The 121,896-nt window shown below is 48.0% G+C and overlaps 1 protein-coding gene across 1 annotated transcript; it reads right to left on the bottom strand.

Moving 5' to 3' along the window:
- Window positions 1-19,117: 19,117 nt before the first annotated feature.
- Window positions 19,118-77,307, bottom strand: LOC138267258 (extracellular calcium-sensing receptor-like). The gene is given in 5 exon segments (XM_069216115.1): window positions 19,118-20,037; window positions 20,133-20,256; window positions 66,111-66,338; window positions 67,965-68,789; window positions 77,050-77,307. Coding segments are annotated over 5 exon segments (2,355 nt in total).
- Window positions 77,308-121,896: the final 44,589 nt, after the last annotated feature.

The raw sequence follows: 121,896 nt of genomic DNA, 5'->3' as shown, positions 1-121,896 counted from the left end.
CCTCGAGCTGCAGTGTCAAATTAAGGTGGTGATGACCGGACTGGCCACCAACAAGCCTTGGCAGTGGTAAGGTGGGGGAAAAGCTATCTCCTCTTCTGGAGGTCCAGTGGAAAAAAGTAGCCTAATGTAACATGGAAGGGAGCTGGACTACATTTCTCACAGTTCACTGCTTGTCTTTGGGTGACCCCTTGGATGGTTCGATGGCCAGCACTTCTTCAGATCCATTGAGTACTTTTTACCTGCAGTGGGTAGGAGACTAGTGCCACTAGTCCAAGGGAGTCTGTCCTTGCCCTCAGCTCACAAAGGGTTTGCTCTTTCTGAGTGAAGAAGTCTTTGGTGCAGGAGGAGCCGCAGTTGGGTAGTTCCAGGGGGTTGCCACAGGGTCAAGGTATCACACCTTTTGTTAGTGCAGTTCCCTGTTGTCATCAATGCTAGTCTTCTTTTGTCTTCTTATCGTAAGTTGTTGTAGGTCTGATTTTCTGGTTCCAAGGGAGCCCCTTAAATCCTAGATTTAGGGACATTAGGAGTGTGGGTGAAAGTAGCTAATTTTCTACTAGCCACATTGCCTAATCCATTCCTGAGGTGACCACATCTGGTGGGGTTTGGCACCTTTTTACCCAGAGCCCTCTATTTTGCCACTTTTCATGATTGCAGAATTCTTCCTTGACTGTACAGACAAAGTAGCCCACCATAGAGGTGCAGCTAGTCTTCTGGGGGTGTATGCCTCCTGGCTAACTGTCCAGGTGTAAATGTGCCTCAGGCAGAGGAACACCTTTGTCCTCCACTGGGGGACAGCCTGCTTGCTTATCAGAGGTGGCGTGCCCTTTGAAGCTCACCACCTTGATGTGCCACTTCACTAATCTTCCTGGGAGAGGGCGAAAGATGTGACCTCCTTCCCATCCAGGCCTTTGTTTTGACTCCTGGAAGTATTCTCTCTTCTGTCCAGGGGGTCAGAATCCTTGGCGTTGCAAGCTGGCAGCCAGAGCACAGGAAAACTGCAGCAACCAGGTGGGCAACCACTAAGGCCGCCACCTGGGTGCACAACACTTTGCCCTGAACACAAAATTTGTGTCAGGGATCAGAAGGCATGTTGCATGTTGTTTAGAACCACAAGATTCAAGTTACAGGTAACTACCTTAAAAGTTTCGTATTTCACACAGGTATCAACAGTACTTTGTTTGAAATAGATAAGTAATACAGTTTTTGAATAATTGGCAAAAAGATATTTTAAAAATGGACATTGCAATTTTTAGACAGTTCCTGGGGGAAGGAAAAGTTAGATTTTTTTGCAGGTAAGTATAACACTTACAGTTTTAGTCTCTGGGTTTTAGAAAGTCCACCGGTTGGGGTTCAAGTTAACCCCAAACACCCACCACCAGCAACAAGGGCCGACCGGGTGCAGAGGTCAAAGCTGAGCAAACACGACGTGGGCTTCTATGGAGACAGGGGATAGTCGGAATCCGGTCAGCCATCAGGTAAATTCCAACGACTCGGAGGGCAGACTAGGAGGTCAGAGGAGCACTGGAGGGACCACAAGTAGGCACCAAACACATCCCCTCAGTGGCACAGGGGCGGCTGGGTGCAGGATGCAAATAGGACTTCAGGTTTCCAATGCTGATCTATGAGGAGATCCCTGGGTCACTCAGAGACTTCATGCAAGGTCCAGGGGGGTGTCTCGGGCACAGCACCGGTCGGACAAGGAGGAGGGCCGCCTGTTGAACGATGAGGCACCGGTGGTCGGTGTCTCCAAGGCCTGGGGGCTGCGGGTGAGGTGTGTCCTTTAAACGTCGGATATCTTCGTCCGAAGCTTGCAGTCAGCGGGGTCCTCTGGATTCTCTCTACAGGCCTCTTCGTAGAGGGGTCAACCCAGGGTACGCACTTGCTCGCAATCATCTAGGGACCCTTTCTTGCTGGTTGGACCACCTAGACACGGGCGTGAGTGTCGGGTGCACAGGGGTCAGGACTCTCGCATCTGGACTGAGGTGGGAGTCCTTAGTTGTAAGTTTCTTCAGACAGAGCCACTGTCCTCAGGAGTTCTTGGTCCTTTTTGTTGCAGGGCAGTCGCTAGGCCCACTGGACACGTCGCTGGTCTTTTTGCCTTCCTTCTTCTCTGCTGGGGTTTCAGCTTAGCAGTCCTTCTTCTTGTAGGTCGCCAGGAATCTGCTGAGCTAGGTTCAGGGAGGCCCTCAAATCCTAGATTTAGGGGCATGTTAGGGGTCAGAGGACAGTAGCCAATGCCTACTGTCCCTGAGGGTGGCTACACCCTCCTTGTGCCCACTCCCTTTAGGGAGAGAGACACATTCCTATCCCTATTGGTCCCTGTCCTCCAAACAAAGTTGGAGGATTCTGCAGGGAGGGGGGGGGTCACCTCAGCTCTGGACATCTTAGGGGTGGTCCTGGCTAGGGTGGTCACTCCTCTCTGTTTTCCCTACTTTTCCTGCCGGACTTGCCACCAAAAGTGGGGCTTTGTCCTGGGGGCGGGCATCTCCACTAGCTGGAGTGCCATGGGGCACTGTAACCCAAGGCTTGAGCCTTTGAGGCTCACCGCCAGGTGTTACAGGTCTGGCAGCAGAGGTTGTGAAGCACCTTCATCCAGGGCAGGCTTTGTTTCTGACCACAGAGTGCACAAAGGCACTCACCCCATGTGGTCAGAAACTTGTCTGAAGGTGGCAAGCTGGCACAGACCGGTCAATCCTACACTAGCAGTTGTGCTAACATACAGGGGACATCTCTAAGATAGATGCCTTCTGTGTGCATTTTTCAATAAATCCCACAGTGGCATTAGTGTGGGTTTATTGTGCTGAGTAGTTTGATACCAAACTTCCCTGTATTCAGTGAAACTATTATGGTGCTGTGGAGTTCGTAATGACAAACTCCCAGACCATCTACTCAATATGGCTACACTGCACTTACAAGGTCTAAGAATGGACTTAGACACAGTAGGGGCATTTTGCTCATGCAGCTATGCCCTCACCTATGGTACGCCTTAGGGCTGTAAGGTCTGCTAGTGGGGTGACTTACCTATGCCACAGGTAGTGGTTTGTGGGCATGGCACCCTGAGAGGGGTGCCATGTCGACTTTGACTTTGTCGTCCTACCAGCACACACAAGCTGCAAGGCAGTGTGCATGTGCTGAGTGAGGGGTCCCCTAGGGGGGCATAATACATGCTGCAGCCCTTAGAGACCTGCCGTGGTCACAGGGCTCTTGGTACCATGGGTACCTTTTACAAAGGACTTAACTGTGTGCCAGGGCTGGGCCAATTGTGGAAACAAAGGTACAGTTTTAAGGAAAGAACACTGGTGCTGGGGCTTGCTTAGCAGGATCCCAGCACACTTTCAATCAAAGTTGGCATCAACACTAGGCAAAACGTGTTAGGGGGTAACCATGCCAACAGTGGCACTTTCCTACACAACCCCCCCAAAAAGAAAGAGGATGAGACTAACCTTTCCCAAGAGAGTCTTCATTGTCTAGGTGGAAGAACCTGAAAAGGCCATCCGCATTGGCATAGGCAGTCCCAGGTAGGTGTTCCACTACAAAATCCACTTCCTGTAGGGATATGGACCACCTCAAAAGTCTAGGGTTCTCGCCTTTCATTTGCATTAGCCATCTGAGAGGTCTGTGATCAGTTGGAACAACAAACTGAGTGCAAAACAAGTATGGCCTCATTGTTTTTAGGGACCAAACCACAGCAAAGGCCTCCCTCTCAATAGCACTCCAACGCTGCTCCCTTGCTAATGAAAACAACAGGTTGGTCAAGGCCATCATCATTGTTTTGGGATACGACTGCTCCTATCCTATGTCCAGAGGCATCTGTCTCCACAATGAACTGCCTAGAATAATCTGGAGCTTTAAGAACTGGTGCTGAGCACATTGCTTCTTTCAGGCTGTCAAAGGCCTTTTGACAGTCAAGGGTCCCGTTTACCTTCTTTGGCATCTTCTTTGAGGTCAGTTCAGTGAGGGGAGTCACAATGGACCCATGTCCCTTCACAATCCTCCTGTAGTACCCAGTCAAGCCAAGGAATACCCTGACTTGAGTCTGGGGTTTTGGAGATTCCCATTCCAGAATTGTCTGGATCTTGGGTTGTAAAGGTTGCACTTGGCCTCCACCTACAAGGTGGCCCAAGTATACAACTGTGCACTGCCCTATCTGGCATGTAGATGCTTTGATATAGAGGCCTTCTGTTTCCAAGGCCTGCAAAACCTTCCCCAGATGGACCAGGTGATCATGCCAGTTGAAGCTAAAGACAGCAATATCACCTAGATATGCTGCACTAAAGGACTCCAAACCAGCAATTACTTGATTCACCAACCTTTGGAAGGTGGCAGGGGCATTCTTTAGGCCAAAGGATATAACAGTGAACTGATAATGCCCATCAGGTGTAGAGTATGCCGTCTTTTCTTTGGCTCCAGGTGCCATCCTAATTTACCAGCTCCCTGCAGTTAAGTCAAAGGTACTTAGAAATTTGACTGCACCTAACTTACCAATTGATTCATCTGCTCTGGGTATGGGGTGTGCATCTGTCTTAGTGAGAATTGAGTCCTCTATAGTCCACACAGAACCTCATTTCTCTCTTGCCATCTTTGGTATGAGGTTTGGGGACTAAGGCCACTGGGCTAGCCCAGAGACTGTCAGAGTTCTCTATTACCCCTAACTCCAGCATCTTGTGGACTTCCACTTTGATGCTCTCTTTGACTTGGTCAGACTGTCTGTATGTTTTATTTTTGACAGGTAAACTGTCTCCGGTGTCCACATCATGGGTGCACAGGTGTGTTTGTCTCCTTCGTATTATTTCTAGGGAAAAGTGAGACGGAACCCCTGGTCCCAAAGGCCTTCCACAGATGCTGTTCAAACAGGATTCTTCCTTTTGGGCAGTTCATCTTGTGCATCTGTTTGAGTATTGTCTTTTGACCTCAAGAATTCCTGAGTTCTGGTGTGGTGCCATTCTTCACCCGCTATACAAAAGCGGTTCAAGGACGAATCCAGCTACTTTTAGGATGTAAGCCCTGCTTAACAATGAGGCCAAGTTTTATGTCACTCTTCTGTTGCAAGATCTTTCGTGTCTGGGCTGAATCGAAGGGACTAATCCCTATTGTTGAAATAGGGTTTTCCACTGTTTCTGGCACAGGGACGACCCTACTAGACCTTTCTATTTTGATTGATAAGGCGATTCTATCAGGCTCTATGTTGCATTGCTGTTTTGTTGATTTCAAGGCAGCATTTGATCACATTTCTAGGAGTGCCCTGTGGGCTGAACTACAAAACTGGGGTGTTCCGTCAGTGCTCTTGATTGCCATTATGGAACTACATATGGATACCTTGGTCCATATCAAATTAGGTGATTCGTGTTCTCTTTCTAGAAAATGTTTCACTGGTCGTGGAGTGAAACAGGGCTGTGTGCTTGTGCCCCTGCTTTTAAATCTGTTCATTGGTGATTTTTCACCTGCTCTTGACACTGTTAACTCTCATCCCCCCAAGACTAGTGGTCTTAGGCTTAGCCACTTGCTCTATGCTGATGATATCACATTGTTCAGTTATACCAAGATTAGCCTTCAAAGACTGCTTAACCAACTTGCAACTTATATGCCTGCAAATCAATTAGAAGTCAACTTGCTCAAAACCAAAGTGGTGTCCTTTGGAATAAAAAAGCATTTGGGAGCCAGTTGGTACCACAAGACTAGTAAACTTGTTTTAGACCAGTCTTACAAATATTTAGGGGTGCATTTTGACTATAGGGGTAGTTTTGTCAAGCATAAGAAGGTGATTTAACTTAAAGCTGTGCCATTTCTAAACTATTTAAAGTTTTAAAGGGTCCAAATCTTCTCCCCCTAATGGAAGTTATGAGAGCAAAGATTATCCCCTCATTGTCTTATGGTCAGGAAATTCTGCTGGGTAAAGGCTCTTGCCTACTAAATCGGCTGGTTAACAAGATCTGCAAGTGAGTTTTTTTTTATATTTCATCTTGCTTCCCCTGCACAGGTGCGGCTGGAATTTGGGCTTTTTGATCAGCTGGCAGTTGGCACTGGTGCCTTCTTGAAGCTTTGTCATAAGCTTCGTCGGGCCAAGGAAGGTAGCTTGGAGGCAGTTCTGTGGCAGGAGATTAGTGCATTGAAAACTAAGGGGTCCCATTTTCATTTTTTGGTCAAATGGAAATGGCAACTGGAAGCCGATGACCTCTGGGCAAGCAACCCTCCCTCCACCCCATTCCTTGCTCAAACTGGGTGTCAAATAGATTACACAGTTATACTCGTACTACTCGGATTGCTCACTCCTTGCCAAACGTAAGCATGCCTGGTCAATTCATTTAAGCCAGGCATTCCATCTAGCTATTTTTTTTTGTCCCTACGGGTTTCGTCTGAAAGTCGCTTTTATGGCCTTAAGGACGGGCGATTGTTTTTTTTTTTTAAGGATTTACCCATATGGCAGTTAACTGCAGGGGAGGGGGTGATGTGCAGGGGTTGTGGCAACGTGGAAGAAACAAATGGACATGTGGTTTGTTTGTGTCCAGTTCTGCTTAAGGAACGCAGATCTCTGCTTGCTTCAGGCTAAATGGAAGGAACAGGGGATTCTCTCCTGTCGACAGGCCATTATTAAGTCCTTGGATCCTACAAATTTAATGTTGGATGTTTTACTGACCAAACTTTTTTAAATCGCTCAAACCAAACTTAGGGGCACTGCGAGCAGTGGCTAATTATGTTTGAAATCGTCACCCGCTCTTGCCTCATTTGCTTTTGTATTAATTTTGTCAGGTTGCTTAGCTTCAAGGGTGCACCAAGGGCTGTGTTCCTTATTGGTATCCAACTTAATGATCATTTAATGCACTAAAGCACTTTAGGGCTTTGAGCACTGTCGGCCCTCCTGTTTTTTATGTATTATGTAGGGGTCCGGTCTTATTTTAAGTGTAGGTTTTATAGTATTATTGTAGGATTGCTTTTTACTGAGATGTGTATTTAAATAATGGAGTGTTTTTTAGCATGTAATTAACATCTGCCTGCAAATGTATTACTGATTGGTCTCCTTTCTTTGTTTTAATTGTACGGTATTTTATTATCTGTACAATAAACTATTCAACAACACCAGTGTTTTTTATTAGGGGTCAAAGAGAAGAGCTCAGAATACTGCTGTAGGACTTGCCTGCAGTCAGCTTGCTGTTGGGCAGAGAGGGTGTCTGAATGGGCAACTCCATCTACTGTCCCATCCTTAGGGCCAGTTGATAGGAGGTCACAGAGAGGTTCACTCTCTGCTTCCTGATCCTCATCAGTAACCATCAGCATGGTTATATCAGCCCGGTCATTACAGTGCTTCAGGCGGTTAACATGGATCACCCTCTTGGGTGTCTTGCTAATGCTTATGTCCACTAAGTAAGTGACCTGACTCTTTTTTCTCTAGGACTGGGTAAGGGCCACTCCATCTGTCCTGAAGTGCCCTGGGAGCCACAGGCTCCAGAACCCAGACTTTCTGCCCTGGTTGGAATTTAACCATTGCAGCCCTTAGGTCATACCACAACGCCTCAAGGTTTTTGGATGCCTTTTCCATGTACTCAGCCATCCTGGAGCGAAGGACAAGCACATAGGCCACCACATCTTGTTTAGGCTCATGGAGAGGTCTCTCCCAGACTTCTCTAACAAGTGCCAGTGGTCCCCTTACAGGATGGCCAAACAGAAGTTCAAAGGGAGAAAACCCTACTCCCTTCTGAGGCACCTCGGTGTAGGTAAAAAGCAAGCATGGCAGGAGGGCATCCCATCTCCTTTTAAGTTTTTCAGGGAGCCCCGTGATCATGCCCTTCAATGTCTTGTTGAATGTCTCAACAAGTCCATTGGTTTGTAGATGGTGTGGTGAATTTATAAGTCACCCCACACTCATTCCACATGTGTTTGAAGTAAGCTGACATGAAGTTTGTACCTCTGTCAAAAATCACCTCCTTAGAGAAACCCACTCTGGTGAAAATACCAACTAGGGCTTTGGCTACTGCATGGGCAGTAGTTGACCTAAGAGTAATTGCTAGAAGGGTACCTGGTGGCATGATCCACTACTACCAGGATGTACTGATTCCCTGAGGCTGTGGGTGGGTTAAGTGGACCCACAATGTCCACACCAACCCTCTCAAAGGGTACCCCACCACTGGAAGTGGAATGAGGGGGGCCTTTGGGTGGCCACCTGTCTTGTCACTGGCTTGGCAGGTGACACAGGAGTTACAAAACTCCTTTACGTTCTGGGGCATGTTGGGCCAATAAAAATGGTTTACAAGTCTGCTACATGTTTTGGTTTGTCCCAAATGATCAGCTAGGGGGATGTCATGGGCTATTGTGAGGATAAACTCTCTAAACCCCTGAGTTACTACCCTCTGCTAGTGGCACCAGGTTTGGGATCTCTGGCCTCAGTGTAAAGGAGTCCCTCCTCCCAATAGACCCTGTGGGAGCCACTGACATCTCCCTTCTCCTGTTCAGCAGCTAGCTGTCACAGGCCTTCAAGAGTGGGACAAGTCTTTTGTCCCTTGCACAGCTGTTCCCTTGTGGGTCCTCCTGGGCCCAAGAGCTCTACCTGATAAGGTTCCAGCTCCATGGACTCAGTTCCCTTAAGGGATAAGACATCTTCCTGAGAAGAGAGGTCTTGCTTATTTTGCTGTTCAGAGGCTGGGCCCCCAGTCCTCTTACATTTTCTCTTGGAAGGTTGGGCCATTATTCCAGGCTCCAACACTTATTTTTCACCCTGTGCTCTGCTCTGTGCTCTGGTTTTCACACACACCAGTTCCGGGATAACCAGTATGGCTGCATAGGTTTTGAGTTCTACCTCAGCCCATGCTGAGGACTCCAAATCATTCCCTAGCAGACATTCCACTGGGATTGCAGAAGAGACCACTACCTGTTTCAGGCCAGTAACCCCTCCCCATTCTAAATTCAAAATAGCCATGGGATGGACTTTAGTCACATTGTCATCATTAGGAACTGGATAAGTTTGTCCAGCCAAATACTGTCCTGGGAAACCAGTCTTTCTGTCACCTTGGTGACACTGGCACCTGTACAGGGCTTCTACCTTTGTCCCATTTATCAAGAGCTGCTGCCTGTATTTTTGCAATTTAGGCGGCCAGGCAGCCAGTGTGGCTATATCTACCCCACCCTCCGAGACTAAAGTAGCTTCAGTGTGAACTCTGAGTTGCTCTGGGCACACTGTTGATCCTACCTTGAGACTGGCTATTCCAGTATTACCTGGAGTAGTGCTAGATGGACTTTTCTTGGGACAGGTCATGTCTCCAGTTTGGTGGCCATGATGTATACAGTTGTGACACAAGGCCTTCTTGGGATCATAGTTTTTACCTTTGTACCCATTTGTGGACTGTGAAGAGGCTCGGGCCTCCTGAACAGGGATTTGGGGCCCTGGGAAGACTCTTTGTTTTTGTCCTTAGGTGTCTCACCACCCTTCTCTTGGGAGGCTTTGTGACCCCTTTCTTTTGGTCACCCCCTGTGGAAGTCTTGTTCACCCTAGTCTTGACCCAGTGGTCTGCCTTCTTTCCCAATTCTTGGGGAGAAATTGGACCTAGGTCTGCCAGATGTTGATGCAACTTGTCATTGAAGCAGTTACTTAACAGGTGTTCCTTCATAAACAAATTATAAAGCCCATCATAGTTTTGCACTTCACTGCCACTTCTCCAACCATCTAGTGTTTTCACTGAGCAGTCAACAAAATCAAACCAGGTCTGGCTCGAGGTTTTGTGACCCCCCCGAACCTAATTCCATACTCCTCAGTGGAGAATTCAAAGCCCTCAATCAGGGTAGCCTTCATGAGGTCATAAGATTCTGCATCTTTACCAGAGAGTTTGAGGAGTCTATCCCTATACTTAGCAGCGAACAGTTCCCAAAGGAGAGCACCCCAGTGAGATCTGTTTAACTTTCTGGCTGTACAAGCCCTCTCAAAAGCTGTGAACCACTTGGTGATATCATCACCTTCTTCATATTTTGAGGCAATCCCTTTGGGGATTTTTAGGATGTCAATATTCTCTCTGGCCCTAGTTATATTGCTGCCAACGTTAATGGGTGCTAAGCCCATTTCTGCTCTCTCTGTCTTTCAATAGCTAGGAGTTGTTGCCCCAAAACAAATTTTTTGGCCATCCATGCTAAACGGATGTCCTCTTCATTAAGGCTGCCCTCAATGTTCCCAGAGGAGCAGGTCTCCCCCAGTGGAAGATCCAGATCCAGTGAGTCGTATCCTTGGAGACAGGGGTCTGGGGACCCTGATCTCCCTAGTTAGGTGAGGAGGAGGGAGGTTATCCTCCTCATCTCTAACATCTTTCCTGTCTCAGTGGAGTTCTTCCTCCTCAGCAGAATGGTCCCTGGTGTACTCTGTCAAGAGTTCCCGGAGCTTGACCTTGGTAGGGTTGGAATCAGTTCTAATCTTTTTCAGCTTACAGAGGGACCTTAACTCTGCCATCCCTTGATTGAGGAAAGAAGTGATGTTGAGTTCCATCACTATTTCCTCTGAGCTGCTCATTATGTCACTAAAAGTTGGCATTACTTTTTAGAAACTAAAAACTACTTCTAGTAACTAAATCCTAACTTTACAAATAACTTTTTAAACTCAAAAATAAATCCTAAGAGGACTTAACCAAGGCCCTAGCAGGACTTTTACAAATTTAGGAAAAATAGTCAAATTCAAAAATCAAGTTTTCTAAAGACAATTTTGGAATTTAGTCATGTGATCAGGTATTGGCTGAGTAGTCCAGCAAATGCAAAGTCGTAGACCCCACTGCTGATCCACCAATGTAGGAAGCTGGCTCTGTATATATTATATCAAAGTGAGATATAGTGTGCAAAGAGTCCAGGAGTTCCCCAGAGTCTTAACAGGGGCTAAAGTAGATAACACTAATGCTCTGTTTGTGGTAGTGTGGTCGAGCAGTTAGGCTTATCAGAGGGTAGTGTTAAGCATTTGTTGTACACAGACAAGCAATAGAAGAAACACACACTCAATGACTTGACGCCAGACCAACAGGATTTTATATTGAAAAATATATTTTGTTAATTTATTTTTAGAACCACAAGATTCAAGTTGCAGGTAAGTACCTTAAATGTTTCGTACTTCACACAGGTATCAACAGTACTTTGTTTGAAATAGGTAAGTAATACAGTTTTTGAATAATTGTCAAAAAGCAATTTAAAAAATGGACACTGCAATTTTTAGACAGTTCCTAGGGGAAGGAAAAGTTAGATCTGTTTGCAGGTAAGTATAACACTTACAGTCTCAGCCTCCGGGTTTAAGGAAGTCCACCGGCTGGGATCAAAGTTAACCCCAAACACCCACCACCAGCAACAAGGGCTGACTGGGTGCAGAGGTCAAAGTTGAGCAAAATCAACGTGGGCTCCTAAGGAGACAGGGGGTACTCAGAATCTGGTCAGCCAGCAGATAAGTACCCGCGACTCGGAGGGCAGACCAGGGGGGATTAGAGGAGCACTGGAGGGGCCACAAGTAGGTACCAAACACACACCCTCAGTGGCACAGGGGCAGCCGGGTGCAGGGTGCAAATAGGATGTAGGATTTCCAAAGCTGGTCTATGAGGAGACCCCGGGGGATACTCAGACGCTGCAGGCGAGGTCCAGTGGGGGTCTTGGGCACACGACTGGTTGGACAGGAATGAGGGCCACCTGCTGAATGATGAGGCACCAGGGGTCAGTTTCTCCAAGGCCTGGGGGCTGCGGGTGCAGTGTGTCCGTTAGGCGTCATCCAGACCGCGCGGTCAGGGGGTTCCTCAGGATTACCTCTGCAGGCGTCGTTGTGGAGGTGTAAACCCAGGGTAGGCACCTGCTCGCAATCACCTGGGGACCCTCTCTTGCTGGGTCGACCACCTGGACATGGGCCGTGGCCGTCGGGTGCACAGGGGTCAGGACTCACGCATCTGGAGTAAGGTGTGAGTCCTTAGTTGTAAGTTTCTTCAGACAGAGCTGCTGTCCTCTGGCGTTCTTGGTCTTTTTGGTTGTAGAGCAGTCCTCTGGAGTTGTCAGGGGTTGGTGGGCCCGCGAGAAACGTTGCTGGTCTTTTTGCAGGTTCTCTGAAGCAGGAGACAGGCCGGTAGGGCTGGGGCCAAAGCAGTTGTTGTCTTCCTTATTCTCTACCAGGGTTTTAGCTTACCAGTCCTTCTTCTTCTTGTAGGTCGCCAGGAATCTGGTGAGTTAGGTTCAGGGAGGCCCTCAAATCCTAGATTTAGGGGTGTGTTAGGGGTCAGACGGCAGTAGCCAATGGCTACTGTCCATGAGGTTGGCCACATTCTCCTTGTGTCCACTCCCTTTGAGGAGGGGGGCACATTCCTGTCCCTATTGGTCCCTGTCCTCCAAACCAAGATGGAGGATTCTGCAGGGAGGGGGTCACTTCAGCTCAGGACACCTTAGGGGTGGTCCCAGCTGAAGTGGTCACCTCATCTTGTTTTTCTTAAGTTTTCTGCCAAACTGGATGCCAAAAGTGGGGCTTTGTCCGGGGGCGGGCATCTCCACTTGCTGGAGTGCCCTGGGGCACTGTAACCCAAGGCTTAAACCTTTGAGGCTCACCGTCAGGTGTTAAAGTTCCTGCAGGGGAGGTGTGAAGCACCTCCACCCAGGACAGGCTTTGTTTCTGACCACAGAATGCACAAAGGCACTTACCCCATGTGGTCAGAAACTTGTCTGAAAGTGGCAGGCTGGCACAGACCGGTCAGTCCTACACTAGCAGTTGGGCTAACATATAGGGGGCATCTCTAAGTTTCCCTCTGTGTGCATTTCTCAATAAATCCCACACAGGCATCAGTGTGGGTTTATTGTGCTGACTAGTTTGATACCAAACTTCCCAGTATTCAGTGAAACCATTATGGTGTTGTGGAGTTCGTAATGACAAACACCCACAGACCACATACTCATACTTTTTTTAAGAATGTAAAGGCAAGCACATAGCAACATATCAACAGGTTGTCAACTACAGAGAGTCATTAGCATCTACCAATAGTAGAGGCTTATAGACTGGGAAACCAAGCAGAAGAATGTCAGATGTATCTGGCAGCACTTGTAGTAGAGTGGAAAATCAGTGGCTGGTGATTAGAAAACTCAATCAGAACATTATTCAGTGGTATAGTGTCACATAAAAAATCCTCACTTACAGGACCTTGCTTTAGTCTTTAGTAGTGTGTCTTGCCAGATAAGTTTGGAACAGTTCCCATGTATTGTTTGGTCTTCATTTAATTGATAGAAGCAATGCAAAAGTGTCGGACATTGTGTTACAATATATTATATCTTTGACCCAATCTGCTATTGCAGGGGAAGGGCCTTTTCCCCATTGCACTGCCACTCACTTTTCACTAGATGCAGCACCAGAGCTGCAGGTTTGTGCACCATTTGTTCCCGGTCTCTCCTTCACATATCCTAAAAGTGCCACTGTGGGGTCCGCTTCTACCCATCCTCCCACCATTTTGCTTATTTCAGTATAGCTGTATGTTGGAGCATGCACAAGCCAAGTGAAGGAATCTTGCATCTTCACTCCAGCATCACTGGCAGAAAGCACTTTTTAATTACACCGCAGCATTCAGTCCACTCTAATAAGTCAAATGCACATTAAGTCACTGTTTACTCCAGTTTTCTACCCCGTGCATCATTGTGGGTAAGAGATTTCTCTTTAGCCCTTTGATCTTCCTTCAGTGCAAGATCAGCAGCTCTACCCTAGCAAGGGCCTCCGGTAATTGCATGCAACTTCAGTATCAGCTTTAGATTAAGTCGGGTGTGGTGCGAGTTTTCTTCCAGGGGCAGTAGCTCTAGATGGTCTGACATCACTCAGCAGGTGCTGTCACCACTGTGCAGGTGCTCCTGGCAGTTGTAGCTCATTTCTGGTTTAACACGGATGCTCATCATGGCATTTACAACCATATCCTAAGGTGATGTGCCTGTCAAGGCAGTTGCAGCAACCCCAGGCTGATACTCATGCAATCAGATTATTGTGTCGTAGTTTGACTCTTGCTCTAGGCAAAATTGCTGGCTTGGGGATGACAGTACTTATGTTTGTAGGTGACTATGCCAGTCCTACAACAAGTCGCTACTGTCCTCCCAACCCTCCCGGCTCACAAGTAGCACCTCACCAAAAAGGCAAACAGTAAAAGGTGCTTTGTGGCAGCCTTTACACATGGACTCAAGAGTCTGACATCTCAGGGAGTGTCGTGGTTAAACAGAGATCACCCCCTTCTCACATGAACAACATGTCTCAATCAAACACAGGCAAGGAAGGAGATGCAGTAAAGTTTTCAATAGGTTTTATTCACAAACTGCAATCTACGATAAGTTGCGTGGGCTGCAATGATGAGGATAAAGAATAATGCAAGAAACAGATTTGTGAAAACGGGAATAATTAGTACAAAGACCCCCACCATCTTGCAATAACCTGAAGTGACATGAGATGTGAAATATGCCCTAATACCCTAGCATGATGAACCTAACCCCTAACCTAAAAGAGAGCCAGGTGTGATAAACCTAATCTGCCAATGCCATGTCCATGAGAAGAGCCCCCCAACCCTCGTTACCTTAGAATGAGGTCTCTAGCTTAGATTCCGTAGGGACACGAAGACTGGGTCAGCGTCAAGGAAACGAGCAGCATCGATAGCAGCGATGGCATCTGGTCGGAATCCCTCTGACTATCTATCTAAGTAAGGTGCATTCATACAGATCTGCTCGGACCCCTGACGTAGGTCTGTTCCCAAACAATAGATAACAAGACATGCTTGGGATAGCAATTTATGTAAACAATTCCCTCGAAGGCGTGAAGAGGGAAAGTACCTAATGTGAATACTTACAGTTTGTTTATCTTTGTCGCTTGATATTGACACCTTAGCACGGTGGCACTAAAAACGTGAAACTAAAACATTGGCCAAACTAGAAACAAAGCAGCCATCTTGAAAACATATAATTAAATAATTGTGCTAAAACAGAGCAATCTAAGTTGGGTAAAAGTCACTAGCTGACGAGGGCACAGGTCCGCCAGCCAGAAGGCTAAGCTAACTCCTATTTCCCATTAAAACAAGATAGGATTCACTACAGTTGCACCCAACCCTGAGCCAGTACACTCTGCACAGCCTATGCATCCCTGACCTGGGCCAATACACTTGACAGGATAGAACCAGAACACAACTGGGCTGGTACTCACATCAAGGCAGATGCAGCTCTGCCCGGGCAGAAACACATGGGAAAGTAGAGGTAGCCCGACCTAGACTGATACACATGGCAAGGTTGATGCAGCCTGCCTTGGACGTTGGGCGGATGTTTCTAGACTTTTGCCTTTCTCACCAGTAACTGCATAGAGACTGTGAAACCCTCCACAGCAAAGGTCACTTCTGGTTTCACTCTCTAGCAGTTCACTTTTTCGAAGTAGTCCTCAGGCCAGAAGCACCCTCTGCATCTCCTCCTGGATAGTAACTTCTCCTGCAGGGCCAGGCAGACTCCTTTGCTCTCTCAGTAGGGAGGCAGGGTCATAAGCACTAGACAAACCCTCAGCTCCTCCAGCAAAAAGTGCAGACTCCAGGTGATGTCCTCTCACCACTCAGACACTTGCTTCAGGCAGAACCTTCCCTAGTCAAACAGCAGTCCCTCAAGTACCTTGCAGAGAACTAACTTCCTTGGTCATGATGTACTTGGAACTTGAAGAGAGTAGGGTGTTTGGTACACAAGTTTTAATACAATATTTCTGTATAGGGGATGTGGATACATTGTCTCAAAATTCAGAACCAGTTTGAGGTGGCTGTCTTTCAAGTATCCATCTCATACTGCTCTTCTGGCACAACCTTTGTGTAAAGTGATGCTTCTCACAGCAAGTAGGCCTAGGGCTGCCTCAAACTGTATAGTGAAGTGTGACATATATGAACCTGACTGCCATCAGCCTTCTTGAAAAAGTAACTAGGGGCAGACCAAAGGACAGTCCTTACCTACAGACTCCCTCTTTTCAAACAACAGAAACTGCTTATCCACTCTTCACCCATATAATCTACCAAATGGCATAGCTCAGGAAGAGCTAATCAGCAGATCCTTGTTGAAAACATCTTCATGGAACTTCTAAAGGTTTCCCTGTCTCCATCCTCCTCACTACAGTGCATGGATCTCCACCCTCAAACCACTGGAATGGAGGCTATACACTTCCACTTTGTGAGGAAGCTATCCTCATCCTCCATCTTGTTCCTTGGTAAACTGGGGGCATCCAAAATAAATCCCACTGGTTTCAGTACTCAAACTCATATGACTACGGCACATGTTCTACATGCATACTACACACTCGCTCAACATATACACATTGAGCCCTATTCACAAAGGTAAACTTAGACCTGAAGTCTACGTTTAGACCTGAAATCTAAGAGCCCAATTCACAAGGGTAAACGTAGACTTCAGGTCTAAACTTCGACTTCAGATCTAAGTTTACCTATGAGGAAAGGGACAGGATGTCATTGCTTGGTTCGGGATTTTGATGTAACAGCAGAACTATACACGAGAATGGCCAATAGGCCACACGTTCACTGACACAGATAAAAAGGTCTGATAACCTATATTAGATCACAAACCGTGATATGTTGCCACACCACTCTGTGTGCTGGACCCAAGACAGGGACAGTAGTCCTCTGCCCACTTTGAGGGTAAGCTTAGTGTGCCTGTCTAGATCTCAAGTCAGTACGGAGGGAGGAGTGGGCCTCTGTCACATGCTAGTTTAGCATGACTCCAGGGCCTCCAGTGCCAAAGATAAAATTCAGAATACCTGATACACTTCCAGTTGAATTCTCAGAGAAGTGGTATACACCTGTATACTATGCAGGGTACATTTCCATACCAAAAGCAGTTTAGGCATGATCCGGAATCTGACATGTTAGATGACAGAGCAAGGCAATTGGGACCTGCTTTGTCTTGTAAAAAGATGGTCACTGCTTGTGTGTATGAGACTGACTTTGTGGCAGGGAATTTTTTTTAATGCTCTACTTTTGTACTTTTCTGGACCCTCATGTGTTTAGCTCCCAGTGCATTCTTCAACCGGTCTTTGGACAGTGGATGGGCAGATGATGGGAAATTTTCATGTGCCTCAAGAGCTGCACGCTTGCATCCCCAGCTCTTGTACAGAATCCTAGACATGCTCAATAGTTGTGGCTTCAAGATGCTGGGGCTCAGTACTCTGGTGTTGCAAGTATTGTTGTGGCCTTAAAGATTTCTCTGCCCCATCCAGAGGAATCAAGCATTGGAGCATTTGAAGATGAGGTCTCGCAACATCTCTGTTGATGGCATCCATCGTGGGTGGGTCGTTCTAGAAAAGGAAGCCTTGCCCTAAACCAACTGCTTGTTATTAGAGGAGCAGCCACTGGTACACTCTAGTGGGAGCACATCACTCTTCCTATTTGGATCCAGCAACTTCCATTAGGTTCCTGTTTAGACCCAGCAACTTCCAGTAGGTTCCTGACTTATAATGCTTCTACAGAGGTGGTAGGTTTGCTGACTTGTTTCTTTTTGTTTTTTACTTCACTCTTTGAATTTTAAGGTGCATTGTTGTCATCAGCGAAAGTAGCAAGAAAGGATTGTTTGTTGTGTTGACATTACCATAGAGTCCTGCCTTAAGTTGTCAAAGTATTCTTACTTGTCGGCCTTGCGTGAAACTGTAGCACAAAGGAGTTGTTTAATTGCTTGCATATCTTATTTATGATCACTTACACAAACTAAGCCAGCAGTGGCATAACAATACTTGAGCGGGCCCCCCTGCAAAGTACATGGAGGGGCCCCCGCTGAACTCACTCAGGTACTCTCTGGCTAGGGTTCTGTGCTGAGGGAGCACCCTTGAGCTCGGCCCCCAAGCCGCACCACGGGGCTGCTGGGACCTTTGTTGCACCACTGTAAGCCAGTGCCAGGACTGGCTGTGTGGAACTGATCTTTATAGATAATTGTAAAGCTTAACCCAACACACTGAACAAACGAAAACTCAGACATTGCGTGTTATGGATGTGCATGTTCATTCAGTATTCAGTCACATGTTGTTTAGATGTGCTAAGCAAAATGATATGATTGTGAACTTGAAGTTCTAACATGTCTTCTTTTCTTTAAAACAGGGTCTTAGCTCTGCATTTCATAATCCTGAGGATGCCCCATTCCCTTCATCCTGTCAGGGTGCACCCAGTCCAAATGCTAGGTGGGAGGTCCTAGACCATCACGGGACAAGGTAGGAGAGTGACCTTTCTGTAAGTCTTACTATAACAACAAACTGTGACTTGATAAAATTAAACAATGATGTTCTCTCCACACTTGCAGGTTCTATTCCCTCATTTCCCAATTCCTAATCCACTCCCCCCAGATCTTGTTGTGGTTTGCCATAGTCCTGCATGTGGCTGCTGCACCAAGGTGGGGTAACATTGGATACCATTCTTCTTCCACATAAGTATTCCAGTCTCTTGTTAGAATTCCAGAGGGTTACTATATTATTATTATATTAATTATGACTCACAGTAGATATCTAACCTTTACTACCAACTACAGTGCATTTATTATATTTAGTGTTGTTCACAGTAGATGTGATACCACTACTATTGATCACAATGGATTTGCCATTTCTACTTTGAATTGCAGTGCCTGAAATATCAGCACTATTGAGCAGTAGATCTGATAGCTCTGCTATCAATCCCATTGGCTGAGTTATACTTACTACTGCTCAGAGTAAATGTGTTATCTCAGATGACCATCTTTGTATATGTCTACTATTGATCACAGTTAATCTACTATCTCACCTGTCCATCACAATCAACACATTACATATACTTTTGATCCAGGTGGATGTGTCATCTATACCATCAGCTACAAAAGTAAAATTTAAGATAATAAGATTCAGGTGATGCAATCAAGAATGACTGCCTTATTCACAGGCTACCATGGTCTAGTTTGTTTGATGCTGTCCATATGTTGTTATTTTTTCAGAATGTGTTTCAGCCACAGAACAATGTGATGTTCCTATGCAGAAACATATGTTGTTACTTGAATGATTTTACGCTTTGGGGACTGTGCAGGTCTTAATACAATACTTCAGAATGAATGTCTGTCACACGCCAGTCTCAACATACATAGACTGCAAAGGATGCAATATGTTGGCCAATGCATTATGGAAGCTCCAGATTTTTCACAGTTTCTTTCTATGATAGGACCCTCTGCCCATTAGGTATTGTTTTGTGTTCATCTCTGAATGCAACAGAATGATGCAGCATTTTGGAAAGAATATGCAGGAAACCAATGCAGAACCGGAAGCCAAGATAGCGAAGACCTCCATTGCCACCATGTACTTTCCGTGAGTACTTACATAAGCTGGAATAAAGGATATCCAAATACTGAGGAAGGTGAGCATGCTGAAAGTGATAAATTTTGCCTCATTGAAGCTATCAGGCAATTTTCTGGCAAAAAAGGCCACAATGAAACTGATAGTGGATAGAATCCCGAGATATCCCAGCATGCACCAAAATGCTATGGGAGACCCCTCATTGCATTCAATTATAATCTTTCCAAGCTGTGCATATGTGTTGTATTGTGAAAAAGGAGGTTAGATAGTCAACCAAAATATACACAATATAATCTGAAACAGTGCACCAACACTAACAATCCTAAAATGTAGTTGAGTTCCCGCCCACCTCTTTATATTACTGTTGGGTTTAGTGGCGTTGAATGCAATGACCACCAAGATGGTTTTGCCCAAAATGCAAGAGACACAAAAAGCAAAATTAATGCCAAATGCAGCCTGGCGGAGCAGACATTTCTCTTTTGTGGGGTAACCAATGAAAGCCAATGAGCAAAGAAAGCACAAGTTAAGAGATAAGAGGAGAAGGTAGCTGAGGGAGCGGTTGTTGGCTTTGACAACAGGGGTGTTCCTATAAATAAGGAAAAGTCCCAAAATGGCAGAGGTCATCAGTGATAAGAAGATGCTGACAGCTGCCAATGCGCCCCCTAGCACATCCTGATACGAGAGGAACTCTATTTCCTTTTGAATACAATGGTCTTGTTTCTTGTTGGGCCACTGATCCCAGTGGCAGCTGGAACACACAGTGGAATCTAAAATAGCAAGAACACATTGGAGTTTTTAGAGTTCATTCACCATTACTTTTGGAAGTCCCTACATTCGAATCTCAGTGCTGCTGGTTACCTACCAGTTTGGTTAGAAAACTCTCCCTGGGGGCATGGCAAACATTGAAAGCAGCAGATGGGCTCTCCTTCTCGAGCAGATTTCCTGAAACCAAAAGGACAACTGGGACTGCACATTGAGAGAGGGGCCTAGAGGAGAAAAAAGGCATATCTTTGTATTTGAGAATGAAACCTTGTTTGGAACAAATATATTTTAAGTATGTATTAACATTTGGATGAGCAGGCCAACACCTTCATCTTTGGCACAGTAATATTTTACCCCCCTCAAAGAGGACATATAATGCTGGTGTGGGTTGCTTCTAGCACCTAGGTTGGGCCCACTTATTTTAGCTTTAGGCCATAGTATGTGTCTTTTACACTTAGACACATTTTATTACTTTCTTATTTTTTAGCATAGACAGCTTTTAGCCTATTGTTTTTAATTTTTAGTCAGCTGCTTTTTTTCAAGAAGACACAGTTGTTCGCATTGCACATTTTATCAGCTATTTGTACACGGAGCACTTTGTGCCCTGTTCAATGCTGTCATGTACAGTACATGATATACTAACTTGTGTTGCTACTTCAGGAGTTTAGGACTCAGTCCCCGTTTTCCAGAAACATCAGTATGTCAGGCTTGTTCTTAGAACTCTGTATGAGTTATTATATAAACAACACATAGGCTTAAGGGTGGCAGAAGGCATTCCAGTCATGGCCGTCCTGGGACGAACACCATTCCACTGACAGCTTTGCTGATCCTGACTCTTCAGCATCCCGAGCGGATTGCCATCCAGACAACAGGCAGACCCTTGCTATTACATTTAGGTATGGGGTCAATGTTATTCCCTTAGATCTGGACAGGCAGAAGGGTTACCACTGCTGTGCTTTCAGATCTAGACATAGGGTGTAAATAGGAATCTCTAGACTTTCTAGAATCATACAAAATGATTGGATTTTTATCTTCTTTGCTCCGGTTGTAAATATGATAACTGTATTATGTTTCATCTGCCCCATTATCGCAGCTCATGTTTTTTAGACTAGGATGCAATTGTTTCAATAAATACATTGAAATCCAATTTTGTATCTTGGGTCCTGCCTTGAGTCCCTGAGTAACTGAGCAAAAGGAGTATGATCTGTTTCCATGACTTCCCTGAGAAGTCAAATTGTCATGTTTAGGTTGCCACAAATCACATCTTCCTTTCTAGGGTTGGGTGAAGCACTGTGGGTTAGCCAGGAGTTAGGCTGACAACTTCCAAGGTGGTGTGGGATTGACTCAGTCTCCTACACTTGCTAGTGCTGCCCCCCTAAACATGCAGTCTTATTATCATAAAAGGAACCACATAACACTGTGACTGCAATAGGCATATAAGTTACATTTAGTGTTTTTAATTGGTCAAACCATAGGTCTAATTTAGTCCCAAGGTTGTTTTCCTCAACAGTTGATTATATTTATGTTTCCACATATTTATAGAACTACAAAAAGCCAGGAGTGATCACAATCATGTTTTCTTTCAATAAAATTAATTGTTAACAGATCCTAAAAAATGTAGATTCTAACGGATGCCAGGGTTTTAGACATCCTAAAAGTAAGTGGATTGGCACTTCTTTGGGCATGATTGATGTATGACTTCATGATTTAATAGACCTGACCACAGATCCCAATAGAAATATTATACACCACCCTAATGACTTTATGAAAAATGTCCTGGATAAGCTGGCAGTCCTTACTGTTAGATCTCTAACAGTTGCACAATCTTCCAACATTATACCTGGTTACCTTAAGTGACAATTGAGGTGATTGTCTCATTGCAAAAAGGAAAATCGAGCTACATCAGCTGAGATTTCTTAGTAACATAGAATTTATTATTTTGGCTTTTTGTATTAAAATCAATAGGAAATAGATAATTTCCAGTTAATAAACAAACCTTCAAACCTCATTTTGAAGATTATTATGCTATCAATTCTTCATCTCTGATTCATAATGTTACCTATTATTAAAAGTTATTATATTAATAAAGATCTTGGGTCTGATTTAGAGATTGATCTGTGAGATACTCCATCACAAAAGTGACAGATAATCCTGTCCACTGTATTTCAGGGCCGACTACATATAGTGCACTTGGAATACGGCAAATGGGATATTCGCCACATTTGTTACAGACACTCCAAACTCTAAATCAGGTCCTTACTTTGTGCATTGACTAAAATAATTAGATTTGTTAAGCCGTGCAGGTTTAAAGACCTGATGGGATTCTGGTCACAATAATTAAAAGTAACCCACAGTCACGGGCTGATGTTTTAGGCATTTATTTATTATGTGTATAACAAATGGCACAGTTCCAAAGTTGGTATTGCCCACAATGTTAGAAATGGGGTCTCTAGTTTTTAGAGGTACGCACCTTGTCCAAGTAGGGATCACCACTCTAGTAAAGGTAAGTCAGATACAACCCTAAATTAACCTGTGTTCACACTCTGGCAGCTTGGCACAGAGCAGTCAGGCTTAACTTGAGACAATGTGTAAAGTATCTGAAACAGACTTCTTGTTGCAGATTCCTTACATTTGAATTTCCCCAGGCGTCGGTCGACTCCGTGGGCGTCGTTGGCATCGTGGTCCCCGTGATGGCTCCGTGGTCGTATTTATAGGCACCACCCCGGCGCGCTGACATCAGTTCTTTCCTTTCCGCACCAGTCTATGTGCAGATCCGGAAAAGGGCTACCCCAGGCATTTTTTTATTAAACTTCAACATTTTGTCAAATTCGTTTTTTGACGAGTTTGCTGCTACAAGGGATGTCCTGTAAGACCGGATTCAAGCCCTGCGACTCCTGTCACCGCGTGATGGCAGTGACAGATCCACACCTCGTGTGTCTCTGGTGTTCGGAGCGCAACCATGACGTGATGTTGTGCTCCGAGTGTCGGGCTATTCATGGCCCCAGCACCAGTGTTCTTTCCCTAAACTGTACCTTTGTCTCCACAATTGGCAGAGCCCTGGCACACAGATACATCCCTTGTAAATGGTACCCCTGGTATCAAGGGCCCTGTGACCAGGGAAGGTCTCTAAGGGTTGCAGCATGTATTATGCCACCCTGGGGACCCCTCACTCAGCACATGCACACTGCCTCACAGCTTGTGTGTGCTGGTGGGGAGAAAATGACTAAGTGGGCATGGCTCTCCCCTCAGAGTGCCATGCCCACATCCCACTGCCTGTGGCATAGGTAAGTCACCCCTCTAGCAGTCCTTACAGCCCTAAGGAAGGGTGCACTTTATCACAGGTGAGGGTCTAGTTGCATGAGAACTATGCCTCTACAGTGTCTAAGCCAAATCTTAGACATTGTAAATGCAGGATAGCCATAAAGAGTATATGGTCTGCGAGTCTGACAAGTCCGGAGGAGATACTGAGAAAAACAAGGAGGAGTCACCCATCAGTCAGGACAGCCCCTAAGAAGTCCTCAGCTGAGGTGACCCTTGCCTTAAGAAATCCTCCATCTTGTTTTGGAGGATTCCCCCCAATACGATTAGGGATGTTTCCCCCTCCTCACAGGGAGGAGGCACAAAGAGGGTGTAGCCAACCTCCAGGACAGTAGCCTTTGGCTACTGCCCCCCAGACCTAACACCCCCCTAAATTGAGCATTTAGGGGTGACCCTGAAACCAGGGAATCAGATTCCTGCAACTTGAATGAAGAAGAAAGACTGCTGACCTGAAAGCCCCGCAGAGACGACGGAGACGACAACTGACTTGGTCCCAGACTCAAAGAACCTGCACAGCGACGCATCGAGCGGGACCAGCGACCTCTGAGGCTTAGAGGACTGACCTGCACCTGAAGGACCAAGAACCTCCTGAGGACAGCAGCTCTGTCCAGAAACAGCAACAAGAAACCAACTTTAAAGAGACTCTCGCCTTACTCCGGAAGCGTGAGTCTTCACACTCTGCACCTGACACCCCCGGCTCAAGTTCAGGAGAACCAACACCGCAGAGAGGTCTCCCAGGCGACTCCAATGACGTGGACACCCTGAGTCGACCTCCCTGCACCCCCACACAGATGCCTGCAGAGAGGATCCAGAGGCTCCACCTGACCGCGACTGCCTAGTAAGAAAGGAACTGGACGCCTGGACCAAGCACTGCACCCGCAGCCCCCAGGACTGGTAGGAACCAACTACCAGTGCAGGTATGACCAGCAGGCGCCCCTCATCCCAGCCAGTCGGTGGCTGGCCTGAGAAGCCCCCCCTGCGCCCTGCCTCCATCACCAGAGTGACCCCCAGGTCCCTCTATTGCTTTCAATGCAAAACCTGACACCTACTTTGCACACTGCACCCAGCCGCCCCTGTGCCGCTGAGGGTGTATTTTGTGTGCCTGTGTGTGTCCCCCTCAGTGCTCTACAAAACCCCTCTGGTCTGCTCCCCGAGGATGCAGGCACTTACCTGCTAGCAGACTGGAACCAGAGCACCCCTGTTCTCCATAGGCACCTATGTTATTTGGGGCCTTCCTTTGACCTCTGTACCTGACCGGCCCTGTGTTGCTGGTGCTGAGGGTTTGGGGTTGCCTTGAACCCCCAACGGTGGGCTGCCTATGCCCAGGAGACTGAACTTGTAAGTGCTTTACTTACATGAGAAACTAACTATTACTCACCTCCCTCAGGAACTGTTGATTTTTGCACTGTGTCCACTTTTAAAATAGATTATTGCCATTTTTGCCAAAACTGTGTATACTACTGTTTTAATTTAAAGTTCCATACTTACCTGTGTGAAGTACCTTACAATTTATGTACTTACCTGGTTCTAAAATAAATTAAGAAAATAATATTTTTCTATATAAAAACCTATTGGCCTTGAGTTAAGTCTTTTGGTGTGTGTTCTCATTTATTGCCTGTGTGTGTACAACAAATGCTTAACACTGCCCTCTGATAAGCCTACTCCTCGACCACACTACCACAAAATAGGGTATGAGTATTATCTAATTTTGCCACTATCAACCTCTAAGGGGAACCCTTGGACACTCACTTTGAGATAGTATATAGTGAGTCCAGGATATTCGGGCTATGATACAAATGTTTCAGCCTCTATCATGATTTCGGTGTGAATGACCCTGAGGCTGCTGGGCCTCATGGCCTCATGCATCCTGCTGGCCAAAATGCCAGATGGCATATGCAGGCTCTGCAGTGGGACCTGAAGTTCCAGTGGGCGCAGCATCAGGGGAATCTCTCCGACAAGGTCCGGATCTCGGAAGGGACTGCAAAAGACCTTCGTTGGGTCAAGGGCAGATCTCTCTCCTTTCCCCAAACAGATCTTACGGTCGTGACAGATGCGTCACTCCTGGGATGGGATGGCCACATGGGAGAGGCAGAGATCAGAGGCATCTGGTCTTTGGCGGAAACCGGGCTCCATATCAATCATCTGGAGCTCCGGGTGGTTCAACTAACATTGAAAGCATTTCTTACCTCCCTCAAGGGGAAAGCAGGGCAGCTGTTCACAAACAACACCACTGCCATGTGGTATTGCAACAAACAAGTCGGAGTGGGGTCGTGGACCTTTTGTCAGGAGGCCCTTCACCTCTGGACTTGGCTGGAACATCAGGGCATTTCCCTGGTGATTCAACACCTGGGAGGCTCCTTGAATGCCAGCGCAGACGTACTCAGCTGACGATGCATGGTTGACCACGAATAGCATCTCCATCCAGAGATGGCTCAAGGTCTCTTCCTGCAGTGGGGAGAACCTTGGTTAGACTTGTTCGCCTTCGTAGAGAACACGCAATGTCAGCTGTTTTGCGCGTTGGAGTTTCCAAGGCGGAAATCGCTCGGCAAAGCTTTTCGTCACAAGTGGAATTCAGGCCTCCTGTATGCCTTTCCGCCTATACCACTTCTGCACAGAGTTCTGAAGAAGATCAGTGAAGACCGGGCCTAAATAATACTGGTGGCTCCGGACTCGGCACGAAGAGTCTGGCATCCTGAGCTTTTGAACATGGCCGTAGCTCCTCCGATCAGACTGCCCCTGCGGGAGGATCTTCTGTCGCAGCAGCAGAGGAAGGTCCTCCACCTGAACCTGTCAACTCTGCGGCTTCATGCGTGGAGATTGAGCAGCGACAGTTGACATCTTTTGGCTTGCCACCCGAAGTCTGTGATGTTATCTTGGCAGCCAGGCGTCCCTCAACCAAAACTGTATACGCCTGTCTTTGGAAGAAATTTGTGGCATGGTGCATCGACAATTCTGTTGATCCTCTATCTGCTCCTCTTTCTCAAGTTCTTCTCTTTATTCTTTCCCTTGCATGGCAGGGTTCAAACTTGGGCACTCTTAAGGGATATCTCTCTGCTATCTCTGCTTTCTTGAGGTTACCTGATCAACTTTCCTTATTTAAATTTCCCATAGTTGGAAGGTTCCTAAAATGCCTTACACATCTCTTTCCTCCTATCCCATTCATCATGCCCCAATGGGATCTCAACCTGGTCTTAACTAACCTTATGTGTATCCTGTTTGAACTGCTTCACAACTGCCCTCTAAGGTTCTTAACCATAAAGACTGTCTTTTTAGTTGCCATTACTTCTGCCCGCAGAGTTAGTGAACTCCAGACTCTGTCATCTAAGCCACTGTTTCTTGCCACACATCTTGATAAATTGGTGCTTCGTACAAGGGCTTCTTTTATACCTAAGTGTTAGACTTTTCATCCTTGGCGTGGTCTCTCTTAACTTTTTGCCTCTGTTCCCCAGGTTGTTGATGTGTGCTGGACTCTGATTTTACTGTTTTTGTTACTCTGGGCACTTTACCACTGCTAACCAGTGCTAAAGTGCAAGTGCTCCTGTTTAAATTGTATGTAAGTGGTTTATCCATGATTGGCATATTTGAATTACTAGTAAGTCCCTAGTAAGGTGCACTAGAGGTGCCAGGGCCTGTAAATCAAATGCTACTAGTGGGCCTGCAGCACTGGTTGTGCCACCCACATAAGTAGCTCTGTAATCATGTCTCAGACCTGCCACTGCAGTGTCTGTATGTGTAATTTTACCCTGTAAATTCGACTTGGCAAGTGTACCCACTTGCCAGGCCTAAACCTTCCCTTTCCTTACATGTAAGGCACCCCTAAGGTAGGCCCTAGGTAGCCCCAAGGGCAGGGTGCAGTGTATGGATAAGGTAGGACATATAGTAATGTGGTTTATATGTCCTGACAGTGAAATACTGCCAATTTCGTTTTCACTGTTGCAAGGTCTGTCTCTCTCTCATAGGATAATATGGGGGCTACCTTTAAATATGATTAAAGTGTAGATTCCCCTAGAGAGTAGATAGACATGTGGAGTTTGGGACCCCTGAACTCACAATTTAAAAATACATCTTTTAGTAAAGTTGATTTTGAGATTGTGCGTTTGGAAATGCCACTTTTAGAAAGTGAGCATTTTCTTGCTTAAACCATTCTGTGACTCTGCCTGGTTTGTGGATTCCCTGTCTGGGTCAGTTTGACAGTTGGGTTGTTTTTCACCTCACACCAGACAGTGACACAAAGGGAGCTGGGGTGTGATCTGCATTTCCTGATTAGCCATCTCTGCTAGGAGGGAGGGGTGGAGTGGTCACTCTCATCTGAAAGGACTGTGCCTGCCTCTGACAATGCTGTCTCCAGCCCCCTGGTGTGTGTCTGAGGCCTTGCCTGGGCAAGGCAGGATTTCACAAGAAGGTGTGAGTCCCCTTTGAAGAAAGGTGACTTCAAAGACTAAAATGGGTATAAGAAGGGCACCCAAACTTACAAACTTTAGAAACACTTCTGGAATCAAGGGGAACCTCTGCCTGGAGAAGAGCTGATAGCTGAGGAAAACGTGCTGCCCTGCCTGTGACTGTGCTTTGTGGAAGCTTTCCTGCAGTGCTGCTTCTGCCAGAGTAAGAGGGCAAAGACTGGACTTTGTGTGCCTTCCATCTTGAAGAAGAAATCTCCAAGGGCTTGATGTAGAGCTTGCCTCCTGTTGTTGAAGTCTCAGGGATAGCAAAGACTTCTTCCTGCCAGCACCTGGAGTCTCTGGAGAGACCCCTACTCTGCTCTGTGGTGCCCTTCCAGTTCCTGGGACCCTGAAAGGAGAGGCTGGCAGCCTAAGGACAAAAATACACGCACCGAGCGCCGTGCGGAGAAAAGATCGACGCGAATCCGATCGCGGCTGAGAAAACGACGTGACGCCGGTTCCGCAACTGAGAAACGACGCCGCAGGAAACGCGACCGAAAAACCGACGCCCGGAGCAGGAGAAACGACGCGCAGCATCGCTGACGGAGGCTGAGAGATCGCACCCTGCGCCGCGGGACTTTCGGATCGTCGTGTGGCTGGCTTTTTCAACACGCACCGCCGTGCCGAGTTGTTTTCGACGCACACAGCCGTGCAGGGTTACTTTCGACGCACACCGCCCGTGCGGGGTTATTTTTGACGCAAACCAGGTACATTTTCACGCTAGCAGCGCTAGTGTGGTGTTACAACTACCTAAAGACTCTTTTTATTTTAAACCTTTAAAAAAATCATAACTTGACTTGTGTATGTTGGATTTTTGTCGTTTTGGTCTTGTTTTGTCTAGATAAATATTTCCTATTTTTCTAAACTGGTGTTGTGTCATTTTGTAGTGTTTTCATTAAGTTACTGTGTGTGTTGGTACAAATACTTTACGCCCAGCACTCTGAGGTTAAGCCTACTGCTCTGCCAAGCTACCAAGGGGGTAAGCAGGGGTTAGCTGAGGGTGATTCTCTTTTATCCTAACTAGAGTGAGGGTCCTTGCTTGAACAGGGGGTAACCTGACTGTCAACCAGAGACCCCATTTCTAACATTGGTGACCAGCGGTCGGGATTGGACTTGTATTTGTACTTGACATACAGTAATTAAGTGTGCACTACGGTTTTGATCTCAGACCACTACGTGACCACATACTACTAGTCTTGTGTTTTTTTTTGTTTTTTTTACTTGGACTGTTTTTTCTCTGCATTCAGTTTCTTTTTTTTTCGCTGATCCCGTGATTGACTTTTCTGGAACTTCATTTGAGAACTTGCTTTTCTGTTTTTGGAACTGTGCATATTTTTTTAACCTCTCATCATGTCTCAGTCTGGAGATGCCCTAGCTGAAGCTGCTTTTGACTTGGAGAAATTGGAGAGCTACAAAGTGGCTCAGTTGAAGCAGTTTTGTAGTAATGTTGGCTGTCCCATTAAGAGCTCATCCAAGAAGGATGAGCTGCAAAAGGCGCTGAGGGCCTGGGTGACAGCCAAAGCAGCTGAGGGGCACACAGATGAGGAGCCAGAGGGGGAAGAGGAGTTGCAAGTCACTCACACTGATGTAGTGGGTGGGCCTGCTATGTCTCAGGGGAGAATCTCCAGGGCAGGTAGCAGTGTGTCCTCCAAGAGTCTGACACCTGGAGAGTTACAGGACAGACAGGCAGAGAGGGAGTACCAATTGGAGCTGAAAAAGCTCAGTCTAGAGGTGGAACAGAGGAAGCTGGCCCTTGAGGAAAGGAAGATAAACATGGCTCATGAGCTCAGTTTAAAAGAGATTGATCAGAGGAGTCAGTCCAGTAGGGGTGGTGGCAGCAATTCTACAGTGCAGCCTGAGAGAAGGGTACACATCCCAAAAGACCTTGTGAGGGATTATAAGAGGGAGGATGATATCTACTTGTGGTTCAAGGGTTATGAGTCAGCTCTCCACATGAACCTGGTCCCTGAAGCTCATTGGGGGGCAGCCCTGTGGAAGCATTTTGAGGCAGAGGGGAGGGACACACTGACGGCCTTAGGGGATGCTCAGAGTCTCACCTACCCTGCCATGAAGGAGGCCTTACTTACCAGGTATGGTCTCACCCCTGAGCAGTACAAGGAGAAGTTTAGATCCTACAAGAGAAAGGAATCCCAAACATGGTTGGAATGTGTTGATTCTTGTTGCAGGTCACTGGATGGTTGGGTGAAGGGCAGTAAGGTAAACACGTATGAGGGGCTTTACAATTTAATTGCTTGGGAGCACTTGTACAGTTTATGTTTTCCAGAGCTGCGCCAGCACCTCATTGACAGCAAGCTGACTGATCCCAGGAAGCTTGCACAGGAAGCGGACCGCTGGGAGAGCACCAGGGTCCAAAAGAGGTATGGGGGAGACCACGCCAAGGGTGGGCAGGGTCCCTCTCAGAAGAAAGGGGGGGGTAAGGGCAAACAGGATGAGTTCTCTAAAGGGCCCCAAACTGATTCCCAGGGTAAGGATTCCCAACCCCCCAGTGAAAAGAAGCCATGGTTCTCCAAAGGGAAGCCAATGGCAGGTGGTCCCCTACGTAAGTGCTATTCATGTGACCAGGTGGGTCATGTGAGGGGGGACCCCAAATGCCCCAAAAGTACACCGGCACCCACTGGTGCACCGTCCCAGGGTTTGGCCAGTGTAGCGCTTGGGGAGGAGTTGGTTTCAGGTGGGTGGGAACCAGCAGAAATGACCCTTGTCTCACTAGGGGACAGTGAGATGGTCCAGAGAAACCTAGTGCCTGATAACACTAAGAAGTACAGGCAATGGGTGACCATCAATGGACAGAGGGTGGAGGCTCTAAGAGACACAGGAGCCAGTGTGACTACAGTGAGGAGTCACCTGGTGTCTGAAGAGCAGATTGATCCCCGGGTACTTCACCAAGTAGTTGCAGTAGACAATTCTGAGCGCCTCTGCAGAGTGGCGCAGGTTCCCTTTGAATGGGGGGGGGTCTCAGGTTCCTGGAAAGTAGCTGTGAGTCCAACCATGCCTGTTGATTGTTTGCTAGGCAACGACCTGGAAGATTCCCCTTGGAAGGAGGTGGAACACAGGTCTCACTTGGAGATGTTGGGTCTGCCTGGGTGGGTATGCGTATCCACCCGGTCTATGGCAGCCAATCAGGGTAGTCAAGAGCCCCTGGAGCCTGAAACAGTGGCCCAGGGGACCGCCAAGAAGAGGAAAGGCAGGAGGCGCGGGAAACCCGCCCCAGAAGTTCCCACGGTCCGGGAGGAGGCAGAGCCTGAGGGTGATGCCCCGGAACCTACAGGGGAACAGGTGGCTGAACTGGGGGAGGTCCCTGAGCTGTCGCAGTGGCAGCAGGAAGGGGGACCCACCAGGGAAGTATTCTGCACAGCGCAGAAGGAGTGCCCTACTCTTGAGGGACTGCGGCAGCAGGCTGCAGCCCAGGCGGCTGGCAAGGCGCCAGGTACTCACCTGATTTATTGGGAGGATGGCCTCCTGTATAGTGAGCCTAAGGTTCCTGAGCCGGGGTCAGCTCGTATGCTGGTGGTACCCCAGGACTTCAGGACCTTCCTACTGGGGTTGGCTCATGATGTGCCTTTGGCAGGACATCTAGGGCAGGACAAGACCTATAAGAGGCTTGTCTCCCACTTTTACTGGCCCTTGATGAACAAGCAGTCGGCTGCTTATTGTAGATCTTGTCAGACTTGTCAGGCAAGTGGCAAGAGTGGGGGGAAATGCAAAGCTCCCCTCCAACCTTTACCGGTAGTCAGTACTCCCTTTGAAAGGGTAGGAATTGACATTGTGGGGCCTCTGGATCCCAAGACAGCCATGGGCAACAGGTTCATCCTGGTCTTGGTGGACCACGCCACACGGTACCCAGAAGCTATTCCTCTAAGGACGGTCACTGCCCCCGTGGTGGGACGTGCCTTGATGGGGGTTTTTACCCGCATGGGGTTCCCCAAGGAGGTGGTATCTGATAGAGGTACAAACTTCATATCCACTTATATGAAGTCTCTGTGGAAGGTGTGTGGGGTAACCTACAAGTTCACCACCCCTTACCACCCCCAAAGTAATGGTCTGGTTGAGAGATTCAACCGCACCTTGAAAGGCATGATTCAGGGCCTGTCAGAGCCCTTGAGGCGTAAGTGGGACGTCCTCTTGCCATGCCTTCTGTTCGCTTACAGGGAGGTGCCTCAAAAGGGACTTGGCTTTAGCCCCTTTGAGCTCATCTATGGCCACCCTGTGAGGGGACCGCTCAGTCTGGTGAAGGAGGCTTTGGAGGAAGCTCCTAGTAAACCACCCCAGGATGTATTTAGCTACATGCTGGCACTAAGAAACCAGACTGCCCGCTTCAGGAGTCTCGCTCAGGAGAACCTGGAAGCAAGCCAGGAGGATATGAAACGGTGGTACGACCAGAATGCCACTCTGGTTGAGTTTCAGCCTGGGCAAAAAGTGTGGGTCATGGCACCAGTGGAGCCTAGGGCTCTCCAAGATAAGTGGACTGGGCCTTTTGAGGTGGTGGAAAGAAAGAGTGAAGTCACCTATCTGGTAGACTTGCAATCCCCCAGGAACCCCTTAAGGGTCCTACATGTCAACCGCCTCAAACCACACTTTGAGCGAACTGAGCTATCCATGCTCCTAGCGACAGATGACGGGGTGGAGGAAGAGAGTGAGCCTCTTCCTGACCTCCTGTCTGCAGGAGAGAAAGATGGGTCTGTGGAGGGAGTGATCCTCTCCCCCTCCCTGACTGAGGAACAGCAGAGGGACTGTCGCCACGTGCTGGGACAGTTCGCCTCACTGTTTTCCCTGATCCCAGGAGTCACACACCTGTGCACACATGATGTGGACACTGGGGACAGTACACCTGTTAAACATAAGGTTTACAGGGTGACTGACAGGGTGAGGGCTTGCATTAAGGAGGAAGTCTCCAAAATGTTAGCCCTAAGGGTTATTGAGCACTCCAGCAGTCCTTGGGCCAGCCCAGTGGTCTTGGTCCCAAAGGCTACTGCTCCTGGTGCCACTCCAGAACTTAGGTTCTGTGTGGACTACCGGGGTCTCAATGCGGTCAGCAAGACTGACGCACACCCCATCCCCCGAGCTGATGAGCTCATTGATCGGTTAGGAGCTGCCAAGTACCTCAGTACGTTTGATTTAACATCTGGGTACTGGCAGATTGCCTTAACTGAAGGGGCAAAGGAGAGGTCAGCATTCTCTACCCCAGATGGGCACTTCCACTTCAATGTGATGCCCTTTGGGATGAAGAATGCCCCTGCCACCTTTCAGAGGTTGGTCAACCAGGTGTTGGCAGGACTGGATGAGTTCAGTGCCGCCTACCTGGATGACATTGCTGTGTTTAGTTCCACATGGGAGGAACACCTGCAACACCTCTGGAGAGTGTTAGAAGCCCTGCAGAAGGCAGGCCTCACTATTAAGGCGAGCAAGTGCCAAATAGGGCAGGGTTCTGTTGTGTACTTAGGACACCAGGTGGGGAGTGGCCAGGTGGCACCCCTACAGCCTAAGATTGACACGATTCTGGCTTGGGAGCCTCCCAAGACCCAGACTGAAGTGAGAGCCTTTTTAGGTCTCACAGGATACTATCGGAGGTTCGTTAAGGGATATGGTACCATTGTTACCCCCTTAACTGAGTTGACTTCTAAGAAACAACCCAAGAAAGTGATCTGGACAGAGGCTTGCCAGAACGCTTTTGATGCCCTGAAGGCTGCCATGTGCACAGCACCTGTGCTGAAGGCACCTGACTACTCCACGGAGTTTGTTGTACAGACAGACGCCTCAGAGCATGGTATTGGAGCAGTACTCTCACAGCTGAATGAAGAGGGCCTAGATCAACCCGTAGCCTTCATTAGCAGGAGGTTACTACCCAGGGAACGTAGGTGGAGTGCCATAGAACGTGAAGCGTTTGCCGTGGTCTGGGCACTGAAGAAGCTAAGACCCTACTTGTTTGGGACTCACTTCCGAGTTCAGACCGACCACAGACCCCTCAGATGGTTAATGCAGATGAGGGGTGAGAACCCAAAACTGTTGAGGTGGTCCATTTCCCTACAGGGGATGGACTTTACGGTGGAACATCGACCCGGTACAGAGCACGCCAATGCTGATGGTCTGTCCAGGTTCTTCCGCCTTAGTGATGAGAACTCCCATGAGGTTGGGTAGTTGCTCCCCACTTTTAGCTGGGGGGGACACGTGTTAGACTTTTCATCCTTGGCGTGGTCTCTCTTAACTTTTTGCCTCTGTTCCCCAGGTTGTTGATGTGTGCTGGACTCTGATTTTACTGTTTTTGTTACTCTGGGCACTTTACCACTGCTAACCAGTGCTAAAGTGCAAGTGCTCCTGTTTAAATTGTATGTAAGTGGTTTATCCATGATTGGCATATTTGAATTACTAGTAAGTCCCTAGTAAGGTGCACTAGAGGTGCCAGGGCCTGTAAATCAAATGCTACTAGTGGGCCTGCAGCACTGGTTGTGCCACCCACATAAGTAGCTCTGTAATCATGTCTCAGACCTGCCACTGCAGTGTCTGTATGTGTAATTTTACCCTGTAAATTCGACTTGGCAAGTGTACCCACTTGCCAGGCCTAAACCTTCCCTTTCCTTACATGTAAGGCACCCCTAAGGTAGGCCCTAGGTAGCCCCAAGGGCAGGGTGCAGTGTATGGATAAGGTAGGACATATAGTAATGTGGTTTATATGTCCTGACAGTGAAATACTGCCAATTTCGTTTTCACTGTTGCAAGGTCTGTCTCTCTCTCATAGGATAATATGGGGGCTACCTTTAAATATGATTAAAGTGTAGATTCCCCTAGAGAGTAGATAGACATGTGGAGTTTGGGACCCCTGAACTCACAATTTAAAAATACATCTTTTAGTAAAGTTGATTTTGAGATTGTGCGTTTGGAAATGCCACTTTTAGAAAGTGAGCATTTTCTTGCTTAAACCATTCTGTGACTCTGCCTGGTTTGTGGATTCCCTGTCTGGGTCAGTTTGACAGTTGGGTTGTTTTTCACCTCACACCAGACAGTGACACAAAGGGAGCTGGGGTGTGATCTGCATTTCCTGATTAGCCATCTCTGCTAGGAGGGAGGGGTGGAGTGGTCACTCTCATCTGAAAGGACTGTGCCTGCCTCTGACAATGCTGTCTCCAGCCCCCTGGTGTGTGTCTGAGGCCTTGCCTGGGCAAGGCAGGATTTCACAAGAAGGTGTGAGTCCCCTTTGAAGAAAGGTGACTTCAAAGACTAAAATGGGTATAAGAAGGGCACCCAAACTTACAAACTTTAGAAACACTTCTGGAATCAAGGGGAACCTCTGCCTGGAGAAGAGCTGATAGCTGAGGAAAACGTGCTGCCCTGCCTGTGACTGTGCTTTGTGGAAGCTTTCCTGCAGTGCTGCTTCTGCCAGAGTAAGAGGGCAAAGACTGGACTTTGTGTGCCTTCCATCTTGAAGAAGAAATCTCCAAGGGCTTGATGTAGAGCTTGCCTCCTGTTGTTGAAGTCTCAGGGATAGCAAAGACTTCTTCCTGCCAGCACCTGGAGTCTCTGGAGAGACCCCTACTCTGCTCTGTGGTGCCCTTCCAGTTCCTGGGACCCTGAAAGGAGAGGCTGGCAGCCTAAGGACAAAAATACACGCACCGAGCGCCGTGCGGAGAAAAGATCGACGCGAATCCGATCGCGGCTGAGAAAACGACGCGACGCCGGTTCCGCAACTGAGAAACGACGCCGCAGGAAACGCGACCGAAAAACCGACGCCCGGAGCAGGAGAAACGACGCGCAGCATCGCTGACGGAGGCTGAGAGATCGCACCCTGCGCCGCGGGACTTTCGGATCGTCGTGTGGCTGGCTTTTTCAACACGCACCGCCGTGCCGAGTTGTTTTCGACGCACACAGCCGTGCAGGGTTACTTTCGACGCACACCGCCCGTGCGGGGTTATTTTTGACGCAAACCAGGTACATTTTCACGCTAGCAGCGCTAGTGTGGTGTTACAACTACCTAAAGACTCTTTTTATTTTAAACCTTTAAAAAAATCATAACTTGACTTGTGTATGTTGGATTTTTGTCGTTTTGGTCTTGTTTTGTCTAGATAAATATTTCCTATTTTTCTAAACTGTTGTTGTGTCATTTTGTAGTGTTTTCATTAAGTTACTGTGTGTGTTGGTACAAATACTTTACGCCCAGCACTCTGAGGTTAAGCCTACTGCTCTGCCAAGCTACCAAGGGGGTAAGCAGGGGTTAGCTGAGGGTGATTCTCTTTTATCCTAACTAGAGTGAGGGTCCTTGCTTGAACAGGGGGTAACCTGACTGTCAACCAGAGACCCCATTTCTAACACTAAGGTATTGACACCCTTCCATGTCAGACAGTCCATCACCTTGCCTACCTTTTACGCACCCCCACATCCCTCTCATGAATAGGAGAGACTCCACTGTCTGGACCCAAAAAGATCGTTGGCGTTCTATCTCGATCGTACCAAAGACTTCTGGTTTGGATGATCAACTCTTTGTAGGATATGTGCGTGCAAAGAAGGGGAAGGCATTGCAGAAGACGGCCATTTCAAGATGGGTACTCTTATGCATCAAAATGTGCTACGCTCTGGCTAAAAAGCAACCTCCTGAAGGTTTGCAAGCTTACTCCACCAGAGCTACTGCTGCTACCACAACGCTAGCTTGGGCGTTCCAGTCCTGGTTATTTGTCAGGCAGCAATATGGGCATCTCTGTACACTTTTACCAAGCACTACTGCCTAGACAGTCAGGTCCAAAGGGACGGCTATTTTGGCCGTTTGGTCCTGCAGGACTTTTTGGTATGATCTTGGTTTGCAGGTCCACCACCGGGGATGGTATTGCTCGGGTATCTATTCAAAGGTAAGGGATCTGCAACTAGAAGTCTCTATCAGATGTTCAAGTTACTTACCTTCGGTAATGAAATATCTGGTAGAGACGTATTCTAGTTGCAGATTCCTTACAGATCCGCCCATACTCACCGCACTGCAAACTGATTTCTCGGGACAGGAACTTTCCCTTGAGGGCCCTAGTTTTGGCGCACCACTCTCAGTGTTCTTCATGGCTCCGCGCTACTGCCATGGAAAGTCGTGAAAGAAACTGACGTCAGCACGCCGGGATGGCGCCTATATACAACCGCGACGTCATCACGGTGAGCACGATGCCAATGACGCCCGCGGAGTTGACCGACGCCACCTGATGGCGCGCAGAGGTACTGTTCAAAGAAAAATCTCCGGATCCAGTCTGACACCTGTTGAAATTCAAAGGTAAGGAATCTGCAACTAGAACATGTCTCTACCAGATATTTCGTTACCAAAGGTAAGTAACTTGTACTTTAAGGCAATCCCAATGTTACCCTATTAGGGAAATAGAACTTGCAACAGGGAAAAACATATTTAACTCATTTTTACTAGCAGGACATGTTAAACTCAAAAGCACATGTCCTGCCTTTTAAATACACTGTACCCTACCCTTACTGCTGCCTAGGGACCACCTTAGGGGTGATATATGTAATAAAAGGGAAGGTTTTGGTCTGGCAAGTAGGCTAACTTGCCAGGTCGAAATGGCAGTAAAAAAACTGCACACACAGGCAGGTCTAATATATGTTTAAAGGGCTACTGGAGTGGGTGGCACAATCAGTGCTGCAGACCCACTAGTAGCATTTAATTTACAGACCCAGGGCACATATAGTGCACTTTACTAGATACTTATAGGTAAATTAAATAAGCCAATTGTAGCTAAGCCAGTACAGAGCATATGCACTTTAACACTGGTTAACAGTGGTAAAGTGCCCAGAATCCTAAAGCCAACAAACAATATTCAGCAAAAAGTGGAGGGAAGGGTAAAAAGGTTAGGGATGACCATGCAGAGGGGGCCAGGTCCAACATCACACACAACAAAAGACCACATGAATCCCCTTCAGGTCCATGCCACTGTTGGATTCAGCTGGTAAATGGTACATCAAATACATATTGCATGTCTTGAAAAGCTGGTCTAGAAATAAGAGCCTGAAAGTTTTTAGGGATCATTGCTCAGTGCTTTATGATGCCATTTGTTAAAAATCCATAGGCTTTGAGTATTGGTAAAGTCAAAATTTTAATTGTTAAGAAATATGTTTATTTATGCATTGTTTCTGGAGCAAATCGTAGCACAAAAGAACTGTGCAATGCAATGCAGTAAAACATTTCACTGGACTTGACTTTATTGTCCTTTTTACAGCCACCAGTCATCTGAGAACTGATGCTTTGTTAAGAGTTTCTAAGGCTACAATACTGGCTATATTAGCTTATGGTATTTATTCACTTGTAATTGGCAATGATTTAGTCCATATTACCCTGAGTTAGGGCAATATTAATTCAATGGAAACCAGAACGCTGCAATCCTTTAATTCTGCTAAACTTAATTGTAGGAATTTGGCTCCGTATATACTATTTCAAAGTGAGAGATAGTGTGCACAGAGTCCAAGGGTTCCCCTAAGAGGTTAAAAGTGGAAAACTTTAGATAATACTTATGCTCTATTTTGTGGTAGTGTGGTCGAACAGTAGGTGTATCAGAGGGTCGTGTTAAGCATTTGTTGTACACACACAGGCAATAAATGAGAACACACACTCAAAGACTTAATTCCTGGCCAATAGGTTTTTATATCGAAAAGTATTATTTTCTTAATTTATTTTAGAACCACAAGAATTCAAGTAAGTACATAAATTGTAAGGTACTTGGCATAGGTAAAATATGGAACTTTGAAATAAAACAGTAATGTACACAGTTTTGGTAAAAATTTCAATAAGCTATTTTAAAAGTGGACAGCAACAGTTCCTGGGGGAGGTAAGTATTGGTTAGTTTTTCAGGTAAGTTAAGTACTTACAAGTTCAGTCTCTGGGGCATAGGCAGCCCACCGTTGGGGGTTCAAGTCAACCCCAAACACCGAGCACCAGCAACACAGGGCCGGTCAGGTGCAGAGGTAAAAGTAGGACCCAAATCGCATAGGCGCCTATTGAGACAGGGGGTGCTCCAGTTTGAGTCTGCTGGCAGATAAGTACCTGCGTCCTCGGGGAGCAGACCAGGGGGGTTTAGTAGAGAACTGGGGGGGTCCCAAGTAGGCACACAAAGCACACCCTCAGCGGCATAGGGGTGGCCAGGTGCAGTGGGCAAATATGGCATCGGGTTTGTAATTGAAATCAATGGAGAGACCCGGGGGTCACTCTGGCGATGCAAGCAGGGCACAGGGAGGCTTCTCGGTCAGCTACCGACTGGGCAAGGATGCACCAGTAGTTGGTTTCTCTCAGGCCTGGGGGCTGCGGATACAGTGCTTCTTCCAGGCGTCGTGTTCTTTGTTACCGGGCAGTAGCGGTAAGGGGGAGGCTCTGGATTCTCTCTGCAGGCGTCGCGTTGGGGGTGCAGAGAGGTCGTCTCAGGGTGTCTACGTCATTGGAGTCGTCTGGGGGTCCTCTCTGCAGTGTTGGTTCCTCTGGACACGAGCCGGGGGACGTCGGGCGCAGAGTGTTGGGGAATCACGCTTCCGTAGTGAGGATTGAGTCCCTTAAAGATGTTTTTTTTGTTGCTGTTTCGGACAGAGCCGCTGTCCATGGGAGTTTCTTGTTCCTTTGGTTGCAGGGCAGTCCTTGGAGTCCTCAGAGGTCACTGGTCCCGCTGGATGTGTCGCTGTGCAGGTTCTTTGGGTCTAGAGACAGGCTAGTAGGGCTGAGGCCAAGTCAGTTGTCGTCTTCATCGTCTTTGCGGGCCTTTCAAATCAGCAGTCCTTCTTGTTGTTGTAGGTTATCAGAAATCTGGTTTACTGGGTTCAGGGTGGCCCCTAAACACTCAATTCAGGGGTGTGTTTAGGTCTGGGGGGCAATGGCTACTGCCCTTGAGGGTGGCTACACCCTCTTTGTGCCTCCTCCCTGTGGGAAGAGGGTCACATCCCTAATCATATTGGGGGAATCCTCCAAATCAAGATGGAGGATATCCTACGACAGGGGTCACCTCAGCTCAGGACACCTTAGGTCAGAGGTCTTCAAACTGGGTGGTGGGCCCCCCTTGGGGGGTCTCAAGTGATCACGGGGGGGTGCCAAACTCTGGCCAAAATAAATATTATACAGATAACATGCCTTTGTTTTAAGCAGAAGCATGTTATTGCAGCTTTAAAAAGGTAACAGTACTTAACTGCAATGTTTAAATAGGTTTAGACCTATTTAAACATTGCCATCTTTTTTAAAATAATTGTGAAAAATTCTGAGGGGGGGGCCCAATGATTTTTATTTTTCAACTGGGGGGGCGCGGCATTAAAAAGTTTGAAGACCACTGCCTAAGGGGCTGTCCTGACTGAAGGGTGACTTCTCCTTGTTTTTCTCATCATCTCCTCCGGACTAGCTGTCAAAAGTGGAGCTGTGTCCGGGGGGGGCGGACATCTCCACTAGCTGGAGTGCTCTGGGGCGGTGTAACACCAGGCTTGAGCCTTTGAGGCTCACTGCCAGGTGTTACAGTTCCTGCAGGGGGAGGTGTGAAGCACCTCCAACTAGTACAGGCTTTGTTCCTGGCCACAGAGTGACAAAGGCACTCCCCTCATGTGGCCAGAAACCTGTCTGGATGTGGCAGGCTGGCAGAAACTAGTCAGCCTATCACTAGTAGTTGGACTGGTATACACCCTCTGGGTGCATTTATCAATAAATCCCACACTGGCATCAGTGTGGATTTATTGTGCTGAGAAGTTTGATACCAAACTTTCCAGTATTCAGTGTAGCCATTATGGAACTGTGGAGTTCGTGTTTGACAAACTCCCAAACCATATACTCTTTATGGCTACCCTGGACTTACAATGTCTAAGAATTGGCTTAGACACTGTAGGGGCATAATGCTCATGCAGTTATGCCCTCACCTGTGGTATAGTGCACCCTGCCTTAGGGCTGTAGGGCCTACTAGAGGGGTCACTTACCTATGCCACAGGCAGTATGCGGTTGGCATGGCACTCTGAGGGGAGTGCCATGTTGACTTGGTCTTTTTCTCCCCACCAGCACACACGAGCTGTGAGGCAGTGTGCATGTGTTGAGTGAGGGGTCCCCAGGGTAGCATAATACATGCTGCAGCCCTTAGAGACCTTCCCTGGTCACAGGGCCCTTGGTAACAGGGGTACCATTTACAAGGGACTTATCTGTGCACCAGGGCTGTGCCAATTGTGGAGACAAAGGTACAGTTTAGAGAAAGAACACTGGTGCTGGGGCCTGGTTAGCAGGGTCCCAGCACACTTTCAATCATAACTAGCATCAACAAAAGGCAAAAAGTTAGGGGGTAACCATGCCAACAGAGCCAATTTCCCACATTAATGATGTGGAGAATGATTATAGATTCAGCAGATTAACTATCCGCACTATGGAAATCTGGGGTATTAAAGGCTCTGATATACAAGTCTCTCTAACAAAGTATCAATGTAAAAGCTGTCTCCAAAAGGCTATTGATTACAAAAAGCTTTGACGCAGATTATTTGCATTGTTTGAAAGACGTTGTCTCTATCCTATGCATAGGGCAGCGCAAAGCTATCATATGCAAACTTATATATATGGTAATCTTGACACAAATGCCAAATATTTATTAATTTTAAGAATGGTGGGGTCCATGTTAGGATTAATCATTGAATTCCCACTGGTGAATTGGAGTCTAGAGACTGTCCTTTTTGTTTATGTCAAACTCGAAATGGAATTCAGGTAGTATTACAGTTTGTGTACTGCATACATACTGTACACATCCCATCTAAATTAAGCCTGACTGCTTTTGTGTAAAGCCACATGGTTAATTTAGTGACTTTGGGGTTCACCCTGATGAGAATTGTGGCTCTTGCTTAAGAGGGATCGCACTTTTCTCAACCAACAACCCAATTTCTCACACTGATTGAGGGTGTGAGATTGCCACCAGGCTTTTCAAATCCCAATGGAAGAAGCCAACAAATCACTAAGTTATATGTCATTCATGCTGCCAAGTGTCAGGGATGGAAGGACTTTGGCTCCTGAGTCATAGGTGGCGGTGTTAGTGAGTGGGGTCACGAGGGCTTAAAAGGTAAACAGTGAGGTGCTGATTGGCAAAATTGTGTTTCTGAGTTTCCTTCGTTTGACTAGTTTGTGTCCGTAACTCTCATTTGTACACATTTGTTATGTTCTTTCGTGTTCCCATTCGGGTTTCCTACCCCGTCCTTGGCTCCTTATCCCTATCCTTCTCCAGTGTCACACTATTTATAATGTTTGTGTCCTTTACTAATGAGTTATCTGAAGACATCTCCAGCTCTGCTTCACCCACATCTCCTAACAACCAGTGAAGATCAAGCGGTCAATATTCTAAAAGGTGGTGAGTGTGAGAATGAAATAATACCATTTACACCTGAAAGTTGATGAGTAGTAGAAGTAAATTGTTGTTATTCATTATAGAGTTTCTGTGGTGACGCAGAGTCATAGGTGTGCTGGGGTGTTACTTCAAGAACATCTTAGACATTTTCGGTTTATGGTACTTATTGAAATTTATTCTGCAGCATCACCTCAGAGACTTTCCTTGCATCAGTTACCTGCAGTCTTGCAAGCATAAAACACATTCTCACTTACACTCACATTCACGCACTCTCACTGATTCTCAGTAGTTCACACTCACTCACTCTTAGTCTGACTCACTCATACTTTCTCACTCTTAGTCTCACTCACTCATTCTCATTCCCTCTTATTCCCACTGACAGTTATATTCAGTCACTGTTACTCGGTTATTCATTCTCATTCCCTCACACTCTGTAACGCTATTCACAATCATTTTACTCATTCTCACTCACTTCCAATAATTATTTCACTCACTCCCTCATTCTCATTCATTCTGACACAATCACATTCAATGACTGATACAGTCTCATTCATTTTTACTCACTGCCTTTCACTCACTCTCACACACATGCATACGAATACAGACAATCTCTCTTACACAAACACTCTTACCCGCATGCAAGGACAAACCACATTTAAAAGCATTTTGTTTTGCTTACCTCAGCTGTCAGTGAATGACTGTTACGGTTCCCGGTGCTCCATTGAATAATAGTGAATGATATATTATTCATTATTAATATAATTAAACTAGGCAGAAAACAATGAAGATAGAGCCTAAATGCATAAAAATATGAGATGCCTCTTTGTTCTTGGCATTGTTTTTTTAACTCTTTTTTTTGAGGTTTTTGTTACATCATTAAATTCTCACATGAGACAAACAAGACCAACTGGCAAGATATTGATACATTTTGTCCATTCTCGATGCGTGTTCTACACAATAGTAGATGGATGGCCCGGTACCTAAGTGGCAAAGAGGAGTGGTAAATCCTATTCTGGGTGGCTGTTTGCTTTGTATGATCTCTATGGGCTGGAAGTGTTACCATGGTAGGGTAGAGCTATGTTTCTGTGACTGTAAACCTCTGTGAACTGTAGAGGAGAAGGCAACTAAATAGCAGCATGAGCGAGAATTGTGTTAATATTTTATGGGTGGACAGTGTACAAATGGGAAAGTCAGGGTAGCATCGCCTGCAGCTCCCAATTGGTGCCCCGGCTCACTGCCAGTCCCGTGGCCTACTTGGGCACCATTCATCAAATGGTGGGGGCATCCTTGCGCACCAGTTCTTGAAATTGTGTGAACATGGGATCCCAGACCCCTGCTAAGGGTCTCTTACAGAGGTGTTAAACCTCCTCCTCGTGCAGGTTATCATTCTCAGCTTACCATGGGGGGCTGGTCGGCCCGCCCGAGCAGTGTGAGGGTATGCTTGGCTGACAATAGTGCCAAGTTTGCAATTCTGATTCATACTTTATGATCTCTCCCCCATTGTAGATTCTAAAGGCAGTTGCCACCCATGTGTTCGGGTTGGGAAGTTTGGTGACAGTGGCAAGAGTGTCATGTATTGTGCTAGGGTGGAACAGGACTAGAGCATATGTTGTAAGTAAGCATTGTTGGAGTGACATCTGGAGCATGTAAGATGTGCTTCCCATTACATTTGGTTCAGTGTAAGGGGTGTCAGATATACTTTCTTGAGTATAGTGTATTGTATGTTTTTCAATCTCGCTTTGCGAGAGACTCATTGTGGGGACTCCAATGCTGTATTCCACTTGGAGTCGTGTAATGGACAAGCAAGGTCTTCCTCCCATGTTGTTCTAACAGATACTAAAGATGCCCCTAGCTGCTCCCTGGTAGCCTTGTAGAGCCATGTGACTAAGTGGCACCCAGTACCCATGGTATATAGAGTTTGTATGATGGCATGGGTCACCATCCATTGTGCACCAGAGACGATGGAACACAGCCAGTAATTGGCCATGGAGAATGAACCGGTCTGGTAAGACACCGTAATCCTGCCTGAGTAGACCAAATGTTCACAAATGGTGTTCCTGATTTGTCCTTGGCATTGATGGTGCCATCTTTGAGGCCAGGGTTGCAAAAACAGTGCCTGTGGTTGCCAGGGGCAGGCAAGCCAGACCCATAGCTGTGACGATTTATGACCCCTAACTGCAATCCAGGTGTGCATTCCACCTCCTCTCAGGTCTTTCTTTCTTTCTATCTATCTATTCTATTTGCCTCTTTTTTACATGCCTCTATCACCTGTCTCCTCTCTCTCTCTCTTTGTCTTCTTACTCTTCCTGAGCTCTCTTTAACCATTCTCTCTTTATCACTTGTCTTTCACCTGTTTCCTGTTTCCTGCTCTCAATCTCATTCTTACCTGCCTCTCATCTATCCCTCCTTCTTGTAGATGTTTCTTTTTCACCTTTCTCTCTGACGTCTCTTTCAAAATTGTCTCTTTATTGCCTCACTTAATGGCGTCTTTCTGATGAGAACGTCTGTCTCGTTTCTCATGTGTCTTCCTGTCTCTGGCTTTCTGCAGTCCCTTTTGAGTCTGTCTCCCTCTTCATCACCTCTCCCATCTGTTTCTCTCACCTATGTCTTCAAACATCTGTCTCCTCATCTATCTTAGCTGTTTTCTCTCCCTTTCACTCTCTCTATCTCCCTCTCACACTAACGCACAAATAATTTCCTCTGTATGACTCACCTGTGTCTAACGTGTCTTCTTCCCTCCTTCTAATTTCTCTTCTTTACCCAGTCGTCTTTCATCTCTTTTATTTCTACCTTATTTTCCTCACCACTGCAAAAGTCCAAAGATACCCAAATTTACATTCAGATGCCTTTTTGCCTGGCCCGCTCAAGCAACATCAATAAATAATTATGCTGCAAGTAGTTTTTTCCTATTTTCTGTTTAAGCATATGGTGCTGCCATCACAAAATGCTGCAAAGACTGCTCAGGCCTCAGACCAGAGCCACCAGTTTATGAATGGAGGCAGCATTGTTTCATTGCAGTGTTGTTTATGCCAGCCTAACTTCCCATTCTCTGCTGCTAAATTGAGTTTTAAAAGCCAATGAGAGCCCTGTTATCCTGTGATCCCAGCAGTTCTTTAACAAGCTCTAAGGCCAGGGGTCACAGGAGCACTAACAGTGTTCACAAGGGAAAAGCCAGGGGTTGCATTTGCGACCCTATCAATCCCTAAATGACGTCTGTGATTACCTATTTGGAATGTGAACCTTCTAATAGACCCTTGTACTGTTCCCTACAGCTACGTACTTGGCCTCTGTCATGCCCTAACAATGGCTTTATATGATTTGATTTATTGATTAAAGGGCGTAATAGTTTATAAAAACTTTTACACCATCCCTTTTAAGATAAAATTCACAATACACATTTCATAAAATACCATAGAATCACATAAAAAATATTTTTTGCAGTACAGTACCAGGTTCTAAATAATATCCATATAAAAAACACTTAAAACTTTTTCCAGTGCAAAATCATTTCATAAATATAAATGTAAGTTAGCTTTACTTGACCTCTACACATGAATCTTAACCTCTAATATTGTTTGTAAGAAGTACTCATAATTAATAACTTTGATTTAGGTCCAGGTATTTCACCAATGTAAATGTATACAATATCGATTAACATGCTAAAAGACCACCACCCCATACCGTGCCCTCGCTAAAATTCGACTTACCTTGCACATCCATTTTTTGGCAACCTGGCTTAAAAAATTTGCTAGTCTTGCATTTAAGATAATATTGGATTATTTAAAACTGGCGATTACTGCTTGCCTATATGTATGTATATTCCTCTGGTTAAAAGCCTCCTTAAGATATCTTCTGCGATCTTGCTTTAAACCTTGACATATACAGATCCAATGTATAAGGTTTTCAAATCAACGCCTGCATGAAATAGAGGGGGAATTTGAACTAGAACGTTCCCGGGGAGATAGCAGAACTTCCTGGGAGAAGGCCAAATCGATATTTAATAAATAGATCTTTTACCTTCTTTGACCATCCTGACTCTAGGTACCGCTGGTGTTTAAACGTTTTATACTCATTTATTATAACCCAGGAGTGCAATCGGTCAGCCAGAAGACCCTTGTCCATAACCAAGGACTTTTTCTTCATAATACAATTGATAATTTTTTTAAAAGTATTGAGAAAGAGCTTCTCGTCCCACAAAGACGTTGGCCCCTGATTGTCTAAGGCTCGGTCTAAATATACCTGGGATGGAGAGTTTGGGTTTGAACTCAGCTCCTGCCAGAGTGCTTGACTTAACCCACTCCCCTTTGCTTGTTGAACCTTTATTCAAACTTTTATATAGGCATCCTGTCTAGCTATTAAATTGATTCATATACCCAAACTCCAACTTAATTTGGGCATAGGATGCATTTACTGGAAGATGAAAGAGAGCTCTGAAGATTTTACCAATTATCTTATTCAGGGTAACTTCATCTCTGCCCCTCAAAGCTTCACTACCATAGGTGATGCTAGGGACTAGTTTAGCAGTTATCACTTGAAGCAGAGGGCGATAGCTAGGGCCATCTAATGATCTTTTCATGCTATAAAAGGCAAGCAACAGAGCATTTCCTTTTCGCAGTATGTCAGTTTTCTGGGGAGTAAAAGACCCCTTCTCTTCAAATATTACCCCCTGGTATCTATAGTGTTTTACTTGTTCAAGTTCATGGCCTTGAAGATACCACTTATACTTTTCACGTATTTTTTTTACTTATTTCCATAGCCTTCATTTTCTTCTCATTTATAACCATTCCATTTTGTTCAGCGAATTTTACTAATTTCAATATCAGTCGCTGTAATCCTTTTTTGGTGTGACTTAAAACTATTACATCATCCGCACACAACAAATTTGAAATAGAGAGTTTCCCAATCTTAGGAAAGTGTGCATTTACCCCATTTAACATAGTGGATAAATCGGATACAAATAGGTTAAAAAGATAAGGCGCAAACACACAACCCCTGTTTGAGACCCTGTTAGGTCTTAATTTTTCTTGATAAAAACAAGCGGTCCCCTACTTAAACCCTAATCCAAGTGTCAGTGTATAAGATCTGAATACCTCTCAATAACTACGCTGGTATGCCCCATTGGGTTAATTTTGCCCACAACTGGCCACACTGAACCAAATCAAATGCAGATTTGAAGTCCATGAAACATATGTACAAAGGACGTTTGTTTTTGGACATTTATCTATAAAATTGGTAAGAGATAAAATATTAAATGCTGTTCCCAGCCCTTTGATAAAACCTGTCTGATTGACCGGAATGATGTTGTTACTGTTTGCCCAACTCTTGAGATCCTCTAAAAGAGAGCAGACATAATGTTTGGATTCTAATCAGTTAGGGTGATTAAGCGATAATTCTTGGGATTGGAATTTGTACCACCTTTAAAAATTGGGTGGATGATTGCACCCTTGGACAAATTTGGAACAACATCAAACTCCAGTACATTTTTAAAAACCTCAGCCAACTTCTCTGCCCAAAAACCTGGGTTTGTTTTATATAGGGCACTAGGGACCCTTTTTGGACCCGGAGCACCAGCCTGCCTCCTCCTATTAATAAGTCTAGTAATCTGGGCAGCAGGAAACAAGTGGTAATTTCCTTCTTTAACCTTTAGGCTGAAAAAAGTATTGGTGGTTCTCTGATTGTGAAGCCTTATTAACTCCCCTTGGCTTGACACCACTTCTTTACTATCTTTTGCTTGGTTAAAATAATGAGTTAGAAAATCATACCAAGATGGTTCAGAAAAATCTGAACTAGTCAGGATCGTAGGGGGTTTATTTAAATCGCTTACCATTTTCCAAAATGCCTGGGAGTTCTTTTTTTTAACTTAGAGATAAGGCCTTTACCCAAAAATCCTGCCTTTTCTTTGGTCTTTCATTCCACATCTGCTTCCTATATAAGCTATTTGTATCGTTTTGCTCTTTCTGAATGCAAGGATTGGTTGGATTCTTTTTTTCAAGCCTTAATAGCCTATTTTTCTTTTTCCTCATTAGGGCGATAACAGTTGTTATTTGATGTTATCTCTATTTCTTGCTTTTCACAATGCATTATACTGATGAAACTTATAATGGTTTTCGTAAAGATAGTCAGTTGCAAATTTGTCCAAGAAAGCTGACCATTGGGAGATAGGATCTTCAGTTGGAACCACGGCCTGATTACAAATAATTTGGGTCAATCGGCATTCAAGAGGTTTATTGTGTTAGTCATAATTTCACAGGTTGCCCCAAGGGCCCCCTTCAACCTTTTCGTAGCTTTTCTTTCCTTTTTCCTTTGTCTTTTGGTAACTGGCATTTTCAACAACTTTTCTACTTGGCTATTAGAAGACTAGGAAATGGTAACAGAGGAGGGTTGTGAGATCTGTTTTGATATTCCTTCGGGATGTAGACTATCTCTTCTGATGGAATTTCTATGACATTTTAATTTTCATAACATTGTTTAACCTCTTTTATACTTCTCACAGTGTTACTCTCTCTTTCCATTTCCCCATATTTCCAACCCATCTGTTCCCCCTCTTTCCTCTGGACAGTGTCCCTTAGTTTACATTTAGAGCACCTTTATAACTCATCATTAATTATCTTCCCCAATGGAAGATTAGCTTTAAAATTGTTCATTAATGCAGTTATTACCTCAAGTAGAGTTACAAGCTTCCTAACTATTGGACCACAAGTACAATCATGCTCAATTGATTCTGCAGAGGTTTGAGCTTGTTCAATCAGAGTAGTTAGGTCTGCCAGTTTTTGATCAATCCCAGAGACCGACTGAGCCGTCATGTTTCAAAGGTCCACCTGTACATCCATTTTTGTAGACTGATAAGAGCGTCCAAAGTCAATTGTGATGTCTTGCAAAAGATGTCCCATACTTTACTTTGTTCAGAGGACCCTAAAGAATTATGTGTGGATTCTGAATGGTTGCTATGCTCCCCCTGACTTGGAGCATCTTGACCTGGAACATTCAGCCCTTGGGCTTGAGACAACACTGTGCCTTCTAAAGCTCTTTGATCTTGAGATGAGAAGTTTTTGGGATTGTTCAATTCACTGGCCCTTGCTACTTGAAATGTACTCACAGGCTCGGATTAACCCCCTTCTTTAGAGCCATTGAGGTAGCACTTACCAGGGCAGATATGGGGTACACATGGACACCCGTTATCTGTGCATCTGCTAACCATTGTTAGGCTGGAAATCACACTTTTTGAAGCTTGAGGGGAGATCAATGGGAATAAATTACAACATTGATCGTCTCCTTCCTGAAGTTATTTATTTGTTATTGTATGTAGGTCTCCAGAAACCTTATTTATGGTAACGTTCACCTCTAGAGGAATCCGGGTACAACTCTCGCATTGACCGTTTGTCATAGTGGGAGATGTTAATGGAAGAGGCGATCTTAAGGTAAGTAACTCCAGATCTGTAACTGAGCACCAAGTATTATCTATGGATGATTTAATTGGAATACCCGGGGAGATTATTGGCCCCTCCTCCTTGATTTCTAGACCATTTTGGCTTCCTAGATAGTAATTCAAGCTACCCCCACTTACCTCATATTTATTTTAGGAAGATTCTACCTTTGGAGTGGAGGGAACAGTGAACACACCCAGGGCATTTGGCGACTCACAAAACTCCACAGATCCCATTTTTTCCCCTTTCTCTCCTCTGTCGGATGTTAAACTATTGTTGTTCTTTACTGGGGAAATAGGCTGGGGAAGAGCTGTTTGGTTCTTGGAGGTTGAATATATTGCCTCCACTGGATTCCGCAGGAAGTCAAATTTATATGGCATCTTTACTGCCTTACCAAACACACAGGCTATAGGGGAAATCACATTCACACTTTCACACACACACGCCTACACGCCGGCACATCCATTAACAACACTCATCAACATTCAAACATACATGCACGCACCAAACATTCCTTTAAAAAGGCCACACACACCCCTCTTCAGCCTCGGAGGTCCCAGGAGGGTTGGGACTGGTGCCTTTCCTCACTGGCTGACCTTAGGTCAGCCAATGAGGGAAGGCAGCAGTCCCAGCCTCGTCACAGAGTAGGATGGGGTCAGTAAGACTGCTGACCCCACCCCACTCTGTGACGAGGTGTCACTGATTGACACTCGCCCTGGGCACTTCATGTCTTAAACCTGAAGCGCCCAGGTCGAAGTCAATGGGTGACGCTTTCCTCGTCACCCGGGGGAGGGCCTCGAGGCACCTTTGCTGAGCCGAGGAGGTCACACCCATAGGAGCTGTGACCTCTTCAGCCCAGCAAAGTTCAGCTCAGGCAGCCAGGAGTGTGCGCAAATCGCACATGTCTGCTCCTGGCTGCCTGACCTGAACATGAAGAGTGTCTGTCAGGCTGACCTTTGCTCAGCCTGACAGACACTCTTCTTGAGGGGCAAAAGGTAGGGGGGCATGGCCTCTCAGGCCCAATGGACGGGGCTGCTCCTGCTTGCTTCTCTTTCAAGGCTCACAGCTCCCGGCTTTTTAATTTGCTTTTGGCTCCCCTGCTCCTTCAGGCCGCTTCCCTGGCTCTATGTACGTACTCTCCACGCGTCCTGATCACTGCACCCTGGCCTTTGTGACCGCATTTGATGCCGCTTTTGTGACCGCAGACCCACTGGATCAGCGCCCGTTGTGCTGTTCTCCCATGAGTCCCCTCTGGCCCCGGCCTCAAAGGACCGAGTCTGCTGCCGTCTCTCCGTGCATCTGTGCCCACGCTCTTCGCTCCTTCACAGAGTTTTGTATGGAAATTGGCTGTTTACGCCTGTCTCCTTCTAGACCCTTTACACAGCAAGGACCAGCACCGGAAACAAGAATTGCTTTATAAAAACTGTCTATTGGGCCTTTCCAGTGTTATAGGCAGATCTTGTGTGAACCTTTGTTTCTGATCGGTGTCTCCAGCTGTGAAGTATTAACCATTACATACAACAATGCCCTAAAGAGGAAAGACCGACAAATTATTTATACATCATAAAACAACATAGGTAAAAGCAAAAAAGCTATTTATTCATATAAATATATATATTCATTTATTTACTTATACATAAATATCAATTTAATATATTCATCCTATACGGACAGCTCATCTAATAAAACAACACACCAAAGGACAGATAGTGTGAGAAAAAGTGCTTGTGATAGATAGAAAGAAGAATAATACATATTCCAATGAATCAAAAACCTATACAAAAAACATTAAAAGCAGTCGGTTGGTTCTTTTTTGTTTGCTGCATTAACTCAATTCCAAATCCTCAGAGAGTCTAAATCAATTCCTTCAATCATCCAAAGATCTTATGCAGAAACCAATACCGACTATGATATATCCGAATACGTTTAGACCCCTCTATGGCCCTCATTATGACATTGGCGGTAAATGCCGCTTACCGCCGTGCGAAAGACCACCACCACCCCGCCGCGGAATTCCGCCACAGCTATTATGACCCACAGTTCGGAATCCGCCAAAAGTCAGACACCCACACAAGTCCGCCACACCAAAGGACAGTGATAAACTGGCGAAAACAAAACCTCCACCATCACGCCAACAGAAATACGCCCACACTATCACGACACACGAATCCACGTGGCGGTCTTTCAACCGAGGTATTCCATTGGCGGTACACACCCCGCGCTCAAAATACACACACTCTTACAAAACACTGCAACATTGGACAATTCCAAATACACACCTGATACACATACACACACCACTCCCACACACTCAATACAATATAAAACACACAGCCACATCACCCACAAACCCGTACGACAACAAATCACGAACGAAAGCCAGAGAGAGACACCACCATTAACAACACTTGCATCCACAGGCACACAACACCATCACCCACATAACTTCCACGCACCTCACACAACACCCCACGACATATCAGCACACTTATCACCACACACACACCACCCCACACATCACCTACACCACCCAATGGCACGGCAAAGACACCCCAGGTTCTCGGAGGAGGAGCTCAGGGTCATGGTGGAGGAAATCGTCCGAGTAGAGCCACAGCTATTTGGATCACAGGTGCAGCACACCTCCATAGCTAGGAATATGGGGCTATGGTGATGAATAGTGGACAGGGTCAACGCAGTGGGTCAGCACCCAAGAAATCGGGAGGACATCAGGAAGAGGTGGAACGACCTACGGGGGAAGATGCGTTCCGTGGTCTCCAGACACTACCTGGCGGTTCAGCGGACTGGCGGCGGACCCCAACCTCCTCCCCCACAACTAACAACATGGGAGGAGCAGGTCTCGGCGATTCTGCATCCTGAGGGCCTCGCAGGAGTAGGTGGAGGAATGGACTCTGGTAAGTCAAACCTTTAACTACTTCATCCCCCACCCACCTGCATACTATCACCTACCCCCACCCTCGCCCTCACCCCCATCACTCCTACTCCTCACAAATGTCCCACTATCACAAACCACACATCCCAACACCATGCCCTGCATGAAACACCAAAGCATGGACACCCATCACTAAAGCATGCCCACTGCACATACCCATACACCCCCCTAAACCACCATCACACAAGGTCCCACACAGGAATGCTAGCACTGGGGTACACGGTCACCCACCCATTGCACACCTTGGCACACACAGATGCAATAATCATGCCTTTATACCCCTGCAGGACCCCTACCCAATGTCACCAGACAGGAGGGTCCACACATGTCCACACCACCAACAGAAGAGCCCCAGAGTGATGACAGCACCTCTGTCCAACTGGATCTAGATGACCAGCCCGGCCCATCGGGGACCTCAGGACAGTTGGTCCCCCTGACACAGTCACAGGCCACCACAGAGCTTCCCCCCTCTGGAAACACCAGCACAGCACCCACCCAGCGGGCCCATACCTCAGTCCCCAGGACACGTCAATCAGCAGTGTGTCCACCACTACAGGGAACCCAGGCTAACCCACCACCCCAACAACAACAGGGACCTGGGGGCAGTGGTAGTGGGCACACAGTCCAGGGGACGGAGGCCCAGGAACACAGGGGAACTGGGAGGGCTGCTGTGCGACAGGGGGCAGACAGGCCCAGGGAACCCACTCTCCACGAGGGCCTCTCCTCCATCATGGGAGCATACCACCACTCCCAGGAGACAATGGCAACGGTACTGGTCAAATTTCAGGAGACCCAGCGCCTGCAGGAGGAACAGTATATGGGCTTCAGGGAGGAACTCAGAACCATCAATTCCACCCTGGGCACCATCGTAGGGGTGCGGAAGGAAGTACTCAACACCAGGAGGGACACTGTGGCACTACAACGAGCCCCTGACAGTAGTCTGTAGGATGAACTGCCCACCACCTCCGCCGGCACTAGTGGACAGGAGGCATTGCCACAGGACCACCACACCAGCACCCCACCCCCTGCAGAGGGAGAACCAACCCGCAAACGGTCCCTGAGATCCAGGACAAAGACAGAGAACAATGCCAAGACCCCCGCCAAGAAATGAGACCACCCTAATTGTCATCCTACTGTCCCACTTTGTCACCCTGTCCATCCTTAAACTGCCCAAGCTCCACTTCCTATGCCCATTTGGGCAATGCACCTGTGAGACTAATAGACTGGACTCTGCCATGGGCATTCCTCCGCCATCACCCCTCACCATTTTGCTACCCCCTCCCATTTTGAGCACTAAAATAAACACCCTTAAAGCACAAAACAATCTGGAGTCTGTCTGTGATTTCGGAATACTGTATTAGCAATAACTGTGGCAAAAAGCTCTTTCATTTGGAATGTCAACATACCTATGTCACACAGCTCTAGTCCATGAGGAATCAAAGCAGATGTCACATTGTGGGACCCACATCTGTGAAATCGTAAGGGAAAGTGACAACTCAGTGACCATACACTGGGCGAAAAAGACAGGCAGTAGAGAGGTAGTAGTGTTTAAGAACATGTAGTAGGCAGGTTTGTATTCTTACCTGTGTCTCACTGGAAATATTGCTGGATCACTGAGTCCCTGTTGTCCATGTCTTCTTCCTCTGCTTCCTCATCTTCACTGGCCACAGGCTCCACAGCTGCAACAACACCGCCATCTGTACCATCCTCCTGCAGAAAGGGCACCTGTCGTCGCAAAGCCAAGTTGTGAAGCATACAGGAGGCCACGATGATCTGGCACACCTTCTTTGGTGAGTAGAATAGGGATCCACCTGTCATATGGAGGCACCTGAACCTCGCCTTCAGGAGGCCGAAGGTGCGTTCGATCACCCTCCTAGTCCGCCCATGGGCCTCATTGAGGAGGGATTCCTGTGGGATGGCGGATAGCTGACATCAGGTCTGGCTCCAACTGGGCACACAGTTCCTGGATTGTTGCACGGTCAAGCCTGTATGTGATTATCATGTGTCTTTCCTCCATTGTCGACAGGTCCACCAACGGTCGGTACACCGGAGGATGCCGCCATCTCCTCACATGTCCCAGTGGACGGTGCCTATGAAGGACAACAGGGGGCACAGAGTCAAACAAGTCAGAGGTACGTACCCACAGCTTACACAGAACACCATTCATACAGAAAAAGTGACCTGTATGTGTGTTGAGTCTAGGCCTAGGTATGTGTGACGCAGTTGAAAATGAAGCCATGTGTGCCCCTGAAATGGCGGCTGCCTGACCTGTAAAGTGGGACAATGGGATGTGAGGTAACTGTGCTGGCGTTGTACACCATCGCGGTAGGCGGTTGAAGACCGCGGCGCAATGCTGCATTGGTTAACATTGGACCGTATGGGTCACAGGAGCCAATGACGATGTACACCGGCGGTGACGGTACGCACCGCCGCGGACGTGACAGCCATTTTCTATCTGTTCAATCACTCGATACCTGATCTTTGACAGGAGAGGACCTACACTGCAAGTGCTGCTGTGACCTCGGTCTGGAAGAGACAATGGCTCGAGTGTCTGGGGAAAGGGCCCCTGCCTTCACATCGGAGGAGTTGGAGAAACTCGTGGATGGGGTCCTCCCCCAGTACACGCTACGCTACGGTCCTCCAGACAAACAGGTAAGTACACTGGGAGCATGCTGTATGGGCTATGCCTGTGTGGAGAGGGGTGGATGTAAGAAGGAAGGGGGGAGAGTGCGGCGTGCATGAAACAACGGTGAGTTCATGTGCCACATGGCAAGGGTAGGGATGGGGGCCAATCACTTTGACGGTGCAGTTGGTAATTACTTTCTCTTCCCCCTGTACAAATCATGTAGGTCAGCGCCCACCAGAAAAAAGATATTTAGCGTGCCATCGCCAAAGACGTCCGGACCCTGGGGGTCTACCACAGACGGAGCACCCACTGCCGGAAAAGATGGGAGGACATTCGCCGCTGGAGCAAGAAGACAGCAGAGGCTCAGCTAGGGATGGCCTCCCAACGTGGGAGGGGTGCCCGTCGCACCATGACCCCCCTGATGTTTAGGATCCTGGCGGTGGCGTACCCGGAGTTGGATGGGCGCTTGAGGGCATCACAGCAGACACAAGGGGGTGAGTACACTCGCATTCTGCTGACTTTGCGTGCAGTGTAGGGGTCTGGGTGGGGGAGGTGGGCTGTGGGTTTCCCTAGGCCAGGGCGAGTTCCGTAGGCAAGGTCCCTCCGTAAGGCAGGCCATGTGGCACCCCAGCCCACCTCTGTAGAGTGCCAAGTACACCTAGTCATGCCCCTGTGTCATCTATGTGTGCAGATGTCGTCCTTTGCCTTGTAGGCCATTTCCCAGGAATTGAACAGTGGAGCCCAAGAGCGCGGCGTAGTGCAGGGGGCTTCTGTGTCTGTCGTGTCCGCCATCGGTAGCGGTAATGCATGCACTCAACATGTCTTTCTTCTGTCGTCCCCCCCTTTTTGTGGTCTCCCTGTTCTTGTGTGCATTAGCATCACCAGGCGGAGGAGCAGTGGCACTGGAGCACGAGGGAGCTGCATCCCACATGGCCATGGAGGGCCACACTACGGACTCGGAGTTCACCAGTGGGACGGAGGGGAGCTCCACGGCAGGGACAGGAGCTGAGACCAGTGACACGGACTCGTCCTCTGATGGGAGCTCCCTTTTGGTGGCGGCAACATCTGTGCCCCCCCCATCTACAGGTACAGCCGCCACCCCACCTTCCAGCACCGCCCTCCCAGCAGCCCCTCAGCCTTCACCCCGTGCCCGCTCACCCAGGAGGGTGGGCATCACCTTCGCCGCAGGCACCTCAGGCCCTGCCCCAGTCACCCCTGCTGCCCTCAGTGAGGAGGCCATTGACCTCTTCAGGTCCCTCACTGTTGGGCAGTCTACCATTTTGAATGCCATCCAGGGTGTAGAAAGGCAGTTGCAACAAACAAATGCATTCCTGGAGGGCATTCATTCTGGTCAGGCGGCCCTTCAGCGAGCTTTTCAGACTCTGGCCTCAGCACTGATGGCAGCCATTGTCCCTGTGTCTAGCCTCCCCCTCCAACTTCCTCCACCCGACCCAATCCCCTGTACCTCAGCCTATCCCAAGCACACCTACAGACCAGCATGCACGCACCTCAACACACAAGGGAAGCTCAGGCAAACATAAGCACCACACATCCCACAGGCACTCACGCAAGCATCACACACATACAGACACACCAACATCCACTGCCCCCACTGTGTCCCCCTCCTCCTCTTCTCCCTCCTCACTCCCTGTCTTGTCAACACTCACACCTGCATGCACTACCTCTACAGCCACTACGTCCCTCTCCAGCACACCCATCACCACACCCCGCTCATGTGCAGTCACCACCCCCACTACCATTCACACGTCCCCCTCCTACAACCACAACCTCTTCCTCCACTCCCAAACCCCCTCCAGCTATCCGTCCCAGTGTGTCAAAAAAACTTTTCCTGTCCAACCTTTACCTCTTTCCCACACCTCCCTCACCCTGTCTGTCTCATAGGTCCCGAACTAGCACCTCAGCCACAACATCTCCGGGACCAGTGGTACCTGTAGTCACAGGAATATGCAGTGCACCGGCCACCAGGGCAGCCAGTGTGGCACAGAGCCACAGCACAGACAGTCCCCCACCTGTAAAGCATCAGAAGTTGGCCAGTGCCCGGCGGGAGAGGGGGAAGACTCCAGCCACCAAAGCTGCTCCCAGGGGTCCCGGAGGGAGTGTGGAGTCAGCTGTGACACCTTCCAAGGTGGGGAAGGGCCACAAGAAACCCGCCAAGTCTGGGAAGAGCAGCACGGCGGAGAAGAACCCCATCATCCCTGCTGCCCAGGAGGCCACCGCCAGCACAAGCCCACAAGCCCAGCTGCCCAGGAGGCCACCGCCAGCACCAGCCCAGCTGCCCAGGAGGCCACCGCCAGCACAAGCCCAGCTGCCCAGGAGGCCACCACCATCACAAGGCCAGCTGCCCAGGAGGCCACTGCCAGCACAAGCCCAGCTGCCCAGGAGGCCACCGCCAGCACCAGCCCAGCTGCCCACAAGGCCACCACCAGCACCAGCCCAGCTGCCCAGGATTCCACCGCCAGCGCAAGCCCAGCTGCCCAGGAGGCCACCGCCAGCACAAGCCCCGCTGGGCCACGAAGGACCGCCAGCAAAAGCCCCGCTGGGCCATGAAGGATCGCCAGCAAAAGCCCCGCTGGGCCTTGAAGGACCACCAGCAGCTGAGTCCCTGCAATGGAGACCGCCGTCTCAAGCACCACTGAACAGGGCACCGCCGCCTCAAGCACTGCTGAACAGGGCACCGCCGACTCAAGCACCGCTGAACAGGGCACCGCCGTCTCAAGCACCGCTGAACAGGGCACCGCCGCCTCAAGCACCGCTGAACAGGGCACCGCCGCCTCAAGCACCGCTGAACAGGGCACCGCCGCCTCAATCACCGCTGGCCCATTAGCGCCAAGGGCACTGACGCTACTGAGTCCGTCACGGGCAGAATGAAGCACTCTGGGCACCATGCCCCCTCCAGATCCAGTGGAGAGATCTATCCACTACCTCTGTCCTTAGCAGGATGAAGCACTCTGGGCACAGGGCCCCCTCCAGAACCAGTGGAGAGATCCATCCACTACCTCTGTCCTTAGCAGGATGAAGCACTCTGGGCACAGGGCCCCCTCCAGAACCAATGGAGAGATACATCCACTACCTCTGTCCTTAGCAGGATGAAGCACTCTGGGCACAAGGCCCCCTCCAGAGCCAGGGGAGAGATACATCCACTACATCTGTCCTTAGCAAGATGAAGCACTCTGGGCACAAGGCCCCCTCCAGAACCAGTGGAGACTGTTATCCACTTGAGAGACTGTGGCTTTGCACTCCCCAAGATGGAACAGTGGGCAGACCACCCACTGTAGAGACTTGAGAGACTGTGGCTTTGCACTCCCCAGGATGGAACAGTGGGCAGCCCACCCACTGAAGAGACCTGGGAGACTGTGGCTTTGCACGCCCCAGGATGGAACAGTGGGCAGACCACCCACTGTAGAGACTTGAGAGACTGTGGCTTTGCACTCCCCAGGATGGAACAGTGGGCAAGCCACCCACTGTAGAGACTTGAGAGACTGTGGCTTTGCACTCCCCAGGATCTAACAGTGGGCATGTGGCCCCCTCGTGGATTTTGCGCTGTGCACTCAAGCGGCTGAGGTGCCCCCCCTTTCCCTGCCCCAGAGGTGCCTGTTTAGTTGCTGTCTGATGTCCCTGCAGTGTTCTCTCCGTCATGGTCGGGAATCTTGTGTGGGCCTCGCCCATACCGTGTGGGCCCAGTGTTCCACTGACTTAATTGGAGCACTACCTGGACTACTATGCTTGGTATATATTTTGTAAATGGTGTATATATATATATTTTTGCCAACTTGATTTGAATATATCACAATGATTACACTCATTTTCTATTGTCTTTGCATTCTTCCGGAGGGGTTGAGGGGTGTAACTGTGATGTATCAATATGCATTAGTGTGTGTGTTGTAGTGGGTGAGGGTGGGGGTGTCGCGTGTGTATGTCCCTGTTTTTTCCCTCCCCCCTCCCCTGTGTCGTAGGTGCAGTACTCACCGTGGTCTTCGCCGCCGACGTTCGTGCTCCTGGTAGAGGAGCAGGAAGACTATCGCAGGTAGAATTTGGAGTTCCGGGTCCATGGTGTCTTCGTTCCTTGTGGGGTGTGTAGAGGTGAGCGTTTTCCCTTCGAAATTCCTGTTTCCGCCGTGTTTTTATCCGCGGTGAATCCGCCCCGGAAAAGGTGGCTGATTGGCCTGTCATAATAGTGTGGGCGGTACATTGTCTTCAGCCTGTCTGTTGGCGGTGACCGCTGCGCTGTTTGTTTGTACCGCCATGGCGGTCGGAGTGTTAAAGTGGCTGTCTTTGTTGGCTGTTTCCGCCACGGTCGTAGTTGCAAAAATGTTACTGCTGGCCTGTTGGCGGTCTTACCGCCGCTTTAACTCCGTCCGCCAGGGTTGTAATGACCACCTATATCTTGGGCCAAATCCCAGATCCACGATGGGTCTTCTTCAGAACTAGTACGATGGGAGTCCGATAAATATATCCTCTGACTTCTTCACTTCTTTTACTTGTCTATTTATGAGGAAATCAAGTCTGATTTTAAAATATCATTCCTCCTCATAAATCAGGTCACCAGTCAATTCCAATGCACTGTTTTAGCTACTTGCCCTCGTTTAATGATTAATAAGACCCGTTAAGAAAACAGGTGGCACCGCTTTAGGAATCGCGAGGTGAGGTAGGTCTGCAGCAAAGTATTAACATCTGTTATTGAGCATCAGAACAAGACCAGTTTCATTATGTTTGTTTTGTGTCCTACAAGATAAAGATACTGTACCAATAGTGCGTTATTTACTTGGGTAAATATTTTATATTTCTAATTTCCTGAAGAACGATACAATTCATGCAAAAGCATTACAAATTGTTAAAATACTGCTTTTATTAAATATTGGGGCATAGATGGTCTGAATTAAAGACTACAATTTGTCTTAGAATGGTGAATATAATGACAAGTGACCAAAAATGATTGGTTATGGTTCAGAGAAGAGGAAGGGTTTAGGTGTTAGAGATGTTTGTGGAAATGGCATAGGTTTTGAAGAAAGATGGTCCATTGCTAGTGATGGAAGAAATGACAGAACTGTTCAAATGGAAATTATAGGAGGCCAGATAGACCTTGATGTGATGGCAATGTTAGGTGGGATAAGATTTTACAAATGGACCAGCATCACTTTTCTCCTTCTGGGTTTGAAAACTGCCATTATCCTCTGGTTTCAGAAAATGAGAGGCAGTTGTAGAATGAATATGTTACAGAACAACTAGGTCCTAAACAACTATACCCTAAACCACTACTGCTAAACAACTAAAAAGTCTCTACAACTAAGTACTGAACAACTACTGTCTAAACAACAATTGTGCCTGAATAACAATTGCCTGAACAACGAATATATATATATATTCTAAACAACTAATAAATCATAAAAACCAAAAAGAAAACCTTACCTTAAAATTAGTTGTTCAGGCAATTGTTATTCAGGCACAATTGTTGTTTAGACAGTAGTTGTTCAGTACTTAGTTGTAGAGACGTTTTAGTTGTTTAGCAGTAGTGGTTCAGGCAAGTAGTGGTTTAGACCTAGTTGTTCAGGATGTTTCCTTTGTAGAATATGTGTATTGTTCTTTTTCAAATAATTCAATGTCTTACCTTTAGGATTGCAGAAGTAATTCATGATTCTTCTGGCTCTAACCTTTCTCGTTCTACACCAAAAGTTGGCTCATGTTTTACAAGTTGATCCATGGTAGAGAAAAGGTGGCATAGGCTCCGGTCAAGCAAGGAACATGCCCTGCGACCTTGTGGTTAGATAGTCAAATACGGCCATAATTTGGATGTATTGAACCCCTAATAGCCGCCATAAACACATGAATGAACCTATTGCACTGTCGATAGCCACTCCCCTGAATGTGTCCCACATTATGAACATTATTACACATCAATGAATGTGTACAGAACTGATCCATTGCAGTGTAAGGGAGTGGCCCTAGACGTTAGGTCTTGCCAACATGTGTGTGTGTATCTAAAATGCAGTGCTCCTTTAAGCGCATTACTAGGTGCGATGGTAGAGGTACCCATGGAAGAAGAAACATTATCAATGCTATGGAACAAGAGGACTCTGTATTGTGCATGGACGAAGCTGGTGTGACAGACAGTTCCTGTAGGACAAGTGACTAGCTCTGTCCCTGCAGGGCTGTGGATAATTGTGTACGACTTAGGGATCTTTGAGTTCGTGTGTACTCCCACCTAAATCACTAATTGCAGTTGTGGGTCTACAGTTTAGCCCAAGCCTGTGGTGCAGAAAAGGTGCGATATGGGATTCTCGATGTTTGACGTTGCCACAGTGGGTGGGAGATCAGATGTACATTCTATGTGTGAGGGGGAGATACGTGGTAGAGTCTATGAAGGGCAAACCAATGTTTGCCATAAATAAATTGAAGGGTTTTCAGGTTGCAGTTTTCATTCCATTCTGAGCAAAGGACAAGGGGCCAGATGTAGCAAAGGTTTGCGACTCGCAAACGGGCAGAATCAAAATTTGCAACAGTGCAAAATCGGAAATGGGATGCAAAAAGCCCATTTCCGACTCGCAAAAAGCGATGGGACCCGTTTGCGAGTCGCATCCGTTGCGACCCCATTTTGCGACCCGCAAATACCAAGTCGCAATTAGCGAGTCGCAAACCATATGCAATTGCAACTCGCAAATTGCGACTAGTCGCAAAAAGCCCAGTTTGCATGTCCCATTTACCACTAACTCAGAGCAGGTGGTAACCATTACCAAAGTATAAAAGGAGACCCAGAAGGCATCTGGGTTACTCAAGATGGCGGAGATATACCTGATAGCAGTGAGGAGGAGAGTCCACGCAGCCCAGCAGAGGAGGAGGAGGGGCCACAGATAGGAGAAGATATATAGAACCAGGCAGACTCTTTTTCAGCAAACTGAAGAGGAGATCTATGACAAATACTGCCTTAGCAGCGCAGCCATACTAGAATTAATAGATTTACTCAAACCACAGCTAGAACACCAGACTCTGCGTGGCTGCGCCATCCCTACGCATGTGCAAGTACTATGCCCACTGCACCTCTTGGCCTCAGGGAGCTATCAGGGGGTCATTGCTGTGGCAGGTGGGGTATCCCAAAGTGCAGTGTCAAGGTTCCTCAGGGCCTTCCTAGATGCCTTAGTCACGCACATGTCTCACTTCATATACTTACCAAGGAATGAGGCAGAAATGAACAGCACCAAGCTGGACTTTTACCGCATTGCCCACTTTCCCCATGTCATAGGATGTGTAGATGGGACACACATTCAAATATGCCCCCCTGCAAATCTGGAACACATTTTCCGCAACAGAAAGTGTAAACACTCACTCAATATACAGGTTGTTTGTGACGCCCATTATGTAATCACCGACATTGTAGCTAAGTTTCCAGGCAGTACCCATGACTCATACATTTTTAGGCATAGTGGGATACATCAACGCCTGGAACGTGGGGAATTCGGAGACGGTTACCTCCTAGGTAGAGCCACAGACACTTGCAGACATACACACAGGTCACTTTGCACGACAATCTGGACTTCCTAACCGTGTACTTTTGTGCCCAACAGGTGACAGTGCATATGCTCTCAGGCCTTGGATCATGACTCCGTTTTTAACACCCAGCACTGAATCAGAGAGACAATACAACAGTGCACATAAGAGGACCAGGAACCTGATAGAGCGCACCTTCGGACTCCTGAAGGCAAGATTCAGATGCCTCCACCGCAGTGGAGGTGCCCTCCAATACACCCCCATTACCGCATTCAAAATTGTGGTCGCATGCGCCATCCTCCACAACATAGCCACCCGACGTGGGCTACCTCTCACCCCTGCAGACCCAGATCCTGATGATGAAGAGCAAGAACAACCACATCGCCATCATGGGGATCAGTGTATTGCTAATCAAGGCAGACTGAGACGGGACCACATTGCAACACAATATTTTGGACGGTACGTGTCAACTCCCACCATACTCACCTATTAACCAAAAACTCCATTTGTTAAGTGGAACAAAAATAACTGTTTAATTAGTGTAATAAAGAAACTATTTACAAGTAGAGATTGTCCATGGGCAGGAAAATGCCAACCAGTCATGTGGCACATTAACGCCATGTGCCACATTTAATGGTCCTGGGTGATCTCTACGATCTTCTGCCCCTCCTGCCAGCCTGGCTGGTCCCTGCTGCTTCCGTGGTGCTCTGCCTACCACTCCTGAGCACCCTGCTGTCAGTGACAGAGACACTGCTCACTGTTGAGCCCTCCTCACTGTCTTGGGGTGTTTCCCCTGTGGCCCTCGACATTTCCCGTGTCTCCATCAGTTCGATGATGTGGGTGAGACGTCCCAGGCCCCTAGCCACATCCCCAGTGAAATGGCCCATCTCCACTTGCAGCCCAACTGTCCTCCTCGACAGGCCTGTGGTATTCATGGCGAGCCTGTCGATGGATGTGGCCATCCTGTCCAGTCTGTGCATTATCTGCCGATCTCTGCGGCGCCCACCCTCTGCCTGGGCCAGCAGTCCTCCCACCAGTTCCCTCATGGCAAGGGCAAGGTCCCCAGTGTTCCGGCAGATCATGTCCATACGTGTGTTGAGGTGCTGCATGCTGGCATGGTTGTTTCGCACAAAGCGGTGCAGCACACCACTAATTCTGCCCAAAATTCTGTTCTGCAGGCGCTGACCACGCAGCAGATGTGCCTCACTGGTGGTTGGAGGAAGTAGCCCGGATGCAGACTGCAGCCCAGATGGTCTTGACCTGCGATGCCTGCGCAGCGGTGGCTGCCCTGTGCTTCCACCTGTCTCCTCCCTGCCTGTTGCTGGGGCAGCCTCTTGCGGAATTGTTGCAGCAGGTGTGGCTACTGCAGGGATGCTGCTGACCGTGCAGGTGGAGGTGCTGGCGGGTCCTGGGGTGTTCTCATGGGCCTGGGTGCTTGGGGTGTTGGTGGTGTCTTGCTGGAGACCTGTGGGACATGGGGAACAGACTGTCAGTGTCTACTATCTATTGCACACTTCCTAATAAACATTTGCCCATGAACTGCCTACTTGACTACATTTCCCATAATGCATCATTCTGGCATTTGCTACACTGAAATGGAGCTATTTTGGTTGTGGATGCACCTGTGTACATGGTGGGTGGGGGTATGGCATTTATAGGGGTACAGGCATATCACATGGTACTCACCGGTTGATGTGCTGGGCTCTGAGGTGTCCAGGTCCCCAAATCCAGACACTGCCTCCTGCTCCAATGTTTCTTCCACCCTTTCTTCCAGGGGTGTGGGTGGTGGCACAGACGATGGTCCCCCTCCTGTGCCTCTCATCTCCCGGAGCCTTTCAGCCACCCTCTCCTTGGTCCGGGAGCGGAGGTCATACCACCTCTTCTTGATGTCCTCGATGGTCCTATGGCTCACCCCCAGGGAATTGATCTTGTCCTGAATGTCCTGCCAGAGTTGTTTTTTTGTGGCCTCAGGAACATTGTGGGCTGCTCTCCCAAACAAGTCATCATAGAGCTGACAGCATTCCTCTGCCAGCACCTCCAGCTCCCTCTCAGAAAATTTGAGCTTCCTCTTTCTTGGGGTTCCCTCCATGGCAGCTGCTGTTTGTGCTGTGTGAAAACCGGCAGTTATAAAAGGGTGTGGTCCTCCCTCCTCCCAGGTGTATTTGTAAACTTCCTGGCTGTGATGTCATCATCATGTGCCAGGAAGTGTTTCCAGAGTGTTCTGGTGTGGTTTCTGGAGTGTTCTGCTGCACCTGTAAGCAATTTTCAAGGTAATCGCAATTTGCGACACCTACTCGCTAATTGCGAGTTCGTTTTTTGTACACTCGCAAAAAGCGACCTCGCTATCTGCGGACTCGCACACTGCGTTGCGAGTCCGGCTGCGAGTCGCTATTTCGGATCGTTTTTTTTTCTTGCATTACATATTGCGACTCGCATTTTGCGAGTCGCATCAACTCGCAAAATGCGAGTCGCAATTTTTTATTTTGCTACATCTGGCCCAAGAAGCGATAGCTTCATCAGAAGATTCTCACTCCTAAGGAAAAGAAACTACGATGTTCAAATTTTCTTAATTAATACTTCTAAAAGAATTGTTATTAAGGTCTAAAAGCAGGCTATTAAATATTACTTAAGTCTGTGCAGTAAAGAAACTTCATTATTTAAAGGCATAGAAAGTGTCTGAACTGCATTATTTACAAGGCTCACACAGAAAGTGAGATATTAAGATATACTATCGGAAACTAAAGAGAGAATGGAACATGTTACAAGTTTTTTTTTAACTCATTGGAAAGGCGATTTAGGACAACAGTTTAATTGAAAGTCAAACGACATTGAAACTACATAAAGCTTCAGTTTATAATTCATGAAACAACATGAAGGGCTGGAAATGTCTGGACTGAAAAAAACACATTTTTCTTCATTAAGAGAATCAGAAACTGTCTTCATCTTAAGTGAACCATTTATTTATCTATTATAGAAGTAAAGAATTTATGTGCAACTTAGAGTGGATCAATTGTTTTTGAGGAAATAGTTTATTTACATCAATTTATTAAAGTTTAAATATTCACAAATATGTTTTTGGAAGCTGTATTTTATTTTCATAGGCTACGTTTACAGGCATGTATTAAAACCTGCATGTATGAGATTTTCTCTTTGTTGCTTGCATTATTCTGGATAATTATGTATGTTATGGTTGGGGGCATGGGTGAGATTTATCGAAGTTCAACTATGCTGTTGCTTCATGCAACAGAGATATGCACAGGACCTTGCTGTCAGTTTAGCTCTCATTCATGTGAATAACAGGCTGATACACATTTAAATATCTGGTAAAAGTACAAAAATAAATGGAACCCTACCTAGAAAAAGTCCGATTTTTTTCACAGCACATTCCCTTAAAAAGAATGTGCTGAATAAATTCAAAACACATGAAAAAACAGGACATGACTGACAATAAATGCAGGCTACAGTGCAGGTTAAAAACTGGTCTGATAAGGGATTTATTTTACCTGTGACATCCCGTTGTCCCAAAGGATATCAGTGTTGTTGATAATGAGGATCTTTTCTGGAGGTGCGCTGGCATTATAGCTCCCAACCTTCACATGTCTCAGTGAGCCTCCTGGACCTCTCTGCCAGTTAACAATGTCATACAGAGCTGGAGGATTCCCGTGAGCATCAAAGACCAGCTCAACACCACCTCTTTTCTGCAAACCAAGAGTCTTCACATAGTGGAGAAGCTGTAGAATTGAGAAATGGGGAGACAAGAAGCACATTCTATTGGACAGAGACCAAACCTTTTTCTGAGATGGGAGAGGGATGCCAGGGAAGATGCAAGATGCAATTCAGGAAGAAACTCACACCTCTTAAAATAGGCTGCACCTCTTAAGTATGGTGCTTGCTTCTGGTTAGGATGAAGATGTATGGAATGTGCCCCAATGGTCCATGAAGGACTTAAATGAGCAAAAACTGGATGGAGTTGATTTGGACAGTATGGAAGGGATGAATAAGGCGCTGCATTATTTTGAACCAGAACATCAATTAAAGGTTGCCATCCGTTTTCCAAGGACAGACATGTTTGGGCTTTGAAGACATCTGAAACATGTTAATTGTGATGTACGTTAACTGTGCAGCACAGGGTGTTTCCTTTTAGGAATTCATCCGTTGAAAGGTTTTTGTGTTTACATGTGGACTTCTTTGTAGTTCATTTTCCCATGCTAGCCATAGTCATCTGCTGACTTGCCAAGTACCAGAGCAGCATATCATTACGAGCATAGTTTGATTAAAGACACTTTGTAGTAGCACCTAGATGGGGCAGCTTGCTCTCAGTAAGCAGCGTCAAAGACGTTCAATCTTGGCGCCGATCTATCGCACCCTCCTCGATTACCCCGCAGGTTATAGTGTTTGTTATTGTGTATTAACCACAAGAATTCCCACAAGTGACAGTCAGGGTAAGTGTTACCATTATTGCATGATTTGATTTTTGTACAAATTCAGCGGGCGCACACATACGCACACACATGTGAATATGCACACTCTCTCTTTCTCTCTCACACACATCTCTACGTACACAGACCCACTCGTCCCTACACAGACCCACTCGTGATCTCATGCACTCATACATCCATCTACCCATCCAAGCTCATTCATTCAGCCATTCATCCAACATCCATTTTTGCATGTACTGATTCACCTATCCTCATCCATTGCTTTGGCAATCCATATATCCATAGGTGACACCACCTATACATGAATTCATTCACCTACACCAATGCTTTTGCTCATGCAGCTATTTGCCCAACCAATTAACCTCTCTAATGATCGATCCAATAATACACATATCCCTGCAGAGACTACCCAATCACATACGACCACACTCACTTCCGTCTAGTCAGCCTTCTATCTCCCCCTCCTTCTGCCTCTTATACGAGCATTTATCCACTAGCGCTTAATCAGCCTTGTAACCCCTCAAACCCCTATTTTATGCATTTATCAATCCTCTTGTGTGTGCTCAAGGGAACCTGTATGTCTACTGATTATAGTTATATTATGCTATTTGTATGATTATTGTGTTTCTATGTCTTTAGTTTGTACATATATAGGTGCATGTAGGTGCATTGTTTGTGTGTATACATTAAAGGATGATTTACATATGCTGCTTCATGTACATTAGTCTTTGTGAATGAATGTCTTTGCTGGTCTGTTTCCCCATGGGTGAACGTATGCACTGTGTTTGTGTGCTTGTGATTATGTACCTGTATTTTGCCTGTCTCTTTGTGCTTGGGCTACGCAAAAGACAGGCCTATTGGCTTTGCCAGTGATTGTTTATTTTTACATTGATGATGCTGGGTTGAAAAAAAGTTTACCTGCCATCCTTGGAATTCCAATCCTTCTGCACAGGTCCTACCGAAGAAAGGTCCTTCCTCCTCTTTGCAGGAAATGAGATCTTGCAATGCCAAAACAATAGTATAGACAGCCATATAGACATTGTAAGTGATTCTCAAATCAGTGTTGCCAATGTATTTTGCAGGAGTTTCTTCGTTTTTCTCACTCATGTTGCAGGAATGTGTTTTATTGTCATCAAAAACTTGGGAAGATTTTTGCTCTGTGCATCCATAAGCTTCCTCCCAGACCTTTCTAATGAAGGGTTCACTGGAAGGTAGGAAAGGCTTGACATTGCTGAGATATTCTTCAAAGCCTTCCATCTCTCCGCTGTGGACTGCAAACCCAATGGTGCCAGCCAGAATTTCGGAATACTTCTCCTTTGAAAGGACAGGAGATGTAGACCAGGCCTCACTGGCTATCCAGATTTTCCCAGTCACTTTCTGCCTCAAAATCTCATCCATAATTGGAATTACGAAGGGGTCAGAAGAGAAAATGACCACAGCTTTGGCCGTGGAGCTTTTGATCACTTGCACTATGTGCAATGAATTCCTATCCGTTCGACTAGTGATGATGTTCTCCAGAAAGGCGATACAGGCCCCAGACCGAACCAACTCTTGTTTCAAGAGTTGGATGCCCAGTTGACCATAGTCATTGTCATCGGCCAGGAGACCCACCCAAGTCCAGCCAAAATGTACCACTAACTGCGCAAGACCACGAGACTGAAAGTCGTCACTAGGAATTGTCCGGAAAAAAGAAGGAAACTGGTTCCGATCACTCAGGAGTGGACTTGTTGATAGGTAACTGACCTGATGAAAAAAAATATATGTAGATATTTTAAACAACATTTCCTTGAGCAGGGAATTGTAGGGAGATAATGAACATCAATGCAGGGCAGACATAACCCTAATAATCTAGATGGGCTCAAATTCCAGAATACATTTGAAGGAGCCTAGCAGAAGTGGATGTAGATGACACCTGGTAAGGGTTTAAGGAAGTCAAACTTGTGGCCCCTTTCCTGGTCTTTACTGATACAACGTTTTTGATGTGTGTGATAAGGAGATGGGCGTCTTCAATTGCACCCAGTTGTCAATAATAAGATACCATTGTTCCTAAAAGTACAATTGGAGAGAAATGAATATAAATGAAGTGATTTGGAGTTGATTAAAATATTAGCTATCACCTAGTTATTGGAGTCTAGTATATGCAACATGTTTTTAATATGGCAGAAGAGCTGTGGCTGATGGTGAATACTATTTTGTTATACACTCTCTAAATGGAAATATGTTATTTCCTGTAGCCCATGAAGCTAGTTCTCAATGTTTGACTCTCAAAGTGCTGAGCCCATCTGCACCAGATACAGACACCGATGTAATGGGTCCTGCATTTGCTCTACTGATGCACATTCTATGTCGGTAACCCAGGTAAGAAGCTTGACCTACGGTCTCCTGACCTGCAGAAGTGAAACATTTTTTATGTCTGCCCTAAAAGCAAATACTAGAATAAAAGCACAAATGAGGCACATTGCATCATGGTTGACAACTTACTCCTATTCCATTGACTGCAGTCTTGCAGTGGTTTAAGAAGTGACAGTGCTGCAGGTGAAACAGTCTTCAAAATTGCCATTTTAACACTCAGGATGGACCCTAATCATGCAGTACAATTAATTGCAGCAGTGCGTGACCAGCTTCTATGCCCTTTTCAATGGTCTAGAGTTTTGTCATTCCCCACACAATGCCATATGTGCTACAAAACTTAAATGGGTATGCCAGTTTGGCAATTTGAGATACTTCTCTTTCATTTTGGAGAGCCACAGTCGAAGAAGTTGGGTGCGCATCCTCGGTCCTGCCATTGCAGGGGCACATGGGTTATCAAGCACTGGCTGATCATGTGAATTTGGAATGATGCATCCATAGTAGAGCAAGACAATGCCATGCCCATACTACACATGCCACTATGCTCATCTGTCTAATGAGCCCTACCAGTACCACTGATGTATGAGGCAGGTGTGGCACTGGACTTGATTTGCATATGCTACTTACAAATATGGTGCCTGATTTTGGCAGATGATTACTTGGTCATAAATGTTGCAGATTACCCTCCTGCCTTATTACAAGTGCATTATATCCTAATGCATGGCACTTGCAATGATGTACCCACTGAGAAACTCTAAAGGCCTATAGTTCAATATCTGGTGCTGCTAGCGTGAATCCAGTGGCATAGCAAGCAGGCACACCTGGGCATACCCTTGCTCACTGTGCCACTGGATTCAAGCTAGCTGGCTGAAGAGGGGTGATACCCCAAAACCAGTCCCAGGATACCTGTTTCAGGTCCAGGGAGGACCTGACCTGTTAATTCAAGCTGCACTGTTCCCATGAAGGGCAGGGTCAAGACTGATTTGCACATGGCTGGGTCCAACCTGGGGTGGCATGGTGAGCAAAATAATGATGGATTTAACCCAGATCTGTGACTGGAGGGGTGTGTTTGAATAATTTCAGCACTCAGCCCATTATCCTTTTATGTTGCTTAAGCCCTCCTCTAACATAGCCTGTAGAGTGAACGCAAGCACATAGCGATATTTCTTATTAAAACTCTCTCATCAACCTACTCGTCTCAGATGCTCCCCCGCCATGTTCTGAATCACCTCCCTTAACCCAGCTACCGTCAGCTGCTATGCCAATGAGTCCTCTGTGTTGCTCAAGCTAGGCCAGTGTAGCTCTGGCAAAATATTGTTCAATGCCAGTCTAAGATTTCGCAGCTCATGATATATATAACAGCTTATAATATTGGGTGAAGTCAGCTAGTTTTCCATGGTTCCTACAAGGTATAGATGAATATGCCAGTCTTAATTTCCAGTATGTTTTAGGCAGATCACAATGGACAAGTCGGCCTCACCAGTGTTATACTTGGCTGTTCTTCCTTGACACAGTGTTGGTGTATTTACCTAGGAATTTCACTTTCGTAGCAGTTCACTCTCGGAACTGCAACATCAGCTTGTGCACATATTTTAAAACCTCTCTGTTCTCCTTTTGGGTGAAATAAGCCTCAAAAACCTGAATCTCTTTTATGAGATACTGGCTAGGGTTTGAAACACACTAGATTGTTTAGACGTACCACCCCCATGCACACCTTAAAGACTTCCCACACCATACATATGATAGACATAAACCCAATATTGAGCTAAAAATATTAAATAGTGGCATGTGGTACTTCAGGTCTAAAGGCAACCTCTCTCAGTGGTTAAGAACCACTACAACCTCCTGCATATTTCAGCAGAGGGAACAGTGATCCTCATCACCACTGGGGAGTGGTGTGAGGCAGAATGTATTAGCTCTCAACCCATGTATACATCTTTTGACAGACGCCAGTATTCAAGTTGGGAAAAGGCATTGTGTGCTGCAGAATAAAGCATGTAGGTGCAGCACTGAGGGCCTGATTTATACTTTTTTTTGCGCTGCATGTGATTCATTTTTGGATGCAAAAGTGGCGGAAACGTACAAAATTCAATTATATTTTGTAAGTTTATGCCGCTTTGCGTCAAAAAATTACACAAATGCGGTGCTAAAAAGTTTAAATCAGGCCCTGAGTGCTTGGCCTTTTCTGGTGCCTGGTGTCTGTCAGTTCATACTGCTCAGTAAAACTGAACATTGCTTTAAATGCAGTCAATTAGGATCTCATATTGCTAATGGGTTTACCAACACAGGCATTTGGAACACCAGTCTGCACCCAATTGTCCTCACAAATGATACCACCCAAAAGCGGCATACAGCACATGGTGAATCTCTTCTCCGTGCCTTCAAATATCACGCATCCACATATACCAGCATTCTCAACGACAACATATTTAGCTTCTTGAAATTATATTTGTTAATGTCCTGTAAAGAACAGTGGCAACTATAAAGTAACTTGGTAGCAGTATCTAGTCAACTTTATATCACCTTACCCCATTACAGGTGGCTCCATAAAGATCTCAGGACCAAGGGTTGTGCATAATTTGCTTTTGCATAATTACATGACAGTTTGGCATAATTATGCGAAATTTGGTGTAATTCTGCAAAATGGATATCTACCATGTGGCGCTATATTTCTGTGCAAAATGCACCCTCACATATTTTTTTGACATGGGGACATGTTAATACGAGCACCACCAACTAATTTTTAATTTTGCCGGGACGTACTCATGACCAAGCTCTTTGTCACTCATTCTACAATTATTGCAGATAATTGTTCTCTTTGCTGTGTACCGATTGCTGTCTCTGACAAAACATCTCCTTCGCATAATTAGCAGTCACCTTAGAGGCCCTGAAGATTTCAAGATTGCCGCAGACATAATTTTCAATTTAACTGAGCTGCGCATTGCATATTTTACATCATGTTTTTTTTTAGCAATCTTCTAGCTGGTGTCAATGCATGAGAGCCCTCTCGTACTGCAGGTAGAAAGTCGGGGTATATGGAAAGAACCGTGCCCTTCTATGTACGGTCCACTGTCTCTGTGCAAGACAAAACACCATATCACAATCTCAGTAGTTTAGAAGCTATGCCACTAAAGGTCTATCAGGGGCAGGGGCTTCGACCCAAAGAAACAATGTGCACTTTCCACAATGAACATTTGTGAAAAATATTCCTCACCCACCAGTGTATACAGAAGAGAATCCACATATATCTTGGGTTTGCACGTGGTCCTATTCAGACACACATACTGTCCCAATGTTATTGCCTATGGATCTGACCTTCAAGTCCTCAAACTTGGTATGAATCACCCCCAGGACTTTCTCCATGTGCAGAAATTTTTCATTATTGATTCAATATTTTGGGTTACAAAATTGCCTTCCACTATGTCAATCCTTGTAGGTTTTAATCTAACTTTCCTTTCAGGTGAACCATTCCAACTAACAGCATGTCTATTTTACTATCAACAGACAAAAGGCTACAATATCACTAGTGTATTGCTGATTCCAAATGGTCTCCTGCAACCTCTCACCTCTTCCCACAGTACTAGTTTTATCAGTACATTTAGGGTCAAAGGGAGTTTGCTCTGTTGGGTATAATATTTCACCATATTTCCCTACTGACTTTGTCAAGAAATCATGTCCGGGTATACATACTGTAGGAAAATGCCTCTGTTGACATGGTTACCCCCTAACGTTTTGCCTTTTGTTGATGCAAGTTATGATTGAAGGTGTGCTGGTACCCTCCTAACCAGGCCCCAGCACCAGTGTTCTTTCCCTAAACTGTACCTTTGTCTCCACAATTAGCACAGCCCTGGCACACAGATAAGTCCCTTGTAAATGGTACCCCTGGTACCAAGGGCCCTGTGGCCAGGGAAGGTCTCTAAGGGCTGCATCATGCATTATGATACCCTGGGGACCCTTCACTCAGCACATGCACAGTGCCTCACAGCTTGTGCGTGCTGGTGGGGAGAAAAAGACTAAGTAGACATGGCACTCCCCTCAGAGTGCCATGCCCACAACCCACTGCCTGTGGCATAGGTAAGTCACCCCTCTAGCAGGCCTTACAGCCCTAAGGCAGGGTGCACTATGTCAAATGTGAGGGCATAGTTGCATGAGCATTATGCCCCTACAGTGTCTAAGCCAATTCTTAGACACTGTAAGTGCAGGGTAGCCATAAAGAGTATATGGTCTGGGAGTTTGTCAAACACTAACTCTACAGTTCCATTATGGCTACATTGACTACTGGGAAGTTTGGTCTCAAACTTCTCAGCACAATAAATCCACACTGACACCAGTGTGGGACTTATTGAGAAGTGCACACAGAGGGCATCTTAGAGATGCCCCCTGCATACCAGTCCAACTACTAGTGTTAGGCTGACCAGTTTCTGCCAGCCTGCCACATCCAGACCGGTTTCTGGCCACATGGGGGTGAGTGCCTTTGTCACTCTGTGGCCAGAAACAAAGCCTGTACTGGGTGGAGGTGCTTCACACCTCCCCTGCAGGAACTGTAACACCTGTTGGTGAGCCTCAAAGGCTCAAGCCAGGTGTTACAGCACCCCAGGGCACTCCAGGTAGTGGAGATGCCCGCCTCCCTTGACACAGCCCCCACTTTAGGTGACAAGTCCGGAGGAGATAATGAGAAAAACAAGGAGGGTTCACCCTCCAGCCAGGACATCCCCTGAGGTGGCTCCTCCATCTTGTTTTGCATGATTCCCCCAAAGGGTTAGGGATGTGCCCCCCTCCCAACAGGGAGGAGGCACAAAGAGGGTGCAACCACCCTCAAGGGCAGTAGCCATTGGCTACTGCCCCCAGACCTAAACACACCCCTAAATTGAGTATTTAGGGGTGACCCTGAACCCAGCTAACCAGATTCCTGATGACCTACAAAGAAGAAGGACTGCTGACATGAAAGCCCCACAGAGATGACGAAGACAACAACTGACTTGGCCCCAGCCCTACCAGCCTGTCTCCAGTCTCAAAGAACCTGCACAGCCACGCATCCAGCGGGACCAGCGACCTCTGAGGACTAAGAGGACTGCCCTGCAACCAAAGGATCAAGAAACTCCCATGTACAGCGGCTCTGTCCAAAACAGCAACTAAGAAACCATCTTTAAAGGGACTGCAGCCTCACTTCGGAAGCATGAGTCCCCAACACTCTGCACCCAATGCCCCCGGCTCATGTCCAGAAGAACCAACACTGCAGAGAGGACTCCCAAGTAACTCCAATGACGTGGACACCCTAAGACGACCTCCCTGCACCCCCACAGCGACGTCTGCAGAGAGAATCCAGAGGCTCCCCCTGACCGCGACTGCCCGGTAATAAAGAATCCGACTCCTGGAAGAAGCACTGCACCCGCAGCCCCCAGGCCAGAGAGAAACCAACTGCCAGTGCAGGAGTGACCAGCAGGCGGCCCTCATCCTTGCCCAGTCTGTGCCTGGCCTGATAATCACCCCTGTGCCCTGCCTGCATCACCAGAGTGACCCCCTGGTCCCTCCATTGCTTTCAATGTAAAACCCAACACCTACTTTGCATACTGCACCCGGCCACCCCTGTGCCGCTGATGGTGCATTTTGTGGGCCTGTTTGTGACCCCCTCAGAGCTCTACAAACCCCCCCTGGTCTGCTCACCAAGGACGCCAGTACTTACCTGCTAGCAGTCTGGAACCGGAGCACCCCTGGTCTCCAGAGGAGCCAATGCTATTTGGGCCCTACTTTGACCTCTTAACCTGACCGGCCTGTCTTGCTCGTGCTGGGTGTTTGGGGTTGACTTGAACCCCCAACGGTGGGCTGCCTATGTCCCGGAGACTGAACTTGTAAGTGCTTTACTTATCTGAAAAACTAACTATTAACTTACCTCCCCCAGGAACTGTTGATTATTGCAGTGTCCACTTTTAAAATAGCTTATTGCCATTTTTGCCAAAACTGTGTACATTACTGTTTTAATTCAAAGTTCCATATTTACCTATGCAAGTACCTTATAATTTATGTACTTACTTGAATTCTGAATCTTGTGGTTCTAAAATAAATTAGGAAAATATTTTTTTTCTATATAAAAACATATCGGCCTGGAGTTAAGTCTTTGAGTGTGTGTTCTCATTTATTGCCTGTGTGTGTACAACAAATGCTTAACACTACCTTCTGATAAGCATACTTCTCGACCACACTACCACAAAATAGAGCATTAGTCTTATCTATTATTTCCACTGTCAACCTCTAAGGGGAACCCTTGGACTCTGTGCACACTATCTCTCAGGTAATATATACCGAGCCAACTTCTTACACATACTCCCTGCAGAACCAGGTGACTCCAAGTACGTGGTGCTACTATGTGTGATAGTGCACCACCAGTCTTTAGGTCTGGGCCAGTATCAAACATGGTCATTGCACATGCAATAGATTGCTCTAAATTCTACTGATCCATGACATGCCTAAGTCACAGCTTCCTCTAACACTGTACAATGGCTTAGAGCAGCGCCCGGTCGTATTCTGCCCTCTTCCTTCTCCCTGCAGAAAAATATTCATCAGAGGGGCTATGATTAGTGATTCAATTGGCACTGGCTCGTGATAATGCTGTTTCAGTGGCCTACCAGAGTTGTAATTCTGTGCTCATGTAGATATGGTCCTATCTTTGCACAAGGCACTCCACGACCTCCACATCTGGACTCCTGCTCATCCATGCCAATATAAATTTCACAGAGTTAACCATGCAGAAACCAGATGGCACATCCCTTTATTAGCTTCAAATTTTCAAGGGTAGTGAGATGCACACTTTCCTAAATTCAGGCTGGTTTGGCCCATAGGCATCTTCTCTCCTTTGTATATTCACAATGTTGGACCTTGCCAGATGCCGGGCACCACTAGATGTATGCCCTTGAGATGTCACTGCCTACCATGCTCTTTCAGTCGTCCCCTTTGGCTATTTAGTTGTAAGTACATTGCATACTCAACGAAGGTGGTTTTGCGCAAGCAGCCAAATCAACATGGTGATACGAGATCAGGCACTCACTCTTGCTCACCAATGGATTATGTCACTGCCAGGACTCTGAGAGAGTGCTCCACTAGGCCATACCAGATCCCACTTACTCACCCCATCTTAGTTGTTGACACCTCTCATATTATATTGTACCAACTGCCAAAATGCACTGTCAGTCTGCTTCTCAAATCAGATGAAGGTCCAAAATGTGTTCTGGCCTTGGGATGCAGGAACAGAATCCACAGGATTGTTTTCATTTTGTAGTAACTCTGTTCCTAACTGGCCATCTTGCATGGAAGCTGGCTTTGCCCCCTGCTTAAAATTACTCTTAAAGGTTGTGTATAGTTCTCAAAAGAACCTCATTACAGGTTCAGGGAGAGACATGATATCCCCTCTGCATCTATTTGCTATATCTTTTAAAATAATTGGTGGGAATTTTGAAATAAATTCAACTGAACAGTTTCATCAATTTTGATTTCAGTTTTCTTGTGAGGTGCAATAAAAATGAAATATTGTGATAAGGAAGGTAGTTGAATTTGCATGCCCATTTGAACTCTTTTGTCTTCATCATATCTTATTAAATTACTTGCCATTTCTAACATAGTTGGGTAGAAGTATGCTGGATCTCAAGTTGGAGTTTTGTACCTGCGGGTATCTGTACAGACCAAGGATACGTGCTAGGAGCATGGAACGTGTGGAGCCAGAGTCCCCAATAATGGCGACTGGAGAATGACTCCCATGACAGTTGTAGTTTGGAACAGGCTTCATGTGTCCTGTGAGCATCCAAAATGTCCCATAGATTGACCGCTGCGTGGTTGTGCAAGAATCGTAGATCTTGAAACCGAGAGTGATGTTGGGTAGCAGGGTAGCTTTTCTGTTGATTGTCTCAGTAGCAAACACCATTGCCTGGAGCCACTGGTAAACCTTTAGAGAAATCCTAGAAAACACAGGATAGTGAAAAAAGAAAGGGTATAATTAATATGCAGTGGCCATCATCTATACTGTTTATACTCATCTGTACTAATCTTTTTGGATTTATCATAAAGAAGAATTAAGAACATAATGTCATTTTGCAGTAGAAATAAAAACAGTGAACGAATAGATGTTCAACACCAGAATGCATGTGTGTATTGCTAAATATATAAAGTCATGCACAAGCGCTTCTTTGATGCAATCAAGAGCAACAAGAAGGGGTTCTAAATAATTTTTCTGAAGTGAACGATGTTACAGTAGATCTCAAAACCCCAGGCGAAATCATCAAACAAATGGACATTTTAGGGTGGTTACTGCTGGTGATTGTCAGTGATGCAGGACTGCCTGAAGGGCATTACTTTTCCTTTAGACTGGAGAGCCCCTTGATGGAATCTTAATGAAGCCAATTCAGTTCAAGCAAAGCCCTTAAAATTCAATCTGTTAGGCAAAATGTTGGTGTGGTGTGTAATTTACCCAAATAATAGAATATATATATTTGGCTCATACACACAGCTTTCTAAATAGTTCTGGTGTAGGCTTTAAATTCCATAGCAGCATTCAGCTAGAGAGACCATTTAAAGAAACCCACACTCTCCTTATATGCACTTGAATAATCATGTAATTCCCACCTTTCACATACCTTGTTCATTTCACAGTGCAAACCTTGTGGATTATTATTTGGGCCCAACCTAATCTGTAACACTCTTTTGATGTTCTGATGAGTGAAGCTTAAAACTTCATCCCTCTGTCTCGGTACATACAGTATGTCTTATGTGACCTCAAAACATGATACTAATTTAAAGCTTCTGGGAATCTCTTCTTCTAACCCAGCTGGCAAAAACTGCACAAAATCTGAACAACTACACATCCATCAATATTAGCACTTCCGAATCTGTAACACACTATTCTTTCTCCCCACCTTCCAAATTGGTAATATCCTTGTTGATTGAGTGAAGCTCTTATAGATTGCACTGCTTTGGAACAGGAAAGATATATCTGCATTCTCCAAAATTAAATGTTTTTTCCCTATGGGAGTTGGGCTGACGTTAGAATAGTAAATCTGAACTTCCCTAAATCAAACACTTTTCAGCATTTGGAGTTAAAAGAGTAATGTGCAGATCTAAAATTAAACTGTTTAAATAATGGGTGTGGGTTTGGCTAAAAAATGTTTAATATTAGTAAATATAATTTACGTTGTGTGAATGTGATTACAGTTATAATATATATTTATCCATAAAATCTCTCTTGAAAATGGATGACCTATTTTGTTTATTTCACTAGAATATTATTTCCAATATTTTGTGTTATGAAAAAATACAAGGGTTTTGTAAATATTAACATAATAATAGATAACGAAAACTAAAACATTTGCATTAATAAATGTACATAAGAAGTAATATATTATAAAAAAAATAGTAATATTTGAAGGTGCATGTTTAAGAAAGTCACATTTCCAGCAGTTATAACACACTTAAAACAACTGTGCTAGGTGTTTTGTATTCAACATATTTCTATATTTACACATTGTAGGAAGCCGGCCTGGTGTGTGGTGGATACAAATGGTACTTACACCTTATACCAGGTCCAAGTATCCCCTCTCAGTGAAGTGTAGGCAGTGTATAGAAGCCAGGCTCTCTAGAGGTAGCTGTGGATGAGCAGCCAAGGCTTATCTAGGAGACATGCAAAGCTCATGCAATACCACTACAGTCACACAGTACTTACACACAAGAAAGAAAACACTTGGTTTTACAGCAATAAAGGGACTTTATATATATATATATATACACAGTAAACAGTAAACCGTATGCCTCTTAAAAACAGTGTAAAATAGCCATATGCAATGGTAGCCCTGGGGGAGCCCAAACCATATACTAAGAAGTGGAATGTGAAAACAGGGCCCCCACCAAGGTAAGTAAATCATGTAGAGTGGAGCTGGGAGTACTAAGAAACCACACAGGTAAGTAATGCAGTACCCCCCAGCGACTGGGAATACAGGAGTAAAACAATGGATTTCCCCAAAACCACCCCAAAAGATGAAAAGACGAAAATTAAGACACCCAGAACAGCCTGCAAGGAACCAGCGGTGGAAAACTGAAGATGGACGGAGACCTGTGGAGAAAGGGGACCAAGTCCGGAAGTGTCCATGGAATCTAGGGGGAGTAGGAGATACTACCCACCCAGTGGTACCTTTTGGAGTTGGTCGACAAAGAAGAAAGACAGGTCAGCACTGCAGCACAGAAGCTGGAGTAGAGTTCCTGATGCATACAAAAAGTGTCCCACGCTGGAAGCTGGATTGCAAATGGGTGTGGGTGAAGAATTTCCACCAACAAGCCTTAGCAAAGGCAAACTTGCAATTGGAGCAGGTGCTGCCGGGGACCAGCAAGGTCCAGGAGGCCTCTACCCAGGAGGGGAAGCCACAGGAGACCCTCCACATCGCAGAATGTCCACAGGAGCAGAGGCAGCACCCACAGGTGTTCCACAGGGCAGGGACACAGAAGTCCCAGAAGCAGCCAATGCAGCACCACAGAAGTTGCTCCCACGTCGCCGGAAGACCAAGCAGAGGTCCAGAAGTTGCAGGAGGGAGTGCTGGGGGAGGTGAGAAGCACCTCCACCCAGTACAGGCTGTGTTCCTAGCCACAGAGTGACAAAGTGACAAAGGCACTCACCCCATGTGGCCTGAAACTCATCTGGTTGTGGCAGGCTGGCAGAAACTGGTCAGCCTAGCACTAGGAGTCGGACTGGTATCAGGGGGCATCTCTAAGATGTCCTCTGGGTGTATTTTATAATAAATCTCACACTGGCATCAGTGTGCATTTATTGTGCTGAGAAGTTTGATACCAAACTTCCCAGATTTCAGTGTAGCCAATATTGAACTGTGGAGTTCGTAATTGACAGATTCCCAGACTATATACTCTTTATGGCTACCCTGCACTTACAATGTCTAAGGTTTTGCTTAGACACTGTAGGGGCATAGTGCTCGCCTGTGGTATAGTGCACCCTGCCTTAGGGCTGTAAGGCCTGCTAGAGGGGTGACTCACCTATGCCACAGGCAGTGGGATATGGGCATTGCACTCTGAGAGGAGTGCCATGTCGACTTAGTCATTTTCTCCCCACCAGCACACACAAGCTATGAGGCAGTGTGCATGTGCTGAGTGAGGGGTCCCCAGGGTGGCATAATACATGGTGCAGCCCTTAGAGACCTTCCCTGGCAAAAGGGCCCTTGGTAATGGGGGGTACCATTTACAAGGGACTTATCTGTGTGCCAGAGCTGTGCCAGTTGTGGGACCAAAAGTACAGTTTAGGGAAAGAACACAGGTGCTGGGGCCTGGTTAGCAGGTTCCCAGCACACTTTCAATCATAACTGGCATCAACAAAAGGCAAAAAGTCGTAAGGGGATAACTGTCAAAGAAGGCATTTCCTTTACAACCACTGTCTACTCTTAAAATTGTTTTTGTCAGCACTAAGGAGGTGATAAAAGATTAATATTTTGTGACGGGAATTTGGTCACAAATCATTTTGTCGAATTCGTTTTTGATGAGTTTGGTTTGCGTCGAGGGATGTCCCGCAAAACCAGTTTCAAGCCCTGCAACGCCTGTCACCACATGATGTCAGTGACGGATCCTCACCTTGTGTGCCTCTGGTGTTTTGAGCGCGACTTGAAGTCGTGCTCCGAGTGTTGGGCCATGAACCCGAAAGCTTTGAGGGAGCAGTCCCTAAAGCTCATGGCGGCCCGACACTCGACTTTGCGTCCTTCCCGCTCCCATTCGATAGGAAGGTCAGGAGACCGATCACGGAGTCACCACCATTCATCTTCGTCCAAGTCATCTGGACATTCGGGTAAGAAGAAGTTGAAAAAGGCGAAACGTTCTTCAACTTCGCCCCATTGCTCGCACGACGTGACGCGGGAAGAGCATCAACACTCTAGGCGTCCATCTATGAAGCCTCAGTCTGGGTCTGCTCCATGCCTCCCTGACTTTCCGGGAGCCGGTGGTACCCCTGCCCAACTTAAAGAGTTCTATGAGACCATGCGCCTCATATTTGGGGCAGAACGACCCACCCTCAGTGCCTTTGGGTCCGGGGAGTCGGAGAGGGTTCCCTCAGGTTCCAAGTCGGTGACTTCAGTCCCGATTCCAGAGGGCACCTAAGGATCTGCTTCCGGATCTGTCCCGACGTCGGGCATGCCAATGCGACCTTCCCTGGCGTTGGGTCATACGTCAACATTCCCAGCGCTGATTGGGCCTACAATTGACATCGACCCTATACTTATCCCTGACGACCCGGAGCCGGAACGACGTCGCTCGACGCCGATTCCATTTTCCATGGGCTCTGCTGTGCCCAGGGGTGATCCTGAAACCTATTGCTATAGGTATGGATACGGAAATAGTGTAGAGGGGTCGTTGGACCCTTTAGAAGGACAGCTTGCCCTGACATGGACTGGGTACCGGATTTGGGTGATGCCAGTGTGTTCAACACCTCCCCTGTCACTGGCATGTTTTCTCCCCGTACCGTGGCTATGGAGGAAGTAGCGTAATATTCTGTGGTGGTGAGATTGCTGCTGAGGTTTTGAACCTCGAGCTTCCTTCTGCGGAGATCATGCCTAACCTCCTTACCTAAGTGCTTCAGCCTGGGGCTTCCAACTCAGAACCCCTTCTTCTCTTCAACAAAGCGCTTACGGATGTCCAACTGGGGACCTGGTCCAAACCCAGCACAGGGGCTCCTATGAATAGGACGGTTGCCCGCCACCATCGGCCTGCTCTGAATGATCCAAATTTCCTTATCCAACACCTTACACCTGAGAGCCTTGTCATCCAGGCTTCATCACCATCTGGCGCATTCCCTACCGCTCCCCCGGGCAGGGAATAAAAAAAACTGGACAATTTAGGGAATATGTTTTCTTCTGCTAGTCTAGTTTTGCGGTCCGTGAACACCACATGCCTTTTGGGCCACTATTCCCACACTCTCTGGGATACGGTCACACAAGTGCTGCCTCAAGTTCCAGAAGAGGCCCGGAACATTCTCTCTCAAGCCATGACAGATGGGAGAGACACAGCCATGTTTATGATACATTGTGGAGGACTGGATACGAACGACTCACTGGGCAGATCGGTTGCATCGATGGTGGTATTGAAACTCCATGCCTGGTTGAGGACGTCTGGCTTTTTGGGGGATATCCATCAATCTTTGATGGACATGCCCTTTGATGGCACTCATCTCTTCAGGTACAAGGCGGACTCAGCGCTCGAGTGCTTAAAGGATTCCCAGGCTACGGCTCAGTCCTTTGGCCTCACAGTCTCTCCTTGTACACCTCAGTCCACCTTTTGTTCCTTTCGTTGCTACGAAAGGGGCACCCAACCACAATAATTTCCTCCGGGCCACTGACCCGTGCATGCTGTACAGCCCCTTCACAGACGCAGGATCCAGCAAGCTCGTGGATCAAGGAGTCAGCTGGCCGCCCAGCCCACCCCTGCCCCCTTCTTTACCTCTAAACCTTCCTAGTCTGATGGGACATCTGGGACCAGTTGGCAACAAGATTTGCCATCACCTGCCCTACTGGGAATTCATTACCACAGACAGGTGGGTTTTACAGATCGTCCGAAGGAGCTACTCCCTCCCCTTCGAGACTTCTCCTTCAGCCATGCCACCATCATTCGATCATTCATCAGAAGATCATTTGGCACTTCTCCGCAAGGTGGTCAAGGCTCTCCTGGCAAACGGAGCTATAGAGAGGGTCCCTGTGCCAGAAGTAGGTTGAGGTTGCTATTCCCGCTACTTTCTGGTACCCAAAAAGGACAAGGGCCTTCGCCCTGTCCTAGACCTCCGGTCTCTCAATCTCTTCCTCAAGAAGGCATTGTTCAAGATGTTAACCCTAGCTCAGGTCCTTTCTGCCGTGGATCCTGAGGACTGGATGGAAGCGTTAGACTTGCAGGAAGCCTATTTCCATATTCCCATCCTGCCGGCCCACAGATGTTAACTACGATTCGTGGTAGGTCACGAGCACTTTCAGTTCACCGTGCTCCCCTTTGGCCTTACTGGCGCCCCTCTGGTGTTCACGAAAGTGATGGTAGTGATTGTAGCTCATCTGCGCAGGTTAAGGGTTCCAGTCTTCCCCTGCCTCGATGACTGGCTGTTGAAGGCGGACAAGCCCCTGAAAGTCGTCTTCCACCTCCAGACTACGGCGAACCTCCTGCCTTCGCTGGGGTTCACTATAAATGTGCCGAAGTCACACCTGACTCCCTCTCAGACGCTCCCTTTCATCGGAGCTATTCTGGACACAGTGTAGTTTTGGGCTTATCCTCCAGAAAAGCGAGTCCAGGATATTCGGGCTATAATACCGATGTTTCAGCCTCTATGCTGGATTTCTGTGAGAACGACTCTGAGGCTGCTGGGCTTCATGGCCTCCTGCATCCTGCTGGTCCAACATGGTAGGTGGCATATGCGGGCTCTGCAGTGGGACCGAAGTTCCAGTGGGTGCAACATCATGGAAATCTCTCCAACATGGTTCAGATCTCAGAGGGAACTGCAAAAGACCTGCAGAAGTGATTGTCAAATCCAGATTGGGTCAACGGCAGATCCCTCTCCCTTCCCCAACCAGATCTCTCAGTATGAGAGATGCATGCCTCCTGGGATGCGGCGGCCACATGGGAGAGGCAGAGATCAGAGGCCTCTGGTCTCTGGTGGAGTCTGAGCTCCACATATTGCAACAAGCAGGGTGGAGTGGGGTCGTGGACCCTTTATCAAGGGTCTCTTCGCCTCTGGACATGGATGGAACACCAGGGCATTTCCCTGGTGGTTAAAAATCTGGCGGGCTCTCCGAACGTCAGAGCAGACAAACGCATCCATTGATGCATAGTCGATCACGAATGGCGTCTCCATCCGGAGGTTGCGCAAGGTCTCTTTTAGCAGTGGGGAGAGTCTTGGTTAGATCTGTTCGCCTCAGCTGAGAACGCGCAATGTCAGCTGTTTTGCGCGTTGGAGTTTCCAAGGTGGCAGTCGCTCGGCGATGCTTTTCGTCATGAGTGAAACTCAGGCCTCCTGTACGCCTTCCTGCCAATACCACTACTGCCCAGAGTTCTGAAGAAGATCAGGCAAGACCGGGCCCAAGTAATCCTGGTGGCTCCAGACTGGGCACGAAGAGTCTGGTATCCCGAGCTACTGAGCATGGCCATTGATCCTCCGATCAGATTGCGCCTTCGGGAGGATCTTCTGTCGTAGCAGCAGGGGCCGTTTCCCACCCGAACCTGTCCAGTCTCCGCCTCCTTATGTGGAGATTGAGCGGTGACAGTTGATGGCTTTTGACCTTCCACCCGAAGTCTGTAATGTCATCTTGGCAGTTAGGCTCCCCTTCACCAAAACAGTATACGCCTGTTGTTGGAAGAAATTTGTGGCATGGTGTATCACCAAATCTGTTGATCCCCTCTATGCACCTCTCTCAGAGGTTCTCCTTTTTATTCTCTCTCTTGCCCAGCAGGGCTCTGCTCTGGGCACCCTCAAGGGATATTTTTCTGCCATCTGTGCCTTCTTAAGGCTACCAGACCAACCTTTTCGTTTCAAATCTCCCATTGTTGGGAGGTTTCTCAAAGGCCTCACTCATATGTTTCCTCCCGTCCCGTTTATCATGCCCCAGTGGGAATTGAAGTTGGTCCTAACATACCTCATTTGTGCTTCTTTCGAGTCGCTCCACAACTGTCCTCCATGGCCCTTAAACAGCTTTTTCAATTGCCATCACCTCTGCTCTCAGAGTGAGAGAGCTTAAGGCTCTTTCTTCGAAGCCACCATTCCTAGCAGTGCATCCTGACAAACTGGTGCTTCATACCAGGGCTTCCTTTCTTCTCAAAGTGGTATTCACGTAGGCCAACTTATCACCTTGCCTACTTTTTACGCACCCCCACTCCCTCTCATTAGGAGGAGAGATTCCACCATCTTGATCCAAAAAGAGTGTTGGCGACTACCTAGATCGTACCAAAGATTCCCAGGTGGACGATCAAATCTTTGTGGGTTATGTGGGTGCAAAGAAAGAGAAGGCGGTGCAGAAGAGGACCATATAGCGATGGGTAGTTCTCTGCCTCAAGATGTGCTATGCTTTGGTGAAAAAGCAACTCCCTGGGCGTTTGTGCGCTCATTCAACTAGAGCAACTGCTGCTACCAGGGCGTTAGCAAGAGGAGTTCCAGTCCTGGATATCAGCCAAGCCACAATGTGGGCGTCCTTACATACGTTCACCAAGCATTACTGCCTGGACAGTCAGCTCCGCAGAGACAGCTATTTTGGCCGTTCAGTCCTGCAGGACTTTTTGGTTTGATCTTAGTTTGCAGCCCACCACTGGGGATGGTATTGTTTGGTTATCTATTCTAAGGTAAGGAATCTGCAACTAGAAGTCTCTATCAGATGTACAAGTTACTTACCTTTGGTAACGATATATCTGGTAGAGACATATTCTAGTTGCAGATTCCTTACCGACCCATCCATTCTCCCTGCACTGCGAACTGATTTCTAGGGACAGGTACTAGTTTTGGCGCACCATTCTCAGTGTTCTTCATGGCTCCGCGCTACTGGCATGGAAAGTTGTGAAAAGAAATTGACTTCAGCGCGCCGGGGAGGTAAGTAAAGTACAGTTTTTGAGGTAAGTAGCAAACTTATGGGTTTAGTCTCCGAGGCATAGGTAGCCCACCAAGATAACCCCAAACACCCAGCACCAGTAACACAGGGCCGACTAGGTGCAGAGGTCAAACAGGAGCCAAAAAAACATGGGTGCCTAAGGAGACAGGGGGTTCTCCGGTTCCGGTCTGTTTGCAGGTATGTACCCGTGTTGTCGGAGGTCAGACCAGGGGGGTTTAGAGGGGCACTGGAGGGGCCCCAAGTAGGCACAAAAACCACACCCTCAACGGTACAGGGGAGGCCGGCTGCAGTGTGCAAACAGGGCGTCAGGTTCCCAATGGAGCTCTATGGAGGGTCCCGGGGGTCACTTAGGCACTGCAGGCAAGGCACAGGGGGGCTTCTCGTGCAAGCCACCGACTGGGCAGGGAGGAGGGCCGCCAACTGGTCACTGCTGCACCAGTAGTCTGTTTCTCTCGAGTCTGGGAGCTGCGGGTGCATTGCTTCTTCAGACGTCGGATATCTTCATCCGGAGCTTTGCGGTCAGGGGGGCCCTTGGGGTTCCCTCTGCAGGCGTTGTCGTGGAGGGGTGGAGAGGTCAACCCAGGGTAGGCACTTGCTCGCAATCACCTGGGGACCCACTCTTGATGGGTGGACCACCTGGACACAAGCCATGGGCGTCGAATGCACGGGGGTCAGGACTCACGCATCCGGAGTGAGGTGAGAGTCCTTGGTTGTTGGTTTTTCTTGGACAGAGCCGCTGTCCTCTGGAGTTCTAGGTCCTTGTGGGTACAGGTCAGTCTTCTGGCACTTGGCAGAAGTCGTTGGTCCTGCTTGATGCATCACTATGTTTTTGCAAGTTCGTTGAAGCAGGAGACAGGCTGGTAGGGCTGGGGCCAAAGCAGTTGTCGTCTTCCTTCTTCTCTTCTAGGGGTTTCAGCTAAGCAGACCTTCTCCTTCTTGTCAGGTACCAGGAATCTGGTGAACTGGGTTCAGGGAAGCCCTTAAATACAAGATTTAGGGGTGTTACAGGGGCAGAGGGCAGTAGCCAATGGCTACTGTCCCTGAGGGTGGCTACACCCTCCTTGTGTCTACTCCCTTTCAGGAGGGGGGCACATTCCTATCCCTATTGGTCCCTGTCCTCCAAACCAAGATTGAGGATTCTGCAGGGAGGGGGTCACTTCAGCTCAGGACACCTTAAGCGTGGTCCATGCTGAAGTGGTCACTTCATCTTGTTTTTCTTAAGTTTCCCGCCAAACTGGCTGCCAGAAGTGGGGGCTTTGTTCGGGGGGCAGGCATTTCCACTAGCTGGAGTTCCCTGAGGCACTGTAACATGAGGCTTGAGCCTCTGCAGCTCACAACTAGGTGTTACAGTTCCTGCAAGGGCGAGGTGTGAAGCACCTCCACCCAGAGCAGGCTTTGTTTCTGGCCTTAGAGAGCACAAAGGTCCTCATCCAATGGGGTCAGAAACTTGTCTGCTAGTGGCAGGCTGGCACAGACCAATCAGTCCTACAACAGAGGATTTGGTCAAATACAGGGGACATCTCTAAGATAATAAATCCTACACTGGCATCAGTGAGGGTTTATTGTGCTGAGAAGTTTGATACCAAACTTCCGAGTATTCAGTGAAGCCATTATGGAACTGTGGAGTTCGTAATGACAAACTCCCAAACCATATACTTAATATGGCCACACTGCTCTTACAATGTCTAAGAATGGACTTAGACACTGAAGGGGCATGTTGCTCATGCAGCTATGCCCTCACCTGTGGTATAGTGAAACCTGCCTTAGGGCTGTAAGGCCTGCTAGAGGGGTGACTAACCTATTCAACAGGCAATGTTTTGTGGACATGGCACCCTGAGGGGGGTGCCATATCGATTTCACCTTTTTCTCCCCACCAACACACACAATCTGCAATGACAGTGTGTATGTGTTAGGTGAGGGGTCCCTTAGGGTGGCACAACACATGCTGCAGCCCTTAGGGACCCTCCCTGGTTACAGGGCCCTTGGTACCACTGGTACCTTTTACAAGGGATTTATCTGTGTGCCAGAGGTGTGCCAATTGTGGAAACAATGATACATATTTAGGTGAAAGAACACTGGTGCTGGGGCCTGGTTAGCAGTACCCCAGCACACTCTCAGTCAAGTGAGCATCAATATCAGGCAAAACGTGGGGGGTAACTGCAACAAGTTCCAGTTTCCTACATGTACATAGATCCAGTACAGGGGAGAGTTGCAAGTTTACCACCATTCTTCCATTTCTATGCTTAACCTCTGCTTTGGAGGAGCCCATTTAGCCATTAAGGGTGAAATATAGACTCCATCCCTGCTCAATCCCCAGTAATGCCATTGATCACCAAATTCAGGGTTCTTGTGTTAAAGAAAACAGTATCTAATATCTAATCTAATGAGGATACTATACACAGGACACCAAGCAAACAGTAGATTGGAAGAGGTTTGGTAAACCCTGACCCACTTATGGTTTATACAGGCAGGAAAAACATATCTCACGCTTTTGGTTAAACTGTTGAATGAGCAACTTACTTGATCTTGCTCGATTTAACAAGATGGCTGGAATGTGTAATTACATGTATGTGTGTAGGAAGCTGGCCTGGTATGTGGTGGGTACCTAAGGTACTTACACCTTATACCAGTTCCAGATATCCCCTACCAGTGTAGTGTAGGCAGTATCTGATAGAGAATTCTAGCTGCAGATTCCTTACCTTAGAATTCCCTGGTGTCAGCTTCAAATATGGAAATTTTCATTGGGTGCCATCAGGTGGCTTCGTTCAGATCCGTGTGCGTCATCCAGCTCCGCTTGCCTTCGTCAGCGTCGTTGGAGCCGTCTGTGACGTCACGGCCTTCTATATAGGCACCACCCCACCGCGCGTACGTCAGTTCTTTTCCTTCCGAGCCGGTGAAGCTCAGATCTGGAAAGAGCTACCCTTTTTTGACGCTTTGTAGAGGCTTTTTTCGATTGTCGGAGCAAAAGGTTGGATTTAAACTATGTGGTGCATGTCATCGCACCATGTAGGTTACGGATCCATACCAGGTCTGCCTCTGGTGCCTTGAGAAGGTCTATGATTCGAAGTCGTGTTCAGACTGTCTGGCCATGGCTCCGAAGGACTTGAGAGAGAGATCTCTCAAACTTCTAGTGGCCCGACAGCCGTCTTCAGTTAGTGCAACTCTGAGGAGGTCACGGTCCCGCTCTAGGTGGAGGAGGTTGCGGCACTGCTCCAGGAGCCCCAAGTCATCTTTCTCGCATTCGAGGTCTCCGGGGCATTCAGGTAAGAAGCACAAAAAGAAGAAGAAGTCCAAGCGGACTTTGACTTCGCCATGCCTGGCGGCCGACAAAGTGTCTACGGAATGTCAACGTTCTGAGCATGGCTCTGCGGCTCCTCGGAGACGTCGCCAGGGCCGACTCCGCGTCTTCCCTCCTTTCTGGATTCCGGAGCGACCCCGCTTAAATTATTAATGAATTTTATGAGACTATGTGCCCTGTTTTTGATTGGGCTGCACCCTCGGGTGGGTCTTCGGGCCCGCAGGGTCAGCAGGGGCCCCATCGATTGACGTCAGCGGCTTCGCCCTTGGCGCCGTTGGGGACCCTGGGATCCGATAGCAGATCCAGACCGGCGCCAGTTTCTCACAGTCAACCTCTTCCAGCGTTGGGCCTGATGTTGACGCTTCCTCCACCACTGGCGCCCACTGGTGGTGGTAGCCCCATCCTCATTCCGGATGATCGGGAGCTGGAACAACGTCGTATGGCGCCGATTCTGACTTCAACGGCGCCGATTAGGCCCAGGTCAGTGCCTGAGGCTTATTCAGAACAGCTAGGCACAGGAGAGGAGTGGGAGGGGTCTAGGAACCCTTTAGAATATGGATTGGAGCATGAGCAAGATTGGCATGAGGATCTAGGGGAAGCCAGTGGACTGGATACTTCTCCAGATGCTCGTATGCTCTCTCCTCCCGCTGTGGCTAAGGAGGAGGGTGCATCTTATGCCATGGTGGTGCGTAGGGCAGCTGAGTTCTTTGACCTAGACTTGCCTACGGTGCCAGTCAGAACTAATCTCCTGTCGGAGGTGCTTCAGCTGGGGATTGCTACAACGGAGGCGATGTTACCTTTCAATGGAGCCCTCACAGATGTCCTTCTGGGAACATGGTTCAAACCCAGCACAGGGGCTCCTGTGACTAGGGCAATCGGCCAACGCCATAGGCCAGCTCCAAACGACCCTAGTTTCCTCATCCAACACCCCACCCCGGAGAGCTTGGTGGTCCAAGGCCCCACTTCCCATGGTGCCTTCCCTTCTGCCCCTCTGGATAGGTAATCCAAGAGGCTGGACCAACTTGGAAAGAAGTTGTTTTCTTCCTCCAGCCTGGCATTGAGGTCGGTAAAGACCTCATGCCTTTTGGGCTGTTTTTCCCGTACTTTATGGGATACAGTGGCACAAGTGCTGCCCCAGGTCCCGGAGGGCATACGGGACACTCTCACCTAAGCTGTTTAGGATGGGAGAGATGCAGCCAAGTTTACCATCAGGTGTGGCTTGGACATGACCGACTTGCTGGGCAGAGTAATTTCTTCGACAGTGGACCTCCGTTGCCACACCTGGCTCCGTTCTACTTGCTTTTCGGGGGATGTCCAGTCGAGTTTGATGCACATGCCCTTTCATGGCTTGTGCCTTTTTGGTGAGAAGGCAGACTCTGTGCTTGAGAGGTACAAGGATTCTCGAGCTACGGCCAGATCCTTGGGCCTTTCAGCGCCTATTAGCCAGCAGTCTGCCTATCGCCCCTTTCGAGGCTTCGGGAGGGGCGCAGTACCACGCCAACCACAGGTTAGCCACCGTCCTTCGTCTTCACAGTATCCTGTGGAAGGAAGAGGTTGTGATACCGTCAGACACAGAGGGTCTGGCCAGAGGTCGGCCACCACCCAGCCCCCTTTTCCGCAGCGCCCAAGCCCTCGTAGTATGGTTCTGCAAGACCATGTCCGTTCAGGTGGAGGGAGGATTCAATTTCATCTCCCTCACTGGCGGTCCATAACATCAGACTAATGGGTCTTACAGACCATACCGAAGGGCTAGTCCCTTCCCTTCCAGTTTTACCCTCCCTCTATCCCTCCAGTAAAAGAACGGCTGATGGAGGATCATTTGATCTTACTCCGCGAGGAAGTTACGGCTCTCTTGGCCAAGGGAACCATAGAAAGAGTCCTGATGTCAGAAGTAGGCAGTGGTTGTTATTCCTGCTACTTTATGATACCCTAAAAGAACAAGGGCCTTCGCCCTATCCTGGATTTAAGGGACATCAATCTCTTCCTCAAGAAGGAGAAATTCAAGATGCTCACTCTTGCTCAGGTCTTGTCTGCCCTAGACCAAGGAGACTGGATGGTAGCGTTGGACTTGCAGGATGCATATTTTCACATCCCCATTCTGCCCGTCCACAGGCGTTACTTGCGGTTCAAGGTGGACCACGAGCATTTTCAGTTTACCATGCTCCCCTTCGGTATCACCAGTGCCCCTTGGGTGTTCACCAAAGTGATGGCGTGGTGGCAGCTCATCTGCCCTGGTTAGGGATTTCAGTCTTCCCCTACTTGGGCGACTGGCTGTTGAAGGCTCCGACGCCCCAGGCTCACCCACCTTCAGACTACGGCGGACCTCCTGCATTTGCTGGGGTTCACTATAAACGTGCCGAAGTCACACCTGACTCCCTCTCAGAAGCTCCCTTTCATCTGAGCTGTTCTGGACACAGTGCAGTTTTGGGCCTATCCTCCCGAGCAGCGAGTCCAGGATATTCAGGTTATGATACCAATGTTTTGGCCTCTATCCTGGATTTTGGTGAAACAGGCTCTGAGGCTTTTGGGACTCATGGCTTCCTGCATCCTATTAGTCAGACATGCCAGATGGCATATGAGGGCTCTGCAGTGGGGCCTGAAGTTCCAATGGGCACAGCATCAGGGAAATCTTACTGACATGGTTCAGATCTCGGAGGGAACTGCAAAGGATCTGCAGTGGTGGTTAGTGAACTGCAATTGGGTCAAAGGCAGACTCATCTCCCATCCCCTACCAAATCTTACAGTAGTAACAGGTACGTAACTTCTGGGAAGAGGCGGCTATCTGGGAGAGGTGGAGATCAGGGGCCTCTGGTCTCCGGCAGAATCCGGGCTCTTCATCAACTCATTGGAGCTCCAGGTGATCCGGCTGACATTCAAGGCATTTCTTCCTGTTGTGAAAGGGAAGATAGTGCAGGTGTTCACGGACAACACTACCGCGATGTGGTACTGCAACAACCAGGGCAGTGTGGGATTGTGGGCCCTTTGTCAAGAGGCTCTATGTCTCTGGGCGTGGCTGGAACACCAGGGTATAACCCTGGTGGTTCAACATCTGGCAGGTTCTTTGAACGCCAGAGCGGACAAACTCAGCTGGAGATGCTTAGCAGATCATGAATGGTGTCTCCATTCAGAGGTGGCGCAAGGACTCTTTCAGCAGTGGGGAGAGCCTTGGTTAGATCTGTTCGCCTCGGAAGACAACGCGCAATGTCAGCAGTATTGCACGTTGGAGTTTCCAAGGCGGCTATCACTAGTGAACGCTTTTCGTCGTGAGTGGAGTTGAGGGCTCCTGTACGCCTTTCCGCCATCCCCCTTCTGCCCAGAGATCTCAAGAAAACCAAGAGTGACTAGGCCCAAGTAATCCTAGTGCCTCCGGATTGGGCACGAAGAGTTTGGTATCCAGAGCTTCTCAAAATGAGCATCAATCCTACAATCAGGTTGCCTCTTCAAGAGGATCTTCTGTAGCAGCAGCAGGGGAAGGTTCTCCACTCGAGACCTGTCAACTCTGCAGCTTCATACGTGGAGATTGAGCGGCTGCAGTTGATGGTTTATGACCTCCCTCCCAAAGCCTATATTGTCATTCTGGCAGCCAGGCGTCCCTTTCCTAAGATGGTTTACACCTGCCATTGGAAACGTTTTGTATTATATTGTACAGAGAGGTCTATTGATCCTCTTTCTTCTTCTCTTTCTAATATCCTCCTTTTCATTGTGACACTCACCCACCAGGGTTCCTCGTTAGGGACTCTTAAAGGCTATCTTTCTGCCTTATAAGCTTTTATTTGCTTGCCTGATCACCTATTGCACAGAGGTTCTTAAAAGGGCTTGTGTAGGATGTTGGCTCTGTATATACTATCTCAAAGTAAGAGATAGTGTGCACAGAGTGCAAGGGTTCCCCTTAGAGGTAAGATAGTGGCAAAATTAGATCATTCTAATGCTCCATTTTGTGGTAGTGTGGTCAAGCCGTAGGCTTATCAGAGGGTACTGTTAAGCATTTGTTGTAAACACACAGGCAATGAATGACGAACACACACTCAAAGACTTAACTCCAGGCCAATAGTTTTTATATAGAAACATATCTTTTCTTAATTTATTTTTAGAACCACAAGTTCAAGATTTGAAGTAAATACATAAAATGCAAGGTACTCCACACAGGTAAGTTAGGAACCCTGAATTAGAGCAATAACATATACAGTTTTTGTTAAAATGGCAATAAGCTATTTTAAAAGTGGGCACTGCAAAAATCAGCAGTTCCTGGGGGAGGTAAGTAATGGTTAGTTTGTCAGGTAAGTGAAACACTTACAAGTCTAAGTCCCTGGACATAGGTAGCCCACTGTTGGGGGTTCAAGGCAACCCCAAAGTTACCACACCAGCAGCTCAGGGCCGGTCAGGTGCAAAGGTCAAAGAGGTGCCCAAAACACATAGGCGCCTATGAAGAACACAGGTGCTCCGGTTCCAGTGTACCTACAGGTAAGTACCTGCCTCTTCGGAGGGCAGACTAGGGCTGTTTTGTAGAGCACTGGGGGGACACAAGTAGGCACACAAAACACACCCTCAGCGGGACAGGGGCGGCCGGGTGCAGTGTGCAAAGAAGGCGTTGGGTTTTGTATTGGATTCAATGGAGGGACCCAAGGGTCACTCTAGCGGTGCAGGCAGAGTACAGGGGGGCTTCTCGGGCCAGCCACCAACTGGGCTAGGCAGAGGGTCACCTGGTGGTCACTCCTGCACTGGGTTTCGGTTCCTTCAGGTCCTGGGGGCTGCGGGTGCAGTGCTTGGTCCAGGCGTTGGGTTCCTTGTTACAGGCAGTCGCGGTCAGGGGGAGCCTCTGGATTCTTTCTGCATGCGTTGCTGTGGGGGTCCATGGGGTCGTCTCGGGCTACTCATAAGGTCGCAGTGGCCTGGGAGTTCTCCCTGTGGTGTTGGTTCTCTGGAGCTCGAGCCGGGGGCGTCAGGTGCAGAGTGTGAAGTCTCACGCTTCCGGCGAGAAGAGTGAAGTCTTTAGAAGTTGCAAGAAAGTTGCAAAGTTGTTGCTTGTTGTTGAGCAGAGCCGCTGCTCACGGGAGTTTCTTGGCCCTTATGTTCAGGGCAGTCCTCTGAGGCTTCAGAGGTCACTGGTCCCTGTTGGATGCGTCTCTGTTGCAGTTTTTTGAGTCAGGACACAGGCCGGTAGGGCTGGGGCCAAAGCAGTTATCATCTTCCGTCGTCTCTGCAGGGCTTTCAGGTCAGCAGTCCTTCTTCTTGTTTCAGGTTGCAGGAATCTGATTTCCTGGGTTCTTGGGTGCCCCTAAATACTAAATTTAGGGGTGTGTTTAGGTCTGGGGGGGCAATAGCATATGGCTACTGTCCTGGAGGGTGGCTACACCCTCTTTGTGCCTCCTCCTTGAGGGGCAGATCCCTAATCCTATTCGGGGAATCCTCCAAACTTAAGATGGAGGATTTCTAAAGGCAGGGGTCAACTCAGCTCAGGACACCTTAGGGGCTGTCCTGACTGGTGGGTGACTCCTTGTTTTTCTAATTATCTCCTCCAGCCTTGCCGCCAAAAGCGGGGGCAGTGGCCGGAAGGGCAGGCATCTCCACTAGCTGGGATGCTCTGTGGCGCTGTAACAAAAGGGGTGAGCCTTTGAGGCTCACCGCCAGGTGTTTCAGTTCCTGCAGCCCCTCCACCCAGTACAGGCTTTGTTCCTAGCCACAAAGTGACAAAGGCACCCTCCTCATGTGGCCAGCAACTCGTCTGGTTGTGGCAGGCTGTCAGAAACTGGTCAGCCTAGCACTAGGAGTCGGACTGGTATTCAGGGGGCACCTCTCAGATGCACTCTGGGTGCATTTTACAACAAATTCCACACTGGCATCAGTGTGCATTTATTGTGCTGAGCAGTTTGATACCAAACTTCACAGATTTCAGTGTAGCCATGATGGAACTGTGGAGTTTCTGTTTGACAAACTCCCAGGCCATATACTCTTATGGCTACTCTGCACTTACAATGTTTAAGGTTTTGCTTAGACACTGTAGGGGCATAGTGCTCATGCACATATGCCCTCACCTGTGGTATAGTGCACCCTGCCTTAGGGCTGTAAGGCCTGCTAGAGGGGTGACCTACCTATGCCACAGGCACTGTGCGGTTGGCATGGCACTCTGAGGGGTGTTCCATGTCAACCTAGTAATTTTTTTCCCACCAGCACACACAAGCTGTGAGGCAGTGTGCATGTGCTGAGTGAGGGGTCCCCAGGGTGGCATAAGACATGCTGCAGCCCTTAGAGACCTTCCCTGGCATCAGGGCCCTTGGTACCAGGGGTACCATTTACAAGGGGCTTATCTGAGTGCCAGGGCTGTGCCAATTGTGGAAGCAAAGGTACAGTTTAGGGAAAGAACACTGGTGCTGGGGCCTGGTTAGCAGGGTCCCAGCACACTCTCACTCATAACTTGGCATCAGCAAAAGGCAAAAAGTCAGGGGGTAACCATGCAAAGGAGGCATTTCCTTACACACACCCCCCCCCCCCCCCAAACAAAAGAGGATGAGACTAACCTTTCCCAAGAGAGTCTTCATTTTCTAAGTGGAAGAACCTGGAAAGTCCATCAGCATTGGCATGGGTAGTCCCAGGTCTGTGTTCCACTACAAAGTCTGTGCCCTGTAGGGATATGGACCACCTCAACAGTTTAGGGTTTTCTCCTTTCACTTGCATTAGCCACAAGTCTGTGGTCAGTTTGAACTATGAAGTGAGTACCAAAAAGGTATGGTCTCAACTTCTTCAGGGACCAGACCACAGCAAAGGCCTCCCTCTCAATGGCACTCCAATGCTGCTCCCTGGGGAGTAACCTCCTGCTAATAAAAGCAACAGGCTGGTCAAGGCCATCATCATTTGTTTGGGAAAGGACTGCTCCTATCCAATGTTCAGAGGCACTGTCTGCACAATGAACTGCTTATAGTAATCTGGAGCTTTGAGAACTGGTCCTGAGCACATAGCTTCTTTTAGGGTTTCAAAGACCTTTTGACAATCTAAGGTCCAGTTAACTTTCTTGGGCATTTTATTGGAGGTAAGTTCTGTGAGGGGAGTCACTATGGATCCATATCCCTTCACAAACCTCCTGTAGTATCCAGTCAAGCCAATGAATGCCCTGACTTGAGTCTGGGTTTTTGAAACTTCCCAGACCAGATTTGTCTGGATCTTGGGTTGTAAGGGTTGCACTTGGCCTCTATCTACAAGGTGGCCCAAGTATACAAGTGGTACCTGCCCTATCTGTCATTTGGATGCCTTGATACAGAGGCCTGCTGCTTGCAGGTCCTGCAAAATCTTCTTCAAGTGGACCAGGTGATCTTGCCAGTTGGTGCTAAAGACCGCAATATGATCTAGATATGCTGCACTAAAGGACTCCAAGCCAGCAAGGACTTGATTCACCAAACTTTGGAAGATGGCAGGGGCATTCTTTAAGCCAAAGGGCATAACAGTAGACTGAATAATGCCCATCAGGTGTTGAGAATGCTGTTTTTTCTTTTGTTCCAGGTGCCATCTTAATTTGCCAGTACCCTGCAGTTAAGTCAAAGATACTCAGAAATTTGGTTGCACCTAACTTATCAGTCAGCTCATCTGCTCTTGGTATGGGGTGAGCATCTGTCTTGGTGACAAAATTGAGCCCTCTGTAGTCCACAAAAAACCTCCTCTCTCTCTTTCCATACTTGGTGGGAGGTTAGGGGACCAAGACCACTGGGCTAGCCCAGGGACTGTCAGAGTGCTCTATTACCCCTAACTCAAGCACCTTGTGAACTTCCACTGTGATGCTTTCCTAGACTTGGTCAGACTGACTGAATATTTTGTTTTTGACAGGTAAACTGTCTCCTGTGTCCACATCATGGGTACAGATATGTGTCTGACCAGGGGTCAAAGAAAAGAGCTCAGCATACTGTTGTAGGACTTGCCTATAGTCAGCCTACTGTTGGGCAGAGCAGGTATCTGAATAGACAACTCCATCTACTGATCCATCCTTAAGGTCAGTGAAGAGTAGGTCAGGGAAAGGTTCAATCTCTGCTTTCTGATTCTCATCAGTACCCATCAACATGGTTATGTCTGCCCTGCCATTGTAGAGCTCAAGGCGGGTAACATGGATCCCCCTTTTGGGTGTCCTGCTAGTGCCCCGGTCCACTAGGTAGGTGACCTGGCTCTTCTTCTCAAGCACTGGGTAAGGGCCACTCTTATCTGTCCTGGAATGAACGGGAGCCACAGGCTCCAGAGCCCAGACGTTCTGCTCTAGTTGGAATTCAACCATTGGAGCCTTTTGGTCATACCACAACTTCTGGAGTTGTTGTCTGGCCTCAAGGTTTTTGGATGCCTTTTCCATGTACTCAGCCATCCTTGAGCGGTGGCCAAGTACATAGTCCACCACATCTTCTTTAGGGTCATGAAGAGGTCTCTCCCAGCCTTCTTTTACAAGTGCTAGTGGTCCCTTTACAGGATGGCCAAACAGAAGTTCAAAGGGGGACAACCGTACTCCCTTCTGTGGCACCTCTCAGTAGGCAAAAAGCAGGCATGGCAGGAGGACATCCCATCTCCTTTTGAGTTTTTCAGGGAGCCCCATGATCATGCCCTTCAATGCTTGTTAAACCTTTCAACAAGACCATTGGTTTGTGAATGATAAGGTGTGGCAAACTTATAAGTCACCCCACACTCATTCCACATGTGTTTGAGGTAAGCTGAAATGAAGTTGGTACCTCTGTCAGAAACCACATCCTTAGGGAAGCCCACTCTGCTAACTATACCAATTAGGGCCTTGGCTACTGCAGGGGCAGTAGTTGACCTAAGGGGAATGGCTTCACGGTACCTGGTAGCATGATCCACTACTACCAGTATGTACTGGTACCCTGAGGCTGTGGGAAGTTCAAGTGGACCCACAATGTCCACACCAACCCTTTAAAAGGGGACCACCACCACTGGAAGTAGAATGAGGGTGGCCTTTGGATGGCCACCTGTCTTGCCAATTGCTTGACAGGTGACACGGGAGCTACAAAACTCCCTTACCTTCTGGGACATATTGGGCCAATAGAAATGGTTCACTAATCTGCCCCATGTCTTGGTTTGTCCCAAATGCCCAGCTAGGGGAATGTCATGGGCTAAAGTGAGGATGAATTCTCTAAACTCTTGAGGTACTACCACTCTCCTAGTGGCACCAGGTTTGGGATCTCTTGCCTCAGTGTAAAGGAGTCCATCCTCCCAAAAGACCCTGTGGGTTTCACTGACACTTCTTTTTTTCTGCTCAGCAGCTTGCTGTCTCAGGCCTTCAAGTGAGGGACACGTCTTTTGTCCCTCTCACAGCTGTTCCCTTGAGGGTCCCCCTGGGCCCAAGAGATCTACCTGGTAAGGCTCCAGCTCCACAGACTCAGTTCCCTCTGGGGATAGGACATCTTCCTGGGAAGAGTGGTGCTGTTTCTGTTGCTGTACAAAGCCTGGTCCCCCAGTCCTCCTAACTTTTCTTTTGGAAGGTTGGGCCATTATTTCAGGCTCCAACACTTCTTTTTCACCCTGTGCTCTGCTCTGTGGTCTGGTCTTAACAACCACCAGTTCAGGGATACCCAGCATGGCTGCATGAGTCTTGAGCTCTACGACTCCCGATTATTCCCTAGCAAATACTCTACTGGGTTTGCAGAAGAGACCACTACCTGTTTCAGGCCAGTAACCCTTCCCCATTCTAAAGACACCATTGCCATGGGATGGACTTTAGTTTCATTATCAGCATTGGTGTCTGGATATGGGAAACCAGTTTGTCTGTAACCATGGTGATACTGGCACCTGTATCCCTCAGGGCTTCTACCTTTGTCTCATTTATTAAGAGTTTCTACCTGTATGTGATAAAAGCTTCTAGTTGCAGATTCCTTACCTTTGAATTTCCCTAGGCGTCAGATTGGATCCGGAGATTTTTCTTTGAGCAGTACCTCTGCGTGTCGTCAGGTGGCGTCGGTCGACTTCACAGGCGTAGCTGGCATCGTGTTCACCGTCATGACGTCGTGGTCGAATATAGGCACCACCCCGGCACGCTGACGTCAGTTCTTTTATTTCCGCGCCAGCCTACGTGCAGATCCGGAAAAGAGATACCTCAGTAATTTTTTGACTACTTCAACACTTTTGTCGAAGTTTTGACGAGTTCGTGGATGCGTCGAGGGATGTCCTGCAAGACCAGATTCAACCCCTGCGACTCCTGTCACGGAACTATGTCAGTGACGGATCCGCACTTCGTGTGTCTTTGGTGCCTGGAGCGCGATCACGACCCGAAGTCATGCTCCGAGGGTCAGGCCATGAACCCGAAAGCTTTGAGGGAGCGGTCCCTAAAGCTCATGGGGGCCCGACACTCGACACCACGATGCTCATGCTCTCGTTCAAAAAGAAGGTCTCGAGATCAGCCGCGGAGTCCTCACCACTGCTCGTCCGCCAAGTCATCGGGTCATTCGGGTCACAAGAAGAAGAAGTCAAAGAAGGATAATCAATCAATCACAACATTTGTAGAGCGCACTACGTACCCGTTAGGGTTTCAAGGTGCTAAAAAGGGGGTGGGGGGTGCTGCTATTGGTCGAAGAGCCAGGTTTTGAGAAGTCTCCTGAAGGAGAGAAGGTCCTGGGTCTGCCGCAGGGAGGTCGGGAGGGTGTTCCAGGTCTTGGCGGCAAGGTAGGAGAAGGATCTGCCACTGGAGGTCTTGCGCTGGATGCGGGGAATGATGGCGAGGGCGAGTTTGGCGGAGCGGAGTTGGCGGGAGAGGACGTAGAAGTTGAGTCTGTTGTTCAGGTAGTCTGGTCCGGCGTTGTGGAGTGCCTTGTGAGTGTGGGTGAGGAGCTTGAAGGTGATCCTCTTGTCCACGGGGAGCCAGTGGAGGTCTTTCAGGTGGTGGGAGATGTGGCAGCGGCGGGGTACGTCGAGGACCAGTCGGGCGGAGGCGTTTTGGATGCGTTGGAGGCGTCGGATGTCTTTTGCTGGGATGCCTGTGTAGAGTGCGTTGCCGTAGTCTAGTCTACTGCTGATGAGGGCCTGGGTCACCGTTCTTCTGGTTTCCGTCGGGATCCATTTGTAGATTCTACGGAGCATGCAGAGGGTGTTGTACCAGGAGGAGGAAACTGCGTTGACCTGCTTGGTCATGGTGAGGGCGGAGTCGAGGATGAAACCCAGGTTGCGTGCGTGGTTGGCTGGCGTTGGCGGGGTTCCCAGCGCGGTGGGCCACCAGAAGTCGTCCCAGGCGGAGGGGGTGCGTCCGAGGATGAGGACCTCCGTCTTGTCGGAGTTCAACTTCAGGCGTCTATTTCTCATCCACTCAACGATGGACTTCATTCCCTCGTGGAGGTTGGCTTTGGCGGTGTGTGGGTCTTTGGTGAGGAAGAGGATGAGCTGGGTGTCATCGGCGTAAGAGAGAATGTTGAGGTTGTGCTGATGGGCCAGTTGTGCGAGGGGGGCCATGTAGATGTTGAACAGCGTCGGGCTTAGTGAGGAGCCTTGGGGTACGCCGCAGATGATGTTGGTAGCTTCGGAGCGGAAGGGTGGGAGTCGGACTCTCTGGGTTCTGCCGGAGAGGAACGAGGAGATCCAGTTGAGGGCTTTTTCTTGTATTCCGGCTTCGTGGAGGCGTGTTAATAGGGTGCGATGGCAAACCGTGTCGAAGGCTGTGGAGAGGTCCAGGAGGATGAGGGCTGATGTTTCGCCGTTATCCATTTGCTGTCTGATGTCATCTGTGGCAGCGAGGAGAGCAGTCTCGGTGCTGTGGTTGCGTCTGAAACCAGACTGGGAGGGGTCCAGGATGGAGTTGTCCTCGAGGTGGTGGGTGAGCTGAACGTTGACGATCTTCTCGGTGACCTTCGCCGGGAAGGGGAGGAGGGAGATCGGATGGAAGTTTTTGAGGTCGTTGGGGTCTGCCTTGGGCTTCTTAAGGAGGGCGTGGATTTCGGCGTGCTTCCAGCTTTCCGGGAAAGTTGCGGTTTTGAAGGATAAGTTGATGACCTTTCGAAGTTGGGGGGCGATGGTGGAGTCGGCTTTGTTGTAAACGTGGTGGGGGCATGGGTCTGAGGGGGATCCTGAGTGGATGGAGTTCATGATCTTGCAAGTTTCAGTGTCGTCTACGTGGGTCCAGGTGGTCAGGCGGTTGGTGCAGGTGGATTTTTCGGGGGTGGGGTCACACGGAGGCGTGGTGTTGAGGCTTTCATGGATGTCGGCGATCTTCTGATAGAAGAAGGTGGACAGGGCGTCGCAGAGTTCTTGGGATGGTGGGATGTCGTTGACGTTGGCGCTGGGGTTGGAGAGCTCTTTCACGATGCTGAAGAGTTCTTTGCTGTCGTGAGCGTTGTTGTTCAGGCGTTCTGTGAAGTGGGATCATTTGGCGAGTCTGATTAACTGGTGGTGCTTGCGGGTGGCCTCCTTGTGGGCTGTAAGGCTGTCGTTGTGTGTTCGAGGAGCCATTTCTTCTTTAGTTTCTGGCAGAAGCGTTTGGACGTGAGGAGTTCGTCAGTGAACCAGGCGGCTTTTTTTCTTTCTTGGTTGTCGGTGGACCTCTTGAGTGGTGCGAGGGTGTTGGCGCAGTCGTTGATCCACTGACGTAGGTTGAGTGCGGCGGTGTCTGGGTCGGTGGGGTCGGGAGGTGGGTTCTGGGCGAGGGTGCTCGTCAGCTGGTCTTCGGTGACTTTGCTCCAGCGACGGTGTGGTGGTAGTTGGGTGCGGTGGTGTTCGATGTGCTTCTTGAATGTGAAGTGGATTCAGTGGTGGTCGGTCCAGTGAAGTTCGGTGGTGTGGTTAAAGGTGACGTGGTTGCTTGCGGAGAAGATCGGATCAAGCGTGTGTCCGGCGATGTGGGTGGGTGTGTTGACCAGTCTGTCTGAGGCCGAGGTTGGAGAGGTTGTCGATCAGAGATTTGGTGTTGGCGTCGTTGTTGTTCTCCAGGTGGAAATTGAGGTCTCCAAGGAGGATGTAGTCCGTAGAGGTGAGCGCGTGGGTGCTCGTGAGGTCGGCGATGTAGTCGCTGAAGGGTGCTCGTGGTCCTGGGGGTCGGTAGGTGAGCATTCCCCTGAGAGTGGGGTCAGTATGGATCCGGAAGTGTAGGTGTTCGGCGGTCTTGAGGGTGTCGTCCGTGTGGGTGTGGATTTTGAGGGTGGATTTGTGGGCGATGGCTATTCCTCCTCCGATTCTGTTAGGGCGATCCCTCCTGGTGATCTTGTAGCCGTCCGGGGATGGCTATGGCGATGTCAGGTGCTGAGGAGTCGTTCCACCAGGTTTCGGTCAGGAAGGCTACGTCTGGGGCGGTGGTGTCGAGCAGGTCCCAGAGCTCGATGGCGTGCTTGCGTGCAGAGCGTGTGTTGAGGAGTATGCAGTGGAGGTGGTTTGTTGCGGTTGAAGAGGGTTTCCTTGTTCTGTCGCAGGTGAAGTTGCAGACGCGGCAGGAGAAGGGTCCTTTGGTGTTCTTTGGAGATGACTGGAAACACGTTGTGGAGCGGCCGGGGTTGAGGGCGATGAGCTGGTTGGTCGAGTAGCGGCGTCTGGTGGTGCGGGGGTTGTGCGGACCAGGGGGGGTGGCGCTGGGCGTGGTCCAGGCGCGGACGGGCGCAGACGGGCTTGCCTCTGGTGCACCCGCTGCGCGGACACGCAGCGCCAGCCATTAAGAAGGGATGGGGGAGGGAGGAGCAGCTGGGAGGCGGGAGTGTGCGGCGAATGGGGGGCGCGAGGGGGGCGGGGCCGCAGGGAGGCAGCAGCAGGGAAAAGCGGCTAGGGGGAGCGCACAAGGGGCGAAAAAGCGGTTACAAAAGTCTTAAAAAGCACAAATGGAAGCAAAAAGGCACAAAAAGCAAGGCACAGAATACAGTCACAAATACGGTGAAAACGGCACAATGCACACAAGTCTAGCGACGCTTACCAGAGGCCCACTAGACACCAGGGATGAGACGCAGGGGATGCCTGCGGGTGGAGGAGGGCCTTGAACACGCTAGCAGCAGCGTGGGCGGGGGTCAGGGACACGGACACAGCAGGGTGGTGCTGCGGACGTGGGGGTGCGAGCTCTTGACCGAAATCAGGTCAGAGGTCACTCACCCCCGACGCGCAGCGCCAGCCATTAAGAAGGGAGGGGGGAGGGAGGAGCAGCTGGGAGGCAGGAGGGCGCGGCGAATGGGGGCGCGAGGGGGGCGGGCCGCAGGGAGGCAGCGGCAGGGAAAAGCGGCTAGGGGGAGCGCACAAGGGGCGGAAAAGCGGTTACAAAAGTCTTAAAAAGCACAAATTGAAGCAAAAAGGCACAAAAAGCAAGGCACAGAATACAGAATACAGTCACAAATACGGTGAAAATGGCACAATGCACACAAGTCTAGCGACGCTTACCAGAAGCCCACTAGACAACAGGGATGAGGTGCAGGGGATGCCTGCGGGTGGAGGTGGGCCTCGAACATGCTAGCAGCAGCGTGGGCGGGGGTCAGGGACATGGACACAGCAGGGTGGTGCTGCGGACTTGGGGGTGCGAGCTCTTAACCGAAATCAGGTCAGAGGTCGCTCACCCTCGACGCGCAGCGCCAGCCATTAAGAAGGGAGGGGGGAGGGAGGAGCAGCTGGGAGGCGGGAGGGCGCGGCGAATGGGGGCGCGAAGGGGGCGGGGCCGCAGGGAGGCAGCGGCAGGGAAAAGCGTCTAGGGGGAGCGCACAAGGGGCGAAAAAGCGGTTACAAAAGTCTTAAAAAGCACAAATGGAAGCAAAAAGGAACAAAAAGCAAGGCACAGAATACAGAATACAGTCACAGATACAGTGAAAACGGCACAATGCACACAAGTCTAGCGACGCTTACCAGAAGCCCACTAGACACCAGGGATGAGGCGCAGGGGATGCCTGCGGGTGGAGGAGGGCCTCGAACATGCTAGCAGCAGCGGGGGTCAGGGACACGGACACAGCAGGGTTGTGCTGCGGACGTGGGGGTGCGAGCTCTTGACCGAAATCAGGTTAAGCGTTAAGGATAAGCGTTCTTCAACTTCACCCCGTCACTTGGATGACACGACGCGGGAAGAGCGTCGGCGCTGTAGGCTTCCATCATCAGAGCCTTCATCTGGGTTGGCTCTGCGTTTCCCTGACTTCCCAAGAGCCGGAGCCACCCCTGCCCAGCTTAAAGAATTTTATGAGGCAAAGTGCCTCATTTTTTGGCAGTCTGACCCACCTTCAGTTCCCTTGGGCACAGATGAGTCGTGGGGGCCCCCTCAGGTTCAAAGTTGACGGCTTCCGCCGTGGCTCCGGAGGATCCCTCTGGATCCAATTGCGGATCCTTCATGATGCCGGTCCTGCTACAGCAACCTTCCCTGGCGTTGGGTCAGACGACGATGCTCCAGATGTTGGCTGAGCCCACAATCAACATCAATGCCATGCTCATACTCGACGACCCAGAGCCGGAACGACTTCGATCAACGCCACTTCAATTCTCTATGAGTTCTCCTTGGTCCAGGGTTGATCCAGACCCTTACTCTTGTGGGTATGGATAGAGGGAGAGTATGGAGGGGACGCTGGACCCTTTAGAATACCGGCTTGACCCCCAAATGGACTGAGTGCAGGATTTAGGTGATGTCAGTGGTCTAGATACCTCCCCTGACAGTGGCATGCTGTCTCCTCCTACTGTGGCTACGGAGGACGGTGCTTCTTATTCTATGGTGGTGAGAAGGGCAGCTGCGGTCCTGAACCTCGAGCTACCTTCTGTGGAGGTTAGGTCTAATATCCTAACTGATGTGCTTCACTGAGGTCTTCCTCTTCTGAGCCCATTCTTCTCTTTAATGAAGCACTGACCAACGTACTCTTGGGTACTTGGTCAAGACCCAGCAGAGGGCTCCTGTGAATAGGACCATTGCCCGCCGCCATCAGACCTGAAATTCCTCACCCAACACCCCACGCCTGAGAGCCTTGTCATCCAGGCTTCTTCTTCATATGGCACATTCTCTGCCGCACCCCGCATAGGGAATCAAAAAAACTGGACAACTTGGGGAAGAAGTTATTTTCTTCCAACAGTCTAGTACTGCGGTCCGTGAACACAGCATGCCTTTCGGGCCACTATTCGAAACTCTCTGGGATACGGTTGGGCAGGTGCTGCCTAGAGTTCCGGAGGAGACCCGGACTATCCTTTCCCAAGCTGTAACAGATAGGAGGGATGTAGCAAAGTTCATGATTAGTTGTGGACTGGATACGACCGACTCTCTAGGCAAATTGGTTGAATCAACTGTGGCATTGAGATGCAATGCCTGGCTGACAGCATCTGGCTTTTCAGGGGATGTCCAGCAATCCTTGATAGACATGCTCTTCGATGGCACATGTCTCTTCGGAGACAAGGCGGACTAGGCGCTCAAGCGCTTTAAGGATTCTTGAGCCACGGCCCGGTCCCTTGGCCTCGCGCTCATTTCTAGACCCCAGCAGTTCGCCTTTTGACCCTTTCGTGGCTAAGGAAGGGGCACCCAACCGCATCCTTTCACCCTGGCCATCGACCCACGCATGTTGTACAGCCCCTGTGCGGAGGCGGGATCCCACGCCCCTGGGGATCAGGGAGCCAGCGGGTCACCCAGTCCATCCCTTCCCCCTCCTCAGCCTCCAAACCTTCCTAGTCAGCGGGTACACCAGGAACCAGTTGACGGCAGGATTCGCCATCACCTGCCCCAATGGCAATCCATCACTCGGACAGGTGGGTCCTCCAAATTGTCCGAAGGGGCTACTCCCTTCCCTTCGAGACACCTCCTCCAGCCATGCCATCTTCATACTATCAAATATCGGAGGATCATATGGCGCTTCTCCTCGAGGAAGTTCAAGCCCTTTTGGCCAAAGGAGCTATAGCGAGGGTTCCATTGCCAAAAGTAGGTCATGGTTGCTATTCCTGCTACTTTTTGGTGCTGAAAAAAGACAAAGGTCTTCGGTCTATATTAGATCTTCGGTCCCTCAATCTCTTCCTCAAAAAAGGAGAAGTTCAAAATGTTGAAATTGGCTCAGGTCCTATCTGCCCTGGATGCCGGAGACTGGATGGTAGCATTGGACTTGCTAGACGCATACTTCCACATTCCCATCCTACCGGCCCTCAGACGTTACCTGATATTCATGGAAGATCAGGGCCACTTTCAGTTTACCGTGCTCCCCTTTCGCCTTACCAGTGCCCCTCGGGTGTTCAGGAAAGTGATGGTAGTGGTGGCAGCCCATCTGCGCAGGTTAGGTGTCCTAGTCTTCTCCTATCTCGACGATTGGCTGTTGAAGGCAAATTTGCCCCAGATAGTCTTCTCCCACCTCCAGACTACGGCAAACCTTTCACATTCGCTGGGGTTCACTGTCAATGTGCCCAAGTCACACCTGACTCCTTCTCAGATGCTCCCTTTCATCGGAGCTGTTCTGGATACAGTAGAGTTTTGGGCATATCCTCCCAAAAAGCGAGTCCAGGATATTCGGGCTATGATACCGATGTTTCAGCCTCTGTCCTGGATTTCGGTGAGAATGACTCTGAGGCTGCTGGGCCTCATGTCCTCCTGCATTCTGCTGGTTTAAAATGCCAGATGGCATATGCGGGCTCTGCAATGGGACCTGAAGTTCCAGTAGGCGCAGCATCAGGGGAAACTCTCCGACAAGGTCCAGATCTCGGAAGGAACTGCGAGAGACCTGCGGAGGTGGTTAACGAATCAGGATTGGGTCATGGGCAGATCCCTCTCCTTTCCCCAACCAGATCTTACAGCCGTGACAGATGCGTCACTCCTGGGATGGGGCGGCCACATGGGAGAGGCGGAGATCAGAGGCCGCTGGTCTCCTGTGGAAACCGGGCTCCATAGCAATCATCTGGAGCTCCGAGCGATGCGACTAGCATTGAAAGCATTCCCTCTCTCTCTCAAGTGTTCACAGACAACACCACCTCCATGTGGTATTGCAACAAACAAGTAGGAGTGGGCTCGTGGACCCTTTGTCAAGAGGCTCTTCGTCTCTAGACTTGGCTGGAACATCAGGGCATTTCCCTGGTAGTTCAACACCTGGTGGGCTCCTTGAATGCCAGAGCAGGCGAACTCAGCCGAAGATACGTGGTTGATCACGAGTGGTGTCTCCATCTAGTGGTGGCGCAAGGTCTCTTCCTTCAGTGGTTAGAACCTTGGTTAGTCTTGTTTGCCTCCGTAGAGAATGCACAATGTCAGCTGTTTTGCACGTTGGAGTTTCGTGAGTGGAATTCAGGCCTCCAGTACGCCTTTCCGCCCATACCACTTCTGCGCAGAGTTCTGAAGAAGATCAGGCAAGACCGGGCCCAGTAATACTGGTGGCTCTGGACTGGGCACGAAGAGTTTGGTATCCTGAGCTGTTGACCGTGGCCATAGCTCCTCCGATCAGACTGCCTCTTCTGGAGGATGTGCTGTCGCAGCAGCACGGGAGGGTCCTGTCAACTCTGCGGCTTCATGCGTTGAGATTGAGCGGCAACAGTTGACGTCTTTTGACTTGCCGCCCAAGTCTGTGACGTTATCTTGGCATCCAGGAGTCCCTCGACCAAAATTGTATACGCCTGTTGTTGGAAGAAATTTGTGGCTCGGTGCATCGACAAATCTGTTGATGCTCTATCTGCTCCTCTTTCTCAAGTCCTTCTCTTTATTCTTTCCCTTGCCCAGAAGGGTTCCACCTTGGGCACTCTTAAGGGATATCTTTTGGCTATCTCTGCTTTCTTGAGCTTACCAGACCAGCCTTCCTTATTTAAATCTCCTATAGTTGAGAGGTTTCTTAAAGACCTCACACATCTCTTTCCTCCTATCCCTTTCATCATGCCCCAATGGGATCTCAATCTCGTATTGACATACCTTATGTGTACCCCGTTTGAGACGCTTCACAACGGTTCTTTACGGCTCTTAACTATCAAGAATCTTTTTAGTTGCCATCACTTCTGCCCGCGGAGTAAGTGAGCTCCAGGCTCTTTCATCTAAGCCACCTTTCCTGGCCATTCATCCTGACAAAGTGGTACTTCGCACGAGGGCTTCTTTTCTACCTAAAGTAGTGACACTTTTCCATGTCGGACAATCCATCACCTTGCCTACCTTTTAGGAACCCCCACATCCCTCTCATGAAGAGGAGAGACTCCACCGTCTGGACCCTTCTGGACCCAAAAAGAGCGTTGGAGTTCTATTTTAATCGTACCAAAGACATCCGGGTGGACGATCAACTCTTTGTGGGATAGGTGGGTGCAAAGAAGGGGAAGAAGGTGCAGAAGAGGACCATTTCAAGATGGGTACTCTTATGCATCAAAATGTGCTACGCTCTGGCTAAAAAGCAACCTCCCGAAGGTTTGCGAGCTCACTCTACCAGAGCTACTGCTGCTACCACAGCTCTAGCAAGCCATGTTCCAGTCCTGGAAATCTGTCCGGCAGCGACGTGGGCATCTCTGCCCACTTTTACCAAACACTACTGCCTGGACAGTCACGTCCGCAGGGATGGCTACTTTGGCCGTTCGGTCCTGCAGGACTTCTTGGTGTGATCTTGGTTCTCAGCCCACCACCAGGGATGGTATTGCTCGGGTATCTATTCAAAGGTAAGGAATCTGCAACTAGAAGTCTCTATCAGATGTACAAGTTACTTACCTTCGGTATTGATATACCTGGTAGAGATATATTCTAGTTGCAGATTCCTTACCGACACGCCCATCCTCCCCGCACTGCAAACTGATTTCTAGGGAAAAGAACTTCCCTTTAAGGCCCTAGTTCTGGCGCACCACTCTCAATGTTCTTAATGGCTCCGCGCTACTGGCATGGAAAGTCCTGAAAGGAAACTAACGTCAGCACGCCAGGGTGGTGCCTATATATGACTGAGACGTCATCATGGCGAACACGATGCCAGCAACGCCTGCGGAGTCGACTGACGCCTCCTGACAGCGTGCAGAGGTACTGCTCGAAGAAAAATCTCCGGATCCAATCTGACGCCTGGGGAAATTCAAAGGTAAGGAATCTGCAACTAGAATATGTCTCTACCAGACATATCGTTCCCGAAGGTAAGTACATTTTTGCAAGTTAGGAGGCCAGGCAGCTACTGTGGCTATATCTACCCCACGCTCAGAGACTAAAGTAGCTTTAATGTGAACCCTGATTTACTCTGGGCACACTGTTGATCCGACCAGGAGAATGGCTATTCCAGTGCTAACTGAAGTAGAAGTTGTGGGACTTTTCTTGGGACAGGCCTTGTCTCCAGTTTCGTGTCCATGCTGTCTACAGGTGTGACACCAGGCCTTCTTGGGATCAAAGTTCTTACCCTTGTATCCATTTGTGGACTGTGAAGAGGCTGGGCCCCACCCTCCTGAGCAGGTTTTTGGGGCCCTTGAGAAGACTCTTTAGTTTTGTCCTTGGATGTCTCACCACCCTTCCCCTTGCAAGGCTTTGTGACCCCTTTCTTTTGGTCAGCCCCTGTGGAAGTCTTGGTCACCCTTGCCTTGACCCAGTGGTCTGCTTTCTTTCCCAATTCTTGGGGAGAAATTGAACCTAGTTATACCAGATGTTGATGCAACTTGTCATTGAAGCAGTTACTTAACAGATGTTCTTTCATAAATAAATTATACATCCCATCATAGTCATGCACTCCACTGCCAGTTATCCAACCATCTAGTGTTTTGACTGAGTAGGCAACAAAATCAACCCAGGACTGGCTCGAGGTTTTGAGACCCCCTGAACCTAATTCCATACTCCTCAGTTGAGAATCCAAAGCCCTCAATCAGGGTAGCCTTCATGAGGTCATAGGATTCTGCATTCTTACCAGAGAGTGTGAGGAGTCTGTCCCTACACTTACCAGTGAACATTTCCCCACAGGAAAGCTCCCCAGTGAGATCTCCTTACTTTTGTGGTTGCATAAGCCCTCTCAAAAGCTGCGAACCGTTTGGTGATATCATCACCTTCTTCATATTTTGAAACAATCCCTTTGGGGATTTTTAGGATGTTAGTATTCTCTCTGACCCTATTTATATTGCTGCCACCATGTACGGGTGCTAAACTCAATTCTTGTCTCTCCCTTTCTATAGCTAGGAGCTGTTTCTCCAAAGCTAATCTTTTGGCCATCCTTGCTAAAGGGATGTCCTCTTCATTGAGGCTATCCTCAATTTTCACAGAGGAACTGGACTCCCCTGTGGAAGAACCAGAATCTCTGACTCTGATTTATGGAGACAGGGGTTTTGGAACTCTGGTCTCCTTAGTTAGGGTAGGAGGGGGACGTTCTTCCTCCAGATCCCCAACTTCTTCCTCATCTGAGGGGAGATCTTCCCCTTCAGTTGGGTGGTCCTTTGTGTACTCTGCCCAGAGCTCCTGGAGTTTGAACTTGGTAGGGTTGGACCCAGTTTTGATTTTTCTTAACTTACAGAGGGACCTTAGCTCTGTCATCCCAAGATGCAGGTAAGGGGTGAGGTTGAGTTCCATCACCTTCTCCTGTGAATTACTCAATATGTCTCTAAAAATTTGGATTACTTTTTAAGAAACTAAAAACTACTTCTAGTACTCAAATCCCAACTTTTACAGAACTTTTAAACTTAAAAAAGAGATGCTAACAGGGACTTACACAATGCCCTAGCAGGACTTTTAAAAATTTGGAAAAATAGTCCAAATTCAAAAATCTATTTTCTAATGACAATTTAGAAATTTACTCATGTGATCAGGTATTGGCTGAGTAGTCCAGCAAATGCAAAGTCTTAGACCCCACAGCTGATCCACCAATGTAGGAAGCTGGCTCTGTATATACGATATCAAAATGAGATATAGGCCCTCATTACAACCTTGGCGGGCAGCGGAGGCCGCCCACCAAGGTTGTACCGCAGAGTGGCCGCCAATGCAGCCACACTCCCGCCGGCCCTATTTTGACATCCCCGCCGGCGCAGCGGGGATGTCGGCCACAACATGGGAGCCGGCTCCTAATGGAACCGGCAGTGTTGCGGCCGTGCGACGGGTGCAGCTGCACCCGTCATGCTTTTCACTGTCTGCTGTGCAGACAGTGAAAAGCAGTGTGGGGCAGTGCCTGGGGGCCCCTGCACTGCGCATGACAAGTGCAAGGGCAGTGCAGGGGCCCCCAGGGGCCCCGCAACTCCCCTTCCTGCCAGCCTTTCCATGGCGGTCTCTACCGCCATATACAGGCTGGCAGGAAGGGGACTCGTAATCCCCTGGGCAGCGCTGCCCTGGAGGATTAAAACCGCCGGGACAACCATGGCAGTAAACTGCCGGTCCAGGCGGTGCGACCGTGGCGCTTCCGCCGCGGTCATAATCGGCAAGATTGTACCGCCAGCCTGTTGGCGGTGCAATCGCCAAAACAGCTCTGGCTGTCTTTGACCGCCAAGGTTGTAATGAGGCCCATAGTGTTCACAGAGTCCAGGGCTTCCCCAAGAGGCTTGACAGAGGCAATAATTGATAATACTAATGCTCTATTTGTGGTAGTGTGGTCGAGCAGTTAGGCTTATCAGAGGGTAGTGTTAAGCATTTGTAGTACACACACAAGCAATAAATGAGAACACACACTCAATGACTTAACTCCAGGCCAATAGGTTTTTATATAGAAAAAATACATATTTTCTTAATTTATTTTTAGAACCACAAGATTCAAATTGCAGTTATGTATATTAAATGTAAGGTACTTTACATAGGTATAGTTAGAACTCTGAACCAAAACAGTAATGTACACAGTTTTTCATAAAATGGCAATAAGATATTTTAAAAGTGGACACAATGCAAATGTCAACAGTTCCTGGGGGAGGTAAGTACAGTTTAGTTAATATGGTAAGTAAATCACTTACAAGTTCAGTATCCGGGCATAGGTAGCCCACTGTTGAGGGTTCAAGTCAACCCCAAACACCCGGCACCAGCAAAACAGAGCCAGTCAGGTGAGAGGTCAAAGAGGAGGCAAAACAACATGGGCGCCTATGGAGACAGGGGGTGCTCCGGATCCGGTATCTGGCAGGTAAATACCCGTGTCCTGGGGGAGCAGACCAGGGGAGTTTAGTAGAGCACCGGGGGTCCCAAGTAGGCACACAAAACACTCCCTCAGCGGCACAGGGGTGGCTGGATGCAGTGGGCAAACAGAGCGTCGGGTTTGTAATTGGATTCAATGGAGGGACCTGGGGGTCACTCAGATGTTGCAGGTAGGGCACAGGGGGGCTTCTCGGGCCAGCCACTGACTGGGCAAGGGTTAGGGCCGCCGGCAGGTCACTGCTGCGCCAGTGGTCGATTTCTCACGGGGTCTGGGGCTGCGGTGCAGTGCTTCTCCAGGCGTCGGATGTCTTCGTCCCGGGGAGTCGCAGTCAGGGGGGTCCTCGGGATTCCCTCTTCAGGTGTCATCGTAAGGGGGCAGGGAGGTCAGCACAGGGTGGACACGTCGTCGGAGTCACCTGGGGGTCCTCTCTGAGTTGTTGGTTTCTCTGGACATGGGCCAGGGGCGTTGGGTGCAAAGTGGTGGGGACTGACGCTTCTGGAGTGAGGTGGGAGTCCCTTTAAAGATGGTTTCTTCTTTCTTGGTTGGACAGGTCCACTATCCACCGGAGTTCTTGATCCTTCTTAGGTGCAGGGCAGTCCTCTGAGTCGGCAGAGGTCGCTGGGCCCGCAGGATGCGCCGCTGGTGCAGGTTCTCTGAAGTAGAAGACAGGCTGGTAAGGCTGGGGCAAAAGCAGTAGTCGTCTTCTTTCTTCTCTGCAGGGTTTTTCAGCTAGGCAGTCCTTCTTCTTTGTAGGTCACCAGGAATCTGATTTCCTGGTCTCAGGGTCGCCCCTAAATACTAAATTTAGGGGTGTGCTAGGGTCACAGTGCAGTAGCCAATGGCTACTGTGCTTGTGGTTGGCTACACCCTCCTTGTGCTCCCCTCCCTTTGAGGAGGGGGTACATCCCTATCCCTATTGGGCTAAATCCTCCAAAGCAAGATGGAGGATTTTCCAAGGAGGGGGTCACTTCAGCTTTGGTCACCTTAGGGGTGGACCTGGCTGAGGGGATGACTTCTCCTTGTTTTTCTCATTATCTCCCCGGACTTGCTGTCAAAAGTGGGGGCTCATCCCATGTGGCCAGAAACTTGTCTGGGAGTGGCAGGCTGGTGGAGACCGGTCAGCCTAGCACTAGCATTTAGGCTGGCATGCAGGGGACATCTCCAAGATGCTCTCTGTGTGCATTTTTCAATAAATCCCACACTGGCATCAGTATGGGTTTATTGTCCTGAGAGGTTTGATACCAAACTTCTCAGTATTCCCTGTAGCCAATATGGAACTGTGGAGTTCGTTTTTGACAAACTCCCAGACCATATACTCAGTATGGCCTCCTGCACTTACAATATCTAAGAATTGACTTAACTGTGTGCCAGGGCTGTGCCAATTGTGAAGACAAAGGTACTGTTTTAGGGAAAGAACACTGGTGCTGGGGCCTGGTTAGCAGGGTCCCAGCACACTTTCAATCAAAGCCGGCATCAACAAAAGGCAAAAGGTTAGAGGGTAACCATGCCAACAGTGGCATTTTCCGACAGTATTGTTCAGGTGACACTAACTTTTAAGTTACTATGGTGACACTGGCACCTGTGTCCCTGTAGACCTCAGCCTCAACGTCATTTACCAGGCTGTGCTGCTTGTACTTATCCATGTTGAGGGGACAAGCTGCTAGGGTTTTAAGGCCAGTGCCACCCTGAGAGACAGAAGTTGTCTTAGGGGTCTCTATATCAACCCCAGATCACACTACATACCCAAAGGTGAACTCATCTACACTTTTGGGCTGACTAATGCCAGTAGTCCCACCACTAATACTACTACTAGGGGCAGAAGTGGGGGTAGTAGTGGAGAAAGGGTCAGTGCCCTTCCTAGGACAGGAGCTGTCTCCTGGCCTATTGCCTTTGTTTTTACAAACATAGCACCAATACTTTTTAACATGAGAGGAAGAGGAAGAGGTTTTAGAACCACCCCCAGAAAAAGAGTTTTGTGGGCCTGATGAAGACTCCTTGTTTTTATCTTTGTCCCCACCCTGGTCTTGAGACCTACCTGCTTCCTTTTTCTTGTTGTCACCCCCTGCATGAGCTCTCCTGATCACACCAGTTCTGACCCATTTGTCAGCCTTCTTTCCCAATTCTTGGGGAAAGGTCAGATCTGAGTCAACCAAGTATTGGTGCAACAAGTCAGACACAGAGTTGTTCAAAATATGGTCTCTCAAAATTAGATTATACAAGCCCTCATAATCACTGACTTTGCTGCCATAATAGCAGTCTTCCAAAGCTTTAACAGAGCAGTCCACATAATCAACCCAATCCTGGGATGACCCTTTCCTGGTCTCCCTGAACTTGATTATATATTGTTCAGTGATGAGCCCAAACCCATCTAAGAGTGCAGACTTAAGAACAGCATAATTGTCAGCATCTTGTTCCCTGACAGTGAGAATCCGATCCCTCCCCTTGTCAGAGGAGAGCCACAGGATAGCAGCCCACTGTCTTTGAGGGACCCTTTATACCTTACAGGCCTTCTCCAGAGCAGTGAACCGCATGTAAATGTCATCCCCCACCTTGTCGGGGGGAACAACCTTGTTTAAGTTTCTGGAATCAAAAGAGTCCTCCCTGACTCTAGGCTCCCTGAAACTAAAGTTGCTGCCACCATGGGTTGCTAACCACAACTCCTGCCTTTCTCTCTCCACTGCCAAGGCCTCCCTATCTAGGGCTAGCGGTTGCTGCTGCAGCCTCAGCTTGGCCTCATCCAGTCTCAGTAACCTGAGTTCCTGTCTAGGGAATCTTACCCTGGAGTTGAACAGTGGATCCCTCAGATACTGAGGAGATGTGAGAGGTGGCAGAGGAGGATCTGTTTCTACCCTTGGAGACCCTCTCAACCATCCCTCCAGGGACAAAGGTGGACCTACTGGTGTGACCCCCCTTTACAGTGCTCATAACAGAACTTCAAGTGTGCCTAGAGGTTCCCTGATCCTCCCTGGGTTCTTCCTGACCCACTTAAGTGGCTAAGGTTTCCTTTTCTAGCACTGGGGGGTCAGAGTCTACTTTCTCCCCCTCTTCCCCCTGGCTTCCAGCATTTTCCTGGTCATCAGGAGGAGCAGGCCCAGAAGCAGATTCTTATTGGGAGTTCTCCAGGTCTTCAGCTTTCTATCAGCACACATCTCCCTAAGTTCTTGGAAGGTCAGATTCTCATATGGAGAATCCATGGCCTGAGAGGTGTGCCCTGCTGAAGACATGTCACCTAACTAGGGTGCTTAAGGTTCACTAAATTACTCTAACTTAGTCTCCCCAAAGAAGTTTGGAGCAAGGGCTATGCTGTTCTGCTTTCCTACTTATCTCCTATCGGAGCTTACAGAACCTCTCTGGAATGCACTTCTGAGTTCAAAGAAGACCTTTATTGTTGTTAATTATTCCCCACCCACAAGTTCTTGAGAGACGAATTAGTAGATTTCAAGCACAAAGTAGTCACAGCAAGAAAACAAAATATATCACAGTACTTCTCAGTTGCAATGTACACAGCAAATATATAATATATTCAAAGCAAAGCATAAAAGTCAAATTCATCACCGTTTGAGCAAGGCGGCAGGGCCTAAATATTCAGCTTCATCTTTCTGGGGTCTGCAAGTTGATGACTCCGGTCAACTGCGAGAAAGAGATTAATTACCCAAATGGGAGACTGGCAACTGATGTCTAGCTCCAGCCTGAAGTAAAGCAGATTCAAATCTAACTCACTGTAGCCTAGAGTCATCCTTACAAAAGTGTGCCCCCTCCTCTCAGACTCGGGAAAACTACGCAAGCCTTCCCATTGTCCAGTTTCGCCCCAGAGCAGAGATTGGATGTCCCTGAACCAGTGTAGACTGGCTTATGCATCTAGGGCACCAAATGTGCCCTTCAAAGCATACCAGTGGCTTGGGGAGGCTACCTCCCCCAAGCCATGTAACACCTATTTCCAAAGGGAGAAGATGTTACGCCCCCACACCCAAAGGAAATCCTTTGTTTTGCCTTCCTGAGCTTGAGCTGTTCAAACAGCAGGATGGCAGAAACCTGTCTGAGGGGTGGGAGCAGCTTGGGCTGGCCGGAAAACTCCAGAAGGCTGGTAGGAGCAATGCTGGGGATCCTCTAAGGAGCCCCTAGAGTGCATGGAATCATACTTCCAAAACTGGCATGTATTGATACCAAACATGCCTATGTTCTGAGTTACCAATATGTAGCTGGACATTGGTAGTGGCCTATGTCCAGTACACGCATAAAATGGCATCTCTGCTCTCACGAAGTCCATGAAAATGGAACTGGAGTTCGTGGGGGCACCTCTGCTAGTGCAGGGGTGCCCTCACACACAGATACTTGCACCCTGCCCTTGGGCTAATAGGACCTGCCATAGTGGTGACTTACAGTGACCTGGTGCAATGACCTGTAGTGAAAAAGTGTGCATGCAATATTTCACGCAGGCTGCAATGGCAGGTCTGCAGAACACTTTGCATGGCCTTCCCATGAGTGGCATAATACATGCTGCAGCCCATGGGAATGCCCTGGTACCCCAATGCCCTGGGTGCCATATACTTGGGACTTACATGGGGGCACGGGTATGCTAAATGTGGGGTGAAAATGGTAGAAGTTACCAAGTTTGAAGGGAGAGAGCATAATCACTGGGGCCCTGGTTAGCAGGATCCCAGTGAACCCAGTCAAACACACTGACAAACAGGCAAAAAGTGTGGGTAACTATGCTAAAAAGAGGCTACTTTCCTACAATGTTTATTTGTTTTTCAAGAATTACTGTGCAAAATTATATACTACATTCATAGTTTGCAATCTTACGTCTGACATCCGATCGGTGTGGGTTCCTCTCTGAAGCTGATGTCTGGATATGCCTCATAATGGAGTGAAAATAGGCCACCAATCAGGATATCCCCATCTCTTGAGTAACCATTTGCCTGTGGTCTAGGAAGCTGGCATCCATCTGATGTCTTCTGCTCAAAAGAAGCTGGCACCAGGCTAGTAATGAACAGGCATGACAGAGCTCTCTGGCAGAGCTGCGGATGGTTCAACCTTCTAGGAATCATGTTAGTGGCAGGTTTATACACTCCATAAATTTAGTGTTACTCAGAAGTATTGGTACAAAATCTTTGGTCTTCTAAACTCATCATTGTCGGTTGCTGATGACGCTATTCTGTAATAAGAGGATTGGCATCGTTAGCAGTTAATGATAACATCCTGTACATCCAGCATCTGCTGTTTATGATATCACAGAATATCATTAGAGAATCCTCATCATGATGCAAAATAGAACACTAACAATTGGTGGAATTGCCACTCAGTGGCATAGAAATTGTCTGCCGGTGATATACTGATAAGCCCTTGGTGGTGCAGGGACATCATAACACTGTCTTTCAGACATTTCCCTGTCTGGAGTCTAGCAGCCCAAAGACCTTCATGTATCTTGTATTTGAGGCATTCATAAATAAAAGTCTTGATCTGTGTTAGAAAGACTACACTAGAGGTACTGGGCACATAGAAGACCTATTGGCTGGTAAACATGGTGCTACTTTAGAGGCTGGATGTGCAACAGGAACCTCAGACCATCCAGTCCTTAAAGTGGACAGAAACTAGCAGCACAGAATGTACACATTCCTACATATATTGCTTGGTGCCTTGCTGCCTTGGGCACCACCTGGAGGTACTGGAATATTTCCTACATTAATATTCCAAATTGTCTGTGAAGCATATGTTTTGTCCCATTATTGTGCTGTAATATTGATAGTTTGGACCCACTTTAAAAAACTTAAATTCTTAGAATTTGATCCCGCAACTCTAACTCTCCTGGGCAGGGTCAGTCACTCATTAACTGAGTACCATATTGTGCTGGTACCGATAATTCCCAGGCTGATGCTGGCTTGAGTCATCTATGTTTAAACGGAGAGACACTAAGCAGCCCACTTACACAATCTTCGCTCACCTGGCATTTATAATTGTTTGAGAGACCTACTGTTTTTCTGCTTGAATTTCAAATTAAAAGGTTGCATGTCAGGAAGAGCATGAGACATTGAGTGGAGTGCATCCAACCAGTAATCGGGCTGCCTAACTGTACACACTGTACAAGTGAGGACTCAGGGCATTTTACCAGACAGCAGATTCCTTCTCATTTTGCTATAAAAGAATTGTGTTTTGAGTGTGGGTGATGGAGGAGGAGTTGTCCGCCAAAAACAGGCACTCAAATGTAAATGGTGAAGCTGGGGGTATTTAATAAAGATGTATTTATGATTTATTTAGTCATGCAAAAATGATTCAAGAATGTAGACAGTAGGAACGAGAAGAAGTACCTCTTCGATTACCGATTCCATAAACAAGATGAGCTCCACACAGTAGTTACGTTAAGATGATTTGTCCCCAGTTTTATACTTTTAAATTTGAACTATTAGCTTAGAGAAAGCTCATTTGCATACGTGCCTGAACGAACCACAAGTCCGCTGTCTGTCTTAATGTGTGATACATCAAAATGATCAAGAAAAGAATCTGATGAAAGTTTTTCTACAGCTCATAAAAAATGGATCAAGAATCACTCAATAAGTGTGCTTTATTTCCATTCAATTGAAGTATATGTATAACCTAAGTGGGAGGTCAAAGCTTGAGAAAGCAATCGTAGCACCTGTATAACAGAAACTTACCCAGATCGAGCAGTAAGAGGACAAAATTCATAAAGATTCTGGTAGAACAGTGAAGTTTAGTGCTATTTTTTTAGGATTTTGGAAAAGGTGGGCTTAGAGTTCTCAATTTGGAGAAACGACCATTGGATAATCACAAAGAATGGGCAGCACAGTGATCAGGACAGGGAAATGTAAGAACTGGGTAGCTAGAAAATACTTGCAAACAATATTAGCAGTACTTTCAGTGCATTACTCACTGTTCTTAAGTCTGTCAAGGGGGTTTTGCAGAAGACATTCTGTGAATGGGGTTTCAGACACACGTCCCTAGTTCCAAGGTGCACTGCAGATGTCCTGTGACATGGAGGCAGTAAACTTCAGTAGCTAGCTGCTCCCAGAATGTCTCCTGGTGGAAGTGCTACTGTTTTTATTTACATACTTTGAAGGTGTCTGCCCAGCATCCTTCCACACCTAAGGCGTTCACTTTCGACAGGATTTATTCAGCCTGACCTCGGTCTATGTCGGCTCAATGGGATAAGCCCAAACTTAGTCCTTGTGCATTTCGAGGTGCAATAACCACTCTCCTATTGAAATCTGCTTTATATTTAACTCAGTGACTCGCTGAAGATATGGAGCAACAAACACCTGTGCTAATTGCTTCAAAAACAGCAGGAAACATTTTAACCAATTTGATTAAAAGTGCTTCCTCAAGGACCATATCCTCTACATAAAGCACCCGAATGACAGAGAAAGAGATTAGGGAGGGGCGGTCAGCTCCACTTACAATCTTATGTAATTGGTTGGCGGAGGCAGTAGCAGTCCCAGGGAATGGTAAAGAAGGAATATACTGCTGGAGCAGGAAAGGGACTGCAATCTTTAACAGAGGAAACTAAATGAAAGTACTGTTTCCCAATCCCATTACATCATATCTGATTTTAGCCTTGTCTCTTTTTTGTACCTTTTTTGGGGGTTTGCCTAAACTTAATCAAAAAGCCTCACAATTTCCCAGGCATGTGGTTGACTCATGCTTGGTGTCAGTGATTTTGCAAAGCATTTTATAGACTCATCACTGGCCAAACAATTGGTCAATGGTAGCAAACGTACATATATGTCCTTTTGGCATCTCGTTTCTACTCACTGCAAATCCCCAAACTGGAGCATTGAATGGTGTGATAAAATTTGAAAACCACCTCTTATACCACTTTCACTTATTCATTTGCTTTTGTGGAGAAGCAATTGCAAAGTCTGCACTTTTGCCCAACTATGCACTGATGACTATTGGCGATATTGGATGAGTGCTATTGGAATCAAGTGAATTCTACAGCTTTACACAATTCTTCAAACCCAATAGGAAGCCTTTGCCAAAATATGAATGGGTTCCTGGCACCCGCACACCAGATGCAGCTTGACTTGAGCTCAGATTGTTGAAAATTATCAGAGACGGGAATGGAGTGGAAACATTTGCTAAAACCTAAAAGACTAGCCAGAATGGATCAATATTACTAACTGACTGGTATCGTACAGGCTCGGCTAGAATTTTTAGCTCAAGTTAGTTAAAAAAAGGACGTCAGTGAAATTCTGTATTTTTTCTCTCTTTGAATATAAACCTAAAACAGCAAAAGCTTGAGGAAAATGACTACAATCTAAATTAAGCAGAGGAACAATTGCCATGTTAAAGATGAATGAAAAGGATTGTATGCAAAGTCTTATTCATCTGCCAGGGTTTGCCCATTTAAAAATAGTGAAATATAAACAATGGTATTTTTTCTGAGATTCCTTTGGAGGATAACCCAGTTCAAACATTGGTACAAGGAGGAGAAATATGGAAGCAAAAAAACAGCATAACTGCCATGCTCCACCTTACTGACTAGAAAAGTCTCAAAATAACAAGGTATTACCTTTGGTAATGCTCTTTCAGGTAGAGACTCTATCTAACTGCAGATTCCTCACCTTTTGAATATTCCCAAGGTGTTACACTGGATGTGGACACTTTTCAGCAGAGATGCCCACATAGCTGCCTGAAGTACCCTTGTACACTAAAGTACCTACAGCACGTGCCCAGCCATGCACAGTGTGGTCATCAATGATGTTATTTCAGAAGGTGCAGTCACATTATCAATGATGTCATAGGACATGCCATGCATGATGTAATATGGGATCCTTAGGACCCCATGTACCTTACCACTCCTAACCAGTCTTCTCCCTTAAACATGGCAAAAATGTTTTACACCTGACTGGCATATTTAATTTACTTATACGTCCCTTGTAAAGTTGTATACCATATACCCAGGGCCTGTAAACTAAATACTACCAGTTGGCCTGTAGCACTTATTGTGCCTCACACTTAATTCGCCCCTAAAGCATGTCCCAGGTCTGTTATTGCAGTCTGAATACAGTTTTAAGCTGCCAATTCGATTTGGTACTATAACTCCCTTGCCACGACTTAGGCCCTCATTCTGATACTGGCAGTATAAACCACCTACTGCTGTGGCGAGGGCCGCCAAAAGACTGTCACCGTGGCTACCAGCCGTCCACCATATTATGACCACAGCTGGATTTCTGCCAGAAGAAAGGTGGAAATACAGCTGCGGCCATGCCGGTGGATGGCAGTAAGGTGGCAGCAGCGCCACACCAGGAAACCGCCGCCAGACATATTATGACCCATAATATGGCCTGGCGGTGTTCTGCTGGTGGGCGCTGCTAAAGCAGCGGTCAGTCCCGTCTCCTGCCAGAGGACCCCTGAACACAAGTAAGTCGGGTCTCCGACAGGGGAGGGGCTGGGGGGTGTTGTGTGTTTGTGGGTGTGTGTGTGAATGTTTGTACGTGCGCATATGCAGGTGTGTGTTGCGTGTTGAATGCGTGTGTGCATGTATGTGTGAGTGCGTGGATGTTGTGTTATGTGAATGCGTGTCTGCGTGTATGTATGAAAGTGTGTGCGGATGTGTGTGTGAATGGAGGTATGCATGCATGGATGCTTGTGGGAATGGGTGTGTGTATGTGTGTGTGAAGGGAGGCGTGACTGTAGGTGGGGGTGGGGGGCGTTAAGAAAGCCACAAAAACCATGGCGGTAGGTGGGGTCATAATCCCGCAGGCGGAACAGTG

The sequence above is a fragment of the Pleurodeles waltl genome, chromosome 12 (genome assembly GCF_031143425.1).
Source record: "Pleurodeles waltl isolate 20211129_DDA chromosome 12, aPleWal1.hap1.20221129, whole genome shotgun sequence".
Taxonomy (NCBI): domain Eukaryota; kingdom Metazoa; phylum Chordata; class Amphibia; order Caudata; family Salamandridae; genus Pleurodeles; species Pleurodeles waltl.
This window is presented reverse-complemented; position numbering and strand designations above follow the sequence as displayed.